The sequence below is a fragment of the Aptenodytes patagonicus genome, chromosome 3 (genome assembly GCF_965638725.1).
Source record: "Aptenodytes patagonicus chromosome 3, bAptPat1.pri.cur, whole genome shotgun sequence".
Taxonomy (NCBI): domain Eukaryota; kingdom Metazoa; phylum Chordata; class Aves; order Sphenisciformes; family Spheniscidae; genus Aptenodytes; species Aptenodytes patagonicus.
The window spans coordinates 1,020,668-1,151,060 of record NC_134951.1 but is presented as its reverse complement, the minus strand read 5'-3'; the positions used below and the strand labels follow the sequence as shown (position 1 = coordinate 1,151,060).

Below are 130,393 nucleotides of genomic sequence, written 5' to 3'. Positions count from 1 at the left end.
AAAAGCCACATGCAATTGTGTTAGTGCACGCAGAGGACCACTAAGCATATTTATGGAATAACTCGGGATCGCTTTCTTCCTTGGAAGCCAATCAGGGAAGCAGTAAGGCTGGCAGCACGACCTGCCATGGGACTGCCTGCACCCTGTTTCACGGGAACAGCTCCCCTGAGACTGTTTTCCCCAGCCCTGCCCCAGGGGAACCGGGCTCTGGAAGCGCTTGTGCCTTTGAGGGGCTGCACCAGGGACCAGAGCGCTTTGGGTGGTGAAGTTTAGACTGTAGGAGAGGCTGGGAGAGGTGAATCCCACCATCACTTCATAGAAAGGAAAAGGAAAAACTCTCCCCTAGGCGTGGGGACAGAGCAGGGTGTCCCACGAATGCCGCTCGTTACCCCAGTGCTGCCACACTCTCTAACGAGCAGCGCGGGAGGCAGGCACCACCACCCAAGCAGCCCACGCCGCCAGCCTGAGGACTGCACCCCAGCACCCATTGCTCCTGCGCCCCCGTTAATGCTGACAGAGAGCATGCCACGGAAAAGGTTACTATCAATGATGTTCCCCAAATTATCCGTTTCAGCTTCCGAGGCCACGGGAGCACCCGCAGGGCTGCCTTCCCACCTCCCCTTTGGCCCCGCAGTCTCGCCATGACACGTCCCAGCCCGGTCCCCTGACTCCACAGCAGGGAAGCAAACGGCACCAGGGTGCAGGTGCACACGCAGCTCTGCAGCCGCCCCGGCTCCTGGCCCCCAGCATGGCTGGGCTTCAGGCGAGCGCACCCGTCCTGACCCACCGAGGGGGCTGGGTCATGCCCGGGGCGGGCAGGATCAGCCCTGGCCGGGAGAGCATTTCCCAGCCCAGGCACGGGCTCGCAGCAGGGAAGGGGCTCTGCAAGGGGTCTGTCCCTGGAGCAGACAGCGGGTCCCTCCCCATCCAGCACTGCTGCCAGCTCCTGAAGCCAGGCTTTGCACCTCTGCAGACATCAGCCTGCCCCTGAATGCCCCCCAGATGCCCCCTCCTTCCCCACCTGCTCCTGCTCTGACCCCCCTGCCTCCTTCCTACCCTCCCGGTTCAACTCTTGCAGCACACACGTCCCCCGAGCTTCCTCAAACAGGCTGGCGAGCAAAGGCTGCTTCCTCCATCCCACACTCAGAGCAAAGACCGTTCACCTGCTGCCCTAAATCCCCTTTTTTCCTTCCCTGGCATTTCTCAAGTGATGGGAAAACACACGGAATACGAAGCAGAAGACAAACAAGATCCTTGCTCTGTGCTGGTCTCCGGCTCCCAGCCCCAGAGCTCAACAGCAAGGTCCTACCGTCTCCCTCTGGTGCTCAGCAGCTCCTCGGCTGGTGTCAGCCTGGCTCAGACCCTCTCTTTATATAGCCTCTGGTCTCTAGGTGGGTTGCTGCTTTCCCATTTACACGGGCAGATAAGGGGGCTTCTGCCTTCCTGGAAATCAGGCCATTGCTTGCAAGAGTGGAAGAGAAACTTGGCAGCTCCTGCCTGACGTGCGGAATCAAACTTCACAACTCAAAAGAGTTGTAAAGCAGGTATGTTTATTACGGCGCCGGGTGCAAGGGGGATAGCTCCTCCTAGCTTGCACACCGTATGTTGCATCAACTGTCCCTTATACGGTTCTGCGGTGTACATATTCATTACCATAGGCTGGGTTAGTACAACTAGTTCTAAGAAAAGGCGGGGATATTTTAATTATTTCCAGGAACCTATTATCATAGGCTCCCTCCTCCTGGCGCACACGTACTGTCGTCTGGTGGTCGTCTATTGGGGTCTTTTGGAGGAAGATTCACAGTCTTCTTCACCGTGTACCTTCGCCTTTGGCCCAGAATGCTGAGTTGGCTGAGCGTCAGACCGCAAGGCTGGTTTCAACCAGACGGTCACTGAGTGTATACATTCAAGTTTCTGTTATATACCCAACTTCTGTAACTTCTGCTGACAACAGGGTTACAGTGTCTTTGCCAAACATTCTATTATGCTTGCAACAGCATCTATGCTATCGGAGTTACTAGCTACAATAGTTTATGCTAACAATTACCCATTTGTTCCCTAATTCATGCCTGTGCTGGAGCTGAGAGCTCAGAAGGCAGAGCAGCCCTAGGATCCCACCCCAGGCTCCCAAAGACTGTCCTGGGCTCTGCACAGGGGTGGCCGGTGTGCCTGTCCAGCATCAGCAGGGTGCTAGCAAACCTGCTGCCTGCAATCAGGGTGAAAGGCAGCAGGGACTGGGCAGCACTTGGGACCTCCCCAACCTGCTCCTCTTACCTCCAAATCATCGAATCACAGAATGGTTTGGGTTGGAAGGGACCTCTAAAGGCCATCTAGTCCAACCCCCCTGCCGTGGGCAGGGACATCTTCAACTAGAGCAGGTTGCTCAGAGCCCCGTCCAGCCTGACCTGGAATGTTTCCAGGGATGGGGCATCCACCACCTCTCTGGGCAACCTGGGCCAGTCTCTCACCACCCTCAGCGTAAACAATGTCTTCCTTCTGTCTAGTCTGAATCTCCCCTCTTCCAGTTTAAAGCCATTCCCCCTTGTCCTGTCGCAACAGGCCCTGCTAAAAAGTCTGTCCCCATCTTTTTTATAAGCCCCCTTTAAGTACTGACAGGCTGCAAGAAGGTCTCCCCGGAGCCTTCTCTTCTCTGGGCTGAACAACCCCAACTCCCTCAGCCCTTCTCCATAGCAGAGGTGTTCCAGCCCTCTGGTCATCCTCGTGTCCCTCCTCTGGACCCGCTCCAACAGGTCCGTGTCTTTCCTGTGCTGAGGACCCCCGAGCTGGAGGCAGTGCTGCAGGGGGGGTCTCACCAGAGCAGAGCAGAGGGGCAGAATCCCCTCCCTCGACCTGCTGGCCACGCTGCTGGTGGTGCAGCCCAGGGTACGATTGTCCTTCTGGGCTGCGAGCGCACATTGCTGGCTCATGTCCAGCTTTTCACCCACCAGTCCCCCCAAGTCCTTCTGGGCAGGGCTGCTCTCCATCCCTTCATCCCCCAGCCTGGATTGATACCGGGGGTTGCCCCGACCCAGGGGCAGGACCTTGCACTTGGCCTTGTTGAACTTCATGAGGTTCACAGGGGCCCACTTCTCCAGCTTGTCCAGGTCCCTCTGGATGGCATCCCGTCCCTCTGGCGTGTCGACCGCACCACTCAGCTTGGTGTCATCTGCAAACTTGCTGAGGGTGCCCTCGATCCCACTGTCTATGTCACTGATGAAGATATTAAACAGCACCGGTCCCAATACGGACCCCTGAGGGACACCACTCGTCACTGGTCTCCATCTGGACATTGAGCCGTTGACCACTACCCTCTGGATGTGACCATGCAGCCAATTCCTCATCCACCAAACAGTCCACCCATCAAATCCACCCCGAATCCTCCTTTCCCCATCCCTGCATTACTCAGTGCCCTCTCCTCAGAGCCCCCTTTGCATGTGCCATTCCAAAAGCCTTGCAGAATTTATTCATCCTCATCCCGACCAGCCCACGTGCCCTCCACTCCATGCGTTTTCTGCCAGTTTTGCACCGCAGCCGCTTGGGGCAGCCCGGGGGGCTCAGCTCCCGCAGGACGAGGTCTCTGCAGCGGAGAGGGGTCCCTCTGCCTCTGCGGGAGCGTGGCTCTGGCTGGGTGCCCCGGGGCAAGCTGCCTCTCACTCCAGGCTTGGCCAAGCATGGGTCGGGCCCACGCGGCAGCTGGTGATCCGCTGCATCCCTCCTCCTGCCCTGCGGGAGATGCTCCAGCCTCACAGGCACCTGTCCCAGAGGCTGCATCCCTCCTGTTGCCCCGCGGGAGATGCTCCAGCCCCACAGGCGCCTGTCCCAGAGGCTGCATCCCTCCTGCTGCCCTGCGGGAGATGCTCCAGCCCCACAGGCACCTATCCCAGGGGCTGCGAGAGCACTGGGAGCACCCAGCTGGCTGGTTCCTGCAGGGTGCCCTGCCAAAGCGGCACTTCTTGGCATCCTCCATCCTCGGGAGGGGTTTGGAGGATAAACTCCTGATCTAAGAAGAGAGAAATGAGGCTCTTTAGTCGAAATCACATGAGCCTGAGGAGCAGTTTCAGTTCTACAGGCTGCCCAAGCCCTCTCCAAGAAGAGCTCTGATTTCTGAAAAACTGTGGCAGCCGGCCAAGCACAAGCCAGCAGGAAAAAATAAAATTGCCTTTGAACCTGCCCAAAGCCTGTGCAAGGAGCAGCAGCCCAGGAGAGCAGAGAGCAAACTGCTCTTTGCCTGCCCCCAAGGCGACGGCTGCAGACCATCGTCTCCCCCGTCAGCAATCAATGGGGAGGGGTGTCATTAACATCACGAGGGGGCTCTTGAAGCCTTCCGGCAAACGCGTGTCACCCTTTTCTCCGGCCCAGGGGAGGTCGGCCAGCTCCCCGTTACTTAGCTGGAATTGCGCAACACCCCGAAGCGGGAGGCGGATGCAGGAGAGCTCGGGGCCGCAGCAAGGAGCGGGGAAGGGAGCAGACAGCAGGTCCCGCAGAGGGGACAGAAACGCTCGGTGCCTCCTCCTGCCTCTGTAGGGGAGGGGTATAGGGCAGCCAGACCTATAGCCCGGGTATAGGGGACGGAGCCAGGGAGGGAAGGGGTGGGGAGGGCTGCTCGTTGGCTGTGCTCAAGTCAGCGAGGTCCCTTGAACAAGCCAGGGACGTCGGGCACAATGTCCAAAACCATTGGTCATCATCCCCAAGAGCTCGTGCAGGATGGGGAATCATGCACGGAGCTGAAGAAAAGCACGTGGGTAAAATACGGTCTCCCAGCCCCTTGGTCTTCATTTGATCTTTACAGCCGCTCCTTTAATCTCCCCTGGGGATGGGCAGACATAGGGGGGGTTCGGGCTCTCCGGCGGGATGGATATCACCCAGAAGGCCACCGCGGCAGGACAGCATCACTGCTCTCCTTGTCCTCACGGCCACCGCAGCGGCTCCTCTCTGACCTCCCTCCCTCTCCGCCGGCTGCCCGCCCTGCCGTGTGGACAGCGCTTTGTGCTTTCACATCACTAAAGCAACCAGCCTTTGGCCCCAGGACCGACACGGGCTATTGACCCTCTGCTTCCCAAAACACCGTCTCCATCCAGCATCCCGGAGGCTGAGATGAGGCTGCAGACCAGGTCTGAGCCCCAAATCCTCCCCATCATCCTCAATACATCAGCACAACCGAAATATGCCCACAGCTAACACACAGATCACCCAGGATAATGCCTCCACGCAAACCGCCCTGGGGATGCCCGGATCCAGGATAACCTCTCCCTGCGGTGGGATGGGGCCGGGCATTGAGGGAGATAGATTGGTGGAGCTGCACCCTACCGTCCCTGAGGCAGAGGCAGCAGAAGGAGGCTCCGCGAGAAGCAGAGGATCCCCTGCCTTCTTGCCACCAGGTAGAAAGAGGGGACCTAAGCGACGGGGGGGAATGGAAATGGGTCCCTGCTCGGGGTGCCAGGCAAACCCCCGCCCGGCCTCCCTCACCTTCCCGGTTGCCCTTACACAACAGATATGGGGCCCTGGAACTTGAAGGCCAGGCAAACGAGGATGTAGACGAAGGTCCATCGAGGGGGTCGCCTAGGGTGAGGCAGTCAGCCCCACGCATTATGACTGCCTCTGCTAAGAAAAAAAGGAGGGTAATTGTCGTAGGCGATTCCCTTCTGAGGGGAACAGAGGGCCCGATATGCTGACCGGACCCGTCCCACAGGGAAGTCTGCTGCCTCCCTGGGGCCCGGGTCAGAGACATCACTAGGAAGCTCCCTGGTCTGGTACGGCCTTCCGATTACTACCTGCTGTTGGTTATACAGGCTGGCAGTGATGAGGTTGCGGAGAGAAGTCCTGCAGTGATCAAAAGGGACTTCAGGGCACTGGGGCGACTGGTTCAAGGATCGGGAGCACAGGTAGTGTTTTCCTCAATCCCTACAGTGGCAGGGAAGGATACTGAAAGGAACAGGAAAACACACCTCATCAACACGTGGCTCAGGGGCTGGTGCCATCGCAGGAATTTTGGCTTTTTTGATCATGGGGAGGTTTACACGGCACCGGGCCTGCTGGCGACAGATGGAGTTTAGCTGTCTCACAGGGGAAAAAGGATCATGGCTCATGAATTGGCAGGGCTCATTGAGAGGGCTTTAAACTAGGTTCGAAGGGGGAAGGGGATAAAACCAGGCTCACTAGAGATGAGCCTAGGGGTGGCGTGCCGATGCCGGGGGCGAAATCGATAGCCCAGCTCAAGTGCATCTACACCAATGCACGCAGCATGGGCGGCAAACAGGAGGAGATGGAAGCCATTGTGCAGCGGGAGAGATATGACTTAGTCGCCATCACAGAAACATGGTGGGGTGACTCTCACGATTGGAGTGCTGCACTGGATGGCTATAGACTCTTCAGAAGGGACAGGCGAGGAAGGAGAGGCGGTGGGGTGGCCCTGTATGTTAGGGAGTGTTTCGATTGTCTAGAGCTCAACGATTGTGATGATGGTACGGTCGAGTGTTTATGGGTAAGGATGAGGGGGAAGGCCAACGAGGCAGATATCCTGCTGGGAGTCTGTTATAGACCACCCAACCAGGATGAAGGGGCGGATGAAGCGTTCTACAAGCGGCTGGCAGAAGTCTCTCAATCGCTAGCCCTTGTTCTCGTGGGGGACTTCAACTTCCCGGACGTCTGCTGGAAATACAACACGGCAGAGAGGAAGCAGTCTAGGAGGTTCCTGGAGTGTGTGGAAGACAACTTCCTGACGCAGCTGGTAACTGAGCCTACCAGGGGAGGTGCCTCGCTCGACCTGCTGTTTACTAACAGAGAAGGACTGGTGGGAGATGCGGTGGTCGGAGGCCGTCTTGGGCTTAGCGACCATGAAATGGTAGAATTCTCCATTCTTGGTGAAGTAAGGAGGGGGGGCAGCAAAACCGCAACCATGGACTTCTGGAGGGCGGACTTTGGCCTGTTCAGGACGTTGGTTGAGAGAGTCCCTTGGGAGACGGTCCTGAAGGGCAAAGGGGTCCAGGAAGGCTGGACGTTCTTCAAGAAGGAAGTCTTAAAGGCGCAGGAGCAGGCTGTCCCCGTACGCCGTAAGAAGAATGGGCGGGGAAGACGACCGGCCTGGCTGAACGGGGAGCTCTTGCTGGGACTCAGGAAAAAAAGGAGAGTTTACCGCTTGTGGAAGAAGGGGCAGGCGACTCAAGAAGAGTACAGGGATCTCGTTAGGTCGTGCAGAGAAGAAATGAGAAAGGCAAAAGCCCAGCTAGAACGCAATCTGGCCGCTGTCGTTAAAGACAACAAAAAAAGTTTTTACAAATATATTAATGGCAAGAAGAGAGCCAAGGAAAATCTCCATCCTTTATTGGATGCAGGGGGGAACATTGTCACCGAGGATGAGGAAAAGGCTGAGGTACTCAATGCCTTCTTTGCCTCAGTCTTTAACAGGCAGATCAGTTATCCTCAGGGTACTCAGCCCCCTGAGCTGGAAGACGGGGACGGCGAGCAGGATGAACCCCCCGTAATCCAAGAGGAAGAGTCAATGACCTGCTACGCCACCTGGACGCTCACAAGTCTATGGGGCCGGATGGGATCCACCCGAGATGCTGAGGGAGCTGGCGGAGGAGCTCGCCAAGCCACTCTCCATCATTTATCAGCAGTCCTGGTTAATGGGGGAGGTCCCGGACGACTGGAGGCTTGCCAATGTGACGCCCATCTACAAGAAGGGCCGGAAGGAGGATCCAGGGAATGACAGGCCTGTCAGCCTGACCTCGGTGCCGGGGAAGATGATGGAGCGGTTCATCTTGAGTGCCATCATGTAGCATGTACAGGACAACCAGGTGATCAGGCCCAATCAGCATGGGTTTGTGAAGGCAGGTCCTGCTTGACTCACCTGATTTCCTTCTATCACTCAGTGGATGAGGGAAAGGCTGTGGATGTGTCTACCTGGACTTCAGCAAGGCCTTTGACACCGTCTCCCACAGCATTCTCCTGCAGAAACTGGCTGCTCATGGCTTAGACAGGTGTACTCTGCGCTGGGTCAAAAACTGGCTGGACGGCCGGGCCCAGAGAGTTGTGGTGAATGGAGTTACATCCAGTTGGCGGCCGGTCACGAGCGGTGTTCCCCAGGGCTCAGTAATGGGGCCGGTCTTGTTCAATATCGATGATCTGGATGAGGGGATCGAGTGCACCCTCAGTCAGTTTGCAGACGACACCAAGTTGGGTGGGAGTGTTGATCTGCTCGAGGGTAGGAAGGCTCTGCAGAGGGACCTGGACAGGCTGGATCGATGGGCCCAGGCCAACTGTATGAGGTTCAACAAGGCCAAGTGCCGGGTCCTGCACTTGGCCACAACAACCCCATGCAGGCTTGGGGAAGAGTGGCTGGAAAGCTGCCTGTCGGAAAAGGACCTGGGGGTGTTGGTCAACAGCCGGCTGAACATGAGCCGGCAGTGTGCCCAGGCGGCCAAGAAGGCCAACGGCATCCTGGCCTGTATCAGAACTAGTGTGGCCAGCAGGAGGAGGGAAGTGATCGTGCCCCTGTACTCGGCACTGGTGAGGCCGCACCTCAAACACTGTGTTCAGTTTTGGGCCCCTCACTCCAAGAAGGACGTCGAGGTGCTGGAGCGTGTCCAGAGAAGGGCAACGAGGCTGGTGAGGGGTCTGGAGCACAAGTCTGATGAGGAGCGGCTGAGGGAACTGGGACTGTTTAGCCTGGAGAAAAGGAGGCTGAGGGGAGACCTCATCGCTCTCTACAACCACCTGAAAGGAGGTTGTAGCGAGGTGGGGGTCGGTCTCTTCTCCCAAGGAACAAGGGATAGGACGAGAGGAAACGGCCTCAAGTTGTGCCAGGGGAGGTTTAGATTGGACGTGAGGAAAAATGTCTTTACTGAAAGAGTGGTGAAACATTGGACCAGGCTGCCCAGGGAAGGGGTGGAGTCCCCATCCCTGGAGGTATTTAAAAGACGTGTAGATGAGGCACTTAGGGACATGGTTTAGTGGGCATGGTGGTGTTGGGTCGACGGTTGGACTTGATGATCTTAGAGGTCTTTTCCAACCTCAATGATTCTATGATTCAATGATTCTATGTTGGTCAATGCTGGGAAGGAGACGCTCGGTCCTTCCCTCCACTTCCCCGACCACCTCTGGAGCAAGGGCTGGGGACGGGCAGGACACAGGCAGTACCTACGGGGCCAGAGGATGCACATCTCCCCCGTGCAAGCCGGCTTCACGCAGGGGATGGAGCGGCAGCACTGGCAAACCGTTTGGGTGCTCAGCCTTGTTTTGGAGGTGGGAGAGGAGGGACACGGACATCCAGGGGCGAGGACGGAGGCTGTTGCTCATCTAATCCCCCACATCACCATGAAGAATCTCACAGCGAAAACACGGTCGGTCACCAGCTTGGGGCCGGGAAGAGCCGGGATCTCCCATCGTGGCTGGCCAGCAGCAGGAAGGAGAAACACCAAAACCCCGCCTGGGGCACTGAATGAGGCACCGTGCACGAAGCAGGTAGATGCCGCTTACACCGCCCCACTCCTGTGCCCCGCTGCTCCCTGCACATCAGCCGCACGTCTGCTGGGGACCGGCACATCAGCCACGAAAGGGTCCATGCCCGTGCTGGGGCTGGAGAGACCCCCTCCGCCAGCTGCTTTCGGATGGGTGCCCCCACCCCAGGGTGCACCCCAAGGGCCTTTCCAGCCCCGTCCCCACAGCCACGATGTCCCTTTTGCTGCGAAAGCGGGCACAGGGGTAAAGCGCAGCACGGCTCCAGTCCCTCGGGGTGATGTTGTGTCCCCCAGCCCCCCTGCCATTGTCACCTCTGCACCTTGCCCCTGCGAGTCACCCCGGGGACCTGATCGGGGGCTGCCTCAGGGGGATCCCACAGGCACCCCATGGGCATTCACCCCCCCAACCATGGCCCTGCACACAGGATCCCCCCAAACCTGCTCCCCCCAGACCTGCCTCTGAGCGACCCAGCTGATGCTGCCTGCCCCAGATCTCCCCCACCTCCCGGACCCCCTTCCTCTTTGCGGGGGGGGGCACAGGATCCGGCCAGAGCCCCTGGACCACACAAGACTCAGGGTGCTGTGGGAGGGTATTGCAGGGGCAGGGAGCGCTCGCCCCCCTTCTTCCGTGGGGAACCAGGTCCCGGGGATGGATCCTGCCCCCGCGGCTCACAGCTGCCCCGGGAGCCTGCCTGGTGCCGGCTGTACCGGGGTGGGGGCTGGCTGCCTCCCCACCGCTGCAAAAGTTTGGGGCCAGGAAAATAGCAGGGGAGAGGGTTCTGCAGCCTCCCTCTCCCGGGCTGCCGGGCAGGGGTGTGGTGGGATTGGGCTTTCAGCTCTGACTGAAATTTGGGAGCGGGGACCCTTCTGTCGTTACCAAGAAGGTGTTTATTGAGGCTGGCCGGCTCTGCGCTGTGCTCCTCCTGCCAGCCCCAGGCACCGAGGCAATAGATTTCCCCAGCACAGCAATTCGGGAACTCATCCCCCCCGCGCTGGCCCCTCTGCCCCGTGGACGGACAGACAGGCAGACACTGCTGTGCCTTGTCACTGGAGTGTCAATCCTGGGGCTGGGCCGCCCCTGGGTTGCAGCAGGATCCTGGGGGGCTGCGGGGCCAGTAGGGCTCCCCCCAGCTTGCCAGAGCTGGTGGGACCCCATGGGAGTCCAGCAGCGGCGCGAGGGGCAGCCGCCCTCAACTTGTGCTGCCGGGCACCCGGTGAGCACTTCTCCCTGCCTCGCCTGCCAGCACCAGCCGGGTCTGGGCTTCTTTGGGGAGGACACGGTGAACTCGGGGCTCGCTCCGGCACCACTCCTGCCTCGGGTGCTCAATTCCAGCTGCTGCTTTGTCCTCCCGTGGTGTCAGCTCTCCGTCTGCAGGCTCCGGGACATCCCCGGGAACATCTGCAGGGACATCATCTTCACTCTGGGGAGAGAGGTGATGGTAACCACTTGGGGGGGACCAGCCCATGCACCCCCCGGTATCGTCACGGCCAGTGCCCACCCTCAACCCATGGCCCCAGCATGGGGGATGCTCACCCCCAACGATGCTCAGCAGCTCCTCGAGCTCCTGCTGCAGCTGCAGCCACAGCAGCTCCCGCAGCAGCTCCCTGCGTCGGCTCCGCGGGGCCACCCCCATGCGTCGCAGGGTCCCCTCTGTCAGCCGCAGCAAGGCCCGGCCCGAGACGGCGTGCTCGCGCGCCAGCTCTGCCAGCTCCCCGGCCCCGCTCCGCGCGGTCAGCCAGGCACCCACCTCCGCCACCGTCCACTGCCCCACTGGGCGCTGCTCCCACCGGGCCCCCTCCGACACCTGCGCCGGGAGGAGAGGGGTGAGCTGGGACGTCCCCTCGTCCCCCAGCCTGTCCCTCCAGCCCCATGGAAGCTGTAGGGTCAAGCTGGCTCCTCCATGCCAGTGTCCCCCCTACCCAGCCTGAACGTGACCCTCGGTCCCATCCCCGCACCGATGCTAGTGGCTGCACCCACGTCCCCATCCTCCACCCGTGGGGGGGTCCCCAGCCCCCGGGGCCCAGCCCCAATTATCTGTGGGGTGTCTCCAGCTCCCAAGCCCCTGCCCACGCTCACCTCGGCCGTTGGGCACCCCTCCAGCAGTGCCTCGGCCCCATCCTGCAGCCGGGTGTCCATGGGGGGCAGTGGGCAGGGCGCGGGGGCAGCTCAGGCTCCCTGCAAACGGGGCTTCATCAGCCGGGGGTCCTGCGGCTTTGCCTCCGGACCAACCCCCCATGTCCTGCCAGCCAAATAAACCCCCCAGCCCTCCGCCATGACAAAGCACCCCATCCTGTGGTCCCTGCCCGCCACCGCCTCCCCGGGGGGATGCAGGTCGGGGTGGCCGTCCTCCCCAATGCCACCTGGTCCGTGCCCCCCGGCCCCCCCAACAGAAGGGGGCTGCTTACCGGGGCACCAAGCTGGAGGCTGCAGTGAGGCCCCACTGCCCGTCCCGCCAAGCACACGTGCAGAGCCCGACACACCCAGGAGGTGAGATCAGCCCCGGCTTGCCCATGCCCGCCGCCTCCGTGAGCCCTGGGCGGGGGGTGTGGGGACACACCGTCACAGCACGGCTCCCCCAGCCCAGCCGGGACCCCCTTCCCTGGCCTGAACCCCTCCTCCTCACCGCCCTCCGCCTCGCACCTCCACCCCGGGTCGGTGCCGAACACCAGGAGAGCGAAAGAAACCTTTGCCCCAGCCCTGCCTCTGCGGGCACAGCCCCGTGCAAACCCCGACAGCCCGGCTTCCCCCGGCAAACAGCACCGCCAGGCTGCGAGGGGACTCCTGGCCGTCTCGGGGAGCCGAGGGCCAAGACCCAGGCCCGGTTGGAGGAGAGCAGAGCCGGGCTCCGTCCGTACTGAGAGCCGGTGAAGGAGCTCTGCAAAGGCTCCTCCATCTCCTCTCCCGGTTCGCTGCAGCCAGCCTGTCCCGTTTGCCCCGAGCACCTTTCCCCCACAGACCGGCACGGGACGCACCGGAGCGGCTTCGCCTATGACGACGACGGTGGCAGCGAGGGTCCCCGACGGGCAGCGAGGAGGCAGGAGAGGCACCAGCAGAGCAGGCGGGAGGAGCAGGATGAGTCACATCCCAAAGGGCTGCAGCCCTGCCCCGCCGAGCGCGTAGGGACCCAGCCACCGCCCGCAACAGCCCACGGCGCTGCTCTGCCCCCCCCCCCCCCCGAGACCCTGGAGGGGGATTAAATCCCCCAAATAACTGTGAAAACGATCCACCACGGAACAGGCAGGCCAGAACGGTCCAACAGGGCCACGGGGCTGCAAGGGCTGCCCCAGGACACCAGCAACACGCTTGCACCTGAGCCGTGGAAATATTTCACGCCGTATCAGCTCACCTCCCGGACAGGGCACAAACAGCATCTTCCCAGCCCCAAACACGCCAGCACGGAGCAGCGTACGTGCTTCAGTTCCCTCTGGTCCCTGCAGCAAGCCCCAGCCACAGCTTTTCCCCCCAGCACAGCCACAACAGCCCCCCCCGGGCTTGCAGCGGGGCAGTCATGGAATCATCGAATCATTAAGGTTGGAAAAGACCTCTAAGGTCATCGAGTCCAACCATCAACCCAACACCACCACCCACTAAACCATGTCCCTCAGCGCCGCATCTACACGTCTTTTAAATACTTCCAGGGATGGGGACTCAACCCCTTCCCTGGGCAGCCTGTTCCAATGTTTAACCACCGTCGGGGCGCTCGTGCCCCCACCATCCATCCACGGCTGCAGGCAGGTCCGTGCCCGCGCAGGCAGGACGGGCGGGCTTAGCCTCATCCACAAAGCAAAGCAGCTACACATTTCCGTCGCGTGGAGCTACGTTACCTTTAAAGACACCCACAAAACCAAACAGGCCCCTTCTCCCCTCACCCAGGCGGTTCCCCACTTGCACCCGCAGCCGCCTCCCTGCGCCGCGTTCCCATCCCCGCAGAGCAGCAGCGTTGCGCAAGATTTCCAGCCAGGAATAAACAAGAACCACCCAGCGTCGCACCCCTCCCTTCTCTCAGGTGTGCCTCCCGAACTGCGGGGCTGTACAGCAGCTGGTGGGTTGCAGAAGCTGTTTCTTTCATACAAAGGACTCGAAGGTTTTTGCAGGTTGTTTTAGAATCATCTCTATCCCCCGGCAAGAAACACCGGCCATCCTCAGCATAACAAAACCACAAAGAGACGAGTGAAGAAAATAAGCCGGAACATGAACCAAAAGGGCAGGAGCAACTGTCTCATCTTCCCAAAATCTTGGGAGAGAGACCCCAAGCCTGCACAGCTGAAGTTTATCCTCGACTTGATTCCGCGTAAGCCTTACACTGCCCCCGTTTCTGAATTTTCAAAATGCCAGACACTGAACGTGTGTAATCAAGGCGCCGTAGAGAAGCGGGAGTTACCAAAACAGCCTCAAAAGCACGTATTTTGATGATTCACTGGGGCTCTGGAGCTCAAGGTGGGTTCTGGGCAGATTTCACAGCAGCCCTCTCCCATTTCAGAGAGCAGACACCCGGTGCCACCTCAGAGCACACAGCCCCCGCGACAAACACCACAGAAACCGTCCCCGACATATTTCAGGCGAGGGGAGGGAAAGAAGAAAGCCAGACGGGCTTGGTTTTTCCTGATTTATTGTGGCTAACATCAGTGACGCTCGTTTGTCAGAAGCAATTTGCTAATTCCAGTGCCATCTGGACATCGTGCAGCAAACTTCCTCCTGGCAGACCAGGCCAGCCAGCTCGGTTTGCACCCCTTTTCTGAAAACAATTGTTACTCCCTACAAGGACACATTAACTCCCATCTCAGCCCGCCGACCTCCGGTACTTTATCTTCTCCTTATCTCCAAACTTAATTCTCTGTACCCAGCTTTGGAATCCTCCTCCTCCGGGGGGAGAAATCTCGCTTACTGGAGAGTTACAGTAGAAATCAGGTTACAAGGACCCTGGAGGGACTAAGAGCCACGTTAACTTTTATTCTCCTGGAATCGGAATATTTCCTAGAGCGCGCTCATTTGTTGAAAATTACCAGCTGAGTAGCTAAAAGGTATTTACAAAGGCCACCGAAAATCCCTTCCGAGAAGGATCGTATGTATGTTTTTATTAGTGCATTGAAACGGCATTGCCAGGCACAGGAACACCCACTCGGCAGTCCCTTGTCCCGTTACTGAGGGTAAAGCTCCACTATCATCGCGTGCCCCTGGAAGGAGAGAGAAAGAGAGAGAACAGTCACAGAAAAGACTAATTATTGAGACGCGCACTCAACAGGAGGTGCCCATCTCCCGACCGCCTTAAAATAGAAGGGGAGATGAAAAATCCAGAGCCGATTCACGCGGAGGATTCTGCAGACAGTGGCTTGACGGCTTCAGGGCAGCACAGACGTGCTTCGGGCTGGCCAGGGCAGCAGAGTCCACCCTGCCCAACGCATCAGGCTCTCCTGAGGGCCAAACTAGGAATTCGGGGAGGAGGCAACGGCGGGACCCGCGCCCTCAGGCTAGAGAGGGCCAGCTGTGCGAGGTCCCTACAGAACTGCCACCAGTCACCGCAACCCGAACCAGGGCTCCCATCCACAGCCTCAAGAGCTGTAGGAAGAGTCTCACCCCCATTTTTCTTGTAAAGAGCTTTCTTCTCAGGGTAAGAATGATGCTCGCAAACCACAATTTGGGAAGTCTTTGAGAGTCACCAAACGAAACCCTCAGAACACGGCAGAAGTCTCTCCTTCCCTCTTGTACCATACGGGCAGCGACGGGCTGCAGTCGCCACTGCCCAGGGATGATTCTGAGACGGGCTGGAGAGTCTCTAAAGCAGAGGAGGCAGAGGGAGCTCCCCGAACCGAGCTGCGATAAGGAGGCAGCCAGCCAAGCCGGAGGGCGTTATGAACGCCCAGTGCCGCGGGACTTCAGCGGTGCGCCCACACCCGCTGTGCCTGGACAGGATTTCGTGGTACCAGCAGGAGCAGAAATGCAATCGCTGCCCCGCTCCAGAGGGAACAGTGCCAGACCAACACAGCATCATTACCTGCCCTCCTGCAGCACAGGCAGCAACCAGGCCGTATTGCCCTCCCTCCTTCTTCAACCTATGGGCAGCAGTAATTACTAGACGGCAGCCGGTGGCACCGAAAGGATGTCCCAGCGAGAGGGAGCCGCCCCAGCTATTGAACTTCTCCAGAGGAGGGGCTCCGACCTGCAAGAACACACAGAGGGACACATACAATCACCTGTCTGGAAGGAGACTGGCCTTACCACCACAGCACCAAACCCACAGGGCCAGCCTGGACCGCTGTAAAGCGTTCTTTGGCACGTACAAGTGCCCGGTGACAGCACAAAACTGTGCCAAAGGCTTTTCTGACCTGCGGTCGGACAGGTATAACCCCGTGCTGCCAGAAAGCAGGCAGAAGGACTGAGCCCCTCCCACTGTTTTTAATTCCCTCCTCTCCAACAATTACTGTTGTGGCTCTAGTCCTCCACCTCCCGCTGACAACGGGAATGCCATCATTCCCACAGAAATCGCTCACACTGGGATTTGCTAACCCGGAGTTCAAGAAACACTGCTTCTCCTCACGGACCACAGCAAAAGCCCTGCTCTGCAGCACTAGCATGCCCTGCTGCAGCGTGGAATTCAATCAGTCCTGAAGTTAAACGAAACTAAAGATAAAAGCCTCCCGACCGTGTCTCACCTTTGACTTTCTGCCCATGTAGTTTTGTGCAAACCAGTCCGAATCCATAGCTTTCAGGTTAGCCAGTATCTGCCCCTGAAAAGGAGGGGAGGGCAACGTTAACAAGGATAATGGCAGACTTCGAGGAAAGCCTACGGACAGCGCTAGCAAAGAGGAGCTCTCTCGAGACTAGCTACAGCCCCAAAACTAACACAGCCAACTGAAAAAAAAAGCATTTTACAAGATCAGCCCTGCTCATCGACGTTAGCTCCACCTTAGCTAGAAAAAGACGCTGTCCAATTAACAAGCCACCTCACCACAGTAACACATATCCCCAGCCCAATTAGCAGACGATGCGCAGAAGCGGTTTCTTTCACACAAGGGTCTTGGGAAAGTAAGATTAGGTTTCAAGCAACATAAGCCGCTCTTAGCATGGACTGTGTCAATGTAAAAATGTTATACATTTAAACTATATACAGTATATATGTAGTATATAATATCTTATATTTAGACATAAATGTAGAATTACACCTATCTACATTTAGTGAAGGTCTTAACAAGAGCTTTCACCAACACGAAAACACGTCTACAGAATGGCATTTTACAGTTAGGGGCATCCTTCGTGTTCAGAGTACTCACAGCAAAAGCTTCGTGGAATTCAAACACATCGATATCAGCCATGGTTAGACCAGCCTTCTCCAGCACTTTGGGAGTAGCGTATGTTGGACTGAAGAAGAGTTAAGAAACAGAGGTCTTGCATGAATATGTTTCCTCACATCATCGTCCCTTTTCTACGGCGACCCACGCTACGTTCCTTCCCTCTAGGGCGCATGGCACAGCTCTCAGCCTGTCCCACTCCAACCGAAACACAACCCCAAGTACCAACTGCTAGTACCAACAGGCGGAGATGCCCGCCAGCAAATCAGGGTGAGTATTTCGGCCACAGCTGCTCTCCCACGTTAGCCGCCTCCCCCTGCTGAGTCACACCTCGCACACCGGCTCTCGCACCTTTGCGAGAAGGCCCGAAGAGATGTAATATCTCATGAGATACTTCCCGAAAAACAAACATGTAATGGCAAGTCACGGCCGTTGCGCTAGTACGGGCTGTCAGGGGATGCTCTTGATCATCGCCACCTACCCCAGTAGCAGCTGGTCCTTTGGATCCTGGGACACATACACAAAGTCCCTGCACAGGAGAAATGCTATTAGTAACAGAAAGAGGAGAAGAAGGAAGCGAGAGCAGGCTTCAGAGGCCACGTAGAGCAGTCCCTTCTTACCGCAGGTAGGCCTTCGGTTTGTATCCCATTGCCAGAGCCTTCTCCTCAGACATGAGCAGAACTGCCGAAGCACCGTCCGTCTGAAACAGGCGGACACACCCAGTGAGGTCACTGCCTGAAGAGCAGGCACACCCCGCGCACAAAACCAGCCCGAGGGCCCTCCTGCAGAGCAGCGGGCAGGAGAGGACCCGAATATAACCAGAGCTTCCAGGGCATCCCTCTACGATATGGGACAAAGAACAAGTCTGCCTGATTGAGCTGATGGATGGATGGATGGATGGATGGATGGATGATCTCCGAACGACGTTAGCGCACACACTGCTGAAGCACTTCCTCACAGTCCAGACCCACAACTCCCCCTGGTTTCAAACGGGACAGAGGTGCCTAACTGCCCTGCCAGTCCTGAGGACAAGCTGGTTGCCCCAAACACTCACCTGTCCACCCAGCTCCATCCCAAAAACAGAGTATAATTCTGGGATGACACAAGCCACAGGCTCACCGCATTGCCAAAACGAACGTCATGGCTTTGGCACATGACCACTCATTTCTGGGGTAACAGCCGAAGCTGGCCTACAGACCTGCGGCACAGAGCACACCGACAGTTTCAGCTGTTCCTAACACCAAGGCCGTGGCATTACCAGGCTTTTGTTAAGTCCCCATGAATGCTAAGCAGTAAATAGCTTTGCTGCTGAAAGAGCCTCAGCAGTAGTTACTTGCTTCCTTTGAAGCGCTCGTCACAAACTGTGAAACAGCCTTTTAAACGCACAAGAATCTGTCAGGGCTGCGTGCGGTAGCACGACAGTCGCCTCAAGCCCTCTGCGGGAGACTTTCAGTGGCAATCACCTTCTACTGAGTCTCAGGAACTGGGGCTCAGATACACCTCGCCTAATTCACACAACTACCTTAGACTTCAGCATCTAAAAAAAGCTTCCTTTAAAAGCGCTGAAGAGAGAAAAAGGAGCATATGCAGAAGAGAGCTCACCGTAGATGCGCTAGAGAAATCTCTCCTTCCCCTCTGTGGATTACAGGGCAAGCCTTAAAGTGACAAGTTTAGACTAAAACTACTAACTTCTAGACTTACAATGTGATCAATCCCATCCTGGGACAGAATTTCTACACGTGCCTTTGAACGATCAACCCTCATGAGGCAGCTACAGAAAAGCAAACGGGTAAGACAGACCAAAACTTCAGGGGTTTAGTTACTGGTTTTAAAATGAAACAATCCAGTACCCAAGTTCACCAGATTATAACACGGTTCAAAGTCACCCTTGAAAAATCCGAAAGCGGGTGACATTACAAAGGAGACAACTCATTCCCACAGATTATACCAGCTTGATCTACGTGCCTACGGGAGGCAGAGGGTAAACCGGACAGTTTTCCCCTCTGGCTCGCACAGTGATGGGAACACGCGTTACCAGGAAGGAGGAGTTGGCAGCTGTGACAGTTCCGTACGGCTTGACAAAAGCCGGCTTCAGCTTGCCCATCTGCTCCATTGAGGAAGGACGGATCCCATTATCTTTGGTAACTGTATCTCTGCCTGTTGATGAAAAAAGCATATTAAAACTAAGAAAGTCAGCAACATATATGAATTTGCACATCAGGAGTTGGGGGGGGGGAATAGAAAACTGTGCTTTTTATGACAAGTGGGAGGAAGAAAAAAGGGAAAATCCATTCGTGGCATCAGGATATTTAACATGGCTAAAAAACAGCACTTAAAAATTGAAGCTACGTTACTTTCTCTCTGAAGACTGCAAAAATAAAGTGCTGCAGTCTATTTACTGTAAGAAAAAACTACCACATGGAAAACCCAGTTGATAGAAGGATTTAAATTCAGATTATAAAGCCTAAATTGGACAACTGAGCCTAAATCAGTACATGCTTACGTGCCAAGTTTTGAGGAAGTAAGAGCACTGGGAAGAACCAAATGTATGTATCTTCAGCTATACCGCCTCCTTAAATCAGCCAGTTAACAAAAAGTACCAATTTTAGTATAAAGACTATATGTGGATCTATAAAAGTAAGCTCTCTAGGAAACTAACTACAGAGTGAAGTGCCCAAAACGAATGGCTACACCAAAGCGTGCCCGCTGGCTGATGGAGGAGGAGGGTGGAAATCAGGCCACAGAAAGGACAGCTTAAAGTTTCTCCCCAAACTGTTTCATATCTGAGCAATAACTGCGAGGCCTCGTGAACTGGAGTATGCCAAGCAGAACACATTTCAGCTCTTCCTATCCAGCACCTGATTTATCAGACCGGGATTTTATTAGGCTTTCTATTTGTTGTTAATAGCTTGGGGTATAAAAACGGGTTCTCTTGGCCGACTGAAAGCGCAGGGGGATTCTTGGTCCAACCGTTCTGAGTTTCCTTGCTCTATCATCGCATTAGCACAGACAGGAGGTGGGTATGACAAAATTTAGATATGCAAGGATATGTTTATATATTTAGATATGCATGTTTAGAAACATGCTCCTATGTCAGTAGTTTCCCAGGGAGGAACAGACAGCATTTCAAAGAGTTAAAATCCGTATCAGATACACAGAACTTTATGAATCTGACCCCAGTGCTTCCCCTGCTTTTCTAAATAAAATATTTCTTTATTGAAATGAAACACGTGCACTTTTACCTGGCACTTTGAAGGGTACCACATCGAGTAGCAAGCCTCCGTCCTGGGCTTTCTTGGCCAGCGTGTGTGAACGGAGGGCATACTCATCTTGCTCCAAACGGGAAACGGCAAAGGCAGCAGCCAAACGATCGGCAGAGTGCCCCATAGTCTCGCTGGTGGAGAACTCTGCCACAGCTGGGAGCTACAGAACAGAAAAATAAAGTCAGCACACATAAAGACCTGTTCCTGGGCAGTTACATAAAGTTCAGAAGTTGGTTAAGCCCTGCACAGTCAGCCAGTGAGGCCCTTCCATTTATTAAGTAGAGCAGTTAATATTCAGGCTATGCGATTAACACATGGTAACCACACCAGAAGCGACTCGGTCAAACGTATTAGAGGAATCATCGCTTTCAAAGATTTTAGAAAAAAATGGATAAAAACGAGATCCAGACTGCTGCTTACTCCAGGGGTTCAAGAACTGCATTGGATTTGCACACGCAGACAAAGAGCAGCTGCCTTGTCCATTCAACAAGGACTCCCCTATGAAGGGTGACCGGACTTTTTGGGCCAAGGTGAAACAACACGTCCTGGGACCTTAAAACTCCTCGTCAAATACCTCCTCAAGCAAAACCAGAGACAGCAAGTGCGTTCAGCTTAGCTTTTATTCTTCCAGCAGCACACAGGAAATCCCTGCACGCACTTAAGTCTGCAATTTTCGCACCTTACTTGGACCTCGTCTCTGCTGTACGTACACTGTGCTTCGCTGCCCTCACGCTAAAGGCAGGCAGCAGCGGCACAGACGCAGACAGTTTTCTCATGAAGAGCTCGGTGGTGGTGAGGAGGGAAGTGCTTCTCCTTCCCATCTCCACCATGTCATAATTCACCCCTCCCATGACCTCCAAGACAGAAGAGTGGCTCCCTCTACAGCAGACTCCTGACAGTAACCAGCAGACCACCGATTCTCATCGGGTCCCAAACGTGGGAGCTGAACACATTCAGCACCTGGCAGGATATGGCCAGGAGCAGTAATCATAAGGCATATTTAAGGTGCATTAATCAAACAACAGTTACATTAATATACTGAGGATGCTCCTCTCTGATATTAAGCATGTTACTTCTACTATTTAAGAAACAAAAATTCTTCTGACCCTTTAGGACCCTTGCGTAAGTTTTATATTGATGGAAAAAAGCTTCTACTTTGTAGTCTCCAGCACAGTTTGTCTAGGAGTTGCAGAAGGAGAGGGAGGTTTTGAAATGAGTTAGGTTTACTGAAGACCAACATGTAAGAAAACAAAGCAGAGAGTCACGAATGCTATGAGATGCATTAATCAACTGCAGTTTTAACTGAAAGCACGGGACAAAGATCCGATAAAAGTGAGCCACAGGCAGCCAGCTCTCCCTTTTTAAATCCTCTCCATTGAGGCTAAAAAAATTACCTAAGGCAACTTGTTTTACACCTCCTTATAAAACTGTTTAGCTTAAATATCTAAACACCTGGAAAAAAATTACCTCAGGAGCAAAATAGTCAGGGCGAATTTTGGAAATCAGGGAGAGCTTCTGGCCCAAGGTCTTGGCTCGGTTAAGAGTGAGCATAGTCTTCCTCATCTTCCTACTGTGACGAATGGGAACGTCTGACATTAACTCCACACCCCCCGCTACGACGACATCACACTGTCCAGCTGCAATCATACCCACGCCTGCAGAACGAGACAGAGTTTCCCATGAGAGCTGTGGGGAGAAGTGACACTTACCCCATTAGTGCCTTGGGTACTACTACATTTTATTTCCTTCTCCAGCCTCTGGCTTTGGCCGAGTCACACAACATGTGCTTAACAGAGATCAAGCAGGTTGAACAGACGTTTTCTGAATCATACTGGGTTTGTAACTTTGCTTCCACTTCTCTTTGTCACACACAGCAGTTGGGAGAAGAATATCCCCGGTGATTCAGGACAGTAATCGGGTCTCAATTTTTTTGCTCTGTTTAGGCTAAGTCAAAGATGAAAGTAGCCTGAAAGGTAACAACTTCCTTACCACGACGTAGTCTTTACCTCCCAAGCTAACATGGACGCTGAGCAGAGACTATCACTGGATGCAAAGGGTGTCCAGCTGCTGGCAGGTCTACAGCAGACACTCCATTCACATTGTATTTTGTTGGTTCGAAAACTTTCCCTCCATTCCAGAACTTCTTCAGATGCTTACTTATATTCACTAAGCAGTGCAAGTTAGCTGAGGGATGTAGAGGAGTTGCTAAGCTCCTTCGCAAACCCACAGCTGCTTCTTCCAGCCAACATACCTGTGGTCATAGCCTGGTTTGAAGAAATGCAAGCCATGGTGACTGTATGGGCTGGAGTTTTGTCAGAGAAACCCGCTCCCAACGCAGCCTATGAGCAACAAAGAATGATTGTTAAAACCTACACCTTTTGCTCCACAGGGTCAGAGCTACCTTCTGCCCAGCAACACACCTTTGCAGACTAAGCTGAAAACAAGTACATCGAGTTTTCATCCAGCAAATTACTGCAGCAGCTCTTCCCCTCCCCAGACTCTGGAAACAGGAGGAGACGGCAGCTGCCCAGCTGCCAGGGCTCTCAATCGCGTTATGCGGGCAGTCACTGGCCCCCCATTAATAAAGGGACAAACTAATCGCACACCTCACAATTTCGAAAGAGCTTCCAACTACTTGACATCATCTTTGCTTCACCTGATTTGCAAAGGCGGCACCTGACAGGAATTATTTAGACCCCTCAGTACGAGGCACCGTGACTTGCTCTACACAGAACAGAAAACTTTTCCTGCAGTTCAGAATGCAGCGTCTCATTTGACCCAGCTGAGAGCACGGCCTCCCATCACGGGAGAACTGCTCACAGCAAGACCTTCCCTAGCTGAGACGTGGCCAACTAGTTTAAAGTTCAACAGTTGTTCCCAAGTTAAAATTACACCGCAGCCTCATCTGACTGGCAGGTGACCAAAGTAAGTATTTGCATATACAAGGCTAAAACTGCTGATGGAACTGGAAAGCCTTGTAACCTCCCAAGCCTTTCCAGCCCAGGTTACGTCACGGTTTTCCCCAGCTGCAGAGAACAGCAGCAGAGGCTCCAGGTTATAGAAAAAAAATCACATGCCGCCTCTGTAACATTACTTCAGTGGACCAGCTTCTTTCTGTGTAAAATATGCGAATTGTGTTTTCTGACTGCCAGAAAAAAGGGCAGCTAAGCTACTCCATTTCAGATCATTCAAAAGCTGCGTCTGATCAGCCAACTAAAATAAATAAATACCCCAGTAAAACAATCTATCACAGCATGCTCTGGTCCTCTCAAGTACTTCGGACAGGCCGGCATTTGAGTCCAACTGGTAGTTAGAGCTGAGCGATCGGCAATCATCAACAAAAGCTTCCCTTTCAGGGAAGAATCAAGCAGAGGTTTCACAGCGTTGAAATGCACCTGATCTACGGCAGATTTCAACAGGAGGCAGAGCCCCATAGAGTTACTTGACAGGCAATACTGCACAACTAGTTCATACTCTCAATCAAATCACGTTGAAACGAACCATAATCACGTTTTTTTTTTTTTGCAAGTGCTTGTCATCTTCGTACTAGTTGCAGAAATCAGGCTCACAGGGGAAATGCTGCACGTAACCCACCTCTCTGGCGACATTACTCGTCTTCACCTCCTGGATAACCGTGCCATAAACAATGTAATCAACAACATCCCTTGGGACACTGGTCCGGTTCAGCAACCCCCTAAGGAGAAGATCAAAACAAACAGAGTTTGCACCATGTAAGCAATAACCTTGTCACAGTCCTCAAACACCCTCCTTCCACCAGGTTGGCTGGAGAACAAGGCAACAGTGGAGCCACATCTGCCCCTAGCTCAGAAGAAATCTTGTGTGCGTATGTACTTAATGAAAAGCGTAATTGACTACCGACTGCAAATAATCATGGCAATAATATCACTATAAATGATTACATAATTTCATGAAAGCAACTACTTTACACACACACACCCCCCCTCGAAACTGTTGTTAGTAGTTAGTATCTTCCCTGATTCGGAGCATTCTGACATCAAAATTAAAGGAAGAGGGCCTTAAGAGATAACAAAGCCAATCACCTTCAGTGTAGGAACATGCAAAACTTCAATACACACAGAAAATAAGCAGTGTGTTTTCACAGTTCATTAGAAAACATATTGCATCATTTGCCAGAACATCTTGACAAACACGCCACCGCAGCAAATCCCATTGCAGGCAGGGATTAAGGCCACTGGGATTCAAATGTAGTTTCATGCACTACAAAGCACCAAATAAAAATGAAACCAAAGGCACCTCAATCAATAACTTCTCTTCCGCAGCCAAACCACTAAAACCCCCTCGATGTCCAGGACACAGCGCTCGCGCGCTGCCCGTCAACCAAACTAGCCTGCCTTGGCTAAACACGGCATTCAGATTTGGCACGACCGCACCCAACCTCACGATCTTTCCTTGGGCCTTGAAATCTCCTTTCCCCCCTCCAGTAAAGCCTTCTGCCTTTTCAACAGCACTTTGCCCTGCTTCTCAACCAAACCAACCCACTGCTCACGACCTACAGCTTTTGTCTAATCACTGCAGAACGGAAGGGACAGGGCAAGATGACAGAATTAGCTTGTTACTCTTGCTGCCACTTAGTTTTCTCTGAATTGCCCAGATTGTTTTTCCCTTGAATTGTAAGCATGCCTCAACAGTAGCTATGATCTCTGTGTGAAGAAAACTACAGTCAGAATTCAAATTAACTAAAATTTGTCAAGCAAGACAACAATGCCATCTCTGTGTAACAATACTCTTTAACACAAGCCTATTGTAAACCCTACTGCTTGAGCCACCTACTAAGGCGGTGGCGGACCATGAAAAATGAAGCACCTTGGCTTCCAAATCTGCTGAAGCCACCGTACCAGCACCGGGACCCCAGCAGTTCAACAAGAGAGAGTTTTCTGGGCCCTTCCAGTATTCAATTTACTTACTGCAACGCTGCTCTTGCTAAGTCATGTGGCATTAGATCCGCATACCTGGAAGTTAAAGAAGAAAGGCAAGAAACTTAGGAGTGTCAGAAACCGATACAGATGTCTACTTCACCACTGTAAGCGCACATCAGCGGCACAGAACTGGTGACGCACCAGAAATGCTCCACTGCATTTACAATCAAACATTTCACACCCCAGGGTTGTGAAGACTATCGGCGTATAGGTCAGCACACAATCACTGTACTAAAAACATTGAAAAGCAGCAGTAACAGAATAAAGAAATCCCCTATCCATCCTAAGAGTTAGGTCTGGTCCTAATTCAGCTGTGAATTTGGTGGCGTAACAGTCTAGTAAGAAGAGCCCACAGCAGTCTCTGCACCTGCCCTGCTAGTTTTGTGAAACGCGTTGCTTTATCTGCTATAGATTCACCAACAGCTTCCTCTAGACGTGCGGCATAAATCCTCATTCTTCTCAGAAGTCACATACGTGGACAATCTTCTTCAAACCACGTTTTTTCATTAGGTAAGCTGGAACAACTGTAGCAGCCTAACTCATTGCCACTTCAGTACTGTTAGGCATAAGAATAACTACATTAAAATGAACAAGTAAGCCAACATTTTTTCACAGAAAGATTCTACTGTTAACCAAGTCAGCATGTATTTTCTTCTTATTTTATACTTACGAGGTGCCAGACTGCAAAAATGGAATACGGACGCCCTCTACCACAACGATATTCTTCACGCCACTTTTGGTTAAGGTCTTCTTACTCTTAGGCTGGACTGCTAAGAGAGAAGTGATGTTAACAAGAATACCAGCGAGCTTAAAGTAAGACCCTGTAAAAACTACCAGAAAACTAGGGAAATTGTTCTCTTCTGGTGCATAAGTCAAAAGCAGAGTAGGCAGGACGCCAGAGCTGTAATCTCGTCTCTGTCTGTCTAATTATGTGATCTGTGAAAAATGGTTTAACAACAATGCTTTAACGTCCCCCATCAGCAGAGAGACTCCTCTATAGCTACGCTGAGGCAATGGTACAGCTGAGAACAAAGGCACATTAACTCCCAGTCTCCGTTACCACTGACAAGAACGCTGCAGGAAGAAGCGCCTCTAAAGCTGCTGCACGGCTTACAATATGAATGAGGCAGAGCAAATTCGAAGCCTGAGTAAGATCTCTCACTCGGGGAGCAGCAAGGACTGCAACAGCAACCCACCTTCCACAGTAACTGCCTACGTATGTGCTCTTACCGCTCAGTAAAGGCAAGATAATTCAAGGTGAATCAAAACACGAGTTCAGGAGGTGAATTAACTTTCAGGAATTCAACTAACTTTCACTCCCATAGGAAAGCAGTAGCAAGAAGAGCACATATAGTTGCTGTGGGCAACTTGCTACTTCTCTGTAAGGTGTCCGAGCATCTCAGGTTCAAGACAAAGCACGCCACAGCACAGTTATCGTTCAACAGGCCACCGTCAGAGCTCTTCTGGAGTGATGATTAACAAAGAGTTCAGTGAGAATTTCCTAATGCAATCAGGCCTGCAAATCTTAACGAGCACATACGGCAGCACGGGGCAGCTCCTTTCACAAGCGGGAAAAGGACAAAGACACGTAAAAGCAGATTAAGTCCAACTAAATACCGTGCTCAAGCAAGCGCCAGCACCAGTATGAAACTCCAGCACTGTTCCTGGGTTATATAAGGCGCTCTGCGCAAAGCCAAGGAGACGAGGGGGAGCTGCTGTCTAGGCCGGTTTCCAAAATCCAGGCAGCTCAAAGCATTAGTCACCTGAGCAACGCCCCCCAACAATGAATCCCAGAACGCCGGATCACCCCGACCGCTCGCTAAGGGCCGCAGCTAAAAACCCACGTAACCGCGCGTGCTCAGCGGCTCCACCGAGACCTGAGCCTCTTACTGGTCTCGCTGGGCTTCAGAGCTAATTCCACAAGCTTCTCGTTGTCAGGGACAATCCCCTCCCCTCTGGGCAAGCGATCTGGTTACTGCCAGACAGCTTATAAACCCCCAAGCTTAGCCTCTCCGTTTAGATTCTAGAAATAGCAATCTTATCAGGTGACGATGGGGCGTGAGCTCTGGACTGGGCAGAGCTGCTGGGAGCGAGGGGCATGCAGAGGTTGAGAGGACTCTGCTGCCAACAGTGGTTTGCCTGCAGTTTCACTTGTTTGCCACTTTTGAGGGGCACTCAAACCAAAGCCATCTGCGCTGCGTTTCTGAGGTTTATGTCGAATGAGACTCTGGAAAAGGGAGGCGGCTTCAAAAATAGTCTTCAGTAGCACAGACCCACTGAGATTCCTGGTGTTTTCACTTTACCTGCAGCTTGTAACTGTGAAGAGCAGCTGAGCGATCGAGCAACTGAAAAACAAGAAATGAAAAAATAGGGTCTGTCAAACCTGAAACGTTAAGAACATTTCTCGTTTCTGTAAGAACTGTTAGAAAAGTAAGATAATGTCAGAATAAGACAACTGCACCTGAACATCTGTGAGATGTTTTTTAGTTTACTTTGTTCATAAAAACAACATAGTTCATATTACCCGTTAACATGAGATTCCTCCCACATCTGATGTGGGAAGGGACAAATATGGCAACAATGGAATTAGTTATTTAAAAGAAAACACTGTCATCTTTTTTAAGATGACAACGGAACAGAGATTCAGATGCAGGCATCCATTCCAAACCCAACGCTTAGAACTTTATGACCTACCATGCCAAGCTTTTAATAAATGTAAAGCTACTTACAGACCCTGGCAGCCCATGCTGAGGAAGCAGGGAGGTTTCTGATGGCATGGGTCAGCATGGAACTCATTTTGATATCTAGAGAGGTGGAGAAAGACTGGTATTAGTCCAATCTGGTCTATTCGGAACAATTTCAAGGTAAGCAATCTGCCTGCCTCACACAGAGCCAAAAAAGCGAAGAAACAGAAGACGCTCCAAGGGCAGCAGCACAGAGAATTAGTTCCTATTACACTTTTTGAACAGCATCTAACACACGAGGAGTCTGGCTTATGACTGTGGTCTGCAAATGTTCCTGTAAATAAATACTCATCTCCCCAGTGACCCAGCACTGTACCAACAGCAGCCAGCGCAGTTTTCGATTCCCCTCCCAATAACTGTTCCACCACTTCCCCACTGGAAAATTGTCCCAGCGCCCAGCCAACCTCGCTGCCAGCGTGACTCCCCTGATGCACTCTCCGTGGCACAATTCCACGCCACCATCCCTCGTTTTAACCGTCGGTGCTAAGCTCAGTAACTTCCGTTGCGTATCCCCATGGGAAGCAGAACAAAATGGCATCCGCCACCCCAAAAACGTCCTCTGTAACTTTCCCAAAGCTCATTCCAAAACAGGGTTTCCCTACAAAAAAAATCCTCATCTGCAGTTTTTTATTGCCCAGGGCAAAAAACGGTCCCCGCAGCTCCAGCTCTTTGGTGCTTCACAGCAACGTTCACCTTATCCCGTCACGCTTTTAGCGTTCAAGCTCACAGCGCTCCCTCTCCCAGAGACACACGTTTTCCCTAGAGGGTTAGAGAAACACTTGCTGTCCCGAGCCCAGCCCACTCAGGTATCGCAGCTCTCTACAGCTTCACAAAACTCGCCGCGAGCTGCCAGCCACCCCCTTCCACGTCTACACCTCACGCCCCGCAGCTCCGCACCTTCGACGTGCCGCGCAGCATTCCTCGTTCCCCAGCCCGCTCCGGCTACGCTGGCATCCCACAAACCAAACCCCTCGCGTCAGTAGAGGTCCAGAAAACGGACCTCCTCCCCGGCACCTTTCCTTGTATCGCCTCTCTGCAACGGTGCTCTTCCTCCATCTGCGCCGAGCTGCCTCCCCGCACCCGATGGAAACTTTTCTCCGGATCTTCCCTGCCCAGCTGACAACACAGGCACCCAAACCAGGCCCGCGCCTGGCACGGCCGCTCTCCTCACAACGTACCCACTGACCTAACTGGGCCTCGGCCCCCCCCCCCCCCCCCCCCCCCCCGCAACACGCACTATCCCCACGTTTTCAGAAGTCAGCTGCTGCCCTGGCACCCCGACGAGACACCCCTACACACACGCAAACGGCCAAAGCTCCTTCCGCAGCCTGCGGCACCTGCTCCTCTTCCTCCCCCTGCTCCCCTTCCTCTCCCCGCACGCACCGCACCGCCCCGACCCTCGTACCCTCCGCAACACCTTTCAAATACGCTCTCGCACGCGACACATCCGCGTACTCACAGCGCACGCGAGCTACACCCCCCCCAAAAGACACCCGCTTCTCTCACCCTCCCCCCCCCCCCCCCGACACCCCCCCAGTCCCCCACAGCCGCTCCTCGCCCCACGCACAGCCCGGACCCACTACGCACCCGCTCGGCCGCACGCACGGGCACCCCCCCCGCCCTCGGGTACACACTCAGGGGGCCGCACGCACCCCACCAGACCCCCCCCCCCCCCCTTAAAATTAAGCAACACACCCCCCCGCACCCGCCCCTCACGTACACAACTCACCGCCCCCCTTCACCCTCCGCCCCTCCTCCGTCCGGGACCGACCGACCGACCACCCCCCCGTCCCGGCACCCAGAGCACGCCGCCGCCCCCCTCACCCTCAGCGGCCCCCCTCACCCTCAGCCGCCCGCCCCCCCCCCCCCCCCAAGCCGCCCGCGCACCTCCGCCCGCGCCCCGCACTGCCGCCGCCACCGCCCGCCGCGCCGCCACTCAGGAAGGGCTCCGCGCCCGCCCCGCCCGCCGGGCTGTCCTACCGCCCGCCTGAGGGACGCCTCCCGCCCCGCAGCCCCTGCCCGCGCCCTCCCGCTCTCCCTCCCGCCGCTCCCGCTCGGTTATGGACGGGAAACGTCCGAAACCTTGCGGTGAGCGGAGAAGAGGGAGGGAGGCGGGAGCCGGCCGCGGCGGAGCGGACAGGCAGCGCCGCGGGCAGCCGCGGGCGGGGCGGGGCGGGCGGGGATGGAGTGGCCAAGCCCCCGGGCGGCCTCTCCCTCATTCGACCTCGCGCGCAGGAAAGATGGCGGCCGCGGTGCGCGCTATCGGCAGCCTGGGGCGCTTCACGGCCGCCGCCAAGTACGGCCCGTCCCGCCGCCCGCCGCCCGCGGGTGAGCCGGAGCTACCGGGGCGGCGGTCGCTGCCTCCCGCGCCGAGTAGGGGGGAATGGGCGCGGTCTCTGGGGGTGGGGGGTCCTCGCGCGAGCGTGTGCCGGGCGGTGTGCCCACGCGTGAGGGTGGCACGGGGGGGGGGGGGCGGAGCGGGGCGAGGGACGGGGTGTCACTGGGGCTGGCGGGAGGGGGGCACTGCCGTGGGGCTGTGAGGAGCAGCGGGCGGTGTGCCCACGGGTGAGGGTGTTGCTGGCGGGGCGGAGGGCAGGGTGTCGCGGGGGTGGGGGTGTGGATGTCACCGGGCGGTGTCAGCGTGGGGGCTGTGAGAAAGGGGGTCTTACCGGGGAAGGGTCTCTGGGTGACGAGGTGGGGGCCGTTCCCGGTGTGCGTGTCCCCGGGGGAGCTGTGGGGTGGGGGCTGCCGCCGTGGAGGTGTCCCTGCGTGTGCATGTGTCCCCCCACGGCTCGTGAATCGCGCAGGGGGATCCTTGGCACGTCCCTACCACCCCCACCCCCCCCCAAGGTTTCCCCGGAACAGGGGTCCGTGCTCCCGTGTCCTGGAGGACCACGGGGGGGGGGGTGGGGGGCGTGGGGGTGCGTGGGGGAGTGTGTGCCCCCACGGGGGAGATACTCCCACGCCAGACCCCGAGGCAGGCTGGGCTTCGCGTGCCCAGCCGCGGTCCCTGTGTCCTTGCGCATGGGCACATTTTGGGAATCCATATACGGGTCTGGGGGGGGGGGGGTGTCTCTGTGACCCTGCGTGGGGGGATGGACCCTCCAGGCAGGATTGTCCTCGGCCCGTGAGCTGATCCACAGGGAGAGAGTGTCCTCGTGTCCTTGCACGTGTGTGTGTCCCCGATGCCCGTGTGTGCATGCCTCGGGGGGCGGGGGGGGCGTCCCCACGTCCTTGGATGTCTGGATCCCGGGGCCCCCCTCCAGGCACACAGGTGTGTCTGTGGGAAAGGGGTATCCCCGTGTCCCCGCGTGGGTGGGGAGGATGCCCCCAGGCGTGTTAGCGTCTCCAGGTGCCCCACGACCTGTCTTTATTTTGGTACACCAACGTCTCGGCTGTGGACCAATGCCCCCCTTGCAATCTGCCGGCCCGGGCAGGGCCTTGGCGCTCTCCTGCCTGTTTGCAGTGCTGGGTCGTGGTGCTTCCTCACAGAGGTACCGAAGCAAGGAGTCACCAGGTGCCCCTAGGAAGGCCGAAGGACAAGGCTCAGAGGCATTGGAGACCGGTTCTTATCTCTGCACTTCGAAGGGCCTCAGGGTCTGGTGTCAGTGTTGGCCTGAAATCCAGCAGCGTTTCGTTTAAACCTAATACCTGTTGTACGTGCGGTGTTGGAGCGAGTGCTCAGGCTGATGTTGGTTGGACTTCTTGTTACAACTAGCAAAATTCTTAATCACAAACAGCCCTGGAGCTGCTGTGAGGACGCTGTCACTCGCCGTAATTAATGGTGGTGTTCTGTCGTAACAAAGCGTTTGTTAAATTGGACGCAGACCTCGCCAGGGCAGGCCGAAAAGCGTGCAGAAGGCAGCAAGCAGGCAGAAGACAGCGTGAGCTCGAGAGCTGGCCGTACCTGTTGGGCCACGTGCCGTGTGCTAGCAGGTTCCCAGAGGGAATAGGAAAGCTCAGTTTGTCAGAAGTTTCCCGTCTCGTGGCTCGCTGTTCGGCGCTCTGTGCCATCAGCTCGCAGGTACGGGCTGAAAGCGTGGGGGGTCGTCCTGAGCTTCAGCTGGTTCGCTCTGCTGGTGCTTGGCTCGGTCCAGGACTGCAAGAAGGCTTTTTCCCTGAACCATCCATGGATGCCATTCCCACTTCGAGTGGCATGCCGCGTCCGGGTGAGTGGAAGGGCCGGAGGGGGAAGTGCTGGACAGGGAAGCAGTCGAGGAAATAACAGAGAAAAGAGAAAGTGGGAAGAAACAGGTCCTGGCCAGACTGCGTGAAAGGGGTGTTCTCCGTTCTCTGCTGCATCCAGGTTCTCGGCGAAGTCCTGAGAGCAGCTGTCTGAAGTGTTGGCGTCCCCGTCTCTAGACGGTCTTTTAATTGGAGCGAGTGAAATGGTGAAAATGGAATCGATACTCAAGGCTTTTAAATCTAGAGTTATGTTAGTGAATGGAACTAACCAAACAAATGGATAACATTTATGTTATGTTATCCAAATAAATGGATAACACCAAATGTTAGTGAAATGGTGGAAGCGTACATCTGGCCTGCTGCTGCTTCCTTCAGCATTTTGAAGGAGGATTTTTCTGGCTCCGATCTTGGCAAGTTACCGTTGTACTGCTGAATGAATCAACGCCTAAAGCAGATGTGCTGTGACTGTGACCAAGTAAATGTGCTTTTAGTTTTAGATATGTTTTCCACAAGTATTCTGGGCTGTAAAATAAAATACTGTCAGGCTAAAGAAACCTCACTCAAATATTGAGCAGCTGTTACTCTAATGACAGTATCTTTCCCAAAAGAGTTTATATTAAAATGTAGTGAGATTTGTTCAGTCGTGCCCTTGATATTTTTTTTTTCCCCTACTTCATATCTTTTGTTTTGCTAGAACTGAAAGGCAAAATGGAATTCAAGGTTTAAGGCTTTCGTGGAAGCAGTCTGTTTGGGAACTGATGTGAAAGAGGAAAGTATGCTAGACCATAGAAAGAGAAAAAAGTTAATTAATCCATTCCCTTTTTATTTTTAATTGAGATTGTGTGTTTTGCATGCGAGGTAGTTTTTACTACATAGTCAGCGCTTTGCTTTTGGTAAGTGTTGGAGGGCGATGTGCTGCTTACCTTCCCGCGTCCCAGCCTTAGCAGAGGCCTGGCTGAGGGTGTGGAAGGAAAATGTTATCGCTTGCCTTGCAGCTGAGATTTGTTTGGTCTAATTCACCTTCCTGTGGTGCCTAGCCATGTGCAGCAACGCAGGATTGAAGCGAATTAATTCGGTAAGATAGTTCAGCCCTTGCCTTCTTTTTAAAAGTACTGGAGCTGCGTGGCTTTTATCGAGTTAAAATACTGCCGTTGAAAGCGCGTCATATTCTGCTGAGGAGCATCTGTCAGCAGATAAATTGTTGTCAGACCACGCTCAGTTTTGTGGGAAATGAGTGTTGGCACTTAGTTTCAGGAGTACCTGACTTTAGCACACAAAAAGTTCAGGGAAATTAATGTTGGCTACAGCGATCACAACCTGGGTATTGTCATAGTCGAAAAATACTTTAAAGTAGCTTTGGAGTGGAAACCAGTTCGCTCTTGGTTTATAAAATGGTGTTGTGGGCGCATGACACACACACGCGCACACAAACCTGTCTGCCGGGACAGACTGACACCGAATTTCCGTCCCCACGGTGTTGCACCCCATGTGTCCTGGGCTCGGGGAATGGAGCGCAAAGGTCAGTCCCTGCTGCCAGCACCGGAGACAAAGTGGAAAGAGGGCCAAAGTGCAGCGGAGCTCCAGCCCTGAGGCCCGTGTCACGGGGCTGCGGGGGGGGAACCACCTCTTGGTGAGGTGCAGGCTGAGGTTTTGAGTTTGTTCTCCCTGCGCTGCATTTTCTGCCTTCTTGCTGCTGGGAACGGGAATGTTTCATTCCTGAATGTCTTACCAGCGTTGAGCAGCAAACCTCCCCCAGCTAAATGGCTGTGTTCCAGTCGGTAGATGTGCATATGGTGCTTAAGAAGTAACGCTTTTACTAGATTTCAGACTTAAAGCAGCTTTGGCAGTGATTGAGCCTAGATCTGCGTTAGAGGATCCTCTCGGTCAAGATCAAGGTCGCTTGAATGGAACTGAGATTCATTCATGTAGCGAGAGGTCATCAGGCCAAATTCAATTTCTCAGCAAAAAAAGGGGATCTGGGGTTTATGAGTCAGAAAAATGGCATTTCACTTGTGGACAGAACTTGTTCATACCGTGGTCTGAGTTTTCAGAGTGCTTTGAAACGAGCCAAGTTTGTCTGGGTGCTTCCATATGTAATTAGTAGAGAAGGATCAAGTATTTTGCTGGTAGATGGAGGCGAGAATAAATATTTTGTGTGCTCTTTTTGTGGCTCACCAGATGTACAGCCTGTGATCTGTGAAGTAATACTTGGGGTGGCGCCATTCGCTGGCACGAGCGTGTTTTTACAGAAATATTCTAGGGCAGTTATGTTTGGTTTGCGGAGAAGTTAACTTGCGGGCTTTGAAACTCTCCAAAGTGCAGCAAGGTCTCTGCTTTAGTGTGTGAAGTAAGTGTTGAACTGTGCGTGCCGCCCGCTTCATCTCTTCTCAGCTCTTTGGGAAGAAGGCTGTGGGGTTTTTTTGCCCTCAGTTTGGCATTGCTGGTATTGGAAGCTGCGGTGTGGAATCTGTGCTGTGAAGGTCACTTCAATAGCGCGGAGTCTGCTGAACTCTGGTGGTGGCACAGGTCAAGCCGTAAGAGGAGGAACTGGCTCGCACTCAGGATTTTCCGAAACGCTGTACTCGGCAGATGGGGGGAGATGGGAGGATGCATTAATGAAGGAGAGTTAAGCTGAGACTACGGAGAATTGCTTTAACATCTGCGACGTCTTTTCTTTAGGTTATGCTTGCCGTAACATCTCCACCTCCACTGCTCTTCAGAGTAAGTGTAAAGCTTTTCTATGTGAGTTCATTTTCTTTCTTAAAACCCACTGAGCGTAAGCTGATAACACGTTTCTGTTTGTTTCCAGCTAGAACCCACGTTAGCTATGATGTCAAAGGAGATGTCGCTGTTATACGCTTCAACACACCAAATTCAAAGGTACTGTTGTAGCTGGCTGTGGTTAATAGACATATCAGTGGAAATGGCAGGAATAGCAGTTGTGCAGAGAAGGCATTGAAAATTCTAATTTAAGACTTTAGAACTTTCCTAACCTGCAGCCTTTCAAAGTTGCGAGCAAAGTAGAAATAGGAAAATGAGCATTTGGGCGTTTAATGAGACATGTGAAAGTGCCTCGTGGAAATATTTTGTATGTACTAAGCTAACTTGTCTCTCTCACTGGCACAAGATACCGCTAAGTCTTACTAAGTTCTTGGATTCAAGATGGTTAAGGAGAGTGTCCGTTATATAGAAAAAAACAGCTTAGAAACTCATAAAGTCTGTGTTTGAGGTCACTGTTGGTGAGGTTAAGGAGGAACTTCTTAATAACGGATTACTCGATGACCTGCTCCAAGGTTTCATCTTGGAGGTTTATTTCTTGCTGTATTGTGACACGAGATTAACTAACTTTTATAGCAAATCTGGGCTCGATTTGAGCGCCCCAGAAGCGTTACAATTGTGCCAAGCAATGGTCTGGCTGTTGGGCGAATTCCTGGATGGGTCTAGTCCTTTACTTTTCAGAAGGCAAATCTTGAAAGGCTGTAGAGCTGCTGCTCCTACTGGCTTGGAAAATCTGTTTAGACCTGCTATTGGCTTTGGCTTTTTGTTGTCAGTCTGTCTTCTGTGCAAGTTTTCTGATGATGTGATGACTGAGTCCAGTACTTAATCAGAGGTTAAACTTCACGGTCTGCTGGGCTCCCTATTTACCATGCGTATCTGCTGCCTTCAGGTGAACACTCTATCCAGACAATTGAACTCGGAGTTTACTGATGTAATGAATGAGATCTGGGCCAATGAAGCTGTCAAAAGTGCCGTCCTCATCTCTTCAAAGCCAGGCTCTTTCATTGCTGGAGCAGATATCGAGTAAGTATGGGGGCCTTAGAAGTTACGCTGCTGGAGCTTTCTCCGAAGTCCAGCATCCAGGGCCAGTGTGAAGTCTGAGCAATTTGTCACCGACACCTCCCCAGAGGTGAGGTAGAGGCTGGGAATGAAATCCGTGTGCACAGGATGCCTAGCTTGCTCAAATGAAGTTAGGACCTTCATAAAGAGGAGCATGGCTAGTCATTAAACCCCATTTGGCTGTAACACGTGGTCGCTCCTTCCTGCGTGCTGGGGTGCAGCCAAGGAAACCCTTCCTGGCTCCGGGGTGAGCATTGTCCTTTGGTCTGGGACACAGCAAGAGCAGATAATTTACATGCAGGGCTTCATTTAGGCTGGGTTTGAGTGCCTGGCCGCCTGCCAGCGTGGCCCCTTGATTAGGCAGGATTTGGCGCTCTGCCACGTGGAGCATCTGAGCAGCCTCCCAGGCGATTCGGCGTGGGTAACGTTCGCAGGGTGTGGGACGACCCGTGTGGGTGCTCTCACTGGGACCTGGAGTGCCATTGGCTTCTAGTCCCGACATCATGGGCAGGACAGAATAGTTGTTTAAAGACATTAAAAACCAGAAAGCTCCGAGGAAAGAAGGTGCATTACGAATAGGCCCTTCAAAACCTTGTTACCTTTTTGGCTGGCCTTATTCAGGGGCAGAGACTTGATATATGTTGCGGTGGGAAGGAGGCAGTAGCTAGAGCTGGTAAGCAGAGCAAAAGGACAGGCTGTGTTTAAAGAGGTGTCTGCTGGTCTCAACGCTACGAGCCCCCTGAATTGCGCCTGCCTGGCAAACGCTGCTAGCCTCCGTGAGAATAATTGGCACAGGGAGTCTCTAATTGGCGGAGTGCAACATCAGAGCACTGGCCATCTGCTCCTCTAAAAAGTGATCCGGGGCTCTCCCCTCCACCCTCCCTGGCAAGCGCTTTGAGGCTTCCTATGACCCTTCCTCCTCTCCCCCAAAGGCTTTCACAGCTCTGACACAAGGAAACTCATTCACTGCCTGCAGGCGCAGCCCGGTGTCAGCATGCAGTGACTTAACCCAGTGAATTTAGTAGTCTTCCTGTGTTGTCTGTTAATCTAAGACTGGGGGACTAAATAGCTCTTGCCTGTCTGTCAGTCACTGGAGCTTTGTGGGAAAAGGGGAACAAACTCCTTGAAGCACTCTCATTTTACTGCCATTTTCTCGGTGCTTTTGCAATTCTGATCAGCCTTTCTGCCTCACTGCAGCATGATTGAAGCCTGCAAGACTTCTCAGGAAGTGACTCAGCTCTCTCAGGAAGGACAGAAGATGCTAGAAAAAATTGAGCAGTCTCCAAAGCCCATAGTTGCTGCCATCAGTGGCTCCTGCCTGGGAGGAGGATTGGAGGTATTGAGCCATTCTGGGTCTGACAAGCAGGAGTGGGAGTTGACAGCGCCAGTTCTCTAAACTATCCAAACGATGCCTGCAGGACTACTTACTGTGAGAGCGATGTGAGACCTGACGTGGGTTCATTGCATCCATTCAAATGAGTTTGTGGCAAGTTGATGGCTTGGTTGTGCTTCAAGGCCCTGCCATGCTAATTTTTCTGCTTCTGTTGAAAGAGAGCTAATAAAATATGAATCTGTGTGGGCCAGGCTAATATTTAGATGAGAGTGTCCCAGGGAAAACCGGCTGCTTCCAGCAGGCATTGGATCTGGATAAATGCTGCTGGCAGAGTCCAGGCTGGAAATTGCTGCTTTTCAGATGAACTGAGTCTCGTATCCCAGCAACTTCTGTTCTTTTAAAGGTTGTTGTGAGAGGGATGAGCGTGGGGAACCTGGCCAGGCTCCACCCTGGCCTGTGTACCGTGCTCCGTCGCTTGCCACTTCGGCTGGGTGCAGTATTTGCTTTGTAATCCCCATTTCGGATTTTGTAAACTGAAAGACTGTGGTAATTCCTGGAGCAAAGCTGTTAAAACAGAATAACCTTGTGGGAATGGAGTCTCTTCAGTTGCGTACCGATTTCTCAAGCAGTCACAGCTTTTTACAAGCACTGTGGTGACAATTCTGGACTTGGTGATCCAGTGATAAACCCAAGTATCGTGGCTGATCTCTAAATGGGACCGTGCTCTCAGTGTAGTGAATGAATTTAGCCCTTGATGGTCTAGATGAGATTTAAAAATAGCTTGGCTCAGTTTGGTAGTTTCATGTTCATGTCATAGCTGCTTGCTGTCACCTGCCCTGTGTGCGCTTCTCTTGCTGGAAGAAGCCATCAGTGAGCACAGAGGGAATTTGGGCAGTTGAATTAGGGAATTGGGGTAGGGTCGGGAAGAAAGTTGAGGCAGTGTGTAGAAGAGAGCTTTGTGATGGATGCCCAGTTCTTCTGTGGTCTTTCACGGGGAAACCTTTAGTTTTCTCTTCCTTTTTTAAGGTTGCCATTGCCTGTCACTACAGAATAGCGACAAAGGACAAGAAAACAATCTTGGGAACACCTGAAGTGTTACTGGGTCTTCTGCCAGGGGCAGGGGGTACTCAGAGGCTGCCAAAGATGGTAAGTAGGAGAAAAACTTTACTCGATAGCCCCTTCTGCTGCATGGCATGCTCCCATTCTGAAATCCCCTTTCTGCCCTTCCAGGTGGGAATTCCTGCTGCCTTTGATATGATGCTGACCGGAAGGAACATCCGTGCTGACAGAGCAAAGAAGATGGGTCTGGTTGACCAGCTGGTGGACCCACTAGGTCAGACATGATGCCTCCCAGTTGCTTGATCTGCTGTCTGTCAGTTAACCTCTCCGCCTTACTGAAATGGGTGGAGAAGCCATTGATGCAGTCAGCAGGCTGGTGGGGACAAAGCATATGGACTGCAAAGTCCTTGCCATGCTCTGCAGTGCACTCTCCATTCCCACCTTAGAGGCATGTGCACGGGGACCTTGAAATGTCAGGCTCCTGCTACAGCTAAGTGAATAGGGAAAGGTTAGCACAGAGGGCAGGCCTGCTGGCTCTCTTGCACAAGCTAATTATACAGATAAGAACCTGCATTCCTCATTTATCATGTCAGAGGGACAGATTGCAACCTGTAATGAAAGGAGAATAGATGACCGATGCCTACATTTATGCAGCCTGGAGATGTTAATCTCTGTGATGAGATCTTGAGAAGAAGCCAACCCCCCCCAGCTTAGGCGCTCTGAATTGCCAACTGACTTTAAGTTGGATGCAGAAATTCCTTGCAAACTGCAGACCAAATTGCACTTCCAAGTGCTGAGTGGGCTAGTGAATAATTTCTTGCTTCTGCTGTTCCTTCACTAGGGGGGCTTTCTTGGAAGGTGACTAAATGGAGGGGCAAACCCTCCACAGCCTCCTCTGAAAGGTCTGAGCAGCTGCAGCTGGGAATTAGAATGGAAACCACTGTGCCAGCTGGTACTGCCACACAGTTGCAGTGTGCTGAGCTTGGTTTCCCCAGGCAGAGCATGGCCAGAGTACCCTGGCGGCCTTTAGCTCCTGAATTTGGAGAAAAGAAAATAAACAAAAAGAAGAGGTGCTGCTGCCTACCCTGAGAAATGCAGGGGAAGGCCCTGTGTCTGTTCTGTCTCACATGCCAGTGTTCAGCTGGATGAGATGTCCTTAGCTGTATTCTCGCTTATAAAACAGATCAATGGTACCCAGGCTTGAGTTAAAATTGCCTGAATAAACTTCACCGCTGTATACTTGCTTAAATACGAATTGGCTTTTAAGAGCCAGCAAATGTGGCTTTTTTATACCAATGATTACACTGGCTTGCTTAAAGGAAACCTGAACTTTCTGAAGAGCTGTTTGGAATCCTAGCTCAGACCAGATAAGCACGTCTGGAGAGGAACACAAAAAACCAAATTATATGCAAGCATTAGAGGCATTCCTTGTTCATTCAATTAGCAGCCAGTGGCAGAATGCTTTCTGCTGCGTATTCTCATGTTCGTTCTCAACGTTGGGGCACAAGCGGCTTTAACTGGGGTGATGCTTTAACTGATTATAGAAAGCTTTGAAGGAGAGAGACAGCATTAATCAGGAGGCAATTTCATGGGGTGCAATCAGTCCTCCTTCAGTAGGGAGCTCTACAGCATTCTCTTGATCTATTTACTACTGTGCCCAGATCTAATTCTGGTGTGTGCCTTTTATATAAGAAAGCAGATGTGAGTCGACAGCTTGGAGCTCCTGGGTTAGGACACTACAAAATGTTGAGACGTAACCACAAGTAAAGTAAACCCACGTGTGGGTTTGACCACCTCGCCTGAATAGTTCTTATAGCTCAGACTCACAAACAAACAGCTCTTTTCTTCAGCTGTAGTTTCAAAGTGCAGTGCTTGTTGGTGTCGAACACCCAAGCTAATGGAAAGGGGAAATCAGGTATTCGCATCTTGTAGCACATCAGGTCACTAAAGCTGAAGGTCTCAGACATGTTACCTTGAAGTGGTGGGAAGAGAATTTGGAAGCTGGTACGGTTTGAGCTCAGAAATCCCAAATGCTCTCAAATTTCCAATAAATCCTCTAAAATCCACTGGGCATTGCTGAAATGTAGACTATGCAGCAGCTCTGGGTTAAGTTTTCTGAGCTGCCTGTAAAATGAAATACGTTGTTTTGTTTGGACTGTTTTCCTCTAGCCTGGCTCTGACATACTGCCAGGGTATGAGTGAGACTTCCTAACAGTGAGCTTTCATCATCTGGTCAAAATGTACGTGCTCTTCTATTTGCTTCTTGCTGAGAGACCCTCCAGCAGGCAGCAGCATCTGGGGTCTGCTGAGTATACGCTCTCAAGTTTCTATGCAAAGAGAGGTGAAACCTTAAAGTTGAAGACCTCAGCTTTTGGTGGAGGGAGAGAGTAGTGGGAGGTGGAAGAGGAGGGGTTTTCTGTTTTGTTTTTGTTCTTTAACTGTCTCCTGTGTCAGGGAGTAGTCATCTGCTGCGGTGTTTTCTTAGATCTGAAGGCTCTGTGCAGCATCTGGGTATGGCTGGAGCAGCTTATTGTGAAGGTTAATGAGGTTGCCCAGCTGTAAGGATACAGAGTTGTAACCTCATCAGGTTTGTTCTGCTATGTCAGAGGGAGCCCAAGGCTGCACGTTTGGCTGCAGGCTCCTTATGGTGGCTTTGTGCAGAATCACTGGGCATTGCTCTTTCATTAATGACTCATTGCATTTGCCTCCAGCAACTTGACACAACTGCCTTTTCTGCCCTGTACTCTATCCTCCTGTACCGATGATACGAGTCTTGTGCTTGCAGATTGTGCAACCCACCCTCAGAGATTGCTAAAACTCGTTTGGTGGTGGCTTGCTTCGTTGTTTGTGGGACAGCTTTAAGTTAGCACCCACAAGATGGGTGGCACACCACCTGGAGCCTGGCTAGGTGTTGCTGTGTGTGGCACTAGCTAAAGCAAGCGAGAGATTTCCTGCGCCTGAGGTCAAAGGTTGAGGTTTCATTGGACATCAGCTCCCGTACAGGTAATTTTCAGGGACACAATGCTTCATAACTGTTGTCTGTATGTTTAATAGCAACGGTGTTGGTACGACTTAGTTGTGCAGACTTACTGTACCACATAAGAAAGGAGAGATGCAATGAGAGGGAGGGGAGGCAGAACACTGAAGTTCTGTTGAGGTGCAGGGGTGCCTGCAATTGTGCAAAGTAAAATGTTGAAGAATAAAGGGCACAATTTGCAACAAGATGGTCAGGCACTGAAACAGGGGTCCAGAGAGAGGTGATGGGACCTCCATCCTTGGAGAGGACTGGCAGAACATGGCCCTAAGCAACCTGATCTAATTCCAGAGTTGGATTTAACTTTGAATTTGGCCCTGCTTTGAGCAGATGGCCTCCCGTGTCCCCTTCCAACCAACACTATTCCATGGCTCTGTAAGCAGTGTTGATGTTTAAGTGGCATACTGCTGTCTGCTCCCGCTGGGAGTTGGCATTTTGGCATTTCTGTATAATGCCGTGGATATTAAATGCCTTGGGGCCTTCACATAGTTGCCTGTTGAGCTTTTCTATCATTCTTCTTAATCAAGAAAAGTCAAACAGGTTGGGGGGGAATAGAGTGGTAGCAATTCAAAGGAACATCGTGTTGCTGTCTCATCCTTGCTTTTCTGCATCATCATCCATCAGTGATAACTTCTGCTGCATTTCCTCAAGACTTCTCTTGTTCACAGGGCCAGGTGTGAAGGCTCCAGAAGCACGGACGATTGAGTACTTGGAGGAGGTAGCAATTGGCTTTGCCAGAGGACTAGCCAACAGGACTGTGTCTGCCAAAAGATCGAAAGGGCTAATACAGAGTAAGTCTGTGGGCATCATAGCCAAATCCCAAGGGGCTGTAGCGAGTATAATCCAGCTTCGATTCTCGGGGATGTGTTCGTGCTCCTACTTAATTCCATTTTCAAAACAAAGTTATTTCATGTTGTAATTGTCTCTTGAGCCAGGTGGGTTGGTAGGGAAAACATTGCTCTGCAGATCTGATCTTCAAGTGGCGTTGCCAGAGCTGCACATGGTGGCTCCTGAAGTGTTCTAGAAGGGAGCCAGGCCTCAGGGAGAGAGCAGCAGCTACCTCCAGAGGACTATCCGTCTTCAAAGTTTTAGTAGCAAGTTCTGTACCAATCTTGTGTAATCGAGTGGGAAGAGGCACACGGGTCTGCTCTGTGCCAGTCCTCTTTAGCAGCACCCTTATGCAGTTAGCAGAGCCCAGAAGTGATGACATGTCTGTGTGAGTTCTACTCCATGGAGCTCAGTCTGTCACCAGTTGTATTAGGAGGATACTTCAGCCCTAAATGAGACTGGTCTGTGGAACTAGCCATAGAAACCCTTCTGAGCAGACCATGCTACCTGTGGCTGAGTTTCAGGTGCATGTTTCTATTGCAGATATGCAACATTCACAGCTATACTTTTTAACTTTCATGTTAATTATTTAAAGGCTGATTGTGCATATAGCACTGTGCTGAGGCATGTTTTGTCCCATCTTGCAGAGATAACAGACTATGCTATGGCTCTTCCGTTTGTGAGGCAGCAAGTCTACAAGATGGTGGAGAGCAAAGTTCAGAAGCAAACCAAAGGACTCTACCCTGCTCCACTAAAGATCATCGAGGTAACTCCCACTGCGGGGCCCAAGAAAACACAGTGAAGGTGGATCTGTGGGATAATACGGCAACAGACAGAGGGAAGGTGGTTCCTTCCTCTGAGTCAAGCCATACCTCCTGATCTTCACAGAAGATCAGTCTTGATGAGTGCTAGCTGTGTGGTGCATCGAGCAAGCATGGTAAAATTCAGAATAGCTTCCCAGAATATGATCACCGATTTATGTGGTACTGGTACCAGTAAGGGGAAGATCAAGAATCCCAACCGAGGAAAGGCTTTGCTGGAATCCTTTGTCCATGAAACTTTCAGCTGCAGTTTTTCCAGGTTTCCTACACAGTTTCTAAAGAGTGGGGTTAACCTGTTTGAAGCCAGGAAAATATGAATTGCTGTTTTCGTAGCACTAACCACACAGTACTTTAAAAGTTAGTCCCCTGAGCTACGCAGGCATTGTATTACTTACAGACACTGTCCATGGTTGAATCCTTATTTTAAAACGACTTTTCACTATTTAAGTTGTTGCCAAGACTTCTCTAAAACCTGTGAATGTCCCCCTCTGATTCTGAGAGCAATGACATTACAGGAGCACAGTCCTGAAAACAATTCCTGAAACCACAAGGTATGTGTAAAAAATTAACCTGATAGAAAATGCCTTGCCATCGTAGCTATTCTGTGCTAGAAGGACAAGGTGATTCATAGCTCTGCTTTGAACAGCATGGACAGGACCCAGAGTGTCTGAAGTGTGCCTTGAATATTGGGGAGGGGTCACCTGTGAAAACAGGAGGTGCAGCTAAACAAGTAATCTCATTAAAGCGTAGCTGTTGGCAGACATGACTTAACAGCAGTGTATCTTTATTGTTGTTCCTTGACTAGGTTGTAAAGACTGGTCTTGATCAGGGGCGTGATGCTGGATACCTCACTGAATCCCAGGTAAGGAGATTAGATCCCTGGTAGTATTTGGTAAGTTGTGTAGTTGGAGGGGATTTGTGTTCAACCACGCGCAAAGGATAATATTCGTCACAGGTTGCTCAGACTGGTGTCTTGCTCCCTGCCCCTTCTTCCGGCAGTGGGGCTGTGAAAAAGGCCTGTCTTGAACAACAGAACTGTTTGTCGAGGCTCTTCATCTGTGAAAACAGTTTGTGCCTTTTCTCATTCCTGTCTGTGTTGCCTTTTTGAGTGGGGAATAACCAGACGGAGTTCACCGATCCAGGTTTCACAGCACAGGACTTTGATTTCTCTGTGTGTCTGAGCACTGTTTGTTTTTTCTGATTGTCACATGGGACAGGTAGCCTAGAGGTGTGGGTATAGCGTGCTCAGTCTCTTCAGTGTTTCCAGGCAATTTGGTGCAAACAAGTCATTTCTTCCAAGAATTAACTTTCATTTTTACCAGTGTTCTATTTACTCTCACCTTTTTTCACCATCATCTTTGTTCAGGGTGTTGATTCTCCATTACTCCTGTTTTGCTGTTTGTCCTGTTTTCTAGTGCAGATACTTTGTGCTGGTCCTTTTTCACCCATTGATAACTTCAAGTACTTTGGAAAATTAGGTGGGTTTCGTCAGTAGTGGTTTCTCACCCAGAATAGGACTTTTCTCTCCTCATCCCTTGGTCGAACTTGCCTATTTAGTAGCCACTCCAGTCAGCGTGCTGGCTAGTACTGGCCATTCAGGGGGAGCTCAGCAGACTAGAGAACTGGGCAGACGGGGACCTCGTGAAGTTCAGCAAAGGGAAATGCCAAGTGCTGCCCCTGGGGAGGAATAACCCCGTGCACTAGTACAGGCTGGGGGCCAGCTGACTGAAGAGAGTCCAGCAAAGGGCCACTAGGATGATTAAAGGCCTGGAGCATCTGGCACACGAGGAGAGGCTGGGAGAGCTGGGACTCTTCAGCCTGGAGAAGAGAAGGCTCGGGGGGATCTTATCGATGTGTATAAATACCTGGTAGGAAGCAGTAAAGGAGACATAGCTACACCCTTCTCATTGGTATCCAGGGGCAGAATAAGAGGTAATGGGCACAAACTGAAACAGGAAATTCCACTTAAATATGCAAAACAACTTTTTTACTGTAGAGGTGATTGAACGCTGGAACAGGTTGCCCAGAGAACAGGTTGCTGGGTCAAAAACTGGCTGGATGGCCGGGCCCAGAGAGTTGTGGTGAATGGAGTTACATCCAGTTGGCGGCCGGTCACGAGCGGTGTTCCCCAGGGCTCAGTACTGGGGCCGGTCTTGTTTAATATCTTTATCGATGATCTGGATGAGGGGATTGAGTGCACCCTCAGCCAGTTTGCAGATGACACCAAGTTGGGCGGGAGTGTTGATCTGCTCGAGGGTAGGAAGGCTCTGCAGAGGGACCTGGACAGGCTGGATCGATGGGCCCAGGCCAACTGTATGAGGTTCAACAAGGACAAGTGCCGGGTCCTGCACTTCGGCCACAACAACCCCATGCAGCGCTACAGGCTTGGGGAAGAGTGGCTGGAAAGCTGCCCAGCAGAGAAGGACCTGGGGGTGCTGGTCGACAGCCGGCTGAACATGAGCCGGCAGTGTGCCCAGGCGGCCAAGAAGGCCAATGGCATCCTGGCCTGTATCAGCAATAGTGTGGCCAGCAGGAGCAGGGAAGTGATCGTGCCCCTGTACTCGGCCCTGGTGAGGCCGCACCTCGAACCCTGTGTTCAGTTTTGGGCCCCTCACTCCAAGAAGGACGTCGAGGTGCTGGAGCATGTCCAGAGAAGGGCAACGAGGCTGGTGAGGGGTCTGGAGAACAAGTGTTATGAGGAGCGGCTGAGGAAACTGGGGTTGTTTAGCCTGGAGAAGAGGAGGCTGAGGGGAGACCTCATCGCTCTCTACAACCACCTGAAAGGAGGTTGTAGCGAGGTGGGGGTCGGTCTCTTCTCCCAAGTAACAAGCGACAGGACGAGAGGAAATGGCCTCAAGTTGTGCCAGGGGAGGTTTAGATTGGATGTAAGGAAAAATGTCTTTACTGAAAGAGTGGTGAAACATTGGACCAGGCTGCCCAGGGAAGTGGTTGAGTCCCCATCCCTGGAGGTATTTAAAAGACGTGTAGATGAGGCGCTGAGGGACATGGTTTAGTGGGCATGGTGGTGTTGGGTTGATGGTTGGACTCGATGATCTTAGAGGTCTTTTCCAACCTCAATGATTCTATGAGAGGCTGTGGAGTCTCCCTCCATGGCGATATTCAAAACCCAACCGGGGACAATCCTAAGCAGCCTGCTCTAGTTGACTCTGCTTTGGGTGATGGGATGGGGCAAGACAATCTCCACAGGTCTCTTCCAACCTCAACTATTCAGTGGTTCTGTGATTCTGTGAAATGAGCCTCTATTTCATTCTTCCTTTCCCTTCAGTTCTTTAGTTCCCTGGCACATCGGTTTTGTTTAGCACCAATAATGACTGTTAAGGGAAGTCAAGTCTTTTGCACGTTAAAGCCCAGAAGACTTCACCTCTTGTTCTGCTTGCTGCTTTTCCCCTTCGTAGGTCCAGCCAGTGGTGAGGCTGAGCAAGTATTAGAATCGTAGAAGAGGTATCCTCTTGCAGAGGTGTAGGTACACGCGCATGTACAGACACAGAGTACACGCACGACTGGCTGCACGGAGCGCAGTGCCTTTACTGATGACACCCACAAAACCCAAACCGCTCACAGGCACGGCCAATGTGAATGACTGATGCTGTTCCTCCTGGTTGGCTGGTCAGAATTGAAGTTCACGTGCGGCAATAAGTGCACGTGGGCGCACACCCACCCCTGCGCACACCCCTTTAGTAGCTGGCTGTAGATGTTTTATCTGTCACTTAGTTGGCCACAGGGCCCAGTCTGACCAGCTGCTGGCAGATGGACCTCATGTCCTAAATGTCATCCAGTCCTGCTTGAGGTTTGCTGGTGACACGCTTGGGAAAACAGGAATAGAGTTTAATATGGAGGTAGGACAGACTGTGGTGGGCAAGTCCAAGGCTTGAGCGGGCAAGCGTACTCACCGGCGGCTTGCTTATGTGTGACCCTTTTATTCCACACACATACACAGTCTTTGTTTTCCCGTGCTTGTTCATCCTCATCTTGATCCCTCCCTTCTCTGCCTTAATAAACAACCTGCACCTAATTAGTTTTTCCTCATTGGTCCCAGTTTTGCTACGTCTGTACTCAAATTTGGTATTTCTGATACTGATGAGGTAATCCTGGCTGCCCGCAGCGTCACTGGTATGGTTACCTGGACACTGCTGGCTCTGCAAGACCTGACTCCCCAGAAGACCCACAACACTCCCATCTGGTTATCTCTGCGTTTGGGTCCTCTCTCACGTCGCTGCCCCTTAACCGCCGGTGAAATCCATCCGCCCCCACAGTACTATCTGTAACTTTCACCAGCTTCTTAACACTGCTATCTGTCACATCCCGCAGTCTTTCCTGCTATGCTTAGTAGCTCCTTTTGTTGTCTTCTGGTGACAAGGTCCTGGTCTGAGATGTAGCAGTCTGCCTCCTACCTTAACAGTGACCTCCTGGGTATGCCCCATCTGTTCTGGTTATGCATTCCACCCACGTTTGGTCTGGTGCTTGGGAATAAAAGGCTTGGGATACTCTGTTCCTTACAGAAAAGAATGAATGTGTTTTCCTGAGAATAGCAGCAGGATGGAGATCTTCCCAGAACCCTCTAAAGAATAATAAAGTGTCAGTGTTGTGTGTTTTGGTTTTTTTTTTTTTTAATGCCTCCCTCTTTCCCCTAGGACAGGAGACTTGCAGATTCTCTTCCAGGCTTTGTGATTCTGATATTTTAGCAAGCCTCTAACTCACAGGACAGTGGTGAAGGAAGATACAGCCTGCTCTAAACTACGTTGCATTGGCGGCTTTCCTTAGCTGAATTGGCTTAGACAACGTTAGTTTTCTGTCACCTTACGCTATCTTTTGTCTTCCTGACTACTTTCCCATTTCATGCTGAGTGCTGGGAGGTTATGCAGGCCTTTGATTTTGTTGCCTGTCCGTGATTCTCCGAAAATAGTATCAGGTTACTGCTGTCAGTGAGAATTGGCCTGTTTAAAGATTTTTCTCAAAGCCTGAGGGCAGGTGCCTTTCACCTGGAAGCCACTGGGGCAGTGGCCCCAGCTAGTGCAGGATGCACATGGGGGAGAAAGAGTCCCATGTCAGTGAAATACAGTCCTGCCCCTGGGGAAGAAGAAGTGGCTCCTGCATTGATCTCAGAGGACCCCGCAGCTGCTGGCTGGCCGAGACAGCCGGGTCGTTTCTGGCTTACCGTCACACCAGTGAACTGGCAGGGAATGCTCCTCCCAAAGCTGTGCTGGGAGGGTGGAAATGAGCTGTGAATGATTCAGTGGATAGGAAGGAGATGGACATGGAAATACCTCTTGTTCCCTGACAGAACCCCTGCCCCTCCAGACACGAGTGTTAGAGGTACACACTCTTTCAGATGCTTTAAATTATACTGTTTATGGGAAAGGACATTGAACAAGCAGTTTCCTACTGCTTTCTGGCAGCCCGTAAGGGAGGTAGTGGTGCAAAGCGGGCTGTGCTTAGCACAGAAGCTGCCTCTCTGCAGAGGATACCTGTGCCCTGTCCGTTCTTCCAGCTTACTCGTCTGTGCAGTTACACGGGTGGCTGTGCTCTCCCCTTGCCGTGTTTTTGATGGGTGCGTGCTGGAAGTGAGACAGCTGTTAAATGCCAGACTCTGCTTCCTTCTTCCCTTTCTTCCAGAGCTTTGGCCAACTTGCAGTGACTAAGGAATCCAAGGCGCTGATTGGACTTTACCACGGGCAGGTGCACTGCAAGAAGAACAAGTTTGGAACACCTCAGCGAGAGGTCAAGTAAGTGCCAGCGTGGGATGCCTGAAGAGCAGTGGGAGGGCCTCTGCTAAAAGGGTCTTGGGACCGAGTGGCCTAGAGTCCCAAAAAGAAGCGTAACAGAGCAGAGAGATTTCCAGCCTCCAGAAGGCTAGTCCTCTGCAGTTTGGAGGTCTCGCCCACAAGCGAAATCTTCTTGCGTGACCTCGCTAAAAATAGTGCCTGGGTGGACAGGATCTGTGCAAGTCTGACAGCAGCAATGGAAATTCAGCTATTTCTAGCTTTGAATGTCCCCTGGTCCTTTTCTACGCAGGACTCTGGCAGTGCTGGGAGCAGGGCTCATGGGAGCTGGGATCGCACAGGTTTCAGTGGATAAGGGACTGAAGACCATTCTGAAGGACACAGCACAGCAAGGCTTGGACAGAGGACAGCAGCAGGTCTTCAAGGGGTATGTGAGTTAAAAGGAATTTGCTTGGGATGGGATGGGGCGGGGCTGCCTTCAGTCAAAATACTCCTCTGCTTTCAGGCAGTCAGGAACTTCTGACACCTCTGTTCCTTTGGAGTCTTCTACCATCAGATGTCACAGAAATGCTTTCTTTTAAGGTTGCCCTATGCAGTGTGCTGGGATATTGCTACGAAATAGGCCCAGTGTATTCAGCCTTAGCTGCTTAGGTAGGTAGATGACCTAACAGATGAATGCTTTAGCTTTCAGATTCAGCAGTAGCTTATAGAGCTAAGGGGGGAGGGAGTAATCCTGGCTGCCTAGAGGCCCATGTCATGGGAGGCATTGGGTCAGACTTCTGAAAAGCTGGATTTCGTTCCCCTGTCCTCCTGGCTCAGCAGTAATAGTGCTCAGCTGTGCATGGTCAGAAATGCCGGCAATTGACCTTCAGACTGATGCACCGGCTGAGTTGTGTGAGCATGGCTCTCCTTTTTCCAGATGGAAGGAGGGGCCAGTAGGCAGAGTGACAGTCCTGCTGGATTGGAGATGGTGTTTTGGGTCCCAGCTCCAGGAGGGAGGGATGCCCTTGGTGTTGTGGTGCCACCTCTAGCAGTCTGGGCTAGCCTGCCCAGGAGCCATGACAGAGCTGTCCTTCCCTAGGCTGAACGGCAAGGTGAAGAAGAAGAGTCTGACATCGTTTGAGAGGGACTCCATTCTCAGCAACCTGATGGGCCAGCTGGACTACAAGGGCTTTGAGAAGGCAGACATGGTGATTGAGGCTGTGTTCGAGGACATTAACATCAAGCACAAAGTGCTGAAGGAAGTGGAGGCCGTGAGTATCGGATCTGAGCAGCTTGTGCTAGATGTGGCCCCTGTATGGCGGAGACTCAGGGTGTCCTGTCCTGTGATGCTGGCTTTGTCACATCTCCTTTGTGCTGTAGTTTGGTGCTTGGTGCAAGTTATTTATGTCAGTACATGGGTGAGTGTCAAGGGCAGCCTTCCTATTCGCTAAGGATATTCACTGTTCAATAAGGGGTCACTAGTTCTAGCTGAATGGGGCAGTTCTGACATTCCCCGACTCCTGGGAGCTGCTCCAAAAAAACATTGGCATGACAGTAATGTCTTTTGGTGTCTCCACTTTCTTTTGGTTCTTTACTTACCATCTCTAGCTTGCTGCCACTGCTCTTTTCTGTTCAAGAGCACATTTGGGGAGATAACTGTGTGGTAAAGGAGCTGGTCTGTGCACCTTTCTGAAGTCCCGCCCTGCAGTGTCTAATGTAGTTGCAATGGTCTGGCAGAAACGTGGGGGCTCTGAGAGTAATATTGCAGACCTGGGGAGAGTTCAGGGGAAGACAGATCTGGCTGACTTGGGCTGCTGCTTTAGAATTAGTTTCTAATGCTGTCTGCCCTGACAGAGAAAGTCAAGTTTGCCTTGTTTGTCAGGGTTACCAGGTGGTGGTACTGTTCTCTCAGGGCTCTGCGCATCATGCTCTGGATCTGACTCCGGAGCCTGTGCATTTACGCTGTCTCTTCCACCCCCTGCCACAGGTGATCCCTGCTCACTGTATCTTCGCCAGTAACACATCTGCCCTCCCAATCAGCCAAATTGCTGCTGTTAGCAAGAGGCCAGAGAAGGTGAGTACCCGGTGCCACGTGCCTGCTATGAGTCTGCTCTGCGCTGAGCTGCCTGTTAGTGGCAAACTGGCTTTGCTGTAGGTGAGCGCTGGGATCTTCTGCTTCCTCAGAACGTGAAACAGCTCATCCTCTGCCCCCAGTGCAAGCTTTGAACAAAGAGCTTGTGGTCCTTGGTCAGGTAGGAAGGGGATGAAGGTGGACTCACCCCCAGTGTGATGTTGGCGAGGCAAGGTGCAGTAGGGAGGTGAGAGCACTTCAGGAAACGTTAATGCACGCAGCGGGGCAGAGAAGCTATGGAAGGACTCAAGCTGAGAGAATTCCAGCCGGGAAGACTTCAGTCATTTTGATAAACTGATTAGACATAGGAGTGACTTGCCATGATGGGAAAATGCCTTCTCGGGGAGAAGGCACTACCCTAAGCAGCAAAAAGGGAAGAAAAGTCGGTGGCTGGAAGCTGAACTCAGAGGTGCTGAAGCCTTGGTCAGCCATGGGATCAGCGCCTGAGGAGGTGGTGGGGTTTTCTCTCTGGCTCCAAATGATCCATGTGAACAGGATACCAAGAGCAGCATAGCAGCTTGTGGCAGAGTTTTGGAGCAGAGGACTTCTTCATCCCTTTGCTTGAAGTCTAAACAGCGTATAAAGTAGTGGTATCCTCATCCCTTAGCCCAGGCAAGCACAGCTGAGTAGGAACGCTGCTTCATGTGGAGCAGCCTGCCCTGAGGAACGTGCTTGGTGGAGTTACCATCTGAGGGGTGTGAATGCGCTGGATTGGAAGGAGTCAGCTGCGTGCTGGTTTTCATTGCCGTGTGTGACTGCCAAGGGCACCTGTGATACCTGCTAGTGTGAGGCTGGCAGATCTGACACGGGCCCTGCAGGAGACCAGACATGACACCGCAGCATCTGAAGTAGTGTGAGGGATCTGCGTGACCAGGGGGAGTCACCTCCCGAGGGCTAAGCATCAGTCTAGGGCGGCCTTGATATAAAAAGGGAGAAACACTTCTCCCTCATTTGAGGAATCGGCTTTGCCTACCTGGGGCTGCAGAAAATGAAGGAAAGGGCAAGCAGTTCTCCTGTGAGATAGTCCCATCTCCCTCTCTAAAACAGGTGGGATGGGGAAGCAGTAGCAGCTTGGGCAGAAGGAGGGGGAAGCTCTGGAACTCATCTGGAAAGTGTTACACAAATGCAAAAGCACAGGTGCCCTTGGCTGGTTCCCTAAACTCCTACAAGGGTCTCGAGTACTGCCCTGGTCAGTACATTGCCTCCGCTGCTTGTCTTCCTGCAGAAGTTCTGTGGACGTCTGCAAAGGTCGTTGAGTAACAACATGTGTCCGCTCTGTTGGAGGTTCCTGTGACCTTCGTGAGCCTCTTCCTGGTTTGCTGTCGGACCTTGGTTGCGTCGGAAATGCAAACTGAGTCAATTTGTTCATACTTGCAAATAACATCCTCTTGCTGTATAAATTGCCTGTGTAATGGCTCTTTATGGGGAAACTAATAGGAAATCAGTTAAGTAATTAGTGTATTTTCTTTAATTAGTTTTGCAGTCTGCAGCTCTCCTGCAAGGTGCCTCTGACTTATACAGATCTTAGTGCCAAGTGTGGCTTCCAGGAGGCATGAAGGTGACATGCTGATTACATGGTCGTGTTAAGAAAGTGAGGCACACAGCCGAATAATCTCCACTTGAATGCTGTTCCCAGAGGAAGGCTGCACTTACCTCTGTAATTAGTTTCTGGAAATGTGCCTTCTCATCCTTAAATTCACTTCATCACAAAAAAAAAAAAAAAAAAAAAAAAAAACCCCAAAGCAGAACATTCACAAGCAGAACACAGGGACTCTGCTCAACATCTGTCTCTGTGACTGCTGTTCCACTCTCATAGTCCAGAAGAAGCACCACCCAGGCGTGTGGCTCCTCTGCCAGCTCAGATAGTACCTGCAGATCACGCAGTGCCTGTAATTTGCCTGGGGACTTAGCTCGGCTAAGACTCCCAGGCAGGTTTTGCTGCCAGACTATTAATAAGTACAGAGAGAGCTGAGCAGCACGCTTGGTCCTGTAAGCATTATACCTAAATCTTCACTGAGGCAAGAGCTGTGGGGCATGTGCTGTGTCCTTGGGAAAGCCAAGGAGGGAAAGGGAGTTGGAGAGCACTCCCGTCAGAGAGGGATGCAGCGGAGTGTGTGGCTGAATGGCTAGTGCACTGTGGTGGTGGGTGCTGCAGCCCATGCTGGCCTGCTTCCCTCTGCAGTTGAGCGCTTGACTTGCCCAGCAGATTACGCTGGGAGCCAAAGTCTGTCTTAACCCTGCTTAATCCTGAGCTCTTCCTTCTGCCTAGGTGATCGGGATGCACTACTTCTCCCCTGTTGACAAAATGCAGCTGCTGGAAATCATCACCACAGACAAAACGTCCCAGGACACAGCTGCTTCCGCCGTTGCTGTTGGCCTCAAACAGGGCAAGGTGGTCATCGTGGTAAAGGTGAGGGAACACTGCGCAAAATATGAGCTGGGGTAATAAATAAGGGCAGGCTTGTGCACTAAGGGGAGGCCGAAACGTGGCTGTGAATACACTGGCATTAGCTACTCATGCTGAGAAGTAACAATGGAGGTTAGAAGGCGGCAGGTGTCCAAGTGATCCCTCAGGTGTCCTCTGGAGCAGCCATGGAAGGCCAGAAGTTGCAGGAACAGTCTAATCAGCCAGCACAAGATGCTGGCAGTCCTGTTCTACACAACTTCATAGAATCATAGAATAGTTTGGATTGGAAGGGACCTTTAAAGGTCATCTAGTCCAACCCCCCTGCCGTGGGCAGGGACATCTGCAACTAGAGCAGGTTGCTCAGAGCCCCGTCCAGCCTGACCTGGAATGTTTCCAGGGATGGGGCATCCACCACCTCTCTGGGCAACCTGTGCCAGTGCTTCACCACCCTCAGCATAAACAGTGTCTTCCTTCTATCTAGTCTGAATCTCCCCTCTTTCAGTTTAAAGCCATTCCCCCTTGTCCTGTCGCTACAGGCCCTGCTAAAAAGTCTGCCACCATCTTTTTTATAAGCCCCCTTTAAGTACTGACAGGCTGCAATAAGGTCTCCCCAGAGCCTTCTCTTCTCCAGGCTGAACAACCCCAACCCTCTCAGCCTTTCTCCATAGCAGAGGTGTTCCATCCCCCTGATCACTTTCGTGTCCCTCCTCTGGACCCGCTCCAACAGGTCCGTTATGCTGAGGGCTCCAGAGCTGGACGCAGTGCTCCAGGTGGGGTCTGAAAGGAGGCTGAAATCTGTAGTGGCATCTGAGATGGAGCAGAGTCTGGACAGGACTCTCACCACCTCTTCTCCCTGGCAAGCTGCAAGGGCAGAGGGGCCTGTGAGCAGTAACCCTCCTCTTTCTGGATTTAAATCTTTTGTGAGAGGGGGCAGAAATAGACATGCAAGTGTAGGGGAAGAGCTGTACCAAGCGGAGGCGGAAGACTGAGCACAGCACAGCGAGGCAGGAATTGAGAACAAACCGCTGTGATCTGTAGGAAGAGGCAGCAGAGCCTCAAAAAAGCCATGGGCTTTGAGTGGTTTGTTAGGCTGACAGCTGCTGTTGAACACACGGCCCTCCAAAGGGAGCTGGTCTCATGTTCTGTAGTAGAAAGCATCAGTGATGCTGTTTCAGCTGTGTGGGAGGTTCAGCCAGTGGGCTCAGGGCAGTTTGAGTGTATTTTTGGATTGGTCTCTTCACTGATGTGTGAGGTTGCCAGCAGCGCTGAGCAGGTCTCTCCTGTGGTGCTGGGAAAGCTGGCTTGTCTAAAAATGCTCTAGGCATCTCTAAAGGCCAGTGGAGATACAGTGCTGCTTCTCTAACCCTCATCCCCACATCAGATGCATCTCTGAATGGCAGTTTGCAGCTAATCTGTTGCTTCCTGACTTTGTGAGTAATATCAGAGGTGAAACATCTGGTTTACGCCTGTTTCACTTGTGCTGAGCACCCTTTCCCCCTATCAGCCTGTTGGGCTTGGCTGAAGCAAGGGGAACTCTGCAGCCTGCTTGGGACCTCCAGGCACTGTTTCAAATAAAAACACTCTGGTGGGAGCTTCCAGGGAGTAAGTTCATGGAAGTCTTCGAATACTGCTGAGCCCTACAGGAAAAAAATATTCTAGCAGTCGATAACATGCTGTTAGAAATGGAGTTCGGTGTGTCTGCCCTGCATGTCAGTGCCTGAACTGCAGCCTGGGCTGTGAAACGCAGCTGTGCTGCTGAGAGAGGCCGTGTTCCTGCAGTTTGTACTCACCTGCCTTCCTGCTGCACTCCTCTTCCCTAGGACGGGCCTGGCTTCTACACCACCAGGTGCCTGGGGCCGATGCTGGCAGAAGTGGTCCGAGTTCTCCAGGTGTGTATCCCATCAGCTACCGAGCGTCTGCCAAATAGTCATGTAAACTCTGCTGCTTCCTTGCCCCAGATCAGGCTGACCCCAGCCCTGACCAAGGAGGAAGGTGGGTAACCAGCCCTGGTGCCCATGGTTGTCCCCAGCCTGCTCTTGGCTGAGCTGTGGTCTGATGAGACCTGGTGCAGGGCAGTGATGAGGCTCCCCACGTGGCACCAGGGAAGAGTCAGGACTGGCAAGCACGATTACACTCTCCTGTCTGTAATCAAACGGCTAATGGGGCTGGTCGCAGTCCGTGGCTCCAGATAAGCAAGGGCTTTCTGCCCCCGCGCTGGTTTTCCAGGACCCTCACCCAGAGATACCATTGCTTCCCCTTCTGTTCCTGCAGGAGGGCATTGACCCAAAGAAAATAGACGCCATCTCTACGGCCTTTGGCTTTCCTGTGGGTGCTGCCACGCTGATCGACGAGGTGGGTGTGGATGTGGCCACGCACGTGGCTGAGGACCTTGGCAAGGCCTTTGGCGAGCGCTTTGGAGGAGGCAGCATCGAGTTGTTCAAGCTCATGGTGGAAAAAGGCTTCTTAGGTGAGACGCTAGGCTGTTTTAATTGAACATGTTTCCCTTTGTTCAAGGAAGAGTACTAGCATCCATCAGCCTCTTCTGCCTCAGGTGAGAGCAGTCAGAGAACAGCCCTGGGAATGGGTTGGGAATCCCTCCCAGCTGTACCCTGGGTAGACCTTTGGCTGTGGCCAGACCTTCCTTTACAGAAATGGCAGCAGCAGGCAAAGATGCTGCCCAGAGCAAAGGCAGCAGACAAGATCTCATGAACCTCTGTCTGGCCCCTTTGTGAAACCTGCGCAAGCGCTCTGGGACATGGGGAGCAAATGGCTGGAAATAAACGTGCTCAAGTGAAACAAGCCCTGAACTGAGGTTTAGAAGCTCCGTGCAAGGAAAGATTATGGCTCTGTCTGCGTGGCAGAAGCTGTGCCCTGGTGGCACTGGGTGCCAGAGGCAGCTGTGCCTCTGAGCGTGCCAGGACAGAGCAGCATCCGTCAGTGGGACCTGCACTTGGACCATGGTAGCTCTCACCTTCCAATGACCCTTGCTGTGACCAGACCCCTGGCAGAGAGGGTTGCTCAGGAGATCTTGTCATCTCTGTGCCTTGCTCCCAAGTGTGGACGAGGACCGTGTCTTTTTGCTGCTCTGGCCACGGAAACGGTGGCGTTATTTGACTGTCCTCTGGACCTAGTGAAGGCATTAGGGCCTGGCAGAGTGGCAACATCTTGCCAAGGAGTCAGCTGGACATGGGCCCCCTTCCCTCTGTCCTTGGTGAGGCAGCAAAGAGGCTCGCTCTGAAGTGGAGACGCTGGGAGGATCTGCTCATGCTAACAGAAGCAGGAGTCACAAGAAGATCAGAGGTGAAGGTGTCGGGAGCAAACGGGACACGTGGCAGGATGTGACTGTCTCTTTTTTTTATCCCCGGCAGGTCGCAAGGCAGGGAAAGGCTTTTATATTTACCAGGAGGGGGTGAAGAACAGGAGCGTGAATTCTGGCATGGATGAGATCTTGGCACGGTTTAAAGTGCCAGCCAAACCTGAAGTGTAAGTAGCTGTGCATGCTTGAGCGGTGGTGTGGGCTGGCTCTCACCCCAGCTCCTTCTGCCTCTGAGCAGCGGCGCAAGGGCTGCACCAGGCAGCGCTGGAGGACGGTGCTGAACATGGAGTCACTCCAGATGGCATTTGGCTGTTCCCAGCTGGCGTGCAGGGGGGCAGGCTGTTGGCTCTGGAGAGCCTGTGCTAGCAGGAATGGGGCATCCTCGAATTTATCAGCATTTGCTTGGGCACCTTTGCAGAAAGCTTTTCTGTGGTGGGGCTTGTCCAGGCAGGCGGGTTGGTGCAGCCCCTGCCATGACCTTCCTGGCGTCAGACCTGTTGTACAGCCTGGCACCGAAACATCTCCTGGAGCAGTTCCCATCTGGCCTGATCGAGCCTTTGGCATTCTTACGTGTCTGCTTCAGGACACGTCACAGAACTTTGTCCTTATCCTCATGTGGACAGGGACAGTCTCAGTGAGAAACCGTTCTCTCCCCTACCCCAGGCCTGGCTCTGTCCCCAGTCTGTGCTGGCTTCACGTGCTCCTCCATCCAGCTGCTGTGTTACCTGCACAGCCCTTACAGACTCTTTCCTTGCAGCTGTACTGATGAGGACATCCAGATGCGCTTCGTGACGAGGTTTGTGAACGAGGCAGCCATGTGCCTGCAGGAAGGGATCCTCAGCAATCCCGTGGAGGGAGATATTGGTGCTGTGTTCGGCTTGGGCTTCCCGCCGTGCCTGGGAGGTAAGCGGGTTCAGCTGGGGTTTGGGCTAGGCTGCATGGCTTGGCTCAAAAGCTTCCTAGTGGGCTTGCCTAGTGGGCTCTAGCCACCAGAAGCGAGTCAGCTGTTAAGGCCAGGTTTGAGCCGCAGTCTGACAAGCCTGAGTGTCCTTCTCCCATGTAAAGCCTGAGCCAGAGAGGTTCCTCTAGCGTTCCCGCCCCACGAGAGATGGCAGCGAGCCTGAGAGCTGCTGTGAGACGTTTCTGCCAGGACCCTGTGGAGTTCCTCTGCTGGTACACAGCTGTTTCACAGAGCTGTGGCTGGTGAGGATCAAGGGACTCTAACCAGGCCGTTTGCTGTGTCTTCGGGTTTGAATAAGAGGGCAGAGCCATGCTGGCCCCAGCCTCATCAGTACTTCCCGTGAGAACTTCAGCGGAAGAGCTTTTACCATGCCTGATAGTCGTGGGGGTATAGGTTGAACGGGAGACTTGCAAAGGCCCTACATTTTTAAGAAATCCCTGGCTTTTGTGCAGCCATACGGTGCTCGGTGAAAAACGAGGCTCTGGTATCTCATCTCTTGCCGCTGCTACTTGCCTGGGCGGGCGGGCAGGCGTCTTGCAGCACTTCTGGAAACCTGGTCTTGTGCTGCACACAGAGTTGAGAAATGGTGCCCGAGGATGCACCGTTCTCCCCGTGCCTGCACGTGGCACGGATAAAGCTGAGCTGATAAACCTCAGCCATGGTGCACAGCACTTCTCAGGCCAAGGTACTGGCCAAGAGCATGGGCGAAGTTCTCCTGGCCCCATCTGCAACCTGGCTGGGTGGCTGTGGCCGTGGCCAGGGCAGTGGATGAAGCATGAGCTGAGGTTTGGGTCACAACTGAAGGATACTAAGGGCTCTTGGGCATGAGGTGGTGCTTCTGCTGAGTACCTAGCACTTTCCCTCCTTGAGGCAAGCTCAGACTAAGGGAGCAGTCCCAATTATCTGTGCCCCAGCTTGTCCCTGGCAATCCAGTCTGCCCTCCGCTCAGCGCAGGTGGGCAGGCAGGGAGCAGGGTCCTGCGTTGCCCTGCCAAGAAGCTGGGCGTCTCTTTCGGAGAAGGACGGATCAGCCGAATCCAGTGCTCTCACCCTTCCAGGCACCTTGGTGCTTCTCGCTTCCCTGTCACAGATGTGTCCCCCTGTCCCCGGCAGGTCCCTTCAGGTACGCAGACTCGTACGGAGCCAAGCAGCTGGTGGACAAGCTGCGGAAGTACGAGGCCGTCTATGGCAGCCAGTTCACGCCGTGCCAGCTGCTGCTGGACTACGCCAACAGCCCAAGCAAGAAATTCCACCAGTGAACGTGGCCTGACGTTGCCCACCCATGACACACCGACAGCTTGAGCCGGGGTGACCGGCTCTCCAGCAACACCCCATTCTCTAGGTTAATCTGCAAAGCACCCGGGGGAGGCAGGGGAGGAAGGAGGCTGGCAGCGGATTGCCTCGTGGCTTGTAGTCATTTCAAGTGCCTTATCAGCTGCTGCGTGTTGGGCACGTCCATCCCATGCCAGCGTGGGCCTGGTGGCTCCTTGCTGGAAGAGAGAATTTCTTCTGTGTTCACCTCCACGCTGCGACCTCCGGAGCTCCCGGTCTGGCAGGCAGCATCCAGCACACATCTGGCCCTGAGGCCTTGCCTTTCCGTAAACCTCCAACAATAAATCCCCGTCTCCTGGGTTTGGACTCCATGCCTGCTTCTCCTCCCCTCTTGTTGGGGCAGCAGCCTCTCAGCACCGAGGAAGGGAACTGCTCGAGTCGGAAATAAAGCGTTCAGGCAATCCTCTGGGGTCCTCTCTGTGCTTGCCGGCTGCGAGACCCACAAAGGGGCTGCTGGCGGTTGCCGGAGGGTGGGGAAAGGCAGGGGAGGGCGGCAGTGCAGAACAAAGACCGGCTCTGTCACCTCTGCCATCAATCAGGGTCTGCGAGGAGCCTCTGGCTCTTTTGTCTGGGCCCGAGCGCTGCCACCGGGGTTATCCTGGCAGATGGACCCGCCTGTAATTGCAAATCAAGCAGCCAAAGGCCAGAAGGGTCCCCCGTGGGGAGAGCTCAGTTTAAACTAAAAGGCTTTAAATCTCTGTGCACCTGTCAGTAATTTCAGAGCTGGCCTGGCCTCCGGCTCCCCGCCATGCGCTGTCTCCTCGGGCTCCAGCCTTTTTCCTGTGCCCTGGCAGGGCTTGGGCCAGGAGCTGGGTGATGCTGCTCTTTTCATGTCACGTTTGTGTTCGTTTCTCAAAGCTACCAGGACAAAGTCGGGCTGAGACATCGTCTCGCCATGCCTCTGCTGCCTGCCGGGAGGCACCGGGCTGCCTGTGCAGCTGGTAACCAGCCTTCAGCCCTCCCTGGGGGGGGATGCAGCAGCCCCTGGGACTTGCCCCCTGCATGGAGGGCTGTGCAGGAGCTGTGTTTGCCGGGTCTGAGCCTTGTCTGGGGCAGCCCTGCTCCCCCCGCGTGGCCGAGGGGCTGGAGTCGGGGCTGGGGAGGTCTGGTCCCAGACCTTGCCGTTGCTGTGGCTCCGTCAAGCCCTGTGCAGCGGGGCTGGGGGAGCTCAAGGGTCCATGGGGCACCTCACCATGGGCCCTGGGAGAGTCGGGTGCTTCGGGTGGTGGATGCAGCCCTGAGGACAGGTCTCAGCTTCCCTTCCCCAGGGTCGGCCGTGTCCGTCAGGCAGGGGAGCTTCCTTCCAGGGCCCTGAAATCACCCTGGGGTGCAGGCAGCCCGGAGCAGCTCTGAGAGCAACGCGTTCCCTTGCATGGAGGACACAGGTCCCTTCCCACCTCGTGGGGAGGGATGCAAGGATGGGGGTGACGCCCGGAGCCTCCATCCCTGCCAAGAGCCCCTTTCCCCTCCTCCCCGAGCAAGAGGCTTCTCCGGTGGCTCGGTTTTTCTCCCATACTTTTATTACGCTAATCCACAAGGATTAAGTTAAACCAGTCAACGCAAACTCCAGTATTTTCCAGCCCGTTTGGGCCAAAATTACCGTCCAGTGTTAAAATGGAAAGGGGGGAGGGCTGGGCAATAGGGCCGAGTTGCTGGGGGGGAGGAAAACCCACTGCCGCATCGGGGCACCCCCGGAGCGGGGCAGGGCATGGGAGCAGGGTGAGCCAGAGCTGCGGTCCGGGTGGCTGGGGGACACCCGCGGTCCAGGGGGTCCCCGGTGCGCGGCTAGATCTTGGGGCGCCAACCCTTGATGAACTGCATGATCTTCTTCACCTGGAGCTTGGTGAGGCGGAAGTCGTCGGCCAGGATCTCCTCGCTGAGCTGCACGAAGATGCTGCCGTCGATGCGCTCGCGGGCGAAGAAGCTGACCACGTCCTCGGAGAGGCCGATGAAGCGCAGGCACTTGGAGACCTCCTCCAGCGAGAGGGCCGAGAGGTCGGCGGGGGGCAGCCAGGGCGAGCCGTCCCCGCTGGGACGAGGGGCGGCCAGCGGGGCCCCCCCATCACCCCGTGCCACCGGTGGCACCTCGATGACGCCCTGCGCCAGGTAGACGCGGGTGACGCCGCCCTCGGCCCCGCGCAGGACGGTGGGCGAGAGTGGGGCCGCCCCGTGGATGACGATGCTGTCCCCCTCGAAGCCCTTGGGTGGGCGAGGTGGGGGGGACAGCTCCTCGATGGGGGCGAAGGGCTCTGGCGAGGAGGAGGAGGAGGGGGCGGCTGGGGCTGAAGGCGGCTTGGGCCACTCCGGGCTCTCTGGCCACTCAGCCGGGCTGGCGAAGGGGTTGAGCGCCCCGAAGGGGGCAAAGCGTTTTTGGGGGTGCGGGGGCTTGAGGCGGGGGCAGCTGCGATAGGGCTTCAGGGGGGGCTCAGCCCCTGGCAGCGGAGTCAAGCAGCCGCTGCCCGCCTCGGCGTACGCCCAGGGGTCCGACCAGGAGGTGGGGGCGGGCTGGGCGGCGGGGGGCAGCGCGGCGGGGGGCAGCGGGCGCCCGGGGGCCTCCCCGGCTTTGCAGTCGCCCCAGGTGCAGGGGTAGCAATACAGGGAGTAGGCGTCGGGCGAGGGCGAGCCGCTGCCACTCCGCGGGACCGACCTGCCGGAGGAAGGGGAGCATCACCATCACCCCGGGACCACGCTCCTCCCCCGGCCCCAAGCCTATGCCAGGGACATCCCACCCCGGGGTGCCAACCCGCCACCCCATCCCTACCACAGCATCCCGACGTCCCCGGCCACACCGGAGCCACTCACCCGTCGTGGAGCCCCGAGGAGTAGTAGGAGAGGCTGGGGCTGGGCGAGGGAGCGGGCGCCAGCTTCGGGCAGCGCAGGGGTGCTGGGGGGCTGCAGGGCACCGGGGGGCGGCTGCCCCTGGGCGGCACGGGGGGCGCGTTCAGCAGCCGGCACTCCTCCTTCACCTGGAAGGGGGGGGGGGGCGAGCGCCATCAGGCCCCCAGTCACCGGTGCCGGGGGATCTGCCCCCAGGACCCCGCGGCTGGAGAGGGCGATGGGGGGCTCGGGGGCAGCCAGCCCCGGTCGAGCCACGAAGCTCTGGGTACCAACGGGGTGGGGGATCCCCAGGGAACTGGGTACCTCATGGTGAAGGGGAGCCCAAAAATTTGGGTACCTCATGGTGCAGGGGAGCCCTAAGGACTTCAAAAGCCACAGTGCAGGGGAGCCCAGAGGCTTTGGGTACCCCCACGGTGGTGGGAAGCCTGAGAGATTTGGGTACCCCATGGTGCAGAGAGCCTGGGGAACTGGGTACCCCATGATACAAGGGTGTCCTGAGGATTTGGGTACCCCCTGGTGATGGGGAGCCCTGGGGAACCAGGTACCCCGTGGTGCCGGGGACCCCAGAGGATTTGGGTGACCAAACAGAACTGGGGGGGGACCCCGGAGCCAGGGGACAGGGGCTCCCAGCCCAGAGCCCCGCAGCACCCGGGGAGGGTCGGGCTGGCTGTGCCGTGGGGCTGACAGCACAGCCCCGGCCTGTGCACCCCCTGCCCACAGCGCAGGGTTGCTGGCGGAGCCGTGCTGGGGCTCGCTGCCCGGCTATCCCGGTGCATCACCCCTGGCCAGGAGGGCTGGCGGCAGGTGGGACCCCAGGGGCGTCATTCCCCATCCCTGGGGACAGGACCGCGGCTCTTACCGCCTCTGACTTGGGTGGCACGGGGGGCGGGGAGTCCCCGCGGGGCTCATCCCCGGGCACGCCAGGGCAGTGCGGGGAGCCCAGTGGGGTGACGGCCCCGAAGGAGACGAGGTCCTGCCGGCCGGCGCCGCTGCCGGGCTCGCAGCAGCCCTCCGGGCTGGGGTTGCTCCAGAGCTCCTCGTAGGGGATCTCCAGCGGCTCCTGAGTCCTGAACTCGGGCTCGGCCCAGTCGGGCGTCATGTACTCCCGGTCGGGGTCGGGGAAGTCGGGCAGCGGCGGGCGCGGGGTGCCCCCCCCGACGCCCCGTGGTCCCTGGCAGCGGGCGACGGGCTCCCGGGGGACCCCCGTGGTGCAGGCGCAGAGGGAGAGGCGCTGGAGGGGCTGGCTGAGCTCCTCGCGGGCGCAGGCAGGCAGGCAGAGCCGCAGGCGCCGGGGGCTGGCGCACTCCTCCGAAAAGTCAGGTTTGGCCTCCCGCACGGCCCGTGAGTACTCATCGGGGTTGAAGCGGTCGTGGCAGTATGCGGCACTGTCCCGCAGCAGCTTCTCCAGCTGGGGGTCCCCGGCGAGCAGCCCCTCGGGCAGCTGGAAGCGGGGCATGTCAGTCAGCAGGAGGAAGTGGAAGGGGACCAGCTCGTCCCGGCGGAGGATGCAGCACAACACCACCGTCTTGGAGATGATGCTGACCAGCTTGTAGCAGTGGCCCTCGCGGATGGCGTGCAGGTCGTAGGGGTTGCGCGCAGGGCGGCTGGGCACGGCCACGTTGACGGGCAGCCGCACCTTCTCGATGATGCTGCGGATGGTGTGCTCGCCCTCCTGCAGCCGCAGCTCGAGGGGGCTGCGGGTGCTGAAGCGGCCCTTGCACTGGAAGGGCAGGCTGAGGCTCTCGTTGGTGCGGTGGTTCATGCAGATCAGGCAGGGCATCTTGCCCTTCACTTGCCTGGCCCCCACCGCCGGCGCCGCCTTGCCCAGCTTCCGCAGGATGGTGTTGAAGCGCGACTTCTCCTTCACCGTCTTGGCGCAGAGGATCTCCGCTTGGCCCATCAGCGTCAGCTCGTCCCCCGCGTGCAGCGTGAAGTTGTACACCTCGCTGTCCTCGCTGAACTCCCCCGACACCACCTGTCCCGGGACAGCCCCACCGTGGGACCCGCTGCCCTGGCACTGTCCCCTGGCGTCCCACCACCATCCTGTAATGTGCCACCACCGCACCCTGATGCCCCACCACCATCCCCACCACCAACCCCTGATGTCCCACCACCATCCCCTGCTGCCTCACCACCACTCCCTGACATTCACCTGCTATCCCACCACTGTCCCCTGCTGTCCCCTCTGTCCCCATACCCACCTTCACGCTGAAGGTGATGGCCTCCATGACGAAGACGCGGTCTGGGAAGATGCTGGCCACCTCCTCCACGCTGTTGAAGTACTGCACGGGCTCGCGGATGTCCCGGTCCTGGTCCAGCAGCTTGAACTTCCCTGCATGGGACAGCCAGACCCACGGCGGTGAGAGGAGCCCATCTCCAGGGCCTGGCCGCAGGCACCTGCTGTGACCCACCTCGGGGCCAGCACCGCCCTTCATGGGAGGCAGCCACCCTCCAGGCTAGCCTGGGGTCCCCATCACATTTGGGGGGGGGGGGCATCTCTGTGGGTAGAGGGGTTCACCCAGTGTCTCCAAGTGCTGCAAGGGGACACCAGAGCATCCTCCCCATACCTGTACTCCGCACACGCAGCATCAAGGTGGGCTTTTGCGTGGGACAAAGCACCGGGCACACGGGGTGTCTCAGCAGTGCCGCTCTGGCACCCCCAGAGCTGCAGGAACACCCCAAAGCAGCCGCAGAAATGCCCCGTGGACAGAGGAACCCGCCTGGAGCAGGGCCAGCGAAGCAGCCAAAATCACAGGGAGCCCCATTGCCCCCTGAAACCCAGCCCCAGCCCCGCTAGGGCTCCGTGACACCACCCCCACCACTCCCCTCCACCCCCCCCATGCCTCGGGCAGGAGAGCCACCGGGGAGGGGACCCGAGGAGACGACCCAGGGGCTCAGCAGCAGAGCCGGCAGCGGAGGCGACGGCAGGAGCAGGGACCGGAGGGGGGCTGCAGCCGGCAGTGAAACTGCCGCCATTGGCATCGGCTCGGCAGGGATGGACCTGAGGGGAATATTAATCCCCCGATGTGTCCATGCCAGCCAGGTCCACCGCTGCCAGCCCCATGCCAAGCGGTGCTGGGGCCACGGCTGCCCCTCGCCGCGCAGGGTCCCAGCCGGGGCCACGGCACCGGGGACACAGGAGTCAGTCGAGGCTGGAGCTGCGGTGCCTGAGCCGGGGCCAGCCCCACACACCGGGGCGGCCAGCTCGGGCACGGCCGAGCCCCTGAAGCCAGTTAACACACTGCCCAGCCCTCCCCTCCTCGGCTCCCCCCTTGGGATGGGCGATTAACCCCTCCCCCACTCCATTTCCCATTATTTATTTATTAGCAGGACTCATTACCGACATGATGAGCACTTAGAGTGGTCATTAAGGGTCTTGCTACGGCGGCTGCCGGCATCTCAGCACCTTCGTCTGCATCGCCAGCCCCAACCCCGGTCCCATCCCCATCTCATCCCCATCCCTGTCCCTATCCCATCCCCGTCCTCATCCTCATCCCATCCCATCCCTGTCCCCAGCCCATCCTATCCTCAGCCCATCCCTGTCCCTGTCCCAACCCTTCCCCATCCCTATCCTCATCCCCATTCCAGTCCCCATCCCCCTCCTGTCCCCATCCTCATCCCCATCCCATCCCTGTCCCCATCCTCATCCCATCCCATCCCATCCCATCCCATCCCATCCCATCCCTGTCCCCATCCCTGTCTGAATCCCATCCCATCCTCATCCCCACCCTGTCCCAGCCCCCCCCCCTCCCCCTTCCCCGCAGCACCCTGGCTTTGGGCTGGGCGCTGGCAGGGTGGGAGAGGCGGCGAGCAGCCCCCGAACCAGAGCATCTCCACCCCAGACTGGGCCGTACTGGAGCACCCCCAGTTCAGCTACTGGGGAGGGGGGGGAGGGAGGTAAAGGGGGGGGGGGGGGGGTGTCCCAGCCCTGATGCCCCAGGGGACACCGACACCCTTGTCCTCGCCCCTCGCGCCCCGGCTGCCCCCACCTGGGTACTGGAGCGGGATGTCGATTTTGGGGCCGATGACGTAGTGTCCCTCCTCCAGGCTGTGAGCCGTCACCGTCGTCCACTGCCGGCAGGAGTGGACCAGCAGCACGTCCTGGGCGCTTACCCCCTCCACACACTCACCTGCCGGGGGACGGGGCTGTCACCATCCCCAGGACAACCCCCCCCCCCCCTCCCCGGAGCACCCGGGGGTGGCCGGCCAGGAGCCGGACGGCCGGACGGCCGGGCAGCCAGCCGGAGGGATGAGCAGGTGCCCGCTGCCAAGAGCCGCCAGTTGCCCAGGAAACAATTTCTTTGTCCCCCCTGAAAAGCTGCAGCCGCCGCAAACAAGAAGTTTATTGAGACGGGGCCAGCACAGGGGCCCCCACCACCACTGCACCCCGCTGCCCCGGCACCCACCCCCGGCATGGCCCCGAGCACCCACCCTGCTCCGGAGGGAGCACCTGGCTCCGGAGGGGATGGAATCTGCTCTGGAGGGGAGCACCACGAGCTGGAGGGGGGGGGGGCACGCTGCTCTGGAGGGGCGGCACTGCCTGCACGGCCACTCCGGGGTGACGATCCCTGCGCTGATGCCTGTGCACCCCGCAGTGCACCCCGCTCCCCCTGCTCCCCACCCAGCCTGTGCATGGGGGTCACAGCCACACACACCCCCACTCCCCCACACACACACCCACACCCTCACATACACCCACCCACCCCCACCCCTCCGCCCCCCAGGCTGTGTCCCGGGGAGGTTGGTGAGGGGGCACGGTGGCTCTGAGCCCCTGCCAGCCTGGTGCCACCACCGCCTCCAGCATGTCACCCAGAAAGGGTGACGAGGGCACTCAGTGCCTGGCCCCATGGCTGGGGGGGCTGGGGGGCGGCCTGGGCCCTGCGCACCCCCCACACTCACACCCCCACCGGTGCTGGCCCAGGCAGCACATCGGGCTGGGGCAGGAGCCCCAGGGATCCAGGTGAGAGGCAGCCCCCGGCCCCCCCCCCCCCCCCCCCCCCCCCCGGCCCCCCCCCCGCCTGGTAGGGGCAGCCCTGGGCCCCCACAGGAGAAGAGGCCAAACATCAGCAGCCCTGGACCTGGGAGAGCAGCTTGGTCATGTCTTACCTGGCCCTGCAGCCTCCCTCCCTCCTCCTCACCTCTCCAGCCTTCCTCCCTCCCTCCCTCCTCATCACTCCAGCCTCCCTCCCTTCTCCTGGTCCCTCTAGTCTTCCTCCTTCCTCCTCCTCATCCCTCCAGCCTTCCGCCCTTCCCCGCCTCACTCATCCAGCCTTCCTTCCTCCTCATCCCTCCAGTCTTCCCCTCTCCCTCCTCTTCATCCCTCCAGCCTTCCTCCCTCCTGTTCCCCATCCCTCTAGCCTCCCTCCCTCCTCCTCACCTCTCCAGCCTCCCTATCTCCCTCCTCGTCTCTCCACCCGCCATCCCTCCCTCCAGCCTTCCTCCCTCCATCCTCCTCCTCATTCTCAAGCCTTCCTCCCTCCTCCCCAGCCCTCCGCCCTCCACCACTCCCTCCTCCCTCCAGCCTTCCTCCCTCCCTCCTCCTCCTCACTCCAGCCTCCCTCCTCCTGGTCCCTCTAGCCTCCCTCCCTCCTCCTCACCTCTCCAGCCTTCCTCCCTCCCTCCTCATCATCACTCCAGCCTCCCTCCCTTTTCCTGGTCCCTCTAGTCTTCCTCCTTCCTCCTCCCTCCTCCTCCTCCCTCCAGCCTTCCGCCCTTCCCCTCCTCACCCCTCCAGCTTTCCTTCCTCCTCCTCCTCCTCCTCCTCCTCACCCCTCCAGTCTTCCCATCTCCCTCCTCCTCACCCCTCCAGTCTTCCTCCCTCCTGTTCCCCATCCCTCTAGCCTCCCTCCCTCCTCCCTCTACCCTTTCTCCCTCCTTTCCATCCTTCTAGCCTTCCTCCCTCCTCCTCCTGACCTCTCCAGCCTTCATTCCTCCTCCTCACCTCTCCAGCCTCCCTCCCTCCTCCCTCTACCCTTTCTCCCTCCTTTCCATCCTTCTAGCCTTCCTCCCTCCTCCTCCTCACCTCTCCAGCCTTCATTCCTCCTCCTCACCTCTCCAGCCTCCCTATCTCCCTCCTCATCTCTCCACCCTCCTTCCCTCCCTCTAGCCTTCCTCCCCCCTCCTCCTCCTCATTCTCAAGCCTCCCTCCTCCCCATCCCTCCGCCCTCCACCCCTCCCTCCAGCCTTCCTCCCTCCCTCCTCCTCCTCACTCCAGCCTCCCTCCCTCCTCTTGGTCCCTCCAGCCTTCCTCCCTCCTCCTCCTCACCTCTCCATCCTTCCTCCCTCCCTCCTCCCTATCACTCCAGCCTCCCTCCCTCCTCCTCCTCCTCGTCCCTCCAGCCTTCACCTCCCCTTGTGTACTCCCTCCCTCCCTCCCACCCCAGCGCCCCCCCCCCCCATTCCGCCGCCCCCGGCCCCCCCGGCCCCGGCGCCGCTCACCCTGCCCCAGGCAGACGAGGGTGGGCAGCCGGCACTGGCTGACGATCGCATCGAGGGGCAGCGCCGCGGGGCTCCAGCGGAGCCGGGCCAGCCCCGCCGCCAGCTTCTCCATCGCATCGCGGCTCAGGCCGGCCCCGGGCCGCGGGGGGGGGCGGCCGCGCCGGGCTCCATCGCCGCCGCCGGGCCGGGGCAGCGGCGGGGCCGGGGCCGGGGGCGGGGGGCGGTGGGGAGCGGGGCAGCCGGGAGCCGCCCCCCGCCCGCCCCCGGCCCCTCCTGCCCGCCCGCCCCGACAGGCGGGACCCCCCCCGCGGCGGGGGCGGGGGGAGTCGGCGGCGGCGGCGGCGGCGGGCGGGGACCCCCCGGCGGGACCCCCCCCCTTGGCCGGGCATCCCCCCGGCGGGGACCCCCCCCGAGGCGGGGGCTGCTCCCGGGGGTGCCCCGGGGAGGGCGCGCCGTCCGGAGGAACCGCTGCTCGCCCGGGGGTACCGGGGGGGGGCTCAGCCCCGCCGTCCCTGGTCCCTCCGGGGGTGCCGGGGGTCTCAGCCTCGCCGCCGCGGGTCCCTCCGGGGGTGCCGGGGGGGGCTCAGCTTCCTTTGGCCGCCGAGGGAAGGGAGCGAGGGGTGACCCGGAGTCCGCACCCCCCCCTCGCTGCCGGATCAGGCCCGGGGACAGCGCGGGGGGGGGGCGCGGAGCCGCTGGGACCTCGCCGGGGGTGTCCCAAGGAGAGGGAAGGGAAGGGCCGAGACGTGGCGGGGGGCTGCGGGGGGGCCGGGTGGGGTCGGGCGAGGAGCCCGATGCCGCCCTACACCCCGATCCCCCGGCAGGGACCCCCCGGACCCAGCGTTGCCGCACAGACCCGAGGCACGAGTGGCATCGGCACACGGAGCAGGGACCCCCCGCCCCAGCGATGGGTGCCGGAGACCCCGACCCCTCTTCCAGGGCCTGACTCGGCGCAGGGGTGAGGTCCTGGTGGGGGTTAGTGGGGGGGGGGGCCCAAAGGCGCCATCGGAGCAGCAGCAGGGATCTCTGAGGCGAAGCCCAAACGTGTTGGGGGACACAAAAAACTTGTCAGAATACGCAGGGACGGGGACAGAGCAGGGACGGGAAAGGAGCAGGGATGGGAAAGGAGCAGGGATGGGGACAGAGCAGGGATGGGGACGGAGCAGGGATGGGAAAGGAGCAGGGATGGGAAAGGAGCAGGGATGGGGACAGAGCAGGGATGGGGATGGAGCAGGGATGGGGACGGAGCAGGGATGGGGACGGAGCAGGGATGGGAAAGGAGCAGGGATGGGGACAGAGCAGGGATGGGGATGGAGCAGGGATGGGGACGGAGCAGGGATGGGGACGGAGCAGGGATGGGAAAGGAGCAGGGATGGGGACAGAGCAGGGATGGGGATGGAGCAGGGATGGGGATGGAGCAGGGACGGGAAAGGAGCAGGGATGGGGATGGAGCAGGGACAACAGAGCGGCAGGAGGAGGCTGGGGAAAGACTCAAGACTCACTGACGGGGATGACACCGACAAGCAGGACCCTGAGAGCTGCCGGACAGTGTCCGTGGGGGAAGGTCCCTGCCAGGTCCCCTCTCCCCGAGCCCCCCTGGGAACCCCTCGCACAACCACCACCGCAGTGGTGATGGCTGCGCAGAGCTGCCATGCCGTGAGCCCCCGGGCCCCGCCACGGTGCACGAGGCCCCGGCTCCTCGCAGCAGCAGCAGCCGAGCCGAGGTGACTCGGCCAGGGACGAACTCTTCCCACCGCAAAATACTGATGAATCAGGGAGGATTCAGGATCGCTGAGCTGCTCCCCACGGCCTCGTCCCCCTGCGAGGGGGACCCGTGGGCTGCCAGGGGCTGCAGCCGCAGCCGTGACACACTCGCAGCCTCGGCAGCAGCTTTATTACCCACAGCAGCACAAAAACACCCTCTCCCGGTTACCGACACCATGGCAGCGGGAGGGAAGGAGAAGCACGTCTCCGCTCTGCCATCCCATGCCACAGTGGATGGCAACAGGGCCCTCGCTGCGCTTTCGCGGGGGGGGGGGGGGGGAGGGGTGACGTTCCCGACCCAGGAGTGCCCAAAGGCTGTGGGAGACCCCGGGGGCACCCGATCCCGTGGGCAGGAGAGCTTGTGGAGAGGGGACTGGCAAGCGCGAATGGATCCCGCTCGGCGGGGAAGGACATCAGCTCGGCTGTAAATACAGCCGGCTGCTGGCACGGCGGCGGGGGCTCTTGGAGAGCTGGAAAACCCGCCCGTAGTTCACATCCACACGGGGACCTGCGGGTGCGCAGAGGGAAGGGCCGAAACAGCCACTTTCCTCGAACGCATTTGCAAAGGTCCCCTCCGAGGAGCCGGGGATTCCTGGGGTGCAGCCGTCACGCACCCAAGAGCCGGGTGCACACCCCACCCCACCCGGAGGCTCCACGTTAGGACCAGGCAGACGCCGGCAGCCTCAGGCACGTCGTTGCACCGAGCAGCACTGTCCTGCCCTGGAAAAATAACAGCTTAAAGCTTTTCTGTAGAAAAGGCAGAAAGTAACAGCTCTACCCCCAGCCGAACAACTTCTTCGAAGTCGAGACCAGCTCGTGCGTCCCAGGTTTTATCGGCACGTGCGGGCGGTGGCAGCTGCTAGGTCTAAGGGCAGCTACGGCCCCGATGCAAAGCTTTTCTTTGGCCCCAAGGCTCGGGGAGGTCTTGTCCCAGCCCCGGCGCCCACCTCCTCCGAGGGGCAGCCGCAAGCGGGGCCGGTGCTCGGCCCTCTCCCCCCCCAGCACGCAGGGCCAGCGGTGCCCCAGCCAAGGCTTGGCGAGAGGGCAATTTAATGGGGCCGAGGAAGTAACCAATGCAAGTTTATAAAAGCTTTTATTTGCTCTTGGTACGACCAAGAATGGGACAGTGATCTTTTATACAATTTGATACAGTAAGTGGTACAAAAGAATGTGTTTTAAATAAAAAGCCAGAGTGGAGTAGCAAAAATATTAAAAGATTAAGTAAAAAATTGTAGGCATGGGAATTAATCCTAGACCTTAAGTTGATGCCGTTTTTCCATCATCCGAGTCCGAGAGCACGAAGCGCCGCTTTTACCCCTGCCCCGCACCGCCACGGCACCAGCAGCTCCCCGGGGCCGCGCCGAAGCACTAAACAGAAAGCAGCTAGCACACTCGTAGGATAGATTCAACCTCGGGTTTTAGTTTATCATGACCAATTTAATCAAGTTACATTTTTTGCCGTGACAAAAAGGTAGCGCTGAGCCTTCCTCCGCTGGCCCGGTCGGCTAAAGCCCCCCTGCGGCGGCACCGCCGGCACCGGGCAAAGCTGGGCGCGGGGAGAGCTGCTTTCGCGTCCTTTTCTAGCTGGCCTTAGGCTTTATTCCACGCACAGGGCTGGGGAGGGGCTGTCTTCCAAGTAGAGGTTTCACAAGCAGTTAGGTTGCTAGCTAGCAGGAAGTTAAATACCGGCAGAAATAAAGTTACTGCAAATTCCTCCAACATGATTATTATTACTTTTTTTTTTTTTTTTTTTTTTTTTTTTTCCTTTTAGCATCTGCATCGACTCTCGCCGCTCACTCCTCCTCCTCGGCCGGGCCTTGCACTCCACAACACAAAACAAAGCCAAGCCACGCGGTTAAAATTCATGGTTTTTATACGAACAGAAGTAGACCGTCTAGAAATATTTCAGTTTATTAACTCGGTAAGGAGAATACGAAACGGAGGTGGTAGCTAGTAGTACCAGCGAGTGGCCTGTTCTCTACCTGTTGGCTTGCAATGAACACAGCGTCCACAAAGGATCCCGAGGGATTTACACAGAGGGAGCCAAGCCCCTGGAAGCAAATAAAAAGCTCACGTTTAAAACAAGGATTACACAAAGAAACCTTGATGTATAATTCTCCATTTTTTCCCTTTTTGATAACGTTAGAAAGTGCAGATTTAACCCAAAGGTAGCCGTACTCTATTTACAGCGCTGACCGGCAGGCGCGGGACGCGAGAAACGAGAGGGTGCCGATTTATCCGCCAGTCCCAGCGTCCTGCCCGACCCCAACAGCCACTCGACTGGGAAGGGTTAACACACACGGAGACAAAATGCCAAAATACAGAGGAAAAGGCAGACACCTCGGTCAAGTTACTACACGGGAAGCCGTTCAAAACTAGAAGTTCAATGTTAAAACACCGTCATTTCATTAGAATTAAATCAGCGTTATTTACTACTTTAATTATTTACCGGAGACAGTCCAAAACCCAAGCGGACAAGAGCGAGGCACAAGCTTGTCCAACTTTAAGGGAGAACGTGAGGCTCGGGGAGGAAGAAGTGTCTATTTAAAGTATCTTTTTGTCCTCGGCTGGAGCAGCTCTCCTACGTGGTATTGCAAATGCAAGGCGAGTGAACGTACGAACGCTCCTGCAGACTGGACGCCCGGTTCGGCGGGAGCGGTCGACAAAGACTGGCAGTCCTTAACCCCCTTCCTTTCAGAAACGACAAAGCCACGCCACCGGTGACACCGCGGCGAGGCCCGGAGCCGCGGGCAAAGCCGGAAGGCGAGCTGGAAAAGCAAGTTAATCCCGGGGGAGGGAAGCTCAGCAGCCCTGCTGGGATCACCCGCCACCTTCCCACGGCGCGGGAGAGAGGGCAAGGCTGACCCAAGTACCGATGACTCAGCTTTCAACACTGGAAAATGGAAAGTCTTCAGGGAGGTAATAAATTAAACTGCCAACTTCTTTTTTTTCTTTTTTTTTGGGAATCTAGTTTCACTCAGCCTTTTGCCAGGCTACCGAGCAACTCGTGGGGCGGCTAACAGTAAGAGAGAACTGAAAGTTCATGTTAACTGCTGTCAGTTTGGGAATCGCATGTTATATTCATACACATAAAGTAGACAACCACATCACCCTCCATAGAAAACTAGTGCATGCAAATAACTCTTCCATATCATAAAACCCAACGGCTATGCAGGAGGAGAGAGAAGATATACTAGTGGACTGACATTGGCTAGAGGGAAATTAGTAGGTATCTTCAACATTTTTTACCTTGAAAGCTAAATCAGTGCTTTGTATTAAATTTTTGGCAAACATACCACGTTGCCATCCTTTTAATTAACACATCACACCATGAAGAAATGCAAATAAAAGCAGCATGCAGGCAAAAGGAAAGAGCTGCGAGTGGGGGGAAAAGAAAATGGCAGCAGGAACAGTTCTGAATGGCTAGATCACCAAAAAGGAGACACAGCAGATTAAATGTAATTTTTTTTTTTTTTTTGCACCACCCTTTGTCCTCGATGCATTACACCAACAATTACAGAAAGCAATCACAAAAGAGTTCAGTATTTTAAAAATGGTCAAGTATGGATGGTATGTCTCCTGCACATGCTTCCACCAGAAGAAAAGAAATAAAAAAAAAAAAGTGAAAACAAAAGTTCCTTTCCACGTAAGGCACAGGACAAAATAAACCCCATTCACAGACTCAAGGCGAAAATGAGTGTTTTCCTGGCTCTTTTGCTGATGCATCTAGAGAGTATGGTGACTCAAGCACATTATCCATGACAGAAAATTCCACTGTTGTACAAAATAAATTGTTAATTCTAACTTTTATTCTTATACAATTTGCAGAATAGAATTGAATATGATTGCTATATGTTTTAATGTCAGGAGGAACGGGACTATAATACAACCAAAACGTAGTGGTAAGTTGAGCAGGTACATGAAAAAATGAAGTCACGGAGATGATTTTCCTATACATGTTGTTGAGAAAATTATAGTATGCAAGCTGTCCTAAACGGAAAAACAAAGGGAGACAGGAGCTTGTTAAGATGAGGAACAAAACATTGGTTTAAGGTTAAAAACGGGCAGAGTGGTTTGTTTTGCAGCGAGAAAAAAGGGGCGGTGGATGGCGATTGGTGATACAGGAGAATGTTCAGCAACACTTGCTCTTCCAGCCTGTCACCCCACCTCCACTGCTGATATCTACATTTTCACTGTTGGGCTCTTTTACAGGGGTCTGCAATGAAACAAGTTAAAAAAAAAAAAAGTTAGATGACTCTTGAGGCATTCTGAAATAAAGTATTCAGAGCTGAAGAGATAGCGGCTTACAAAAAGACTCACATCACCAACTAATATAATGAATAAACTATGGACAAAGAGCTCTACAGAAATGCAGGGAATCCTCCTCCCCTTGCCAGCAGAAGTACGGAAAACCAATTTAAAGGGGTTTTGTTTTGTTTTAAATAAACAACAACTGGAAAAAGCTGTGGAAAAAAACCCCACTTTTGAACTTGGACCACCCCAAAGTAAACTAAAACTATTTCTAGATCCTGCTCTTAGAACTGACACTTGGACTTTGGTGGAGTAAGTAAATCACAGCGTACAACTAACACAAGCTGAAGTTAAATTATGTGAACTAATGACCTTAAAAAAAACACAGAGTAATTTATGGATAAAGAGGGGTTGTTCAAAAGCATCTGCCTTCCAGTTAGCCAGGACACCAGTTTCCGAGGCAGCGGACAAAACAGGCTCGTCTGCGTCACAGGATGTAAACTTGGTTAGACCAAAGCAAAAAATCAAAGTCAAGTGGTTTTGATCAGATGCTAACATCTACTTTCAGCTGTTTAGAAACTAACCTAAACATTCGCGAGAATACTGCAGTTCCGTTTCTATATTCCTTTTATTATTCTCTTTGGCACAGCCTTGCAAAAGCAACCCCTCCCCCCCCTTCAGATAAATACACTGAGGCCCCAAAATAAAAATTTAAAGGTCAAAAGGGTCAACAAGACTTGCTAGCCTGACCTCCTGTTTACCAAAGGCCAGGGATTTTCATCCAGTTTCTCACATAAAGCTTGTCAAAAACTGATTAAGAAACAACTCAGAACTACAACGGCGAACCAGACGTTGTTGAGCATGCGTATTTAAAAGGGTTGCGAAAAGATTCAGCATTGACCTTGCACTAAATTTCTAACCAACTCACTCAGATGACATTATCACCAGCATTCGTGCAGGAGAGCGGTGGAAGATGGTGATGAAGGCAGTCTCGATACGGGGCAGTCCCTACCGCTAAGTTGGAGCACAGAAAAACCACATGGGGTCATTCGTTTAGGAGCAAAGCACATGTGCTAGAGTTGGCCAACCCACGTCTCTCGAGCTCCACAGCGTTGCAGTGCTGAAGAGGCACGACCTGATCGTAAGCAGAAACGTGCTAGCACAGGGGTTACCGTGTAAATCAAGCCCTTGGCTATGGGAGTACGTCAACTAACTGGAACCAGCCCTGGAGCCACCCACGTATCCAGCCCGGTTCAATCCTGCAACAAAACAGTGGCTGCTACTGGAAGCCGATGCGTTTTCTGCTCATGAAAGATAGCAGGGATACAAGCACAGCAGTATCCTGTAGCTCTGGGCATACAAAGATTTGCGTACAGGCCACAGAAAAGACAACCATCTTTATGGTACGCTGTACGTTTCAGGAAGGGGAGCCAACCACCAGGATGAACTGGTGATCCACGTTCTTCTCTCAGTCGCAATATAACCATCCAATAAAACCTCCAACGAAATGCAGAGCCCGAGAGGGCTAATCATTGGAAACAAGGTAGGAAGTGACAGGGCTCGTTCATCTGTTCTATCAACCACACCTAAACTCTTCCCAACAGGCGCTTAAGAGTTTTTAGACAATGTTGCGTATCGATGGGGATAGTGGCAGGGAAAGGACAATTCTCTTCCACGCCAACTGAAATGTTTTAACTCCAAGCACGTGGACGACACAACCATGAGTTTAAGGGCCGAACAACGATGAGTTTGCGTTCCTTGGCTCTGATGTATACTACTCTCTCTACATAGTACCCCTACAATAATGAAATGTCAAACAAGCTTTAGAAGCTTCAGATGAACAACTGTCCTCCTTCAGGGACTCGTTTGTCTTAGCATGCCAAAGTCGAAAGCTGCAACAATTCAGGTAAACATCAAGAGCAACAGGAGCTGAAATTTTAGGATGGTTTTTTTTTTTTCAAACAAAACCTGTAAGCACCTACCTTTCGAAGAATGTCTTCTGCTAATGTGAGGAATGCCTTCTCAATGTTTATATTTGCTTTTGCACTAGTTTCGAAAAACCTAATACCGTGCTCCCTAGCAATCTAAACCAAAAAAGAAAGAAGGAGGTTAGCATTACTGTAAAGTTATTCAACTGGCGCTGCTATAACTTCGGGATTAGCGGCATTTATAAGCATGTAACATTCTTTCAGCCATAGCAGGCATCAGAAGTACTAGCTAGGCAAAGTGTCACAAAGGAAGATTTGGAACTTAATGATTCAGAAAGAGCAATTAAAGTGTATTACATCTCAAGTTGATGTCTGAACGTAAGACGACAGATACCATACAAGCCTGTCACATGGTAAGTAACTCAAAGGATGCCTGAAAAGCTTTAGTTACCAAAGAAAGCAGAAACTGCAGCTGAACTCATTCCACTCATTGCAGCTCTTTGCAATGCAACTTCTGAGAAAACATTCCCTAGACTTAAACCATTAGCAAATCCAGCCACCTTGTTCGTTCCCTGGCACATCCCGTTGTGGCATCTCAACCACCTGGAGATGGCGGGAAGTCTTGGCACTGATTTGCTCACTTTGATAAGCGAGTTTTTGTCTGACACTTACCTGTTCGCCTTTTGCTTTAGGGACAACTCTTTTATCTTCCATGTCACACTTGTTTCCTAACAGCATCCTCTCCACATCTTCATTGGCATGCTAAAATGAGACAAGAGACAGGTTTACACATCTCCCCCAACAAGCAGTAAATATCTACTTCACTTTTATATTTCCAGGCTGTTTGAAGTCCAGGCTAACGTTTACAGGTCTTGGTGTCCCGCACTTTCCTGAGTCGTAACAAAGACTGCTAGAAAACATTCTTCTGACAGTGCCTTTAGACTAAATTGCTCATATAACCTGGAAGTGGAATGAGACAACAGCTACAGGTTTGACACAGCTCTATCACCATCCCAATGCCAGTTATTTTCCCCCTTCCTTTTTATTTCTGTAGTTTAAGTGTGAAGTCTTCCTTTCTGAAAAAGACTAAGTGCTGTTCTGCAACCCAGATCCTTCTAGTTAATGACACCAGCCTACCAAATCTTCGTTAGTTTGCATTCAGTGACGTGGGAAAAGAATCAGCTTCCTGCCTGGAAGGAACCACTTAGAGGTGTCGGGTTTTACGTGCACTAGACAAGCACGTTACAGAAACGATGCTACAAAACATTATAGGAGAAGAAGAACCCCACGTCTACAGCTGCCAACAATCAAGCTTCAGGCACTGGAATGGCTCCAGCTGACACTACTACTGTTTTGGTGTTTAAACGGTCCTTTGCACAGTTTTATTGTAGACAGGTAAGTCTCCTTATCAATTGCAACTCTGCTTTCAACCACTGCAAAGCCAAATAACCAGGAAGTTAGTAAAAACCCCTTTTGCCTCTAATTTTTTTTTTTAGAGGAGTTACCGAGTTAACTAACAAAGGGAAATTACAGCTCTCTCACATCATGCTGTTCCTCTGATGTCGCAATCATCAGAGCAAGACTGTATGTCAGCTTTGTGCTTCAGCTCTATCTGCTAAGTACTTCGCACAGAAGTTGAGAAACTCATGCGGTGAAATGACACGCAGACTATATACCAAGCGAACATAAAACAGGACATCACAAAGGGAAACAAAACTGAAGTGAGCACCACGATAATGCTCAGGATCCAAAGAAAAGTAGGACCACATAGCAGGGAATCACCTTTGTAAGGCAAAAGCAAGTGCCAATGCTTTCTCAAAGAATGCTGAATGAGCAAAAATACCTTGGCTGGTCAGTTATTGAAGCACTGCCAATATCCATCATAGCAAGGAAAGAACACGCCAAAGATATACACCAGACTAGCAGAAAAGTTCCAGCAGCCACAGCACAAAGCATCACTTAAGTGGATAACTGAAGTAGCGGGCACTCGTCTGAGGGTAAAGGCCACGGCTCCAGCTGGTGAGTCTGCACCTGGTGAGTCTGCACCACCTACCCCAGCGGCAGCCGATACCTCCACCCACAGGGAGCTGCTGAAGGGAGAGGCTGCAGTGCAGACCTCAGGCTGCAGGACGCGCCTAGACCTTTGTCCTGGGGCAGGGACAGGCAGCAGACCTGCTTGCAAAAGGTGTGCCCAGGTGGAGGGCCTCCTGCAGGAGGTGGCTGAGCTGCAGGAGGCGGCTGAGCTGCAGGAGGCGGTGAGAAGGCTGCGTAACATCGGGGAGGGCTGATAGCTGGTTCTAAGCACAGTCTGCAGTGGACCCACAGCCCACGGCCACAGAGCCAGAAACTCCCCCACCGGCACACACAGAAGGGAGGGGGACCAATAATGCAGAAGAATGGACGGTTGCAACAGCAAGGACCAGCAGGAGGAAGAGACTTCTCCTGAAGCCTGAGGTGTCCTTGCAGAACCGCTTCACCGCTCTGCAGGCCAAAGAGGAAGGACCCGTCACACCAGGAGAGACGCTGGAGCTGAGTAATGCAGCCCCATCTGCCCCTATATAACTACCAGCGCAATGAAGAAAAGGCGATGGGTGACAGTAGTAGGCGACTCTTCTGAGCAGTGCGGAGGCACCCATTTGCCGACCGGACACACTCTCTAGAGAGGTGTGCTGCTTACCGGGGGCTCGCATCAGGGGTGTCACCGAGAGGCTACCTTGTACAGTCCACTGACTATTATCCGCTGCTGCTGTTTCATGTGGGCACCAGTGACACAGCCAGGAGCAGCCTGAGGAGTATCAGGAAGGACTACAGAGCCCTGGGAGCCCCAGTAAGGGACTCAGGAGCGCAGGTCATTTTCTCATCAATCCTGCTGGTCAAAGGGAAGGGGTTTGAAAGGGCCAGTCGAATCTGGCGAGTCAACAAATAGTTACGGGACTGGTGCCACAGCCAGGGGTTCGGCTACTTAGACCATGGGACTCGCTTTGGGAAACCTGGTCTACTAGGGGCTGACAGGGTCCATCTGTCAGAGGAGGGGAAGAGCGTCTTCGGTCATAGGCTTGCCAAGCTGGTGAAGAGGGCTTTAAACTAGAGATGCTGGGGCAGGGAACCTCAATCCATCCCACTCTTACCAGTTTGATGCCAGGGCCAGCAATAGATGCCCAGAGCCTGGAGAAGGAACACAGGTCAGCAGGAGAGCGCCTGAAGAGCAGCACAAAGGAACTCCAGCCACTCCAGCCAGTAAGTCAGCTTCATCAGGGGCCTAACTTAAATGCCTCTATGCAAACGCATGTAGCATGAATAAACAAGAGGAGTTAGACGTGCGCACACCTGCAGGGCTACGACCTTATTGGCATCATGGAGACATGGTGGGATGGCTCCTATGACTGGAGTGTTGGGATGGAGGGATACAGGCTCTTTAGGAAGGACGGGCAGGGGAGATGAGGAGGGGGTCTCGCCCTCTATGTCAATGACCAGCTGGAGTGCATGGAGCTCTGCCTGGGGATGGATGAGGAGCCAACCGAGAGCTTATGGGTCAGGATTAAAGGGAGGGCAGGGACAGGTGACATTACGATGGGGGTCTGCTACAGGCCACCCAACCGGGAAGACCGAGCGGATGAGGCCCTCTGTAGACAGACAGGAGCAGCCTCACGCTCACGAGCCCTGGTCCTCACGGGGGACTTCAACCACCCTGATATCTGTTGGAGGCACAACACGGCAGGGCATAAGCAATCCGGGAGGTTCCTGGAATGCGTCCATGATAACTTCCTTCTCCAAGTGATAGAGGAGAGGTGCTATGCTGGACGTTGTTCTCACCAACAAGGAGGGGCTGGTGGGGAATGAGAAGCTCAAGGGCAGCCTGGGCTGCAGTGACCACGAAATGGTGGAGTTCAAGATCCTTAGGACAGCGAGGAGGGCACACAGCAAGCTCACTGCCCTGGACTTCAGGAGAGCAGACTTTGGCCTCTTCAGGGATCTGCTTGGTACATTACCATGGGATAAAGCCCTGGAGGGAAGAGGGACCCAAGAAAGCTGGTTCAAGGATCACCTCCTTCAAGCTCAGGAGCGATGCATCCCAACAAAGAGGAAGTCAGGCAAAAACACCAGGAGGCCTGCATGGATGAACCAGGAGCTCCTGGACAAACTCAAACACAAAAAGGAAGCCTACAGAGGGTGGAAGCAAGGACAGGTAGCCTAGAAGGAATACAGAGAAATTGTCCAAGCAGCCAGGAATCAGGTTAGGAAAGCTAAAGCCCTGATGGAATTAAATCTGGGCAGGGACATCAAGGGCAACAAGAAAAGATTCTATAGATACATCGGGGATAAAAGGAAGACAAGGGAAAATGTGGGCCCCCTCTGGAACGAAACAGGAGACCTAGCTACCTGGGATATGGAGAAGGCTGAGGTACTCAATAACTGTTTTGCCTCAGTCTTCGCTGGCAAGTGCTCAAACACCACCGCCCAAGTCACAGAAGGCAAAGGAGAATGAAGAGCCGCCCACTGTAGGAGAAGATCAGGTTCGTGACCATCTAAGGAACCTGAAGGTGCACAAGTCCATGGGACCTGATGAGATGCGTCCGTGGGTCCCGAGGGAACTGGCGAATGAGGTTGCTAAGCCACTATCCATCATATTTGAGAAGTCGTGGCACTCTGGGGAAGTTCCCACTGACTGGAAAAGGGGAAACATAACCCCCATTTTTAACAAGGGAAAAAAGGAAGACCCGGGGAACTACAGGCCAGTCAGTCTCACCTCTGTGCCTGGGAAGATCATGGAGTAGATCCTCCTGGAAATATGCTAAAGCACATGGAAAATAAGGGGGTGATTGGTGACAGCCAACATGGCTTCACTAAGAGCAAATCATGCCTGACAAATTTGGTGGCCTTCTACAATGGGGTTACAGCGTTGGTGGATAAGGGAAGAGCAACTGACATCCTCTACCTGGACTTGTGCAAAGCATTTGACACTGTCCTGCACAACATCCTTGTCCCTAAATTGGAGAGACATGGATTTGACGGGTGGACCACTTGGTGGATAAGGAATTGTCTGGATGGTCGCACTCAAAGAGTTGTGGTCAACGGCTCGATGTCCAAGTGGAGATGGAGACCAGTGACTAGTGGTGTTCATCTACTCTACTCCCCTCTACTCCGTTCTCATGAGACCCCACCTGGAGCACTGTGTTCAGCTCTGGGGCCCCCAACATAAGAAGGACAGGGACCTGTTGGAGCAGGTCCAGAGGAGGGCCACAAAGATGATCAGAGGGCTGGAGCACCTCTCCTATGAAGACAGGCTGAGAGAGTTGGGGTTGTTCAGCCTGGAGAAGAGAAGGCTCCAGGGAGACATTATAGCAGCCTTCCAGTACCTGAAGGGGGCCTACAAGAAAGCTGGAGAGGGACTTTTTACAAGGGCCTGAAGTGATAGGACAAGGGGTAATGGCTTTAAACTGAAAGAGAGGAGATTTAGATTAGCTCTAAGGAAGAAATTCTTCACTATGAGGGTGGTGAGGCACTGGAACAGGTTGCCCAGAGAATTTGTGGATGCCCCATCTTTGGAAGTGTTCAAAGACAGGAAGGCTGGGGCTTTGAGCAACCTCATCTAGCAGAAGGTGTCCTGGTCCATGGCAGGGGGGCTGGAACTAGATGATTTTTAAGGTCCCTTCCAACCCAAACCATTCTATGATCCTATGAAGTACTTTGAAACCTGCCATGAGAAGCTTCTTGGAAAGTCTAATCTGAATTTACTTTCACTCCAACAGTCTTAATACTACTTTACAGTAGAATTACTAATAGAACTACAGAGGCAAGAGATCCACGTACCCAGTACTCCTGCTTACAGTAATAACCCATTTCACATTCCTCAGGAGAATCACCCCCAGTTTTTTTCCTTCAGGTCACAAGGAGGAAGAACAATTGGACGGCAAAGGTAGATTAAGACACCGTGTAGAATAAGACTCTGAAAATGTTGACTTTTCACACACACAAACAAAACTGCTTACACAGCAACAGACTTCTTTCAAATACAGCCGGCTCCAATGTACAAAACTGTGCACTTGAGCAACTCAGCTAATTCCTACCAGCCCAAAGCAAAAGCGCATGGCATCGTGCACCTCTGCAGAATGTGCGACCTTTAAATAATTAAGTATTTAGCAAGGATGAAGGTGTAACATCTCTAGGTTTCCTGGCTATTTCTAAATCAAGGCTTAAGTATCTTGTAGAAGAGTCTCCTTGCACAGAACAGCAATTCAGAAGAGCAGCTTGCTTATTGAAAATTCTCCTCCTTGAGAGAATATCCTTGGCAATATTAACTCCTTGTAAAACCAAAGCACTTAGCTACTTCATTCACAACTATCATTTGCAATAGTCCTGTGCATGAGTGGGTACCTGCCACACATTTTAGCAAGAAGCCTCAACACTGCATCTGGAACCTCAGAGGATGACTTGACCCATCATTTCTGTAAACGCACTCCATTAGTGAGCTTCCTCCATAATAAAAAAGCCTTCCTAAGGTGTCAGATATCCCTTATAAAACTGCAGTAACCATGCAGCCTTCACAATGCACTTGAAATCAGCTGCAGAGGTTTGTGTGACACAGATTTGAAAACATGAGGTCAGCAAAAACACTCACTTCTCAGACACAATGGTATGAATTACATCCATTATTCAACTTCCTGGATACTACTAAATTTTTTTTAAACAAAGCAACTGCAGAATCTAAAGGCCTTGGTTTCAAGTTTATATTCAGCTCGCCGCTGAGTCTCCTCCTGTGCTGACTTACCCCCCTCCCCGCTCCACCTTCCGTACCCACCAAAATGTGTACCTTTCCATAAACAGTAGTTTCCCCATTTCTCATGCTAGGAAATTAAAGTCCCAATATCACATTTTTGCTCTGTAAGAACCTTTCTCCAGCCTCAATGCTTCAACTAGGAACGTCTGACAGCATCCATTTGCTGACGCTCAGTTCTACAGGGCCATCTTCATGCTTTCTAGGAAGATAATGATGCTGGAAAATCCAAACATTTATTCCATTTGGGAACAGCATAACAAAAGCAAGAACTAACAGCTGTGCTGCCCTCTAACATCTCAGAACTCCTGGAGAATGAACTCATGGGGATCCAGGCACTGAATGTTTCCACATCAGTTTCTTCTGCTTCACTTGACCTTGCTTGAAATTTTACCAGCCTCCTTGTTTGGTAGTCCTCTACCAAGGACAAAAAACAGCCATGCAGGTTTGAGCAGTTTGCTAACATTCAACAACAGCAGTTTGCCATACTACCTCTAACAGCCATGATAAACTTGCAAATATTTCATGACATCAATTTTGAGGGAGTGGAGGTGATCGTATTTAATTATCTTTGAGGATTTACATAGTCGTCCTTATAAAATAGGTTAGTACTAGAAGTGACATATTCTATAGCTACTCTACAGCTTATGGCTTAAGTGTTGCTCCTCTGCACACCACCTTGTGGTGGCAGCTCCTCCTGAAAACTGCAACTCCCAGTTACTACAAGATGTATTCCTCACCTCTAAGTATTCTCCAGTACAGAAACAAAGTTTGCTCATGTATGAATTTGACATTTTAGGACACCATTAGCTCCTGTGTAGCGTTGCGATCCTTCGTGCCATTGTTGAAGGAAGGAACACAGGACATAGGGCAGCCTAAGAACAGCACCCAAACCCCTGTGTTAATTTACACACTACACCTTCTGCCAGGGTAGAAGCAGAAGCTGCAATCCAGAAGCTGAGTTCTGTGGGACTCATCACACGCTCTACAGGTCACAACAAACAGCTCAATTCTGGGGTCTTACAGACATTACTCACCTCATCTATGTTTCTGAGCCACTTGCTGATGTTTTCAAAGCTCTTGGCATTGGTGATGTCATATACTAGCATGATCCCCATGGCACCTCTGTAATAGGAGGTGGTGATGGTGTGAAACCGTTCCTGCCCCGCTGTGTCCCTGTGGAAAACAGACAAGAGTACATATCAGAGGCAAGCTCTAAAGAAACCAGCACGGTGTATCTATGAGACAAGAGTGCACGGCACGATACATGCTCTATTGCACCACTACTGAGGGACGTGCAATGCTTTCGAAGAGCGGTAGGACACACTCCAATGTGCACCAGCAGCAGCTTCAAGGAATGCCCATTCCCTCCCAGACGTAGCTGAACACTCAGAGAACAAAAAGGGCAAGATTCAGTAAGCCAGGCTCATAAGGCTACAGAAACTTAGGGCTTGAAGTTTCTCTTTTGGATTTTACTTTAAAGGGGATTGTTTTTTTTAAAAAACACATTTCAGAGTCAACTATGACAGAGACAAAAGACACTGGACTGTTTAAGTGGGCTTACGCAACTAAGATGGCAGCAGATGAAGCTATCTGTTGAACAGCAAAGTGGTAACTTGCAGTAGGTCTTCTGGTAACTACCACAATAAATAAAGCCAGTATCAAGTCACGGTAGAAACATGTTCATTTTAAACTTTGTATTTTTATTGACAACTTGAAACTTGCACCCAAAAGGAGGAACTTTTATTTGCAAGTCTCATATCTCAGGGAAGTGCCTCTGACTTCTGAGCCCTGGTGGAACCCAGTAGCAGACAGGATGAAAACAGGAGCAAGAAGTGCTCTACCAACACTTCAACAGGACTGTGAGCTCCAGCAGTGGGAGCGTCTGAACAACCCCAGAAACATCGTTGTCCCAGACACCCTCTCCTGTTACTGACCAGTTCTTCCCAAATGAACGTAAAAATAAGCCACTTTAAAACTCTATCTACAATTTTTAAGTTATGTACCATAACCACAACCACTGACCAGCCTGATTAGACCCTGCACAAACCCAGCTGACTCAGTACTCAAGTTTCTGTAGGAAGTTCCCAAAATGCTGTAGAGGTTGTTTAGCAGTGCCGCTGCCAAAGTCAGCAGAGTCTGGAACTGCAACCAGCGATGACCTGACCCAACTATCCAGTCAACACCACCACAATGCCCAAGAAGATCCCTTTCCATTTCAGCAGCTGCTGAGCAGCCACAAAGACAATCACTCAACATTTTCTGGAACTCAAGACTTAAAACCGAGAAGAATTTTGTTTTCAGTTCAGTTCAGTTTTATAAAGCTTTAACGTGATCTTACAAATTGATATTCCTGAAATTTTAGATCAAAGTGTATGAAAAGTAAATCTAGAAGATGTACTGTAACATTCAATTGTCTATTTCTATAAGCAGTATGCTGAAAATTGATCATGCAAGATTAATGACAGTATGTATCTTCCCATTTAATTTTGAGATCTTTGATGGAACACATGAGATTTGGTTAAACAAACTCGCATGCCATTAAGTTGAGAATTAAGAGTTAACTGCGTATTCTAGTGTCTTTCAGAGAACGTAAACCTAACAGATTACATGTTCACAGACAGTTTTCAGCGACACTAGTCACACAAGGTAGAATCAAAGGTGTCTCCAAATTTAAACTGGCCTAAATTGAGATTAAACATTCCCTAACCGCCTTCAGCAAGACACAGCATTCCCCCCCAACCCACAGACCCACATTTCCTCACTCACAAACCTCAGAAAAGATCACGGACTGGAGCTGAACTAGCTCAACTCATTTCCCTCTCAACTGTTCCTGAGGTCACAGCGAATGCCTTGGCAGAACACGGACACCACCAGGCACCAAGCTCTGTGAAAACTCGGCTCTCCCCACCGCCCCGTCACCTACAGTTGAACCAACAAATGCTGACTGTAGTTGCCAAATCAATTTGTTTAAGCACACGTCAGATTTCTGGCCAAGTATCAGTTGGCAAATAGGGAGTAATTAAAAGCCCTGAAATCTGAAGATGCCACGGAGGAAAGTTTCCTGAGATGCAGGGAGAAGTGCTCTACCAAGTTTCTTCTCAAAGAGTCTTATTGGCTCTGTTTGGCTTGGACCTCAGATCACAGTTCTAGCACACACGACAGCCACCCGAGAGGCTGATTGCTCCCAGTCTTTTATCTCCTCCTAGGAGATGACAAACACCAGGAAGAGGGCAAAGAGCAGAGGAGGAGGAATAGGGGCAGGTCCTAAACCCGAGCACCACTTTGTTCAGAGATGTTCTAACAGGCCACGCTGCGCAGAGGTCTGGCTCACTGGCGGTAGCCTCGGGAGGCAATCTAGTCCATTCCCTGGCTCTACAAAACGTTGAGGGATACCCACATTATTCCTGAAAGATGCCTGATGTTCTGCTGAAGACCTCTGATGATTGCTGGCTTGAATCCCTCTCTCTCATTTCCTTTCTGTCCCATCTGAAAGTTTCTCGTGGTGGTACACTTGGGTTTTCCTTAGTGCAAATTAAGGCCATCAATCCCTGTCTTACCTTTCATAGGTAACTAGGGGAGTTCCTTTCCCTTCTTTCTGCAACTACTTTTTGCATAATCAAGCTCTTGCACCTTCTCTGAATTTTCTCAAGCCACCTCAAGTTCTTTAGACCTTACTCACTGGCCAAAGGTCTAAGATACGCAGCCTCACTTATTACTCTCTGGACTCCCTCCAATTTGCCCATGTCTAAGCAAAAACCAGGATGCTACTCCAGCTGAAGTCTTACCAGACTCGTACAGGAATATTTTCTAGAAGACTTGGGCATACCTGTTTACGCATCCCACTCCCTTTCCTCATGATGAAGCAGATTTTTCTGACATTCGAGTAGCTGATTACACACACCGAACTTGATAACTTTGCCTTTGTCTCTACTGAATTTCACAGGACTTTTTTCCAATCGGTCAAAAGCAATCTGAATTATAATCCAGTCCTCTACACAATTTATATTTTGCAACTTCATCTTTTCTTGCTTAGCTTAAATACAATAACCATGATCTCTATTCCCTTATCCCAACCATTAAAGAAAACATTGCCTATCATGAAACTCATGACAGACTCCTCGCAAAATACCTCAACAGAACTCTTACACATCGTTTATTTTCTCTCGCCATGAGTTTTGTATCCACTTGATAGCATCTTCACCTAAGTCACTTCCCCCTAACTTGCTTATGTCAAGCAGGACAGTGTCAGAAAAGCCCTACCAAAAACATGAAGACGTACGGCATCTGCGATTTCTCCCCTCCTGACAAGGCCAGTAGCCATCACAGTAAGAATTCAGGTTGATTTAACACAACTTGGCATCGGCAAGACTTAGTTGTTACTCATTGCTCGTCACGTCCTATGCGCCTACAACTAACTTGCTTAGTTAACTCCTCCAGTGTTTTTTCTGGCAACTGAAGCTAAGCTAATGGATGAAAAGAAAGCTGGGGAGGGAAAAAGCAAAGAACCTGGAATGTTTCCCACCCCCACCTTTTTTTTTAAATAAGTACTATATTTGCCCTTTCCCCTTCTTAATGGATTCTCCATTCATTATTCAGAGATAACTCTTAATGGACGTGAGATTAGAGAACCGACTGAAGCAAACAGAGGAAATGAGTTATGGTTTTCAAACTGCCTACGACTGATGAATCCACCCTGAGCAAATGGCACAAGACAATCGGAGACCGCATGTCTTGTTTACTGCCCTGGCTTTCCATTCTTCTGTTCAAACCTCTAGGATGTAAGAATATGCTCCAAAGCTATGGGTGTGCAATAAAACCTCGATGTAGGCAAAAACATTGGTGGAAGCTAGCTAGCTCTCCAAGCTAAAATAAATGTAGACAAGGACTGTTAAGATAGCCAAGGAAAATGAAACCCTACTGCACAGGAAGAAACTGAGAAAACTTGCTTTGCTTAGCTGCAAAATGAAGACAAAGAAGGTCTTCCTGTGGGACCAGGGAAAGAAGCAGCACAAGGAAAGTAAAAAATCTATTTAAATTATTCTCATGCCAACATTAAAGTATGCGTAAGCTATATCACATTAGAGGTTTAACCAACAAAGGAATTTCTGGGACAGCTTTCCGGTTGACCTAGCAGAGACTAAAGAAACCTTAAAATGTACTAGGATTTGTTTATGAAAGATTTACAGGGATGCAACCAGAAGAGATTATATCTGATGATCTGTGAAGATCCTTCCAGTCCACATAGCTCGAAATAAAGGTCTTCAACGTATTAAACCAAGTAATTCCTAGCAAAATAATCCTAAGAATTTTATTACTGTCCTACTGTTTCTTCTTACAATATTTTTAAACCTACACAGCAGAATACTGCACTGAAGAAACTGTACTGCTGACAGCAGGCACACTCTGGAAGCTTTAGCAACGGGGTTGAAGACTTTCCTTCACAAAGGAACATCTGTAAGATGCTTCATGACCAGCAAATTTCAGCTTTTCTGAAAAAATACTCAGCTGGAGGAGGGGTGGGGGAATCTATAATGAGTGAAGTATCTAATTGTTTTATAGGAAGTCAGACTGACACGCCAAAAGAGTCTCTTCTACCTTGAGATATGCACATGGTGAATGGTCTCAAAAGCTCTCAGCAGCAGGAGTTAACTTTTAGACGTTCCTAGGGTAATTGCAAAAATTAGTGAGACTGATCGTACCCTAGTTAGTGGTGCTGTCTGCAGCTTTGGCTGTACACCACCACACTTACTAAATGCAAGAACTTGCATATAACAGGGAATTTCCACCTGTGTAACTATTTTGGATAGCTATGCTGCTGCACAATTCTTTCACCTGGACACGTGTTCCAAGTCGGATGATTATTTTTGCAACAAGCTCATTGCTGAATAAAACAAAATTCTGAGGACATTTGTCTAGCCACGCAAACGTGTTCACAGCAAAGATGGACTGATAGAAAAATGTTACTTTATGGTCTTCTACACAGTTAAGAGCTGCAGACTAAAAAAATAAGGTTGTTTCTAAAATTTGGAATCAGTCAGTAAGACTGTAGGAAAATACGCTGACATACAAGTTTTATGTAAAGACAGGAGGATCAGAGTAGCAGCTAAGTAGGAAAAAGAAAAAATGTAGATGTCTTTGAATCTCTGAGTTAAGTGTTTTTCAGTTTACTACAGAAGCAATTTTGTCATCGTACTGCTTCCATATTAATACAACACTATCAAGTGTGATTGCTTCATACACCACTGAAGAGAAACGGATCGTTTGTCTTACCCAGCTCTGGAAGCTCTTCAGGATCTAGCCTTTTAGATCTCAACTTTCTGGCCTCAACGATGCAAGTCGCCGCGTTGCAACAAGCCTGCGCAGACACTCCTGGGGCAGCAGTTCTGCAAACAAGCCTGTCCCAGGCACACAAGAATCAAGCACTTTGCTAACATGCACCTACTGTCATTCACCTCAGTCTATCAGAGTTCCTTGTTCTGGCTTGACAATACACACTGCACACACTGACACAATGCCAGGAATCTGCATGAAAACTGGTAAAGAGAAAATTCACAAGTGAGGAATCAGAAACTGTTAGTCCCCACAAACCCCTGCAAAACTAACTCTTCATACAGCTCTACCCATATATTTTGGTTACTCCTTAAGATCAGTTCAAGGCTAGACTTGTATATACCATGTGGCTGCTTAAGGAAACTTGGGATTACTTACTACTATGATGTGGAAAAGCACACACGGACCTCTTGAAAAGGCTAATCACTCACTTTTCACATAATCCCACTCTTTTTATAATCCCTAGAAACCTATTCCTAAATACTGCAGTTATTCCTTGACAGCTTTCTGCCCTACCCCATCCCTCCAGCATTCCACAGTCAGCATAAGGGTGTTTGGGTCTCTTCTGTTTTGGATTCACTCTCCCAATATGGACATCCTGTAAATCCACCTTCAGGATCACCTCTTACAGCTCCTAGCCGTCTCCCCAGACTGCGGAGTCTGTGAACAGAGAGACCAGAAAGTGGCTATATTTTCTGAAACCAATTTTCATAAAATGTTCTTGAATAAATGGAAAGAGGGCTCCTGGGGTAAGAAGTTCTGCAATAGCAGAACAGGATATGTCATGATCCTCTTATTTGTCAAGTTCTATTCTGAAATACCTGGCCGATCTGGGTTTTCTTCCCCTCCACGTTCCCCTTTCTCTATTTCATTTCCATTACGCTGAAGTAGACCTTCTCCCAGTCTCCCACTCCTGCTAGTGGATTTCCAGCAACTTTGATTTCCACCGTCCTTGAGCTTAAAGAGTTCTTCCTTCTCTTCCGTGTCTGCTACCACTATGTATTTTTTAGATGACAGTAGCATTTCCCTTCAGGCTTCGCTTCACCAGGATGAGAAACCTAGATCTGACTTCTGTGCGTTCTCACAAACACATAAGAGCCGTACCTGGTCAGGCCAGAGGTTTTCCAGTTTCCACTTCTGTGTAGTTCAAGGACTTCTGGAGCCAGAGATCACATGTGTATTTAACAGTCCAAAACAGACTGTTCCTTCGTGAAATCCCTTGCAAACCCATGTATATCTGCAGCTACCACAACATCTTGTGATGAGGAGTTTCACAGCTTAACTTAATTTCCTTGTGTTTTGCGTGTGCCACCTTCTAGCCTTACGCTAGAACTAATGTTCTGATATTGGAAAAGGCAATGAGTTATATCAATCTCTACCTGCTTTTTCCAGTATACTCATGATTTTAAAAATGCGCTTTGGTCACTTCTCTGACATCCTGAAGAATCCCAATCTTTCCAGCTGTTCTTCCTAAAATAGCTATTACATCCCTCTGATCATCCTACTTGCCCCTTTCTTTCTAGGGCATGCTAATCAAAATTGTGTATCATGTTAGACTGTGACACTTACTTCCCCACCCACTGGAAATGATTGCATCCACTGTATCAGAAAAAAAATCACATTTAGTTTTTCAATTGCTACATTATGCTAATAAGTTTAGTGAATTACAGGATGCCTAAGCCATTTGGTTTCCATGTCAAAGCAATTCTATCTGAGTTCCTGGAGTGTATGCTATCACACTCTTCATAGCTGAATTTTTAGCTCTACTACCCTATTCCTCTAAAGCGTTTCATCACTTTCACAATGATAACACCATCTTTTCCTGGAGCAGCTATCTCTCATTTTGGTTCTTTTATTCTCCCTCCCTTCTCTGTACTATGAGCACTACTATATTAATATTTTTCAAGACATTCATCAGTGTCAACCCTCCCAGGTCCCACCCTTCCTAAGTATTTCTACTCCCAAATCTTTACCAAATTCCTTTCTCCCAAATCCTGTACTAAGCCCACCACTGGTGACTTTCCATATGGCATCGTATCATATACTGTCACATCAACAATTTTTCTAAACAGACAAGTAGTACAATAACCTAACCAAGAAGATACTTGATTCTTCTACGTGCTTCCACCCAGAATTTGACATACCAGTAGTCCTCCTGATGGATCTGCCCGGAACAAGCTCATTCCTTCAGAGGGCCAGTCCCGAGAGCTGTGTCCCATCCTCCTCCTTGCTTGCAGCCCATGCACCACACCGGGCTTGCCTTGCCTAGCTGAGGCTCCTCCAGCCGCTCCCTGAATGCAGACATAGTCCCACTTGCTACCCAGTCCCACCATTCTCTACATTCTCTTGTCCCAGCCTCCCCTCTTCCCATTTCAACACTGTTTTGCAACAGGCACATTTACATTTGGAGCAATATGAACACGCTTTAATCCTAGCTTGATCCTTATTGAACAGCAACCCCAGTTTTTAATAGCTATGAAGTATCAAGTTGCTTATCACCTCTGGCAAGGTTTAATTCAGCTTGACCTTTGTATTCTTGCTTTACTCCTATATATGTATTTTAGAGGTCAAGGCACGACTGAGATACTATACTGCCACATCTGCTCATTTTCCATACCAGGAAGAGGCAGGTAGCTATCCTGCTCTGTAGAAAAGGAGCAGAGCTATCTTAGAAAGTGCCAGTTTTATGTTTTCTGTAAAACTGATTGCCCATTGAGACTGCACCCCCACCCCAAGGAGTACAAAAGCCAGTACTAGCCACAGTAAAACACAGCGACACAGCTTTGCAGGCAGTCTGAGAGCAACTCCTATATCAGGACAGCAGCAGGAGAAAGATTTAATATGCAGGTGATGGAGGATGACATGGATCAGCGAGAGACAGGTCAATACGGTAATTTTGAACTGAGGAACAGTTTATTTCTATTGCTTTCTGTATGTGAAAAGAAATACAGTTTTCACCTACGTAAATAACAAATACTACATAATCAAACACTTAATCACTCCCACTAATGTAGAAACCTTATTCTGTAAGTGACAGGTCTGTTCAGCCATCACTTTTACCAGTGATGGCTCACTGAACACAGCTCCTTCATAAACACTGAGCAACCCTATGTAAAGAAACTCCGTCATATTTAGGAAATGGCTAACACATACTAAGTTCTTTAAGGTACAAAATTCTGTCACCATCTGTAATTTCGCAAACAGCTGAATGTTACTATTCTGGGGGGGGGGGGGGAAGACATTTCAATCTGAGTAAGCACCAATAATAATAATGATGATGATAATAACAATAGCAACAACGACAAGACAAAACTACCTTTGCTTCTAACAATAAAAGGGACTGGTAGGAAGCAAGAAAATAGCATTACGAAAGGCTGGACAAAGATACAGTGGCACTTTGGAGAGCCATGGCTGGACTTACACTCATGGACTGGGCCAATGTCATTGCACCTGGTATCCTGTCTCTGTAAGGGACCAGAAGCAGCTCAGACGTGCGTACAAGAAACAGGGCAAACTGACAGGCCATCTCACAAATGGGACGATAGTTTTCAGATAGGGGGGAAACCCACAAATGAAATAGCGGTCACTCCTCCTCTAAATTCTGAGCATGGATATGCTGCATTAATACAAGCACACCTGCAATGCAATACTAACTGAAAGCACACAAGTGCCAAGGGTCTCATCTCCTGTCCTTAACTGAAAGTCTGTTTTCTCTTCACCATCAGTCTTTTGTTCTCTTCTGGTCAGCTTAATCACGTATGGAGCTGTGTCCCAGTGGAAGTGCTACCTACGACTCAGAAGACACGTTTTGTTGATTCAGCTACATTAGCTCCTGTGCGTTGACTTCAGTTATAAAAGCATGGCCCATGCTCTGGATGCAAGAAAAGCTACAAGAACAGCCTCAGGTTTACAAGGGAAACGTTCCACTAAATGCATCCCTTGCTTACTAAACTGCTGCAGCGGGAGTGAAGTGTAATTCTGGAAATATGTTACACAACTCCTAGAAGTACAGGGTGAGTTTAAATACAGGAAGCAGTGGTTAAATATAGATGCATTGCACAAAGTATCTTCACCAAAAGACACTGCTGTTCTAGCCACCAAACCACTGCTGGGCAAAACTCCTTGTACAGGAAAAGTTGGAAACGACAAAGTCTAAATTTTTTTTTTCCCCTTCATCATCAAAAGTGCATGCCATAGGAACTTCATTTTCTGTTTTCCAAGTTTCATTTCAAATGTGAAGTTTTAAACTGGCAGGAACAAGGAGCAGATTCAGACAAAGACCTCCCAACTTCGCAATGCTTAAAAGTTGCAATTTCCCAAAACTCGGCTCACCAAATCCCTCTTCATTTCTCTAAGCCACTAAAACCCACAGCACGTACAGCTTCATTATGGCTTGCTTCTTTGTCTACATACACATTAAACATCCTCAGTATTCCATATTTTCAGTTTTTACGTTTCATGACGACTTTTTCCTAAGATTAGTCTAACACTTCCTTTTAAGTCATTCCAGTGTTTTGTTCTACCTTTCTATCCCATGGTGATTCACAGCACCTGCACTGTTGGGGTGAAAAAATACAACTCAGTGATTGTTAGAAGTTACGGTTTGATCTGGGTTGAAAATCTGAATGTTAACAGTCTGGTGAACTCATACAGCAAGAGCTGCCCAGCAAGTCAATGACGCTGCATTACACCTGAATGCCTCTTTAGCTAACGCTCTCAGTCCCTTCCTTTCCGCCGCTCTGCTTTCGTTTCCCAGCTGATCTATACCCATCCTTCCTCAGACAGCTCCATCTAAAACATTGCCCTTACGAAGACGGTTACCCTTTGTGGCTCCCTGCTGAAGCATTCCAGCGCGCTGAGTTACTTCATCATCCAAATGCTTCCTTATTGACCGGCTACGCAGTTTATACAACAAAATCAACTTCCACAACTCTTTTGCTTGCAGGGCGCAAAACAAACAAACTAAGCTGGCCAACTTCTGCTTGCAGGACTGGGATATGAGAAACAACTGAGACACAAGGTGGACGTTCCGAGCGATGGTAACAAGAAGGATTCAGAATACATTCATTAGGAAGGATAATCATTCAGCCAGTTTTCCTCAGACAGGGGAAGACCAGCGCTTCCTTCTAAGTGGAACCCATCCATCTGCATCTACAAATGTCAAGATTATCAAGCCATAAAAGATTTTTATTAGTGGGGACAAAAGAGGTAAATTCAAGCTCTAAGGAAATTCAGGTTCTAAACTCTCAGTAAAGCTGGAGAATGCACCAGCAATACATGTATGTGGCTGAGGGGGGAGTCTAAACGAACATACAGGCTAGGAGAAGCCATTAGCTTTCCTGACCTGACTTGTCACAAGACTATTAAAACAGCAGAAAAAAAAAATCTCTAGACAGACATGCATAAAGGGAAACAGTTTATATTTTGCCTTGTGTTAGACTTTCCAACAGAAAAGCAGCCGTGTTTTCAGCCCGCTGAGAAGCTCCACAGTTTACCGTGGAAAAATATAAAGTAAGTGCAGACGTGGATTACACTTGCTTGCTGACACAAAGCAAGGCTACTAGTCAATTTATAGTCATAGATTCGAGGCAACTCCTAATTTAAAAATTCCAGTTTTAAAACACTTCCCACTAAATCACAGCCTGCGAGGATCCTGTCCTCCCAAACAGGAGATTTGCCAACAGCCTGTCCAAGGGAGCAGTCAGTAACAGCGGTTATAAATGCAACACACAGATCTCTTCCCCATTTCTTAAAAACAGTTTGGGGGAATACACATGGCGCTTTACCACTACTGAAAATACAAAACACAGTTACAAAATTAGATACCTGAACGTAATCTCAGACAAAGTAAACTCTCCTCACAAAAACCTGCTTCTGAACAAAGCCATCCGGAAGGATGACACCACGTAGCTTCTTGGGTATATTACTCACCATATCTGTAGCTTGATCTTCTTTCCTTGTAATTCAACGGTTTTAATCTTGAAGTCTATCCCTAAAATAAACAAACACATAAATAAGTAATTAGTATTTATTTACAAAAAAAAGCAATTCCACATCAACTCAGAATTGCTGCAGACAGAACAGCAGCTTTCCTTCTTCTTTTACTGAATCGTCAGGTAAACCAAGGATGTCCAAGTAACCTGGAATGCAAAGAGGAGCATGGCTACCAACGCAAACAGGGCCCTCAAAGGGTCTGCAATTGGTCAACGGACACCTTCAGCTAACACTGTTAAGATGATATGGTTTGTAAAGGCTTTTAAGTTTCTTGCTTATTTTTAAGAACGAAAAATAGCATGTTTTTGCCATTTTTCTGGAGAACTTCCAAAAAGAAGAGATTTGGGACTATAGGTATAAATTTAAACATCCTAAACAAAATAGCAAGCTTTCTTCTTGTTTTTTTTTAGTCTTTCCCCAAAAATGATTAAACCACAATATTTTGCATATGCTGAAAAATTATGTGAAATATTGTGGTGAATTTTTTTTTTTACGCTTATACCTAATCCTTGTGACACCACCATTTCAGAAACCTCTCAAAAAACCTGCCTCGCCCCCCAGGATTCTCCTTTCCATTAATCTTGTTCAAGTAATCTACCTGTAAGAATAACATCAACTACAGAAATCTGAATGCGTGTTACCTGTTTAACATCACTCAAAGCGGCCAGTGCGAGAGCCTACACCAGAGCGTGTGACAAGACTCCAGACTATTAAAAAACAGTCATCTCGCTTTTTCCACTGCTGAAACAAGCAGCAGAAGCCCTAAATAGTCTCTTGAGCCAAACAGGCACACGCACGGTTTACAGACAGTCAACCTCAAGCTTCAATAATGTAAACAGAAGGGTTTAAGCAACACGAAGCTTTCAACCAGCAATAAAAGGCAAGTTGTCAGCATAAGTTGGCACCCAACCACCACGTCTCTTCGCCCGGGTCCATCCCTGCTCCAGCCTCTGACGTGGTACAAGCAAAGTCACGACTTGACAGAAGCGTGTAACCACGACTCTCAAAACTCAGAGTAAGCAGAGACCATCTTGACAGAGCATGAGTAAGGTTTTTACTTTTAATACCAACTAATACAAAATAATTCACGTGTTAATTTGTGGCAAAGCTGAAATGGTATCGCAAGGAAGTTAGTTAATACGGGATTCACAAGGACTGACTGAAGAAGAGATGAAGGAGAGCTGGGCTGAGAAGACTTAGGAAAGAAGAAACTATCAAACTGAAGACAGATCCTTAGCCGAGACCAATACTGAAACCAGTATTTAATATTTTCATTGTTAATTCTGGTGTAATAAATTGTCCTATCTGAAGTCTATCGCTTACAAAAGTGAGAGGCACTGTACAAAGGATGATTAAAATAAGAAACTGATAATCTCGAAGACAGAATAAAAACAAGGGATGGGTGTCAGCAGTACAAGATGCAACATTACATGCCTGCTACCTAAGAATTTCTTCTGTGAACCAGCAGCTGTTTTCACACGACAGAGGCGACAGACCAAAGGCTGAGAGATTACCATTTTACCTTCACGGAGTAACTATAATCCAATGGAGAGGCAAATCCAACCCTAGAATCGGCAAATACAGTCTTGCAAGCACCCGGTGAGAGATCTCCGTCCAAGGCAGGGAAATATGAACATCATTGTGCAAGACCTTGGTGAAACCTCATTTGTGCAACATGTACAAACTTATCACTCTTCCCCAGAAGAGATGGGCTCAGACGGAGGCAGATGCCATGCAAGACAAGCCAGGATGAGGAATCCCCCACCAGATCCTCCATAGCAAAAAAGGCTTGAAGACCACGTCTTGTTTCAACCTTCTCTTCCCCGAATTGCCTACAAGAATTATTAGCACAGACTACATCCAGTGGAGCAGGAACACTACAAGCCATCTTCTTCAAATGCTCTGACACTGATTAGAAGCCAGAGTTCTGACTTTCAATTCAAATCAGAGAAACACCGCCAACAAATCTTCTTGCTTTCCAAAAATCTGTTTGTATTTAGACTTTTTAAAAGGCAGCAGCTGCAATCACAAACTTCCCTCTTAAATCTACAAGGTCATTTTATACCAAGTAAGATTAAATAGAATTTATGAAACACACTATTATGTAAGAAGTCTACATGGGAAGTCTGCTTTAAACTCCACCAAGTCCAACTCCTTTTAGCTCTATATACAGCACACTTACTGATTTAGTATTTCAATGTTAAAATGAAGTAAATCTTTTTACATAAAAATTCAGATATCAGAGCCTCTCTGGGAAAGGCTACACAATTTTAGATGGGGGGGGGAGAATCCCCCTCCCCACAGGCCTGTGTCATGCAGGGGGAGGAACGGGGATGGCACTTGCTAGATGGACACCTACCATATATGCAGCCAAAAAGGAAAATGGAGAGTAACCCCTAAATGAGTATCAAATCATAGAATCATAGAATCATTGAGGTTGGAAAAGACCTCTAAGATCATCGAGTCCAACCGTTGACCCAACACCACCATGCCCACTAAACCATGTCCCTCAGCGCCGCATCTACACGTCTTTTAAATACCTCCAGGGATGGGGACTCCACCACTTCCCTGGGCAGCCTGGTCCAATGTTTCACCACTCTTTCAGTAAAGACATTTTTCCTTACATCCAATCTAAACCTCCCCTGGCACAACTTGAGGCCATTTCCTCTCGTCCTATCGCTTGTTCCTTGGGAGAAGAGACCGACCCCCACCTCGCTACAACCTCCTTTCAGGTGGTTGTAGAGAGCGATGAGGTCTCCCCTCAGCCTCCTTTTCTCCAGGCTAAACAGTCCCAGTTCCCTCAGCCGCTCCTCATAAGACTTGTTCTCCAGACCCCTCACCAGCCTCGTTGCCCTTCTCTGGACACGCTCCAGCACCTCGACGTCCTTCTTGTAGTGAGGGGCCCAAAACTGAACACAGTATTCGAGGTGCGGCCTCACCAGTGCCGAGTACAGGGGCACGATCACTTCCCTACTCCTGCTGGCCACACTATTTCTGATACAGGCCAGGATGCCATTGGCCTTCTTGGCCGCCTGGGCACACTGCCGGCTCATGTTCAGCCGGCTGTCGACCAGCACCCCCAGGTCCTTTTCCGACAGGCAGCTTTCCAGCCACTCTTCCCCAAGCCTGTAGCGCTGCATGGGGTTGTTGTGGCCGAAGTGCAGGACCCGGCACTTGGCCTTGTTGAACCTCATACACTTGGCCTGGGCCCATCGATCCAGCCTGTCCAGGTCCCTCTGCAGAGCCTTCCTACCCTCCAGCAGATCAACACTCCCGCCCAACTTGGTGTTGTCTGCAAACTGACTGAGGGTGCACTCGATCCCCTCATCCAGATCATCGATAAAGATATTGAACAAGACCGGCCCCAAAACTGAGTCTTGGGGAACACCGCTTGTGACCGGCCACCAACTGGATGTAACTCCATTCACCACAACTCTCTGGGCCCGGCCGTCCAGCCAGTTTTTGACCCAGCGCAGAGTCCACCTGTCTAAGCCGTGAGCCGCCAGCTTCTCTAGGAGAATGCTGTGGGAGACGGTGTCAAAGGCCTTACTGAAGTCCAGGTAGACCACACCACAAATGCAGCTCCTCACAGAGCCTCTTATGGTTACAAAGTATTTCATAGACATGAACCAGAGTGTAAAGGGGCAAAATTCCCCATTTCTAAGGATTTAAAGCAGTACAGTGCCTAAAGGTCGAGGTTGTCCACTAATTCTAGGACGTCAGCTGGGGACCTTCAGACCTCCGTTTCAGGTCAGTGCTCCATTTTTTTTCCAGTTAGCCAAAGCAGTACTTCATCATTCACGTTAAGTTAAATTTGTGAATCAATATAGCTAGTATCATATGTATGTGGTTTGAAAAATAAACCCGCTGAACGACTAATAGCCAACATACAAAATTGCTCCAAATACACTTAACTATCCCCACATTTTGCAGCATTTAACTGTTTGCTACAACGTAGTGCTCCACAGCAACGCTATCGAACAAATGAACACAGCATTTGCCAAAAGATATAAATAAAAGTATTTTATACAGCGACACTTACTTTTAGGTTCTCCCCAGATAAAGCAGGATGTTTGACAGCCACTTTTTATGCGTTAAGATAAAGTAAGCTATTAACCCAGCCAAGGAAATTAACTCTTCTCTGCACCGAGAGGGACTTAGCTAACTCTAGTATTTGGGGAAAAAATAAATCTCTAATCCCATGTTATACTCAGCTTGCACTCCAATTACAATATAATACTAGTTCAGCCTTCGTAACAGAAAGATTGTTATAAATAGCAACGCCTATTTGCCTCTAAATACTTTCAAAGTAGTTTTAACAGACTGGAAAAACTAGACTTCTGCGTCGCTACAATGCCCGTTCAGTTCTAGGTCTTTCCAAAGAAGTCACCAGCGACACTGTGCCGGCAGAAACACAAAGGCTTCAGAGAGAACAGATCACAGGTATGGGGAGTTTCCAGTAACATTAAGTTCAGGAAAGAGTTTAAGAGGGTAACGGGTATAAAAATTGAACGGCATGCAGAACGGACATATTACTATCACAGGAGGATAATGACAGAACTAATGAATTAAAGATGAACATGAAATTACTCCCTTATTAAGTGTCGATAAGATATTCATCAACTTCAACAGGACAAACTGGAATTCACAGAAAAACCTGGAAGTATACTGCCAGCCTGTTAAACACTTGATTCCATGCTTTCAAATGAAAATTTGGAAAGGTTTGTTACGCTTCAGTATAGCTCGCACAGTTTAACAACGAAGTCTCCTTAAAGGCAGATCATCCCAGGTTTCTGGCTCACTTCTGGGTTTCCTTCCAATTTCAAGTCTTGTACCAGTTGCTAACAGCAACATATGGGCCCAGGCCTGACCAAAAACTGAACTCACGGCTTTAAAAAAAGACAGAAGCTATTTATGGATTCTTTAGGTTACTGGTCTTCGAGTATCAAGGCTTAAGAAGTACCATTAGTTGATCTCACGGTATGTGCAAACAAGATCTGCCCTTACACAAATATTGAAAGTCACTTCTGCCTAGTCACTGTACACACTCAGACCTCAGAAGCTGGAAGGTCAGACTTGTGCATCAGGCCACTGAAGTCAAGCTCTTCCATCCCTACATCAGCAGAGGTTATTGTCAATGACTCCCCACAAAGCATTCCAGTTTTATTTGTCTAAGTTTAAATATCTGAATGTCTTGGTGAACACAGAACTATTTGCTCAACGGTTTTGAGTTTCCATTGCTCTCAGGCGAAAGACATTAACGAAGACCCAGGACTTGTGTCAGCACAACAGTGAGTTTTAAATCCGTAATCACTGCATCCAAACAGTTCTATATCACTTTACACCTTTCTCAAGCCCCTGCCAAGGTTCTGTAAAGATCACTCTTCCATTGCTAAATCACAAACCAACTCTAGAAAAGTGAAAGACAGAATGCCATCAGTACAAGAGGGAGGGAGAAAAAGTTATTTTCCAGTCCATTTCAGAGCTACAAATGATGAGCTAGCCCTTTTCAGACAGCACAAATTTTGTTTGCATTCTTTCCAAACAAAGACACCATTCAGCTCTGTGAGGACGCTGGGCGGAATGTAGGGCAAGAGAGGGGCAACGCTGCAGCGCTAGGAGCCTGACCGTCAACCTGCACGTCAAATCACCATCAAATGCAGACCATAAGCAGCATATAAATAAGCGCATTTTGTATTTCATTTGTTAGTAATTGCTTTGCAAGTATACTTGAACAGCACTATGTATTTTCAATTCGGGAACGAAAAGCAAATGTGCACAAATTCATACTCAAGTCTTGTGTCTTCAAGCTGCCCACCTTTGTGCTACAGGCTCTGGCAACAGCAAGTATTTTTCTTAACAGAAAACTACAGCTATCGACACCCAAATTATCACAGCAGAATTCAGGCCACATTCCAATTTTCTGATGAGCACAGGGAGCCATCTGGGTGGCCCCTTTCGCCTGCATCCCTCCCAGGCAGTAATCCTGAAGAAGGCAGAGGTTCGCAGCTCGAGCTGCAGCACTTTCTCCGAGGGTTCGGAGGTGCACCTGAACATCCCCCACACAATCCACTTCAAACAACTAAAGCAAGGTGGAGCTCTTGCAAGTGCCTTAATAGCCACAAAAGGATAGAAATCTTATCTTTACTGCCTATCTTTTTAGAAATTCCAGCGTAAGTAAAGAAAGAGCCTGACCAGGCAGAAAGAAATCTATCTGCTGTCTTTCTTTACATTAACAACTTTCAAATTCACAAAGTCAGAAGGAACACAGAGTAAAAACTGTAACATACCTAGTTAGCACAAGAACACCATCACAGAAGCACAGAGAAAATCTGTATCCTTCAGGTATGTTCACAGCTTACAGTAGGGCCCAAAAAACAGCCCTAAAATGTTTTTATTTAAAAAGCAAAAATGCAATAAAAGAAAACTTATCAACAGCAGGAAGATACAGCAATAACTAAGCCTGGAAGCTTTTAAAACTACAAAATTAACTTTGGGGCAGAGACCTTTGTAGAGCTTTGTCTAGTCTTTTTATACAACTACCTGATTATGAGATCCCTCAATTCTCGAGACAGATTTATAGTATTGTAAGACTTTCTTAAGCTTAACACCTTAATGCAGAAAATTACTTCTGAAACAAACTCCTAATCCAGATACTGCTTTATCAAGTTTATTAATGTCTAGAGCATAACACTAATAAAAAGGTGATTCCTCTAACCCCTCCCAGTAACAACCTTTCCAAACATACCAAGCCCAGAATGATAAACTCTCTGAAGTCAACATAAGTCCCGCATACAAGCTTTAATACTTCCAAATGTTATTTTACTAAGAATACGCCAACGTTAACGCTTGTTATCAATGAAGTAGTTAGGATCAAATATTTTGTAAGAAAGCTTCGGATGTAAATAGACTTTCTCCTTCCAAAGTAAGCCCAACACAAGTGTATCAGGTAAGAGATGAGAGTTCTGGTTTTAATTAAGCTCTTAGTGATCTCAATTACTACTTAGGTCTTTCAAAATATTTATTCTGCAAGGTATTCATACCTACACAGTATGAATAGACAACATTTCCAACCACACTCAACATTTTAAGTACAAATACTGTTTTTCAGAGGCTTTACATGAATTAGATTTCTAAAAGTTTCTCTGCCTTCTTCACACCTTCAGCACAGAACAAAGCCTCCACCCTGGGTTTTCCAGGTGTCGCACCCAATACTGGGATCTAGGGCTTTGCTGAGACAATGCTTTGCACTTGGTGTGAAAGGTGTTCGAACCACAAGATTCAGACAGAAGAGTTAATTTCAGAGGAACAATAGCAAACCCCAGGCCAGGTGATCATTTTGTGCCTAGGCACACTGGCGCGACTTGATTCCCGCTCTACAGACCTGTGCAGGTAGGATCTCTGTGGCATCTTCTTTCTCCAGATAAAATTGTAATACAACAATAAAGGGAGTCACTAGACAAAGTCTCAAACTCTTGCTCACTAAAGCAAGTCTGAATGAGATTATTAGAGAGACTGGGACAACGAGGAAACCTGAAAACCTGGACTACTTGGCTTCTTTTAAGCAGTATTAAGAAATTGTAGATCCAAGTAAGGCACTGATACTTTAGGTCATAACTACTTTCTCTAACAAGACATTTATTCATCAGGAGTGAGGGATTACATTGCACTTGAACTCTTCCTTGTCTTTAGCCCTGATCACGTGTAGCACGGCCAGCTACTTGGGAAGGAGTGGGAAGAGGGAAAGGCAGTGTGACCAGCAACAAAAAACGAGCGATCGAATCAAAACGAGAAGCCTATCGATGCTTTAGAGTCTGACAAGATGCAAGCACACAGTGCCCTTTGTCTAAACTCAGCGGGCAATACTAATTTTGCTCATACTTTTGGAGGAGGATGTACAAACAGTTATCATGGCAGCTCCACACCTCTTGGTTTTACAGTACAGAAGCTACCCTCCTCTCCAGCTTTCAAATACATTTAATCTCATGACTAAACAAGATAGTAACTAAGCAAATAAGACAGCTAGTCTTCCTCTTTCAGGAGAAAGCTCACTTCACATGCATGCTTATCTGCTGATTGTCTTTTGTTGATGTGTACACATACATACAACACAGACACAGCTCCAGCCTCCCATATATACACACTTGTACGTGTATCAGTTCTTGTATGTATCTTTTCTACACTTATGTGTGGCAATGAATTCTTTGAAGAAATAGAAGAAAATAGTATTGTTTAACACAAACTTCCACGTAAAACAAACAGCTCCCGTCTTGCTTTGGAAAGGTGAAAACCAAGACCACGGAATACAAGTTCTGCAAAGGTCTTGTGAGGTCTTGTTTTTCTTGATCTCACACTAAAACCTGCAAGTACACCAACTACTGCAGGCGACTCCAAAAGCTGAAGGGACATTATCCACTACAAGCAAACACTGCTGTAAGACAAAGCAAAAACCAGGCACCTATATAAAAGAAAATGAATAATAAATTTAATAATTAATAGGTTAATAGAACTTTTTTCAAAAACTAACAAGATGTTTCTGAACCTGCCTGTTCTGGTTAGCAAAGGGGAACAGGTGGGAGAAGAAAGACAAAAGGAGAAGAAAACTGTACCAGGCAGCAACCATCAGTCAGTGACTGAGTTATTGTTCTGCCTTCAAGGTAATTTTAGTTCCCCTGCAAAAACACAATTGTATATCCTAACACAGCAAGAAGCTTGCAAGCTGCTTTCCAAAAATTTAAGTTCAGCAGTGCTCATCAGAACACCACAGCCAGATGCGGATGGAGAACAGAGGAGGCAAACAGGTATCTCTCACCAGCTGAATACATGGAGCCAGGCAATCTGATTGCTGCTATTAGCCTAAGATAACTCCATACAAACTGCTGCAAAACAAAGTAAATTATAAATAACGTAGGGTACCCATTGCAACACAGATGACAGACAACACTTCGCGGTTATGTTAGACCATGTTGCAGATTCCCATTCATTTTAACTAAAGGCTACTACCACACTGGTCAGACCTAAAATCAATGCTTATAAAAAAAAAAAAAGAAAAAAAAGACTTTCCTTACAGTCTCCAAAGTTACGATGACTCAGGACTCCTATTCAACTGCAGGCTAGGGAGCACCTACATAACTTGTTCAGACAGAGCAGCCCAGTGCCAGGACCGGTGAGCAGAGCCTCAGCAGTCGGAGCAAAGGGGCCCCAGAAAATGAATCGGGGCAGTGCAGGACTCCCAGAGCCACCACCTAGAGAAGGCTACGGGGAGAACCAGCAGCAGCCCCCCAGGACCAACACGGAGGGTATCAGGAATCACAGAGCAGGTGACACTGAAATGGCCTCTTGGCTGTCTTTGCTGTCCTCTTCTAAACCTTTAATTCCATCATTTTTGACATTCAGTGACCAGGAGTGTAACGAAGTACTTGAGATATGAGCAGACTATGGATTTATGCGGTAGTAAAACAGAAATTCAATGAATTCATGTGTTTCAGTGTTTCATCTTCTCTGCACTAAGATTTTCCTAGTGCAGAGAGGGCAAACTAGAGCAGCAACACAAACTCACTCTTCCGGCTCTGCAAGGTTTCAGGTCGTGACAATTCAGCATTTGCAGAGCACCAGAAATTGCACCCAAATAAAGTAACACATACCTTACGTGAAACCTTAGGAAATGTACTCTTAGTTAATTCTAGTAGTCTAAGAAAGTTCCACAACAACTGGGTAAGAGAAAACATCCACGAAGGTACGCGTCCTGTTTGGGAGCGCGGTTTTGATAGAGCTAGGCATGGGAGGACAATGGTAACAGAAACCAGTGATTTACTTACTTTAATTCCACCAGCCACAAATGATGAGGTGATTAGTGTTACATTTTTTTTTCCGCTCCTCTTTCCCACACATCCAGTCACTGGTGTCAATCCTCCCACCCTCAGACTGAGTCTATCACCTAGAGGCCTCTCCTTTCCCGAAGGACCTTCCCCAAGTGCTCTACTAGTCACCCATTCACTAAACAACCCATTGCATACTTTGTTCTAGTACCCTCATGACCTATCACTTTGGGTAAGCACTCACTCCTTTATGTCGAGGTCACCAGCCTCAATCCATACCACCTTGAGAGCAACGGCTACACAGAACAGTGTTTTCTTGGTAACATTCACAGTAACAAGCAGAGAAACTACCGGGGGAATAGCTGTATCTTTGACTGCTAGGGATCCACAGTAACTGAAGTATCCTGAAAACTGGTATTTTTGTAGAGCAGGTTATCAAGAAAAGTAATTATGACCACATCTCTCCCTCCGTAAAGATAAGCTAAAGATTCTTAACCAGTGATATCTGCTAGTGCGATGGCATGTACCTTAATAAACCACTCATTTAATTCTAGCATCTATTTTTAGGAATGCAGTAGATTCTCAAAATCCAAACAATCCACTTACCTTTAGCTTTTAACACAAAATTTGCTAAACTAGAGATTCTTTAAAAAAAAAAGTGTATTTCCTTATCAATAGACTGATCAAGTCCTATCAGCCCCTCCTAGTGACCCCCATGGCTCTTTCCTGCATCTTCAGCTTTTCAGTATAATTTTGTTGTATCTTTATAACACCGCCTTCGCAGGCTAAGTTTCACTAATACCGTATCAATACAGCTAAATTCCAGAGTTGGTAATGTAAGGGAGAACACGGGACATGAGCAGTGGCACTGTTGCCAGATTGTCTCCTACCAATTAATCTATTCTTAACGAAGCAGATGACAATCCTGCGAGACGGCAGCTTCTTAGTGTGACCTACATTCTTCCATTCTAGATGCCTGCATTTGTTGTGCCTTCAAATGCTGCCACACATCACGAACAAACAAGCAACTGCAGTAAGACTCAGCGTTGCAGGGACATCTGATTCATGCAAATCAACGCTGACTAACTGATATGGGGGACTCAGCTGAATATTCATTTTGGTGACAAATCCAGTCCTGTGGCTTATATCCCCCCAAATATCTGGCTTAATCCCCCCCAGACAATAGAAGGCCATTGTTACCAGCCTGACCTCTTATCTGGGAAAGGCCGCATACTGTGAATTCATTCACATCTTCACTGTTTGCAGAAACGGGGGATCCTCACGCTGCACTGCTGCTTCCCCATCTGCAATTGCCTCGCCGGAGTTTTCCAAGCAGTCTGCCTCATATTCCACCCGCAGCCACCAGCCAGTTCAGAGATGAACAGCAAATGTTCAGAATTACCGGATTCAGAACTGCAAGAGTGAAGGGCACTTTCCCAACTTGAAATTCTTTTTGAAGTGCTCCTGTTTCCCTTCAAAGCAGCAGTCAAGTTGTGAGCTTGCAAGCTTCCTTTGTGCATCAATTCGTTTCAAGGATGTATATTAAATCTAGGTCAAGACTACAGCCCTCTAGTGCACCAAAAATTTTCTCTCATTACTAGCTTCACTTGAAACCTCCTCAACAGATCATTCTTCAGAGATTTATATTAAAATCACTAGCTAACACCTACATGTTAATTCTGGAGTAAATCATCACAGAAGTCAATACTGCTACCAGAAATTCTTTAAGAGCACTTGGGGCCAGTATTAAAAATAAAAAATAAAAAATCAAATATTCAAGGAGACCGAGGTGTTGTGAATTGTCTGCTCTCCATACACCAGGTTGCTGCACCTACAGAGCAACTGTGACCTTCCACCCCTCCACTATTCTTGTCACCTATATTTTAAAAAAATCAATCATCTTCAGAAACAACTCTTGAGATCTCTTTTGTTCCACTTTACTCCCCTCCAAGAGAGAGAAGACCGTTACCTTGCCACTATGCACTGGATATTTGCAGACGTAACTCTTTATATTAGCTGGAACACAAGCAGTAAGACTTTTCTTTTTTTTTAAATACAAATTATGTCCACGCATTTAGGTCCCAGAAGCCACAAGGCTGTAAGGAAGCGAACAGTATCAACATGTCAAGAATTCCATGAAGCTGCTCCTCCTCAAGTGGCATTGTTCAGATGTTTAATAGATCGATTACAACATGAAGTGCTGTTCATCCCTATACCTGGAATTAAAACAGCAAATCCAAATAATCAGAAGGTCAGAAAGGCACCAGTACCATTCAGCACACAGTCAGAGTTGAGGTCCCATCACATGTACCCGCTTGGAAGGCATTTTAAAATGGCACTGCCTCATTCAACTATGACATGGACAGCGATTAACTAAGAATTTTACATCTCTCTCAAGTTCCCGCTCCCTTACTCCATCTACTGCATACATTTAGATATTGGTCTGTAAACTAAAAAGCTAGTGATGACGTTTATTTGCAAAGATGAGTAGAAAATGCAACTTTCCTGTAAAGTGAAGATGACGACTCCTCCAAGGGAGAAACTAAGATACATGAGTATCTTGTATATACAAGGAAAAGGCTGAGGTACTCAATGCCTTCTTTGCCTCAGTCTTTAACAGGCAAACCAGTTATCCTCAGGGTACTCGGCCCCCCAAGCTGGAAGACGGGGACGGCGAGCAGGATGAACCCCCCGTAATCCAAGAGGAAGCAGTCAATGACCTGCTACGCCACCTGGACGCTCACAAGTCTATGGGGCCGGATGGGATCCACCCGAGAGTGCTGAGGGAGCTGGCGGAGGTGCTCGCCAAGCCGCTCTCCATCATTTATCAGCAGTCCTGGTTAACGGGGGAGGTCCCGGACGACTGGAGGCTTGCCAATGTGACGCCCATCTACAAGAAGGGCCGGAAGGAGGATCCGGGGAACTACAGGCCTGTCAGCCTGACCTCGGTGCCGGGGAAGATTATGGAGCGGTTCATCTTGAGGGCGCACACAAGGCATGAGCGGGACAACCAGGGGATCAGGCCTAGCCAGCATGGGTTGATGAAAGGCAGGTCCTGCTTGACCAACCTGATCTCCTTCTATGACCAGGTGACCCGCCTAGTGGATGAGGGAAAGGCTGTGGATGTGGTCTACCTGGACTTCAGCAAGGCCTTTGACACCGTCTCCCACAGCATTCTCCTAGAGAAGCTGGCGGCTCACGGCTTAGACAGGTGGACTCTGCGCTGGGTCAAAAACTGGCTGGACGGCCAGGCCCAGAGAGTTGTGGTGAATGGAGTTACATCCAGTTGGCAGCCGGTCACGAGCGGTGTTCCCCAGGGCTCAGTTTTGGGGCTGGTCTTGTTCAATATCTTTATCAATGATCTGGATGAGGGGATCGAGTGCACCCTCAGTCAGTTTGCAGACGACACCAAGTTGGGCAGGAGTGTTGATCTGCTCGAGGGTAGGAAGGCTCTGCAGAGGGACCTGGACAGGCTTGATCGATGGGCCAAGGCCAACTGGATGAGGTTCAACAAGGCCAAGTGCCGGGTCCTGCACTTCGGCCACAACAACCCCATGCAGCGCTACAGGCTTGGGGAAGAGTGGCTGGAAAGCTGCCTGTCGGAAAAGGACCTGGGGGTGCTGGTCGACAGCCGGCTGAACATGAGCCGGCAGTGTGCCCAGGCGGCCAAGAAGGCCAATGGCATCCTGGCCTGGATCAGCAATAGTGTGGCCAGCAGGAGGAGGGAAGGGATCATGCCCCTGTACTCGGCCCTGGTGAGGCCGCACCTCAAACACTGTGTTCAGTTTTGGGCCCCTCACTACAAGAAGGACGTCGAGGTGCTGGAGTGTGTCCAGAGAAGGGCAACGAGGCTGGTGAGGGGTCTGGAGAACAAGTCTGATGAGGAGCGGCTGAGGGAACTGGGGTTGTTCAGCCTGGAGAAAAGGAGGCTGAGGGGAGACCTCATCGCTCTCTACAACCACCTGAAAGGAGGTTGTAGCAAGGTGGGGTCGGTCTCTTCTCCCAAGTAACAAGTGATAGGACGAGAGGAAATGGCCTCAAGTTGTGCCAGGGGATGTTTAGATCGGACATGAGGAAAAATTTCTTTACTGAAAGAGTGGTGAAACATTGGAACAGGCTGCCCAGGGAAGTGGTGGAGTCCCCATCCCTGGAGGTATTTAAAAGACGTGTAGATGAGGCACTTAGGGACATGGTTTAGTGGACATGGTGGTGTTGGGTTGATGGTTGGACTCGATGATCTTAGAGGTCTTTTCCAACCTCAATGATTCTATGATTCTATGAGCTTAAAAACGTTAATTAGAGGTGCCTGACTGGAGGTCTGTAGGGAAAGGTGTCTTAACAAACTAAAGCTAAATCTGCAAGAGCTCAAAACAACCTGGTTTCTAGTAACCTTTCCTTGAGAGGCATCATGTCCTCCTCCACATTCAGAGGGAGTGACAATGGCACAGGCATTCATGCCTCAGCAATTCAAGCCACACTTTTGGGTGATTAACAAATGCACCACTGGTGATTTAAATCGACGGAGACGGCTGAGGCAGTACAAGAGAACAACATGGTTTTCTACCTCTGGCAAAGCAGCAGGGTAGGGGACTTTGGCCGAGCTCTTTAACTGCCGCAGCTATGCCCGTGAACCCTCCAGGGTATTAAATGCTGAACAGCATGCTATGGCCACATCCAGCAGCGAGTCAGCTGATGGCAAGGGAAGTTCCCAGGACCAGAACTTCAGCCAGTGGGCTACATGTTTGTGGCATGGTTTTGATCTCATGGTTTTGATTTGGGAGCTAGCACTCTCCATATCAGGGCCTGGGCAAAGTTCAGGAGATAACTAGGGCAAGGACCATTTCCCAATAAAATGGATGCAGGCACTAGGTTCTGGACATCAAGTGACAGCCATTTCCAATGGTTAAGAATCTGGCACATTTAACTTAAGCATCAATTCAGTAGACATGTTCAAAGCACAGCTGCCATGAATTTTGAGTGCAGTGAGTCTACCTGCCATTCATGCCAAGCAGACTAAAATTGAGATCCCAGACAATGACGAAGGTTCAGAGAGTCTCACTTTGGTGCAAGTAACGTACAACAGGGCCAGAACCAGTTATGAAGCCTTCTCATCCTCTCCTCCCCCAGCTGCCTTCATCTCATTTATAAGCATTAATGCGACTTTTGCCTAGTGGAGTCTAAGTATACGTGTTAGACAGTCCTCAATATAGCACGCTGCACAGAAAGATCTGAGGTGGCCATAGAAAGCAAGCGGATCAACCGGTGAGGGTCCCACAGGATCTCTCTTCACTTAACCACATTCTCTCCAGGGAAGGAGTTTCAGAAGTCATGTGAAAGTACAGTTCAAATTTACATGTAAAAAACCCCTCTGCTCAGAAAGAAAACTAAAGCTTCCTGTTGACACCACCTACGCTGCCACTTAGGTCTGTGAGACCACGCACAGTTTCAACACAAGCAGTTACTTCTTCCAGAAAAAAGAAACTTTATCATTTTGTTATTCCAGCAGCTAAACCTTACACAAGGCTCCCACAAACAAAACAAAAGAAAATTAACAAAGGAACTATTTTAGTGATATTTTATGCATACCAAGAGACAAAAGAGACAATAAGGTTTTTATTCACAAGGTAGTAAGGCAAAAAAAAAAAAAAAGGAAATGAAGCTCTAGCAAGAAACAGTACTTACTTCAGAGTTGTTCCCATGCAGCAATAATCTCTGCTTAGTGTCAGCTAATTCCAGGTTTGAGGGCTGATTTAATTCTCTGCCATTACATCTTTCATTTTCTAATATACTCAGTAAACTTCTGGCCCAAGTAGCAGAGTACTGCCAGCCGCCTTTACCAGCGCATATTTTTAGAGAGGGCATCACATGAAGCAGCCCTATCTCCCTGTGAATCCCGTTGTCAGTGAAGCCCATTAGGTCCCATACCTAAAATCATGGCAGGGAAAGGTCTGGACTCCAGAAAGCCAACAGTCCACACACAAATTCACAACTAATTGGAATTCTACTCTAAACCACCAAGGATGCGCGCTAAGTATGTTCAAGTACAATTACAGCCGATTATATCATTTTTCACACGTCTTAGCCTACTTATGCTGTATTTGTTAGCTAGAAAATAAATACAGTACATGAATCTGCTTTCCACATAAACTGCTTCTATTTATGAAACAGAAAATTTGTCACTACTTCCTGTTACAGTAATTTTGTCCTCAAGTTACATAACAATAAAATTCAGGTTAACACTTACCCTGGCTAATTTATACTCAGCAGATTGACAAGACAGGTAACAACATAAACAAAGGGAAGTAGATTCATTCAGGAAAAGCATTAGCTTTACCAAAGAGGCAGGTACTGTGTCTCAGAGGTCATTAAAAAGATTCAACCCGTCAACCCGTTACAAATAGTTAGAAGCTCAAGAAGAGCCCAGAAGCTCTCTGCCTTCCCAGCTTCCGTAACGATGACTTACTGCAGCGCAGAAACTCAGAGCAGTTACTTCTTGTTTCGATAATTGAAACTCCTTGCTTCTAGAACTACCAAAGAAAGGAAGGAGAGACCATCACTTACATTTTCAGACCAGGCAACTTGCTGGAATGTACACTTTCCGTTGAACCCACACACCTATATTTGATTAGTTTGAGCCATGCCAGCAGATGAAAGACACGAAATACACTGAAATATACTACCTCTACCCTCAGAGGTACTATACAAGGATTTCAAACTTTTAACAGCAAAACTGAGGAGTCAGAGATTCTCCAATTGTTTCCAAATAGATTTTGACATTTGTTTGCATGATGCAGTCGCTATCAATATTTGAGAAATGAAAGCTTGTAATGCTTTACACACTTCACAGTATGTCTGAAGTTTTTCGAAGATTTTAAGTGAATGCAGTTTTATGAGGGCCGGGTAGTTACTGCACTTGGACTTTTAAATGTTTTCTCTGGTGCAACAGTCTACGAGCTGCCTTTTACAACTCAATGAAAAGAAGGCATGTGCTTTTAAGTGACTACTTACTGCTGGAAAACCAGGTTTCTTTCATTACAAACAGAAAATATTACCATTATTTATGAAAGCACCCTAACTCAAGCTACCTAGACTACACCACAGCAACAAGTTTTGTCATTGTTGGCATTAGATACATGTTGACATTACTAAAGCACCAAGCACTGCAGTCTAAAATGCTATCGAAGCATTATTCCCATTTACAAGAGGGTTGGCGATAAGCTGTGACCCAGCCCTTTCTGTGTAAAATTTTCAATATGGAATTGCTGGTTAAGGACACACCTATTATTTCCTACACAGACTCCAAAGAATGGCATTGTCTCTAGTGTTAAATATAGTATCTTCAACTTTGAAGCTCCGTTGCTTGTGCTACATCTCTGCAATTCAATACATATTTAACTGAAGCAGTTGCCATATGATTTAGGATGTTTTCAGCTACTGTCAACTTATACATACACTCCAATACCTAAGTTTCATAAAAAGCTTTAATTTATGAACCCTTCAGCATCAAGAAACACAGAGACTTCACAGAGTCAAAGCACGGCAGCAGGTATTTATCTTCGGTTTACACCAAGTTCTAGGAATCTGAAGACAATTTCCACACCACAAGCATCAGAGCTATATGGCTCAGCATGACCATGAAAGTTCCTTCACCTCCCTACTCTTGGAGGAGATCAAGTATTACACCACCAGATGTTTCCACCCAACCTCTGTAAGTTCTCAAGTGATGATAGATGAACGGCAGTGTTGTCAAGCTAATTAGCAGGAAAAAAGATTGAAGGGAAAAAAAAAAAAGGTTTATTGCTACAATATTGCCCAGAAGCATCACATTTGTCAGTAAGTCTTATCACCTTTTTCAGCTATTACCGATACCGCAACACTCAAATTGAACATATAGAAAGAGCCTGAGAAACAGGAATTACATACCTTTGAAAGCATGGGAAAAAAACCTGGAAGAATGTCACACAACACGTCTAGAATCAAAAGTTATTGCTACCCCAAAACATTGGCCGCTCCCAAGGCAACACTGGAGGCCGTAAGACTTGTTTGGATTCTTTAGTTTGCTGTACGCTGCAACAAGGTTAGCTACACCTCATCTGCAAGAAGAAAAAAGCCTCAAGCTAGCACCTTGCCAGCTCTCAGCTCCAGTGAAAAGGCATTGTGCCTCAAGACAATGGGAATAGATGCTCACTTGCAAGGCAACCGCAGAGACTCCTGGTTTCAATTCTCATGGAATAAACCCATTTGCCTTTGCACTGAAGGGAGCCAGGAGCGGTTACACGGTCAGCCATGCCGCCTCCGCAAAGGACCTGCTCTAGCTCCCTGCATCCCACATCTACTCTGCAACTAAGCATCCAACTAGATATTGAAAGGGACTATGTTACAAAACGACATCAGGATTTACACAGAAAGAATGGAGGCTAAAGAAGAGTTTTACCAATAGCTGCACCAGCAGCACCGTAAGTTACAGGGTGAGAAACCACAATGCTGACAGCAACTCTGACCAAAGAGGTGCCTGCTTGGAGTTTGGCAGCAGTGCTGAAGCTCCTGCAAAAGGTAGATGAGGAGCACCTGAACTTGCTCTGAGCAAGACATCACATGCCCTCTTTATCAGTTGTTTCTTCTACCTTTTAAGAAACTACTTTGTTAGAAACTCTTTACAAAGCTGGTGGCCAGTGTCTAACGCTCTGAAGATCAGGAGGAGACTTCCAGCAGGAATCTCTCCAGACCGTAGTGCTTCTGATCGTATCCAGCAGCAGCTCTGACACACACTGGGAATTGGGACCCCCAACCCAGGTCCTGTCTTGGCACCCAGGACCAACAGCAAGACTAAGGCAGGCTGTGGAGCACGGAGTGTGCACTTCTAACACCCCACAGCAGGGCCACGTTAACTCAGGTTGCCTGGGGTCTCTTCTAGAAATATTTTCATTACCCCAAGGATGGCAATCCCATCATCTCTCTGCATTTCTGTTCCCGTCGCAGACCACCTTCATCACATTTTTTTTTCCTAATACCCAGGTTGAATTTTCCCTGTTGTGACTTGTGTCCACTGCTTCTTGCCCTCAGCAGCAGCCTCAGGCAGCACCGCAGCGAACGCCCAGGACCCAAACCTGGGCAGCCGCACCGTCCTGGTTCTCCGGCTGGGTCAAGGCCTCAAGCACGCTGGGACACGTACCCTGTGGCACACAGCTACCACGACCGAGCAGACACTAGCGGTCTAGCACTCGCAGGTGGAGTTTCTGAGCCCCCTTCCATGCAAACCACCAGCATTTCTGTTCGCCACTCCTGCTCACTGAACCAGGAATGAGAAGCACCAGGCTTTCCAGAGAACTCACATTTCTGGTCCACGCTGTCCCAGACATACCAACATTAAGTACAAAACGCAAAGAACTAGCCAGTAGTTATCTTCGTTTTTGCCAAAAACTTGAGTAGCGAAAAAAAAAAAATTGTTGCTTACTGGCAAGATCAAAAAGTTATGTTGAGATTAAAGTATTTCACAGAATGCTTAATGAAACAGAAGCACTGGTGGGATTCATTTAACCAACAATTAGACAGCTATATTTAAGCTACACATCTAAGCTTCCTCTAAAGTGACAGAGAGGCATGCATGTGTACTGCCACGTTCAGATGGATGGAGTTTCTTATTTTCCTTCACCCCAATTACAGAAGGAGCCTAGACAGCTAGCCCATGCTGAGAGTTCAGCTTTTAAGGACCTGGTTATGCTAGAGGAATCCCATTCAGAAAAGGAAGGGAAGAGGGTAAGACACAGGCTGCAGTGAGCCTTGGGAAGTGTGAAATTAAGATTGCTACCTAAGGAGCTGGAAACATCTGGATACTGCTACCAACATTTTCAACTTTTTTTAATTATCAAAGTTCAGACATTTACTATAGATCTGCAATAGTAAAATAGTTTAAGAAGCGCAATCAAGTTAGTTACCTACAGGGAAGTCAGCTGCCAGTGAGATCTGCCGGTGAGGTAGAACAGGTAACACGCTAAAAGAAGGGAGATTCAGACTAGATAGAAGGAAGAAATTGTTTACGCTGAGGGTGGTGAGACACTGGCACAGGTTGCCCAGAGAGGTGGTGGGTGCCCCATCCCTGGAAACATTCCAGGTCAGGCTGGACGGGGCTCTGAGCAACCTGCTCTAGTTGCAGATGTCCCTGCCCACGGCAGGGGGGTTGGACTAGATGACCTTTAGAGGTCCCTTCCCACCCAAACCATTCCGTGATTTGACGATGTTGATCACAGCCCTGTCAGACTGCAGTACTAAAGGAACTCCCAGTACATAAAGCAGCACACCACACCAGACCCACGTCAGTGGTAAGAGACTGTTTCCAGCACTCCCCCCAATCCAACAACTGCTTCAGCCTATCTGGTACCTGTAGTGCTAATCATTAGTCCAAATATGAAAGAACACCAGTTTGAAAAGCATCCTTGAGGAAAAAGCTGTACAGGTATGGATGTCTGTGTAGATATTCCATGCTTAACAGCAATCAAGCAAGCAGGCCTCTTTCAGGGAGCGTTAAGTCAGATTTTGGAAATGCAAGACACGAATGGGTATTTCTCCAGGCTACGCAGTATAAATCCAGTGGGAAAGAAAGCCTCGAGTTGTTTTAGCTACAGAAAAGAACAAAAACATGCAGAGACTTCTAGTTAAACCCACACAAGACTTCTAGTTAAACCCACACAGAAGAGAAAAACCCACACAGTTAAGTTGTACCGAAACACTAAACATTCAAGACTCTGGTCTCTTTCCTCTTTCCCCACGGCCAGACAGGGAATTCCCAAAGCACTGGGAATTTGACAAGCCCATTCTTCACAAAGTGTTTCTGAAGTACCTTACCCCCTCGCAAGGGTTACACAAAACCCTTCTCCACATGTCATCAGGTCACGTAGCAAAAACAGGCACCGGCTGCCGCTACCAGGGGAATCCGTGCAACCTGCTCTCAACCCATGTCTTTTCCAGGCATTTCTCAACCCCAGGCGGGATGAAGTTTCCTGGCAGGAGCAGCCAGCTCCCAGCCGCCATTCTTCCCGAGATTCTCCTGCTCCTTCCTCCACGCCGCCGCTAACAAGCAAGAACACGCTGCCCTTCCACAGCTCCAGAAAGGAGGACAAGAGCAAGCTGTTGCCACCCGAACGGTGGAAGTGGCCCACACCCTGCTCCCGAGGGCTGCCAGGAGCAGGTACAGTGAGCGCGGCCTGCCAAGACAAAACCCCACACATGCAGCACCGCTGGACTACAGGCAGCAACATCTGCTTAGCACAAGCTGAAAAAAACCCTTCAACTTCGGATTTTTTTTTTTCTATCCCCTGGTGAAGTATTTATCAATAGACTCTCAACCGATTCTCTAATTAAATATCAACATTAATTTTAAGTGTAGAAAAGATTAAGCATTTTCTCAGGATAAAGAGAGGGGAGTAACAGATTTTTCTTTTGAAAGAGGCAAATCAGGGAAGTCAAGAGGAAACCACTTCTCTGCACCCCCCAGTTGTGACTCAACAAGGCACTAAAAAATAGTCCTTGGTTTCTAAAATGAAGGCTGCATCCCTGCTTATCGGTTCCTGAGCAAGTTTTCTACCAACATCAATAGGCATTTCGTTTGGTCTTGTAAAATTCAAGAGCAGACCACGGCTTATTCGGACAGCCTGTCACAAGCTACAGGCCTGAATCTGAAACACTTCACCCTAGAAAACGTTAGTGACTTCACCCACTCTTTATCTTTGCCACTTACTGTTGAAGCGACAGTTCGGTCTCCTCCTGGACACAGCACCGGCTTAACTGGAGCAGCCAACCTCTGCACACTCCTTCCCATTTGTTTCCACATCTTCTGATCATACTTAGCACATTTAGGTAACAGCTGCCTATTAGTTTCAGCTGAACATAAATAGCGTGTCAGTGCAAGGACAAACAGAAAAAGGAGCAGCAGGGCTACGTGTCCTGTGCTGCCACCACACAGGTATGTGCCTGAGTAAGGAGTTCAGCAGCGTTCTCAACCTTCACCAACTGTGTTTGCCCCGAGGCAGTGACAGCAGAAGCACAGGGAGAAGAGCAAGCCCGGTTTAGGGTTTGTTTCATACCGGGGGCAGGGAAGAGGGAACACTAGGCACTGGCGCTGCTGCCAAGCGCTTTGTTAGCACAGAACAGCAACCCTAAAGTGAATTTTCACAAGTAACCTCTCAGTACGAGTACCAACCATTCGGTGCTTCCATGTCCCCAGATGCCCTATGCACTCTGCCACTACAGGTTTATACTGTAACATAAGAAGTCAGATCAGGGAACTGATCCAGCTCAGCTGAAAAAATAGCAATGTTAAAAAAAAAAGTTCCCAGCCAGCTCAGTTGCTCAGCTCTTCACCATACAGCTATCCACACACTTATCAGTGCTGCCAGGCATGCGTAAGCAAAACTGCTGCTCATTATCCATGGTCCTAGATAAAAAAAAAAAACAACCAAAAACCAAACACCCTCAATCACACCGTATCACACCATAAGTCCAATTCGCTCTGTAACCCTTCTCCTGGGCGTCCCAGCAGACAGAGGTGAGGAGAACCACTCTCTCCAGGCCAAAGAATACTCGTTCCACCTCCAGCAACCAAGAGCTGAGGGGATTCCCAAGCTCGAGACCGCATCCAGATCATCACGTCTAACAGCCACCGATGGATCCACTTCAATTTCCTACTTTCATTCTGCACCCATTTATATTTTCCCCTCCAAAACTTCCCATGACAGCAAGTTTTACAGCTCAGTTACCTATGTATAGGAATGATTTTTGCATCTCCTGCTGCCTGATGATTTCTGGACCCCACGTCATGGAAATGACTGAACAGGAGTTGGGGTGGGTTTTTTGTTGGGGGGGTGGGGGTGGTTTGTTGTTTGGTTTTTTACTAATTCGCCTGCTCCATGCCAGGAGTCAGATATGAACTGAACCCACAGCCTGGGCACAATGTAAACAAAACTCAAAGTTGGTTGCCGCTCCTGCAAGTGAAGCTGTAGATATGAGACAGAAAAGAAATATAAAGAAAAAGCAAGCCTGTACTTTCAACTCCTGTAGTAATACTCTTTTTTTGGCCCCCAGAAACTACTTGTTTTTCCAACTTCATCGCAACCACCATACAGCTAAAAGCATTTTCACAATTCAAAACATAATTTGCATCTAGTTTGTTCTCCCACAGTCTGCCAAGTTTTTCCCCATTCTCTATCTGGGACTCCTTCCTTCCCAATATTAATATCTCACAATCATGGGCAAACAAATCCTCACAAGATGTATGAAGAAACTTGCTATATTTACTATTTTTGATATCTGAGGACTGATTTTAAAAAATTTCACTGCTTAAATGTGCCCATATGCAATGATTCCAAAGCAAGTGCTTAGCAACTCAAAATCACTTCTAATAAAGGCCAAAGAAATAAATAATTAAAAAAAGAGGAAAAAAGGATTTAATCAGAAAGTAGTTTTCATATACCTTTGCATTTAAAACAATACAGTTTTGCACACTCCTAGCACAGCTTTGACATCAAGACCTCGCTGCATTCAGAATAAAATATGGGGTGACCAAACCTGCTTTTTCTCCCTCTCTTTGGATTTGTAGAGTTGCAGTCAGCATGAGCAAAGACCAGAAATACCGAACGCAACTGCATCTTCAGTATGGGTTAAGATCCATGAAAGCTTTACCTACATCAGTAGCATTTAGAGGGTACCTCACAATGATTATATACGCTTTGTTCTCTTGAGCACATTACTAGAAGTAGTCAGATTTCATGGGAAAACATTTTTTGTGACTCACCTTAATCTGCATTTTACTTAGTCAAACAATAGCAATTACATGCCTGAGTTCAGTTTTGACATTCATATTTTTAGACAGACATCCTTGCAAGAACAGCCCTCTCTACCTGCTTATGCCCAGGCAGCAAAGGCCAGCGCTCTACCTGCTGACCCTGAACAGCTTCACAAAGCGTGCCCACAGAGCTCCGACAGATCATTTTTTGACAGTTCACTTCAAGCTGTCATCAACTTGACACGTTGAATGCCAATAAAAAAAATTACTAAGGAAAATTAAGATCTCAGGTAGACATTGGCTGGAAGCTACTTATACTAACATTTTTATTATTAAAAAGAAAAGAAAATCTGCTGGCAGCACGAGTGGCAGCAGAGAAACTACTAACGTTACTAGCATTTGGGGAGAGGGGAGACCAGGCAGCAGTCTGTTTAAGGGAAGCCTCCAGTACTCAGTGCTTCGGAGCACCAGGGAGCAACACCACTGCCCAGAGGAACAGCTACCACAGACAGACCTGACCTAACTGTAGAGTATCCGCAGAGCACAACTGAAAAGTCACCACAATTTCTCAAAAGAAGATACCATAAAAACAATCTTTGCACCAGAGCATTACTGGAGAGCTATTAAAAATAAGAATGGTTTGTGACAGACTAAGTCTTCTATAATTTATTCCCTTTCTACCTGAAAACAGCAACATAGCATTTGAGGACAAGGCCCCTGCTCTCTCCAGGGAGGTTACGATGACTTAGGGATTCTTGCAGAAGAGCCATCTGGATTATTTATAGTACCTCTAGACAGGGTAATGAAATCATTCACACAGGCACCTCATCACATCCAAAAGCTTAACTGCTGCTTTAGCAGGAAATATTAGATTGAAGTGATTCAAAGTCAAATGTTAAATTTGACTCGGTTAACATCGAATTACATGGATAGTAAATTATATCCAAACTGCCATCATGGATCATGCTTAATCAGTCCTTAAAATGTGTAAAGATAAAAGTAAGTGAATGCAAGTTACTAACGTTATTATTTTATCTTCACTTACATATGCAGACAAGCCTTTGATTTTATAGAACTAAAACACTTCCCCCCACTCGTATTTTATATACACGGGCTAGTTTCAATATTCTTTGAGACCCATCTTTTCCTGTAAAGACTAGAAAGACTGAACCAGTCCCTGCTTGCAGCCATCAGTACTACTGTACATTTTACTTGTTTGACTATCTCCGGTTCTTGGTGGAGCTCAGCGCAAACACAGAAGCATGAATCAGAGCTAACAAGCTACCAAGTATTTTTTTTTTTTTAAATATAAGGAGAGATTCAGCCAATAAGCCAATCACCTTCAATGTCATCTACTGTGTACACAAGTGCTTTGGAAATAGCATTTCCTTGTTGTTACAGGTCAAAGACTCCATCTGAGTTTTTTCCTGAAACTCTCCTCTTCCGGCTGCAAAACCAGCCCAAGTTGTGCAGCTACTGTGGTGGGATTTATCACAGCAGGTACCACCGCGCAAAGCACCTTTTTGGGCTCCGTGTTACGTTCCTGGATTGCCATTGCTGCCGTCACTGCTGCAGCAGAGGAAAACCTGAGAAAGTCTAAAAACCGTAGTTACCGGTGGTAATTCGAGATTAACATATTTTCAGACAGATTACTCAATCGCTTTGTTGTAATAATGCGGAGAACAACTAAGTGGACAGGTGTTTTAACCCAGTTCCAAGATTCTTCCTTCACAGATGGGCTGCTTTTTAAAGGAGCCAACGTACAGTCTCCCTTTCAACTGACACTGCTTGCACAGGACACTTTCCCACCAGGTTTCCTCATTAACCAATTACTTTCAGAAGAACTAAGGAAACAATACCTTTAAGCCATCTTTGGGCAGTTAAGCACCTGGAATTCAGCATCACGTGGAAAACCTATTTGTACCCCCAAAGTCTGGTAAATGCCACTGTGAAGATGCAAGTCTGACACACTCTGACACACCAGCCAGTCATCAGGTGGTGTTCACAGCTACTGTAACCAGACATTTAGTTCAGAATTTACGAAATAAAACTTGTTTGCCTTCCGGTGTACCTGCACTACAAACAGTTTCTTTTATGTACTCCAGAAATAAATACCTACTGGTCTAAATTGGTTTGACTGTTCAGAAACGCTTCCAAACTCTGCACGTGCACACTTGCTACTAAACCTGACGATATTCTGCTTGAACGCTCAAAAACTGCAGTGGTATAGACCAAGAACTAATTACTGAAATCACTAGTCACTAAATGGACAAGTTCTCTGGAGCAAAAGCCACCATATATCCACTGACTTCTTAACTAAGACATTGACTATTTTTAGCTTTCAGAATTGAAATAAACCTTCCCAGCAAACTCAGAAAGCAACAAACGCCACGTGATCCAGGCGAGAATTTGCCAAGCAGCGCAGAATTACACTACAGCCACAGCAGCAAAATAAATACAGCCTTCCATAGTCAAGGTATGCAATGTTAAGAGACAAGATTAAGCGACTGTCACACACACACCCCCCAAAACAATTAAGCAAAATCCCGAGTGGAGGCCCAAAGAGCTTTTAGGCAACAACTATGACTTGACACTTAGTTGTCCCAAATATAACTTCCTTTCACTTCAAACTACCCAAGGCTTGCAAGAGTGTCTTTTTACATCTTGTAGTCTGAGCTGCAATTTTTAGGGCGACGTTTTGACATTGATGAGGAAGTACACAGGAGCGTACTTACACCTAGCACTAAGATTTGCACTGATACTCTATGTTCTCCTACCCTCGGTGAACAGCGGTGTGGCCAATCACTTAAGGGATTCACATCAAGCACAAAAAGCCAGATCCAATTCACAGCCCACCCCCCCAAAAAAAGATTTTCTTTTTTCCAGAGTGTGGTAGGTATCTGCACATGGTACATCAGTGGGCACTGCAAGAAAGAGCGGAGGCATGAACCCTCTTAAATTGCCAGGGTCAGTCACCAAGAAGGTTAGAAGCTGCTGACCCAAACTCTTCATCTGCAAAACAAGACGGTGTTCAGGAGAAGAACAACAAAATGCTCTGATAAACCTAGGGAGAAAGGATGTTAGGTACAAGGCCTGTCTCGCAGCGTAGATTACATAGAAAGAGAAAAGCCTAGGGAAACGCACAGGTCTCTTTCGTGATGTCGAAGGAACTACCGTGGTCGGGAGCTGTGCTCCAATGAAGGGCTAAAGTCAGCTTTGCCAGAAGCCCAGCGGCTCGCTCGCAGACGAGGGAAGGACAGCTTCATTAGGTGAGAAAACAGACCCCACCCACAAGCGTAATCATTTCTGCTAAGCCACATCAATAGCGGGGAACATACCGCGCAGGGATGGCAGCCCCACCGCCCTCGCGCGTGCGGGGGGCTGGAGATCGACCAGTGACGGAAGGAGCCAGGTGGGCTCTCGCTGTAGCTGGCAGAGGGTCTGGGGGACAAGCTGCCAACGCAACCCCCGCGGGAGGGGAGGAGAGGGTCGCTCGGGGTCACCGACAGCGGAGAAAACTGCTGCGCTCAACTGCGGAGAGAAACCGAATCATTCCTCCCTGCGGCAGGGGCGAAGCCGGTGTCGGGTGTGACCGGGGCAGCCGGCTCTCCGAGGGCTTCGTGTCGACAGCGAGAGCAAGGAGGCGAAAGGGTGTGGGGGAACGGGGGTCCCTGGGGACCCGCGGGGACACTCGGACGCGGGGGCCGACACAAGGGGAGAAAACACGACCAAAAGCTGCGAGGGAAGGCAGGGGGCTGGGGCGCGGCGGGGCTGCAGGAGCCCATCAGAGCGGGAACGGGGCGGGGGGGGAGCTCCGCTTGAGGGGGCCTGGCCGAGGGTACGGACCCCCGGGGGTGCGGGGGGGGGGGGGGCCGGGGGAGGCACTGACCGATGGTGGAGATGAAGGTGGTGTTGAAGGCATCGTCGGAGAAGCGGAAGAGCACGCAGGTCTTGCCGACCCCCGAGTCCCCGATGAGGAGCAGCTTGAAGAGCAGGTCGTAGGTTTTCTTCGCCATGGGGAGGCGCGGCGGCCGCCGCCGCCCGCTCCGGCCCCCTGCTCGCCCCCCCCGCCGCCGCCGCCGCCCTCGTTCACCGGGCGCCCCCGCCGCGGCTCCGCCCGCCCACCCCGGCCGGCAGCACCGGCCGCGCCGCTCGCGAGGAGGGCGGCGGCGAAGGAGGAGGAGGAGGAGGAGGAGGAGGGGGCCCACAAAATGGCTTCCTGTCGCGGGGCGGCCCCGGCGCCTCGCGCGCTCCCCGCGCCGCCACGGGCCCGCTGCTCCTCACCGGGAGGCGGCGGCGCCCGGCCTCATAACCCCTCGGCGCGACGCGACTCGGCTCGGCGCGGCCCGGCCCGGCTCCCCCGGACGGCGGCGGCTCCCCACAGGCGCTGCCGAGGCTGCGCGCGCCGCTCGGTAACCGCGCAGGCCTCCAGGCGGGGGCGCGCACGCCCTGACGCCAGCACGCACGCGCGCGCGCGCGCCCCTGGCGGCAACGGGGCTGCAAGGGGGGGGGGGGGGGGGCGGCGCGCGCGCGCCCGCGGCCCGCCGCAGGACCCCGGCGCGGTGACGCCACCCGCCCTCGCGGCCGCGCGCCGGGGCGGGGCCTGAGGGGGCGGCGGCCCCGCCTTCCCGGCCTTGCGCCGGCCGGCCGCCGGCGGAAGTCCCGCCTCCCCGCCTTTGCTGGCCGGGCTCCCATTGGGTACGCCCGCCTGCCAGCCTCGCCTCCTCACGGGGGGGGGCGGGGGGCGGGGGGCAGGGCGCGAGCGCGACCCTCGGCGGGGGGCGGCGGGGCGGAGGCCGCCCCCTGGCGGCGGGCGGGGTGAGGGGGGCGCCGGGCCCTCACAGGGCCCCGGGCCCGGCCCCGGTGCCCCCCCCCCGCCCCCGCCCCGGGACAGGCCCTGGGCCCGGCAGCCCTTCCGCGGTGCCCCCAGGCCCCGCCGGCCCCCGCCGCGGCCCCCCACTGCAGCCGGCGGCCTCCTCAGGCCCGGGGCCTGCCGGCCCCGTCCGAGCCTCACCGGGCCGCCTGCGGCTCAGGCTGCAGCCGCCGGGCCCGGCACGCGGGGCCTGGGCCCTGGACCCCCCGGGGAAGGCGAGGGGCGGTCAGCACTGCCCTGCAGCCACCACCCACCAGCCGAGAGCCGGTCCGAGCCCAGCAGCGGCTGGGGACGGGCACCGCTGCCGGGGGACCGAGGGCGTACCGGGGCTCGACAGGCCAGCAGCTCCCGTGAACAGCTGGAGCCGAGCCCTGCGCAGAGGGGCATCCCGGGCGGCCTTGTGCAGGCTCTGCCAGAAGTCGGGAGCAGAAACCGGACGAACCCACGGGCTGGAAGCGGGTGACGCAGGGGCTCGGCCGCCGCGGGAAGCCCGGGTACCTCCTGCGCGTGGTGTGTTTGCGGTGGACCCGGGCGGCTGCACGGCGGGTGCTGGTCACACCGCCGCCAGAAGTGAAGGGAATAACCCAGTAGCTACCTGGGCGCTCGGGGCGTTCGGTCACAGCTCCCGCTCTTACCGGACGGGAGAGCGAACCCTCCCGTAAGAGCTAAGCTGCAGAGTCACCACTGAAGCCACTTGACATGCCGGATCAGCGGGGGGCTGCTAGAGACCCCATCGCTTCAACGTGGGGAGGAGCAGCCCTTTCCAAACAAGCGAGCGCTCGCACACGTTCGAACCCAAGCCGTCCCGCAGTCTGATCCAGCACGCTGCCAACTGCAATTCACTTACATAATTAAGTATTCCGCGATCAGCGATTTCCCACTGTTTGCAAGACGAGTTACCTCCAAAGGTTTAATAGGAGTCACATCCTTCCCACCCGGCCCCTCCCAAAGCACGGCTTAGCACATCTCTGAAAACAGACACTCGGTTTCTTTCCTTTGTATTTTGTTTTCTCAGCCTTTGCGGCTCCCGCTTGCAGGCACGCTTCCCCCGCGGTGAGTGGGGTACAAGCCTCTGTCTCAAGAAACCTTGAACTCTCACAGCGGGTTCTGTCCAGGAGCTGACACAGCAGATAGGGCTGTGGCAGGAGTTGGTGGCTTCACAAAGAAGGTTTATTTTTAGCGCTCTGCTAGATCAGTTTAAGGGCACTGTATGAAATGCTTCCTGTCTACGACTGAGCAGATAAGGAGAAAAACGCCAGCATCCATGGAGAGCTCCGCAGCGAAGGCACTGCCACAGATACCGAGCGGGGACCCACGGGCAGGCGGCTTCCCGTCAGTCCCCAAAGGTTTATCAGCAGAAACGCATCACGAGATGTTTGCACCGATGTTTACAATAACCTTTTGTCCTAGAGAGTTTGTTAATGGACTTCAAAGAAGTTTATCTTTTAGGATCCTAGAGAGGAAGCAATACGAAGTCTCGCATATCCCACTGCAACCAAGACAAAGTATTTTCCGACTGACGTCTAAGACTGGCCCTGATGTTAAATGTTACCCCCTGAGGGAGCCGGTCCTGCAGGAGACACCCCGCCAAGGACAAGGACACCCTTGCTCAGTGTGTCCTGGTCAGGAGACCATCACTGCAGGGCTGGTAGATTTGGGGATGTCCAGGGAGAGGCGGAACAGTTCTCACAGCTCTCCCCACCACATCCTCCCAAGGATCTTCTGTCCTGATCTCAAGAGGGCACTGATCTGATGTGACGGGGGGTAATTACCAAATTAGGAGGAATGCGGTGGAAGGGGAGAGCCAGCAGGACCTGGCAGCCTCTTCCCGGCTGTCGGAGCCCGCCTGCCAGGAACAGCTGAGCAGCGGGGGTTGCAACACCGCGCCACAGATGCATGCCCTCCAGATCTCGCCATGGGGAGGGGAAAAGTGAATCATGAGCAAGTTGTGCAACTGTATTTAAGTTTGGGGAGGTTTGCTTGAGGAGAGTGGTGACATGCTGGGCTCGCTGGTTACTCAAATCCTCTCACAAAACAGGGCCCAGCCCTTGGTGTGCACAGGGATGGAAAAGATCTTTGTCACCCAGGAGGCGTCAGCAGCCCCACCGCCGCAGCGAACAAGCAGCTTTGTTTTCTCCAACTCCATCTCCCCCAGCCAAGGCAGGGATGGGGGCTCCGCTGCTCGGCCACAGGCACAGGTCGGGCCACCTGAGGAGGTTCTGGTCCCACCATTTCTGGTTCTTCACCTTGAGGGATGAGCTCCCAGCACAGACCCTCCCAGCTCTCGGCTACCTGCAGCTCCCACCACTTCAGGAACGGCTGGAACCCGAAACTTGTGTAAGGACAAGAGCCCTGACGGAGCTGGCGGTAACAGCCCCAGGTGCTCAGCGCGTTGTCTGAGGAGGAACAGAAAAGGGGTTGAAGTTGCTCCACCTGCTGCCGTACGGCACCGTCCTCTTAGCACCGTCCACCGACCACGGCGTGGTCCGTGCTGCGAGCACCCCGGGCACCAGACCAGGAGCTCTGAACTCCAGCCACCCCTCCAGCTGTAGGCACATGCAGCGCCCAGCTGCCTTTTCGATTTCGCTGCTGTTGTCATCGAGGCAGGGGAACTCACATAAAACATACCAAGCTATACCCAGGAGCTGGGTGGATTTTTTGAGACACCCCTGGAGAACCCCATGTAAGAAGCTTCGTCAGAAAGATGAATTCCTGAGGAGGGGAAGTAAAAGCGATGCAAGGAGGGTCCCCCGCACTGCTTTTCTCTTTTGCAGATACTTGCATATGTGGTGCTGGGTCTCACCAGGCTTCCCAGCCGCCCTCCTGCCTCCAGCTGGCCCACACAGCCAGACCGAGCAGCCTCCGATAAGGCCATTTTGCCAGTGGCAAGACGGGCCGGTGTTTGGAGCGGCTCCTACCACCGCTGCCGGCGGGGTTGGGCTTTCACCACCTTGGATCACACATTCCTGCCTCTTACCCCATCTGTCTCCCAGGCAGGGCGGTAGTGGACAGCCAGAGAATAAGAGGAACAAGAAAGGCAGCTCCACGTCCCTGAAATGGGGACCCTCTCCCCTGTTTTCTGTCCCAGCTGGCACCACCCCGTCGAGAGCAGAAGGACTTGGTCAGCACTTCCAGGCACAGGGAGGATGCAAAGGTCACGCAGAGCCCAGCGCCTTTGGCAGAGGGCTTGGTGTGCCGGGCACTTCTCTTATTTCTGCACAGTCACCTCGGCTCGGCTTCTGGCGAGGCAGTGCCAGCACGGGCAGCTCAGCAGGGCTCTGCCCAGCAGCGGGCAGCACGCTTGGACGCGTCCGAGGAGCTTTCTGCCCTCGCTGCTGCCCAGTCCGGCTCTGCGCAATGCGACGGGGCAGACCTCGGCCGTGCACTCACAGGGGCTCCTTCCCCAGGTTTAATGCTTAAGGACCTCGGTCTTCCCGTGCCTCTGCCCCCTCCAGGACAGCCGCCCCCCTCCAAGAGGTTCAGCCCCTCTGTCTGCTGCCAAAAGTTTCTGCCCTCCAGTCGTAGCATCGCTTGCTTATGCTGGGTCATGATCCCACGCTGCCGGCGAGCGGGGGAAGAAGCTCCGCATTGTTGTCGTCAGTGCTTTGCAGAGCCAGTCACTGCCTTGTTTTCTAAGGTTTCTCACCAGGGAGCGGAGCAGCGATTAGAACAAGGGACTGAGAAGCGGCGATTGCCGGCTCGCCGCCGCCGCTGAATGGTGCTTTGACCTCCGACAAGCGGCAGCACCGCTTCCCCCCCCCGCCCCCCCGGCACCCGGGGACTCGCTGCGTACCTGGCGCAGAGGCAGCGCTGCCTCCAATGCCTTATTCTTTGTGGAGCAGCTTGAGGTCACTGAAAGAAGGGCTCCCTAGAAGCATGTTAACGATAAATAAGTAGCTACCTACAAAGGAAGATGAAGCATTAGTCCCTGGATGCGTGTAGAAAAGGGCCTGCCCCACACGCACTGGGGATTTATTCTGCTTACGAGAGGGTTTGGAGGGATCTCGGGGGGAGCGTGGGAATGCCCCAGTGCATTTGTTGAGCGCTGTACAACCAGGGCTCTGCCTCTTTCAATTACATCTTGCCAGCAGATTATTAAATCCTTTAATCTCTGAGCAATGATGCTGATCTAGTTGCCTTACAGACATTGCTCACACCACATCTGTTGAAAACCTGGATCCGAGATAAAGCCTGGAGCCTCCCACGTGGTTGCCAGCTGTCCCTTTCCCCTCCTTTCTCAGCTCCCGTGGGACGACGGCAGAGATGGGGAGAGGGACGGTGGGGCGTAGCCTGGGGCTGTGGGACCTCGGCAAGCGGCTGTGGAGTTCCCCCAGGTGACGCAGGAGTCGGGGCAGAGCTGGGACGCGGCTCGGGGGCCGCAGACAAGGGGCATCGGGCACGTGTAGGCTCCCAGCCTGCAACCTCTGAAGCCGGGCAGGGCTGCAGCTCCTTCCAGCCCTCCTTCAGCGTGGCCGGTGATCGGCGAAGTGGCACAAGATACCATAAGCCATCCAGCCCCGCATCCCAACGGGATTCATCCTCTGGGGCTGCGTCAGAGGGTCTTCCCCTCAAGGGCAGCCCCAAGGGCCTGCAAGAGAGGCAGCACGTTGCAGTAGCTCTTGTTCCTCGTCTCCTGTTCGTCAGGAGATGCAGCTCATCACTCACCCGGCTGTTTTAAGCGTCTGGGGGTCATTTGGAAAGTGGGCAGTTTCCTTTAACGACACGCCTGTGGATGGGAAGATGTTGGAGCTCTGCGCCCCAAGCTGGCTCCCGTACTGCTGCTGACATCTAATTATAGAGGAGTCAGCTGCCGGCAAACTGATCCATCCAAAATCCAGGCTTAGTATGAGCTGCTCTCGCCCCTCCAACTCCCCCCTGCTTTCGACATGGGGTGAACCTTGCACTGGAGCGATTCCCTTGCTGCCTTCCCGGGTGGCTGTGGGAGCTCCCCTTTCCCTGCCCTCCCGTGCCGTGCCCGGGCAGCCTCTGCTGCTGTACGAACGCTCAGGTCGCGGACCAAAAAAGCCAGAAAACCTCTGATCTCGGCCCAAGGGGTGGCTGGAGCCCGAGGTCGGTCAGCACCAGGGATGCTCACGACAGCCACCCGCAGACCCCCCTCAGCAGAACTTACCTTCCCCTGGCTCCCCCAGCCCGCCCTGCGCCAGCCTCTGCTTGCACTGCCTCTTTCCACAGGTGTCGTGGCCGGGAGGTGGAGGCAGCCTGGTCCTGCCCGCAGGGTCCATAGGGAACGGCCAGGAGCCATTTCTTCCTCCAAGCCCTGTACAGGGAACGTGGCTCGCTGGGTATGGGGTGTCTGGGGAGAGAAGGAGGCGTTTGCAGCGCGGGTCAGGAGGATTTAGCAGAAGCTGGAGGCTCGTTCCCAGATATCTTTTGCCGAAATGGCATGGTAGGACACATCTCTCAAGTCACAGAGAAACAGAAAGGTGTCCCAGGCCTAGAGGGTGCCAGGCGTGGCAGCAGGGGGACCCCAGAGTGGGGTGGCCTTTGCTCTCGGAGAGGCTACGATGGGCGGCCGGAGCAGCTCCAGGTCCTGAGGAGAGGAGACCAGGCAAACATCAGCCGGTTCAAGCACCAGGCAGCTCTTGGGCAGATGGCCGAGCTCCCCCCAGCTCCAGCTGCTTGGCTGTGGGATGCGGCTCAGCCGAGGATGCTGGGAGGCAGCTCCCCACGGGATTTGGGATGGGCGGCTCCTCGGGCACCCTCCGCGCTCCCCAACAGTGCTGGGAAGAGAGGAGCAGCTGGAGAGACTCTGCTGTTTCACAAGCTCCCCCACCAGTGAGCCGGTACGTTGAGACAGAGACAGCACGAGGGAAGCCGGGAGCGCATGGCAGATGAGGAGCGACACAAGCAGACGGGGATATGGCCGAACTGAACCGCAAAACTGCCGCGGAGGAGGGAAATGGGGAAATAAATCCGGTGGATCTCTGGCAATGCTGGTGAGCTGGTTTGGGGGAAAGCAGCCAAATGCCTGCCGGGCCCCCAGGGTCCCTTTCCCCCTGTAGAAGCCAAGAGAAGAAAGCTGAGAGCGAGAAGGGCCATCAGTGGGGGGCAAGCGAGAGGATCCAGTCTCTCAGCTGCTGCCTGAGCTGGGGACATCATCACACAGGGACGTATTCTTTCCCTATCAGGGAGGACGGGCTTTTCTCCGGGGCTGGTCCGGCCAACACCAATACCAGTTACTCAAACCTCAAGAAAAAGCCTAAGGAATGTCAACCCAATGCTGGCAGCACGGAGACCGTCGTCCCTGCTCCCAGCCCATGTCCCTGCTCCCAACCTGTGCGCCTCTGTGTGTCCCCGCAGCAGCATCCGCAGAGGGCTGAGGTCCCCCCTTGGGACAGTGGTGCCTCTTGGGACCCCGCTGGCTGTGGCAGGACTCTGCCCAGAGGATGCTCGTTGAGCCCCAGCACCGTTTTTCTGGCGGCAGCCGGGGTAGGAGGGTTTTGGCAGCCTGGGAGTGCTCCCGCTGCAACTTTGGTTTAAGCAAAGCAAAGGCGCGACACGGCTGGGCAGTGGCAGCGAGCCGCGCTGAATGGCACCGGGAGCTGGGAATGAGGGACCGTGAGGATGCTGAGGAGCCAAGCGGGAGGAGGTGGAGGCCAAGTGCCATCAGCCCTGTTCTGCATCCCGGCCCTGAGTTGAGGCTGCGATCGGAGCAGTTTTGAGAAGACCTCGGACAAGGGTTGGGGGAGGAGGGAGCTGGCGGCACTGGCCAGCCCCACGCCGGGTGCAGCCGGCAGCTGAGCACCGTCTGCCCATGGGGAAACAGGGCTGTCGGTGGCTCGGGCGAGCTACTGCACCGGGGCACGTGGTTCAGGTCCCAGCGCATCCCTGGCACCCTTTTCCCTTGTGCACAGCCCCGGCAGAGACCCCAGGGTGGTCCAACCGCCCCAGGGACCACGGTGCTGAA

At 51.6% G+C, this 130,393-nt stretch overlaps 5 protein-coding genes across 10 annotated transcripts; 1 reads left to right on the top strand and 4 right to left on the bottom strand.

Annotated features, from left to right (window-relative positions):
- Positions 1–10,333: 10,333 nt before the first annotated feature.
- On the bottom strand, positions 10,334–12,499 carry LOC143158909 (uncharacterized). Of its 2 annotated transcripts, none has more exons than XM_076335368.1 (4): positions 12,432–12,499; positions 11,536–11,634; positions 11,207–11,263; positions 10,334–10,879 (listed from the first exon to the last, which is right to left on the bottom strand). In XM_076335368.1, exons 2-4 carry the CDS (start codon positions 11,593–11,595, stop codon positions 10,649–10,651), a joined length of 348 nt encoding a protein of 115 aa, XP_076191483.1. In that variant the 5' UTR covers positions 11,596–11,634; positions 12,432–12,499; the 3' UTR covers positions 10,334–10,648. The 2 variants fall into 2 exon arrangements, with proteins under 2 accessions (XP_076191483.1, XP_076191484.1); XM_076335369.1 differs by lacking the exon at positions 12,432–12,499 and adding an exon at positions 11,865–11,919.
- Positions 12,500–14,051: 1,552 nt separating this feature from the next.
- Positions 14,052–29,645, bottom strand: HADHB (hydroxyacyl-CoA dehydrogenase trifunctional multienzyme complex subunit beta). Of its 5 annotated transcripts, none has more exons than XM_076332476.1 (16): positions 29,598–29,645; positions 27,696–27,770; positions 27,270–27,311; positions 25,637–25,736; positions 24,955–24,999; positions 23,603–23,702; positions 22,260–22,347; positions 21,476–21,663; positions 19,988–20,168; positions 18,781–18,902; positions 17,366–17,445; positions 17,227–17,274; positions 16,728–16,815; positions 16,110–16,184; positions 15,452–15,616; positions 14,052–14,633 (listed from the first exon to the last, which is right to left on the bottom strand). In XM_076332476.1, the coding sequence occupies exons 2-16, from the start codon at positions 27,760–27,762 to the stop codon at positions 14,598–14,600; spliced, it is 1,425 nt and encodes a 474-aa protein (XP_076188591.1). In that variant the 5' UTR covers positions 27,763–27,770; positions 29,598–29,645; the 3' UTR covers positions 14,052–14,597. The 5 variants fall into 5 exon arrangements, with proteins under 5 accessions (XP_076188591.1, XP_076188594.1, XP_076188595.1 ...); XM_076332479.1 differs by lacking the exon at positions 29,598–29,645 and adding an exon at positions 29,535–29,556; XM_076332480.1 differs by lacking the exon at positions 29,598–29,645 and adding an exon at positions 29,431–29,441.
- Positions 29,646–29,937: 292 nt separating this feature from the next.
- On the top strand, positions 29,938–59,079 carry HADHA (hydroxyacyl-CoA dehydrogenase trifunctional multienzyme complex subunit alpha). The gene is made up of 20 exons (XM_076332474.1): positions 29,938–30,038; positions 34,575–34,616; positions 34,705–34,775; positions 35,563–35,696; positions 36,930–37,068; positions 38,092–38,211; positions 38,296–38,398; positions 41,827–41,949; positions 42,634–42,752; positions 43,613–43,669; positions 48,442–48,551; positions 48,841–48,975; positions 49,630–49,801; positions 50,518–50,604; positions 52,931–53,071; positions 54,889–54,957; positions 55,340–55,535; positions 56,437–56,551; positions 57,142–57,287; positions 58,458–59,079. The coding sequence occupies exons 1-20, from the start codon at positions 29,951–29,953 to the stop codon at positions 58,601–58,603; spliced, it is 2,313 nt and encodes a 770-aa protein (XP_076188589.1). The 5' UTR covers positions 29,938–29,950; the 3' UTR covers positions 58,604–59,079.
- A 1,095-nt stretch (positions 59,080–60,174) lies between these two features.
- Positions 60,175–68,064, bottom strand: GAREM2 (GRB2 associated regulator of MAPK1 subtype 2). The gene is made up of 6 exons (XM_076332472.1): positions 67,953–68,064; positions 65,504–65,644; positions 63,716–63,846; positions 62,374–63,489; positions 61,479–61,642; positions 60,175–61,323 (listed from the first exon to the last, which is right to left on the bottom strand). Exons 1-6 carry the CDS (start codon positions 68,062–68,064, stop codon positions 60,462–60,464), a joined length of 2,526 nt encoding a protein of 841 aa, XP_076188587.1. The 3' UTR covers positions 60,175–60,461.
- A 2,728-nt stretch (positions 68,065–70,792) lies between these two features.
- RAB10 (RAB10, member RAS oncogene family) lies at positions 70,793–122,658 on the bottom strand. Its single transcript, XM_076332473.1, has 6 exons — positions 122,482–122,658; positions 94,935–94,995; positions 83,708–83,846; positions 76,568–76,657; positions 75,950–76,051; positions 70,793–73,932 (listed from the first exon to the last, which is right to left on the bottom strand). The coding sequence occupies exons 1-6, from the start codon at positions 122,606–122,608 to the stop codon at positions 73,849–73,851; spliced, it is 603 nt and encodes a 200-aa protein (XP_076188588.1). The 5' UTR covers positions 122,609–122,658; the 3' UTR covers positions 70,793–73,848.
- Positions 122,659–130,393: the final 7,735 nt, after the last annotated feature.

Bases quoted from the DNA above. Each gene is read 5' to 3' on its own strand.
- LOC143158909 (XM_076335368.1), bottom strand. From the start codon at position 11,595: ATGGACACCCGGCTGCAGGATGGGGCCGAGGCACTGCTGGAGGGGTGC. The intron at 11,264-11,535 runs GTGAGCGTGGGC...CTCCCGGCGCAG, and splicing joins AGGGGTGCCCAACGGCCGAG to GTGTCGGAGGGGGCCCGGTG. The intron at 10,880-11,206 runs GTGGGTGCCTGG...CTCTCTCCCCAG, and splicing joins GGCAGTGGACGGTGGCGGAG to AGTGAAGATGATGTCCCTGC.
- HADHB (XM_076332476.1), bottom strand. From the start codon at position 27,762: ATGAGTTCCATGCTGACCCATGCCATCAGAAACCTCCCTGCTTCCTCA. The intron at 25,737-27,269 runs GTAAAGTGAAAA...CTTCTCTCTTAG, and splicing joins TTCACAGTTACAAGCTGCAG to CAGTCCAGCCTAAGAGTAAG. The intron at 20,169-21,475 runs GTAATTTTTTTC...TCTGTTCTGTAG, and splicing joins CTGACTATTTTGCTCCTGAG to CTCCCAGCTGTGGCAGAGTT.
- HADHA (XM_076332474.1), top strand. From the start codon at position 29,951: ATGGCGGCCGCGGTGCGCGCTATCGGCAGCCTGGGGCGCTTCACGGCC. The intron at 41,950-42,633 runs GTAAGTCTGTGG...CCCATCTTGCAG, and splicing joins ATCGAAAGGGCTAATACAGA to AGATAACAGACTATGCTATG. The intron at 48,552-48,840 runs GTAAGTGCCAGC...TTTTCTACGCAG, and splicing joins ACACCTCAGCGAGAGGTCAA to GACTCTGGCAGTGCTGGGAG.
- GAREM2 (XM_076332472.1), bottom strand. From the start codon at position 68,064: ATGGAGAAGCTGGCGGCGGGGCTGGCCCGGCTCCGCTGGAGCCCCGCG. The intron at 65,645-67,952 runs GTGAGCGGCGCC...GTCCCCCGGCAG, and splicing joins CCTCGTCTGCCTGGGGCAGG to GTGAGTGTGTGGAGGGGGTA. The intron at 61,324-61,478 runs GTGAGTGGCTCC...TTCCTCCGGCAG, and splicing joins TCCTCGGGGCTCCACGACGG to GTCGGTCCCGCGGAGTGGCA.
- RAB10 (XM_076332473.1), bottom strand. From the start codon at position 122,608: ATGGCGAAGAAAACCTACGACCTGCTCTTCAAGCTGCTCCTCATCGGG. The intron at 94,996-122,481 runs GTCAGTGCCTCC...TGTTTATTTTAG, and splicing joins CACCTTCATCTCCACCATCG to GGATAGACTTCAAGATTAAA. The intron at 76,658-83,707 runs GTGAGTAATGTC...GTCTCATTTTAG, and splicing joins GGCTCAGAAACATAGATGAG to CATGCCAATGAAGATGTGGA.